Genomic DNA, 144,179 nt, shown 5'->3' with positions numbered 1-144,179 from the left:
AGAAAATTAAAATTTAAGAAGCATTTTTAATTTTAGAGGAGAAAAAAATATACATACATATATACCATATCTGACCTGAGGCACAGTTAATGGACATTAACCATGCCTCAGGTAAGATATGGAATATATACATTTTATAATTTAAGTCAACGCATAGCCGATTATAGCCGACGTCATATATGTACCTATCATTTCATTGGTTTTATTGCCCTTGGAATGTGCTTGTAGTTCTTGGGACGTAGCAATAATTTCAAGAAATATCCACATGGACAAACCAAGTAACTCTTCCTGAGTTCACGACCAAATAGTGTTACATCTGTAATGGTTGTTTTATTTTATAGTGTTACATCTGTAATGGTTGTTTTATTTTATAGTGTTACATCTGTAATGGTTGTTTTATTTTATAGTGTTACATCTGTAATGGTTGTTTTATTTTATAGTGTTACATCTGTAATGGTTGTTTTATTTTATAGTGTTACATCTGTTACATCGGTTGTTTTATTTTATAGCATATCAACCCTTTTACGGGTTATTTGTGCCGAATCCAGTAATTTTGGAAAAAGTTTTTATGCTTTCAGTTCTTTAGATCTTTAAATATTTATTCATGATGTCTGGTATAGTTTATTGTTTTGTAAGGGAAAATTACTTTTGCTTTTGACTTAGTAGAACATGATTGAGTTTGGCAAGAGGAAAGGAAAAATAACATTAATGTTTGGTGTATTTTAGGTCTGAAAGTCAGTCGTGACTCATGGTCTCTCTTTTAACTGCCCCTTACCTCCCCTTACTTCTGGAAGGGACAACCTATTGCTTTTCACCATTGATATTGGTGTTTTATTTCCCTTTCTTTTATGGTGTGACTGCCACGAGTAACTAGTGATAGATTGCCCGGAGACTTTTTCCTTGATGTCGGACTGTTGCTGTAAGTTTTTATAATCTTCTGTCACTTTACTTAAACTTTAATTTTCTTTCCTTACTTTGTCTATTTCATTTGTATTTTTGTCCTCTGAAGTTATTATTTAATTCTAAGCATTTACTGCATTTCCTTTTGCCCAAACCTTACACTATTTCTGTATTCATTTTGTTTCTTTCTTGTTTCATTTTTTACCTTCTTCAGCTTCAGAGTCTTGATTTTGGAAAGGTGTTTATACTTTCCATCATAAGACAAGGGAACACATGGTCCTCACAGGACAGAACAAAGTCAGTATCTTCAAACAGTCTAATTTGGTAAGCCATTCACACAATAGTAAAGCACTAGTAATGTACTTGAAAGATGTGTCTGTTTAATTCATTTTTATGAGGGTCGCTTCAAAAGTAAAGCCATTTCTCTTTTACTAGCCTGGGTACCTGGCGTTGCCCGGATATTTGGAGGTGTGTGTAAGGGTGTTTGTTGAGCCAAGAAAACAAAGTGGTAGTAGGCAGACAGACCCATACTGTGAAGGAAGAAAAGAACATGGAAAAAAAGTGACGTCTTTGGTGTCACATCCATCCCTAAACTGGAAGTGGTAAACATCAAAATTAAGGTTAGTCAATCGAAAAAAATGGATGACTAGCGAAAATATCTGCAAAAAAAAGCGACCCCTCTTTGTAGAAAACTGCCCAGCTGAGGGTGAAGGAATTAATGCTTTTGGTCAATTTTTTGATATTTTTCATTCAAAAGTTTGAGGTGTAAATGTTTTTAGCAGACATACAAACACACACACACAATTGTTAGATGAAAATACAGAATAGTTGCAATATACCTGCTAGTTCGGTAAGATAAGTGCATGCAACTGAAAATAAAATGTTTTTTAATAATTACAAATTTAAATCATGAATTTATTCAACGGTCCTTTATTTGACTAAGTCAATCTCCCCTCCAAAAATATTTATTGTGGGGTACAAATCACTCCTATTTGAGAACTAAGTGGAATCAACCAGTCCTATGAATACCACTGGTTTCGGAGACTAAATGGAGACATTCATACCATGTTAAACTGCATGCTACGAACACGTTTCTCTCATACTAATTTAGTGGCTCCTGTATTCTTTGTGATAAATATATATATTTATACACTTTACACTTCTTGTGGTTTCTTACATTTGTGACTCCTAGCATGGGTCTACAACAAATATATATATATTTAAATGATTATCTATATATATAAAAGGCAAACTGTGTGTTAGTGTGTGTACATTTTGTGTATGTCCGCCAAAGGCTGTTTTGGGGGAGGAGGCGCTCGGGCGGGGGCGGTCACTGTTTCTTAGAATTTTTTATATACTACCTAGATTATAATATCTCCAATTCACAAAACAAGGTCGTGTGTATCTTTTATTTGTGCGACATTTACACACTATTTTCGCGATATTTTTTACTCTTCGCGTGTTTGCTTGGCTTTTCTGTATATAAGTAAAACTGAATCTGTAGAAAAGGCAGCTTCCTGGCACTCATGCTGGGGATGTTCAGAAAAGCAATTAGCTTTGATCAATGCGGGCAAAACCCGTCATATCAGACAATTTCTATTCATTTGAACACTCCTCTTTTTATGGGGAGCTGGTTTTCCCCAACATCTTGGAGGGAAATGCAGAAACTGGCTTGCAGCCAAAGTTAAGTCTCCCCTTTGTGTGATGTTTGACCTCATTATATTCACTCACCTGTCATTTAACTTTTTAATCGTTTAATTAAAGCACTTTCCTGTTCCTGTCTCATCATGGCCGAGCGGTAAGATGCCAGTTTTTTTCACACTTTCTTTTCCACCTTCGCGTCATGGGTTTGGGTATGAGCCTACCTGCCTCCCAACACTTTTTTATTTTTTATTTTACCACCGACAAACTAGTCTATAATATAAAAACGAAAATGTGTGTGTGCATTTTGTCGTATGTCTGAAAAAGGCCTTTTTCCAGAGGAGGGGGTCTCGGGGGGGGGGTTCACTCTTTCTTAGAACTTTTTATATACTCCCTAGATTATAATATCTCCGATTTACGAAAGGAGGTCATAAATATCTTTTATTTCAGCGACTTTTATGTTACAAAATTTGTGCTGTGATTTCATTTTCTCTACTACTACGACTACTATGATGTGATGTTTGACCTAGAAAACCTCACGTTCATTTAACCACCTGCTTTTTTAAACGTTTAATTTCACCCTTCCTTACTTCTCTGCCCACATAGCATAGTGGTAAGTTGTCAGGCTATTTGCCTCAAGGCTTTGGATTCGAGCCTACCTCCCTATCAATTTTTTTTTTACACCTGGGCAACGCCGGGCACCCCTGATAGTATATATATATAAATTCAAGTTTTACAATATCTTTTTTGTTTAAGAATTTGTTAGGTGAAAGTACAGAATAGTTACAAAACATCCGCCAGCCTGGTAACACAAGTGCTTAAGTACCAATAAAGTGATTTTTAATATCGTATTCAGCTAAATTCATAACAAGCGGCACTTGCATGAATGGTTTATTTATTGACGCTACACCGTAATCACGTGATTAAAATTTTAGCTGACGAATAATTGGGAGACAAAAGAGTCAGGAGTTCCCGATTACAAACTTAACTTTCAGATAAAAAAAAAATTGAAAAAAAATATTTTTATGACTTTTATTGTCGGACATCAGCTTTCAATTATAACGTTCTACTAAACTGAACACGTACTTGTGACCATCAGCAAAAAAAATATTGCGAGAATATTTCAATTTTATTTTTTTAATCTGAAAGTTAAGTTTCTAATCGATGAGATAATTGTGAAAAAAGAAACAAAAAAGATATAAATTACAGAATTTAGAGGGGAGGGAAGCGGTAGGTGTATCAGAATTTTTTGGGAATTTTTGACACCCCTAACACGAAACTGCAAATAAAATATAAAAAAAAACTCGTAATTTCTCTTTTTAAAATGGGTTGTTGTTTTTCTTTATGGAATATACTTCCAAAATAAACTATTAAAGTTGTTTAAAAGATAATAGAAATATTATTTTTTATTTTTTAAAAACAGTGGTTACAAAGTGCCGGCGCGCCATCATGCAGCCATTTTCTTTTTTTTTAACGTAATGAAATCAATTGAATTTTATGAGTTAATTTTTTTCAATTTTTAAACTTTAAAATCTATAAAAAAATTTCTGTTGGTAAAATTTTTACGCTATTTTCAGGGTCAATGTGAAATTTTATGCTCTTTCCAATAAACCGAATATAATATTTTAGACACACGTTTTTTTTTAAATTCACTCCCGCATTTTGAAATGTCTATTAAAATTTTAATAATTTATGTACCAAAGTTTTATGTATCAGAAATTGAAGATAAAATATCGATAAATAATATATGCAAATTTAAAACAAATAAAGAAGTGTTTTTTAGAAATTTACCTGTAAAGTCCAAAGTTTAAAACTTTTTTTTTTTTAAAACACGTTTTTTTTTAATGAAACCTTATAATCTTCTCATTTTGAACAGAAAGTTTCGTTTTATTACAAAAATTATTTCTATTTCATCCACTATTTTTTGTTAGATATTAAAAAAAAAAAAATCATTCCATAAAGTGGAAATTAAATATATTAAATCAAAAACTCGTGTATTTCTTTGAGAAAATAAAAATAAAAATTCACCAACTGTTTTTTTTTTTTAAGACAAAAAATTATAAGTAAAATGTGACTAGTTTTCAGGTATGGAGGCACAAATTTCTTTACGCGCAAGGGCAAGGCTAGATGGTTAACACGAACGCGTGGTTTTTACTGCCTCTGTCCATCCGTAGTTCAAACGGTGACTTCCGGTTTCCATGATGACGTAAAAATGCAGCGATATCACGCTTTTTTTTTTTCAAAACAGTCGTTTAAAAAATTCTTTTATTTAAAAAATAAATGGAATTTAAAATATAAATATGGATAAATTCTGAACAATGAAGAATGGAACTAAACATTCAATAGTATTTTTTTATAGGTAAGTGATTTTTTTCGAATTTATATCTGTTATATTATGTTAAACCTGTTATTTTTTTTTTTAATTTTGATCTTTGCTCCTTTAATTAAAAAAAAAAAAAAAAAATTAGGGTTTGAATTACATTTTTCAAGTAGTTATAAGCTTGTAAAAATAGGAGGTCGAATTATTCAATTTTTTTTCACGCATTCTTAAGATCGGTTTCTGACACACGTAGGAGGGGTGGGTTATCAATTTCCTTACCGTCCGCCGATTTTAATAAAAACAATCAAATTTCTTTTTAAAAAAAATGGTGGGAAAATATTCTTACCTTCCATTCCAGAAAATTCAATACAAAAAAAAAAAAAAAAAAGTCAAAACAAAGTCAAATCGTGATGATTTTTGTGTTGAAACCAAAAATAAATGGTTCGTTTGTTGGGATCTCTGTAGGAAATCAATACGACTTATGTTTTTTGTATGAAATTCATTATAAAAATAATAAAATATATGAAGATTGATAAAAGAATTAAAATATTAAAAAAAAAAAAAAATGAAAAACACGATTTAAACGTGAAATATTTCAAAGGAAAAAAGCAATTGATAAACAACGTAAGGTTATCGTAAAGCGGTGCAAATAATAATTTCGTTCCTCGTTGTCAAAAGGTCCGTTTATTAGTTCAGTGTGAGGAAGCGTACGCTAAGCTTAATGTTCCTATTTACAATGCCTCTCCACGAGACAGAGTTAGACACCAGGGTCGTTTTTTAACGTGGAGAACAAAATACTAGTACTAATTAAACAAAGCTACGTTTGTTAAACCAAAAACAGGTTTAAACTTGTTTTAGATTTAAATATTTTATATGAAAAGTTCTAAGACAAAGAAACACACACAAACAGCGAAGTGACTAACATGACAAAAATAAAGTTGGACAAAAATGTAAAATAGAATTAGATTACATTTAAACGAGTGGTTATCATCCAGTTTCGTGTTGTTTCTTTCTTTTTTTTTTTTTTTTTGCTTACTTCCGGTTTTTGTTGAAAGTTTTACTTCATTTGAAAAGCCCCTTCTTATTAATGTTTACATAGCACAGAACAAACAATAAAACCTCTTTTAAAAACAACAGAAAGGTTCATTTCGACAGCAGAAAGTGTCCAAGTTACGTCCGGCCGGAAATAATGATAGGCAGGAACATTTCACAGCGATCACCGCTTTGAAAACACACAAGAACTTGACATTGTGATGTGATGTGGTCCCACGCATACATAAAAGAAAGAAACCATGTTTACGCTCCCTCACGCTTGAATACAATGATCAGTCCCGAAGCAGCAGGTGAGTACTATAAAGGCCTTTACCGGACCAAGTAAAGAATAGATACCTTGTAGCAGAAGACGACGAGTGACGACCTGCGCACATTTGAAGTGACACCAGTGATTCGACCTTGACATTGGCAGAAGCACATGGCATTGGTTGTTTAAAAACGCACTCAGAAAGACACCCATTTATTTAAATATCTTTTATTTAAATACGTTCGTTTTGTTACTTAAAAAAATGTTTTGTAAATATATATTTTTTCTTTGAAATCTTCCAAAGTTTTGTAAATATATTTTTAAAAAATCTTGCTCGCGAATATTCGCCCATGTCTGCTATTTCACATGTTTATAAACAACCAACGCCATGTGCTTGTGCCAATGTCAAGATCGAATCACCAGTGTCACTTGAAATGTGCGTCGTCTTCTGCTACAGGGTATCTATCCTTTACTTGGTCCTACCACTCTTGTAGAAGATAGATCACGTTAGCCATCCTTGTAGCGGGCAACAGGTGCCTACTCTTGTTAAGTTGGGGAATAAAGAAAGGTCGTGTGTCCCCTATGTCGTGAAATGAAGACACGAAATATGCCGGTATTATAAACACCTAGTGACATATGGCCGAGTGGTCCTAGACGTTGTATCAAAGTTTACAGTTACCCAAAGGTGCTGAGTTCAATCCTGAACGAAGGCAGTGAAAAAGTAACATTCAAAAAAGAGAATCAGCAACTATGTCCCAGAGCCTAGCTGGAGTCCGAACATGGTACCCCCGTAATAATAATAAAGGGTTGGGTTTGAGATTCCTAACAAACAGTTCCCCAGTTCGATACAAAACACCTGATGAAGACTGGAGGGCAAAACGGCCGAAACGTTGTGTCTATAACAACCAAGATGTGGAAGTCAGTCCAACAATCTCAATCAATGAAAACACCTCATCTCAAAAATACAGACAATTACTATTATAAACACCACCGAATAAATTTAATTACAGTGGATACAAAATAAATGATAGTTCAGTGAGAGATTATAAGTAACGTTACTTGCGTTTATAGTCTTTGATGAGTGGTTGACGGCGGGGTCAGGGACGGACTGCAGTTTTTGATTCAATGAAGATAGAGAATGAATGATATAAACTGGAAGTGAAGGTGGCTGTATCGCCCCCTAGTGGCATGGTACGGTATTACTAGAGTCGAAGGGCGATAATCGGGTTTACGTTAAGATCATCCATTTATGTATGTGAGTTTGAGGAAACTGTCTTCATGAGATGTTAAAACACCTGTTATGGTTTTGCGTGGGACGCAGGTGAACTACAATATTCACCATGGAAATTTACCACATCCAGTGAGAACTCAAACTTCCTTTTAAACATTCATATTCAGAACCACAGCTCTTAGGATACGAACATACACACATACATATTCACTTATATGGATTATGAACTGTTTTCACCAGAAAATAAGCAATATTGACTCTGTTATATCGCATATCCGTCCATATTTACGTGAATAAACCAGAAACCAGCAGGAGCAGTGATTGCCACAATAATGGCGATGCTAAGACAAAGCCCGTTTGTCGACACAATGCAAACGAATACACTAAACACACACAGCAACTTCAAATCCCATTTTTTTTATGTAAACACATCAATGGAATAACTTGCACATTCCAACAAAGAAAACCGCCAGAGGAAGCCATACATAAAAAAAAAAAAAAAAAAAATACAAAACACAAACATCACAGCAAACGCAATTCCGGCAGCATATAAACACAAATTATTATTTCACGAAACGCTGCAACACTACAACACCTACTAGAACACATTCACAACTTTCTTAGCTTTAAATCGATATAACACATGTATACATACACCAAACAGACGATTCCCTACAACGCATTAAAACACAAAAAACAAACACAAATAAAAAGCGACATGATGACCAGCGATAAAATCCGCCTTTTGCCTACTACTACGTCCGCATCACAAGTATAAAAATGTCAGATTTTTCGACAAGCAATCAGATCCGCCCAGATCGGCCCCTACGTGGCAAGCTGTGAATCTCATTCTGTCAGCAGCAGTTAACCTCTCGCCAACAACACCAGCTACTGAAATTACTGCGCCACAGCTGCCGCCACTGCACCGCTGCCATCTCACTTGTGATATTGGACAGCAAGCCTTGAAGTTTACGTTTCTTCTGTCGTCACCACCACCGCCAGATCACCACAGCTCACCAGCCAACAGCCATCAATCCTTTGCCAGCGACACCAGCTATTAAGGATCGGTGCACTCGTATCCCAGACACCAGAACGCTAAGCCACGTTCCTGCCATCGCCACCCCCCACCTCAGCCTGACGATAACCTAGGTTGTCGCCGAGTTCATATCAACACCCAACCAGCAGTGTTACTGCCGGCCCACTACCACTGCCGCTGCCATCAAATTATCCTGACACACCAAACAGTTTGTTTCACGATCGTTTAAACTTTAAATAAAACGTTTAAATCCAACCTTTTTAGGTTGTCACTTTCTTGCTTTCCATACGCTCAGTTTTGTAATATAACAACTCCAAGCCCTCCTGCGACACATCTGTCATAAAATGCAGTACTTTCAAGCCTTGTGCCATACACACAAAATTTGTACACCAATGATCATTCATTTAAAACGTTCAAATTTTTATGTTCCTTTTTTAATTTCGCCAGTGTTTTGTTTCAGTTGCATTTACTCGGCTTTCTTCCATACACACCATTAACAGTTTTCTTTCTTTCTCTTTTTCATCTTTTCTTTCTTCGATTATACTTTCTGGTACTCTTGCATAATTTGACCCGAATTCTCGTGAATTCCCGTCAAGCATGGATCGGGCAAGACCGGCAATCATTGGTGTCAGCCAAGCAGCGTTTTTCAAATGTTTCAAATGTTGAAACGCTAACTCGACTTTTTATTTTATTTTATTTAATTTTTTTTTCTGTTATGTTTTTAATGTCTAATAATGGATGGTTTCTCCTTTTTGTATTGAATTTTCTGGAGTGGACAGTGCCACCTAAAAAAAAAAAAAAAAAAAAAAATATTGACTGAACAATAAGTAAAAAAATCAGACGGTTACAAAAAAGAAAAGAAAACAAACAAACAAAAAAACTTGTACTTACACCTAACATTTATACGGTTAAAAAAATCTTTTAGAGAAAAAAAAACAAAAAACTTTCTGTTGATAAATATTTTGTAAAAAAAAAAAAATTAAATACTAAAATGAAATAAACATATTTTCATTTTTCACGTTTTTTTTTTTTTTTTTTTGTTATTTTTGGTTATTTGCATTTGTATATATATTTTTTTTCATTAGACTGCGTCTGTTACGATGCTCGGCTGACACCGATAATTGCCGGTCTTGCAATTAGTGACGGGAATTCACGAGAATTCGGGTCAAATTATACTTACTTTCTTTTTCTTTCTTTTTACCTTTTTTTTTCTTTCTGTCTGTTCTATTCTTTTTCTTCCTAAATTTCCTTTAATTCTTAAAGCAGGTAGTTCTCACTGTAACATCTTTGTTCCCTTTACGCTATAGACGATTCGAAGGGAATTTGGAAGCATTTAAACTGTGAACATGCCTTCCTTGCAGTTTTATCCTTAATGTTTATTTATTTTTATTCATTTATTTTCTATTTTATTTAGCATTTTTTCTTTTCTTCGTATTTATTTTTCTATTTTTCTTTCAAATTTTTTACCTGATTCACTGAGAAAAAATTTCGTATTTTCTTTAACTGGAATGTGCTTGTTTTATCTTTGTGGGTCTGAGTTTGTCTGGTTGTCCGACTGTTGCATAGGAGACCATATTAGAGAGAGAGACGGATTGTGTCATTCATGTTGATGAGGGGAAGATACATTTATACAGATATTACAGAGGGGGAGAGAAGAGAGAAGACATTTATACCTTTTACAGTTCTGTGGATGTTCCTTCTTTTAACATATATTAGAGTGGAGAGAAAGTGATCAGTTCTTTAACACCGGGTGGGGGCAGTCATTACTTAGATGGAGAGGGGGACACATTTCTTAGATGAGTTATACACAAAGTTCATTACAAAGATGAGTTGAATGTTCATATAAATGATTTCACATTACCTTCAATTTGGTAGAATGATGACACGAAGACGGCAGTTACAAAAATATGAGATGTTCTTTTATTCCATTTGACCGGTCGAAATGATGATCACATCCAGGAATTCAAAGTTGTTACTACATGTTTAAAACTTTCCCCTTCGCTTCTAAAGGGGGACCCTCCTCTGATTCGATCTGGACTCGACTCTGGCTCCGTCTCTCTCTCTTTCCTAATCTCACTAAAACTAGCAAACTATATTGAGAATCTGCTTTTCTGCTATGACGTCATGTATGGCTCTCAACGTGACCCACTCACATGGAAACTCACGTGGCCTAAACATACGTGATTCACACATGTTCCTAAACCATTTCTGCAGACAAAGAATTCTCACTAATCTATTTTTCAACCTAACCTATTTTTCAAAATATTTAAATTGCATTGTTCTTTATTTTCTCTGACCTTATTTTAATTCAGTTTTCATAAAAAGAAGTGAACAATTAAAATTCCTTTTCCAACAACATCTCTAAACTATTTCATGTGAAACTGAACGATGCCAACTTCCTTTCTGAATCTATTTCTGAACCTTGCATACAAAGTTCGAATCTTGGTCTAGCTAGTGTTTTTCTTACTTACAAGAAAAGAGCTCTTTTCTTGTAACACGACCAAGATGTCAATTAGCATTTTGGCGAGGACAGCACAATGGCTGTACATCTGTATGTTATAATGGATCTACTAGAGAGGACAGAGAGCTTGTTTGGATTTGACCTGATTGTAGTGAGCCAGACAGGTTAGGGTTAGGGTGCTATGGTATGTTGTGACTGCTGTGATAACTGATAGCATTTCTCCTGTGTTGGTATATATCGGCCACCACCAGTAGAGGAGAGTTAATGTTGTGAGAATTGTTGTGAGAATTATTGATGTTGTGAGAATTATTGTGAGAATTGTTGATGTTGTGAGAATTGTTGTGAGAATTGTTGATGTTGTGAGAATTGTTGATGTTGTGAGAATTATTGATGTTGTGAGAATTATTGTGAGAATTGTTGATGTTGTGAGAATTGTTGTGAGAATTGTTGATGTTGTGAGAATTGTTGATGTTGTGAGAATTGCCTCAACCAGAATACTTCATTGTTCCATTATGATATGCAGGCGAATTATTCATTAAATAATGCTGAAGATACATGTATTTGCTCAGGATGTGTTCGACTGGATGGTAGTAGTCCAATGATATGTTGTAATAAATGCAATGAATGGTACGATTTCAACTGTGTAAGCATGCAGCAGGTTTCACCAGAGGGTGGAAATTGGTACTGTTGGAGTTGTCTAAGTTTGAGGGACTAATAGTTCACTCTCAGAAAAGATTTAGTTTTTCTTTTCTTATTCTTTTTAGATGGGAGTATATGAGAACAAGTTATTTACTTTTCATAGCCAAACCAGCATTTGGGGGAAACAGATGCAAAAACACCTTTTTTTTGGTGATTGCTTTTATATTAATGGATAATAATGTGTCCCCACCAAAGAATCATATGTTGTGGATCATGCTATAAAATGACTTGTTTTTGACAAGCTTTACTATCCTTTCTTTCTTTTTTTTTTACAATTGGTTCCTACTGTCATAGTAGTTATCCTTTTTACTTTCGACCAAAGCGTCCTAAGCAAAGATCTGCTACATAGGAATAGCTAAGAAAATAACAAAAAGACAAGTGGTGCAAAAATAAACACACAACAAATAAATGTTACCAAAGGCAAGCTAAGTTATTCTTTTATCTATTTGGATAAGTTTTTTGTTTTGTTTTTAACTTATTTTAAAGTGTTTTTTTTTACTTAAAAATAAACCTACTGCAAAGCATGTCAAGTTAGAATAAAAAATCGAAAATTAAACAAAATTTTAGTAGAACATATTTTCACATGACTGGTGACATTTATTGGATGTGTTTCAATCAGTATTTTGTTTTTCGATTTTTTAGTGATTATCGGGCTTTACTATATCTTTAATGAAACCACCATTTTGTTTTTCATTCTAAATCGACAGGTTTTACACTACCTTCATTTTTAAGCAAAAAAAAAAAAAAAAAAATCAAACATAAAGAAAAACAACTTTAAAATAACAAAAAAAAAACAACAAAATACTTACCAGGTAAGTAGAAGAGTAACTTAGCTGGTCTGAATTTTTTTTTTTTTTACATGGAGGTCACCACTAATCAAGGCCCGGAAGCCACTCAGGGATAAGGGTTATTGCGTGTACAGATATTTATATGTTGCATAGCGTGTTGTCTGTTATAGGTGGAAATACGGGGAGTTAATGGCCTTCGTCACATAGGATAGAATTAGCTGCAAAGTTCTTGGCAACTAGTTTGAATGAGGTTGTTTGGTTCTCCCACACTGCAAGAACTTAGACACCAGAGTCAGAAAGTAGAATTGAGAAGTCAGCGCCCCCAAGGAGAGGCACTCCAACCTACAAAATGTTCCTGGACAGCCTTGTTGGCATTTCCCGGTGAGGCCGCCTCAGGCGATTAGCAATAAGCTAACCCTTTCTCAAACAGAGAAGGCAAAGCCTGGGAGGGTGGACCTCCTAGAAATGTACAGATATAAACTATTCAAAGGACGAGTTATAGTTCTTTTGTGGTTGCTAAAAAACAGTCGATTTCACCCGCATCCTATTAATGGACTTTTGGTTTAAAATGTAATAAAAAAAATTGATTACGTGGTGAAAGGAATAAAGTAACTTATAAACACATGCGCCGCTCCCTTTCCTGTTGAATGACGGAATGAGAAAGAAAGCATCTTCATTTGTAGAAGGCTCGGTAATATACATGTGGCATTGATTTGCATAAGAGGACAGAAACTATTATGAAAAGGAAAAGTTTATTTTTCGACAGCAGAGAGAGAGAGAGAGAGAGAATGGGCGGTGGAAAATTACAGTTGTATTTAATCGTAGGAAAGCAAGAGTTTGAACAAATACTTTTTCTTCATTTAAGTTTCCTTTTTTTCCATTCATAGGGATACATTTTATTGAATGTTGGTTTCTTTATGGACATATTTATTTGGTAGAAGAAAACTTGCAGAGTGGAGACGTTTTACCTTACCAAATATCCATAATACCAACGTAATGTAAAAGTAAAGAAAAACTGCAATAATCGATGTAGCTTGAACTCTAAGTCATCGTACAAGCCCTAACTGCGACTGTATCGATCAATTTGATTGGTCGAATCTAACCAGACATGTCACATGCCTTTGGCGACGATTTCTATTTCCTTTTCAGGTTTCTTTAGTTCGTGTTAGACTAGCGAAGGTGGAAGGACTTATTTTTATTATGTCTTCCAGGAAGGAGACCTGAGCGCTAACATTAATGCCTTCTATGCTTCAGATCTCAGCCGTGGATGAAGCATAGAACACATTTATAAAAGCCTACGAATTAGGCTTACTTATAAGACAGAATGTCTACAACCGCATTACAAACTTTTCTTATCATTGTGAACTTTTCATCTTCGGTATTCAGCCTGTTTGCGTTGCTACCAATTTTTTTTAGGACCATGAGGTCCAATGGAACACAGCTAATTTCATCCTTTCCCTGCAACAGACTACAACCATATTACAGAATGCAAAAGAACTCTAACTACCACTTCATGAAAGCAAACTACCAGCTCCAAGGTTGGACGCAAGATGGACGCACTATTTTGCAATAATATCCTGTGTACCAATAAAGTTTGTCTCGAATTTTACAGGCAGGGTTTGTTGTTTTGTGATTGTCTCATTTCTTGCCTTCAACAGAGAGCATCAAACATATTAGATAAAATTCTCATCTTGACATAAAATCCCACAGAACAACAAAATAAGCATTTTTGCTTTATTACTTATTCTTTATTCGTTTTTACAAATGAATCATCATGCAGAAGTTAAATACATAAAAAGCCTATGTCTATAAATTCAGTACCCAAAGTTAAGATGCTGGAAGTGGACTCGATTTATCTAAATATGGAATGAAAGTCAGTAAACATGAAACGAAAAACGAAACATATGGAACCACTTCTTACTTTATCATGAAGCAATAAAAAGTAATAAACTTTGATTTTTTTTTTTTTTACATTTCTATAAATATTTTTTTTAATATTTAAAATATATTCATATTTTTACATTTCTATTAATAATTTTCTAAATATTTAAAATATGAAAACAATTAAAAATTTTCACAAATTTTATCACAATTTTGTCATAAATAATGTATGTTCTTTAGTTGATCAACTCATGAGAAGTCATGACAGCGGTTCCACAAACGCATGGCTAGAAACCCAACAATTGTCAAAAGTCACAATCTAGATCACATTTCATACTCCCTCATCCACTGCTGTGATCATCTTTCCCTACTCGGCCTCTGAGGTGTCTCACCATCCTCTTGCTGCACATCATTTTCCACTGTTTCACTTTCCACTGGCCTGATATCAAGAATATGTCTCAGTACCCCGTTTACCGCAATGTTGTTGCTCATATTGCTCCTGGTTACGTGTACTCTGCTCCACTGTGTGGTACATCGCACCACTGGGGACTTCACCCATACTTCATCCCGAGTTTGATGGTCCCTGTTGCCTCTGTCTCCCTGCTTGCTCAAAGAATCCTGGGATGCCTCCAGGAGTACTGAATATCGACAGGAACTGTCTCTTCAACTTTCCCCGATCTAGGCGACATATTGTACCAGTAGACAGTTTGCTCGGGAAGGGTGCTCCTTCCCTCTGCCAATGCCTTTATTGTCCGGTGGTTTCTTTCCACAATCCCATTGCCACTGGGTCTATAGGCAGCTCTGAAATACCATGTTGAGGGCTGCCATTGTTTTACTGGCTGTTTCACCTCGCAGCCTTCTCCATAGGGCAAAACCCCCGAGGCCACAATCGATCATTGTCATATAAAGTACACCTCTGTAATGGATTACATTAACTTTCTTTCCCAGGCGCAGTCACTTTAATTCTCTAGTTTTGTGCATGTTCAGAGCAGACTCAATTGATTGACACTTGTCGCAAGTCCTGACCATTTGCTTTACTTGTTCCTTGTTGACACTTAGGTCGACTTTCTCACCAGGTACAATGTTCTTTCTACCCCTACATGGTGAAGATCATGCAACTCTTGCACCCCAGAATTATCCAGATCAAACACTGCAGCAACATTCTCATTTTTGGGCACAAACCAGCTCTTTCTCACTCTCATGAAAACTTCTGTCTGTTCTTCTCAGAGGCCACCTTGATTACACGCAGTTTCAAATAAAATTCCTGCATGTTCAGCCAGCATCCCAAGCCTGCGCTTCACCAGCATCTCTGCTGCCCCTTTCGTCTTTACTCTCTTGTCATTTGAAATCATTGATTTTAACCAGGCAAACACAGTGGCAGAGTCTGTTTTCACACAGATTTCACGTAGTCCCCATTTCAAGGCCAGATTCACTCCTTTGGTAACCGCATCCAATTCTGCCATATTGATGTGGCTAGCATCATCCTTCTTCCTCAGCCAGGCCACATCCTTTGCAACCACTCCATCCACTTCCTGTTGATGTAGCTGCATGCTGATCTAAGCCAACTGGCGATGGGGTAATGCCCGATCAGCCTGCCACATATGGAAAAAAGCTCCCGCTTGTTGAGCTCTTCTTTCATTTGCAGGATCTCATTCCCTCTTCGAAATTCCAGGCCACCTGAAGCACTTCATTTCAGCTTTAGCCCCAAGACCACTTCCCCGACCAATTTGTTTGGTGCCTTGGTGACCAACTCAAACTTCTCCAAGTGACCCACCACTTCCTTTGCAGTCACTAGAGTTTCATTTATGACAACATCGATGTACGAGCTAACGGCACCATCTCCTTTCCCTATTCTCTCCAGAACCTTCCTCAGAATGGTCGACATGATCTTGGGTGCCAAGTTCCACCTGAACCCCACCCTCATAAGGCAGTAGATTCTGCCTTTATATCTGACCAACTAGTATTCCAGAATTTCTTGGTGACGTGGAGTTGCAAGTAGGCAGATTTTAGATTGACCAACATAGTCACACCCTTTATTTTCCTCCATTCTCTAATGATCTCACTGCATACATCTACAGCATCACCCCCTAGTATGGCACTTAACGTGTTGGTTCAACTTTCGTGACAGTAGTATCCGAAATGCATGGTTAGAAATCCAACAATCGTCAAAGGTCACAATCCTACTTCTCAACTCGGGCTACTTTTATACAGCTTATCTTTCCCATTTGTATATGTGCGGTGAGATTTTGTGAGACCATAGCTTATAAAACCACATCTTTCGGGGCCATATAAACAATGAAAAAATAAATACATGAATAAATTATCTTGGTTAATCATTAGGCAACCATTGCTTCCCCATAAATTTTGCGTTTCTTTCCTTCTTCACTATCAGCACTATAATTGTAATAAAAATTATGACATTTTTTAAAGATATTTCAGCAGGATTTTCAAATTAATGCATAAATACATTGACACAGATAGTGATTAGACAACCTTTGCTTCATCACACACATACGTGGCAAAACTTCTGTTTCCTTAAGACAACAATGTATCATAAAATAAAATAGCTGCCTCCAATTGAATTACGAGACCAAAACTTCCTCCATTATTTTTATACAAATGTTTAAAATAAGTGTTTTTTTTTAACACACATTATTTAAGACAAAAACATCCTGTGATAAAACTTGTGAGAGACATAAATATATTATTTCAAAAAGATACCATTTATAGAAATGTAAAAAATAAAAATTCTTATTAGTAACAAGTGTTAAAACAAAAAAAAATCTATAAATATAAAAGCAAAAATGTGTGTATGTATGTGTAGTATTGGGAATCCCAGCTTAAATGCTATCTAGGTAGTTTGGAGAAATAGTAAGTTATGTAAGTATAATTTCGATTCCCATCAGCGAGTTTAGTGGAGTCACATAAGGTTAGGGTTGACAGGTATCAACCTAGATAAAATGCACCGGAAATTAGGGGTAACGGGGATTGTGGTCGTAGGTTTCCGGTTGGCGACCACATGGGCTGAGAGTTGGTTTTTGGCTTGCAGATGGAACAGACAAGAGATTAGGGTCTCTCCACAGCAACCAGGGTCCATGATAGGCTTGCCTTTGAATAAAAAGAATTGAAGCTTCAAATCCATCTCGTGTTATCGATGCATCTGCAGCAGTAAGTACCACTCCCCATGAGATGGAGACCAGTGACAAGAAGATATCATCTGCTAGACAAGGCAAGCAGGTATCGATCCAGTAGATATCTCACTGCTGATGCAATTCTCTATCTATATAAGAGCTAGGTACGTCCAAGGATGGAATACTGTTGCCACATCTGGGCAGGAGCTGCTAGAAAGGACTTGTCCTGCCTTGATAGAGTTCAAAATAGACTTCATAGCCTCGTAAGAGATGTCCTTTTCTCTTCCCTGCAACCTCTATCTCACAGAAGAGATGTTGCGAGTTTGTTGCCTGTGTAAAAAAAAAACAAAAAAAACAAAAAACAAAATGTATGCATGGCATTATTTGCACATACACGTCAAGACCTTTCAAGGCAAGAACTAAGAGCATACACACACCCATATAAGTAAGAACGTTGTAAGAACACACAACCCTTAAAAGTAAAAGGAAACGTAAAAGAGAATAGCAATGCTCAATAATAATAGAAGTAATAAATAAAGAAGGACGCAAAAACCTTTTTGGAACATATGTATGTATGTATGTTCGCTTTTTGTGTATGTCTAAGAACGGCTTTTTTCCGAGAAGTGATCGGTCGACTCACTTCTTAAAACTTTTTATATCACATCTAAATGATAATATCTACGAGTTAACAACGGGGGTCGCCTGTCTACTTAAATTGCTCGACTTTGAAAAGATAAATATTCAACATTTTTTGATCGCCGCATCTACATTAAGCTTTTTTGTATAATAAAAGCTAAACTAATTCTGGCGGCATTTTTCTGGAAACGTTCAAAAGTAATCAGTTTTGATCAATGTGGAGTTTCTCCTTATATCAGACAATTGCTATCCAATTTGGACAATCCCCTTTTTATGGGGAGCTGGTTCTCCCCACATCTTGAGGAAACAAAAAAAAAAAAATCCTGCCCCGCAGTAAATAAAATACTGCGCCACAGTCAAAGGTGATCCCATTAAGTACGGGCACCTGCCAAGTTGTAATATTTAAATGAATTCAAACATGTTTCTGTTACTATTTCGTGGTGGCCCAGTGGTTAACGTCGCATGTTTTTTTTTTTCACACTTTAATTTCCAACTTCGCCTCAAGGGTTCGGGTTCGATCCTTCATATTTACCTACCAAAACTTTTTTTTTATTTTACGCCCCCCCCCCGACACAAACAACCGGGTGTTTTGATTTACCTAAAACCACACACACCTCCAAACACCTGGACAACGCCGGGTACCCCCTGCTAGTTATTTATAAAAATGTAAAAGATGGAAGTTTATTATTCTTTATCGTTTCATGATAGCACAAGAAGTGTTAAAACTAATAGTTTTTTTTAAATGAATTAATTCCATATACATATACATATATTAGGTACGAGCAAAAATGGTGGAATAAAAGTAGGGGGACATAGTTTTGAAAACCGATTTATCATAATTTTCTGTAGGTTTCCGACTACTTTTTGATTGTATTTGAAAGATTAAGGAATAAACTTAATTTCCAAAAGTAAAAAAAAAAAAAAAAAAAAAAAAAAATATTTGTACATGTGAAAAAAAAAAAAAGTTATGAAAAATGTTTTCACGGCGAGCTAACCAATTCAGCCAAATTTTGAAGTTAAATAAATTCATTGTAAACATCCTTTGAAAGATAAATATTAGTTTTCTAGGTCTATTTCAATGATAATTAGTAAAGTAAAGCCCTAAAATATTGAAATAAATAATAATAAAAAACACCTTATTTGTACGAAAAAAGAAAGAAAAAAAAAGAAGAGAAGCTTAATTAGCCCCCAAAAGTGAAAGATTCTCGTTTCGTAGAATTTCAACAAAACTAAAGTCCAAAATATCAGACAGTTGAAAGGCTGTCTGAAAATGACGTCAGGTAGTTAAAGGGAGGTAGGGAATGCTGTTTTTTTTTCAGACGTGCATCCATACATTCCTATCGTGAACGTTGGTATGATTTTTACCATTTTTTTATTTTATTCCTTTTCTATGTTCCTGCTTTTCAATTAAAATTGTTTATTTTTTTATTTTTCAAGACTATATAAAAATTATGTTACGTCGAAAGTTTCACATTCATGCAAGTAAGGAAAATATTTGAATCTTACATATAAAAATTATGCGAAAACGTGTAATTTAAAATAAAGTAAAAATATTTTTTGGAATGTTTTTGCGTGAAAATATTAAATAAACAATGCTTAATTTAATGATAATATTGATAGTTCGAGAAATTAATTTTTCTTTGAGTTATAGCAAATTCATTAATACAGACTTTAAGGGCTTTTTTTTTTTGTAATGTTCCTGTAAAAACTGAATATTTTTTAATTGTTATAAATTACGATGTTTTATTTTTATAAAAAAATAAAAAAAAAATTCATGCTTCTTTTTTACTGGAAACCATAACTTCAGTAAAGGTATTTTTGTTTAAACAAAATAATATATTTCCACTAAGATTTAAATAAAAATTATGGGTTCTTATATTCCATGATCATTATTTGATAGATACTGAAAATTTCATTAAAATTTCATTAAAATTGGTTAATTTCCTGGTTAATTATTAAGTAAAGGAGGGATCAAAATGTTTATACATTTTAAGCATCGGCATTCATTTTTGCACGTACCTACCAATGGCTTTGTGTTTCGTCTTATAATTACTGACTTCCATTTCATAGTAATTGTCTGTATTTCTATCTCTAGTGACATATGGCCGAGTGGTCCTAGACGTTGTATCAAAGTTTACAGTTACCCAAAGGTGCTGAGTTCAATCCTGAACGAAGGCAGTAAAAAGTAACATTCAAAACAGAATCAGCAACTATGTCCCAGAGCCTAGCTGAAGTCCGAACACGGTAACTCCGTAATAATAAAGGATTGAGTTCGAGACTCCTAACAAACGGTTCCCCAGTTCGATACAAAACACCTGATGGAGAGCAAAACGGCCGAAAAATTGTGACACTAACAACCAAGATGAGGGAGTCAGTCCGACAATCTCAATGAATTCCATTTGATATTTACATAAACCAAGTTCACTTCCGGCGTCCTCACTTTGCGTACTGAATTTTTTGACATCGCCTTAAATAAAGTATTGACCACCTTTTGGTACCAATGTGGATTGTAAAACAAACTCTAAAAATTCATCAGAAGGAATTCATCGGGGAGCAGAACGGTCTGCACAAACAGACGTAATCACAAACGGAAGTTAACCAATCGCGGGATGAAGTCTTGCGGGTTCGCGACACCGTGAACGTGAATTCTATCTTATCAAACAAAAGAGCTCCAATATTAAATATCGACTTACCCCGTCAAATCCGTCAAATGATTTTCGCATTTTTTTAAAAAAATGTTTTCATTTGTTTATTTACTTGTTTATTTATGTTTATTTCATTTTTAATTAATTAACGACACTTCAGAAAGGTAGGTGGAAAAAATAGCAAACGATTTTTGGTTCTCATGGACCTTTTGTCTCCCTGTTTCTAGCCTTTTTTTTTTTATTTCTCCCTCTGACACCCCAATTCCGAATTCATAATTGTATGCCGGTACCAGGGATATTTATTTTTATTTATTTTTTTTTTTTGTGCGTGTTAAGATAGAATGGACGGATTTTTTTAAAAAAATATGTCCTTGTAAAAAAAATAAAAAGTGAAAATAACATTATTTTCATGTCATGCGTCAGTAATATATCCAAGTATTAGGGAAACTCATTGAGGTGAGAAAGTTATTTATAGGTGAAAGTAATTTTTACGAAAAATGGGGGAAACTTGCATTTTTCGTTTCAAACACAATGGACATAACTCGGATGCTTAAATGTTGGCCACCTTTGAATGGCGATTAAACGATAAAACGTTTTTTTTTTTTTTTTTTTTTTTTTTACTAAAACGCAATAGATACAATTTAGTAATATTTGGATATATCATTATTATGGATACGACAATTTAGTAAGTAATATTAGTTTTGGTAAAAAAAGACTATATTTAAAAACTTGAACTGTCGACTCTATCTTAACAAGAACCCTGGCATTAAGATTGACACTCATGGCGGCATCTATACTTAAAGAAATGAAGACATGTTTGTTTGATGTATGTACCAAAGATAAAAAAAAATTCCCAAAATCACGTAATTTGATCAATTAGTTTTTTTTGTTTTTTTTTTTATTCAAGAAAATCAAATTTTACCCTGTTTCTCTAGAGAAACATAGTGTCGCCTGTCACTTAACATCAAATTTGTTTTCCGAAAATAAAGTACTACTTGATCAATTTTTGTGATTTTTGGGATATAAAATCTTCATTCCGTGACAAGCAGGTGCAATATAAAAGTTTTTCTTCATTATTTTATCCCACTATGTGCCAATCTGAATAAGCACCTTATATTTTTAAACCAAAACAGTCATAACCAATTTTTACTTTTTTTTTTATTAACCTTTTTCAAACTGATATAAATTATTACAGGGTAACAATAATTAAATTAAAACAAAGTCGATACTAGTGCACTTATTGATCCGTGCTGAAATAACAACGTTATTATTTAAAAAGCCATTCTTAACATGGGGAGTGGAGGGTGTTTTGTACCTAGGCTATACTTCAACCTTACAATTGAATAAAAAAATATATCATAAGACTTTAATTAAACTTGGAAATACGATTAAAAAAATTGTGCGGATCACTCTCTGCATTAGCACCAAAAAAACATATCATAAAACTTTAATTAAACTTGGAAATACGATTTTTAAAAATAGTGTGGATCAGTAAGTGTACTAGCACCCAAAAATCTTGGTGTTTGTGCATCTATGTTGTCGCGCTTTTTTAAAAAAAATAGTATTTTCAATTTTGACGATATTTTTTACTTACTAAATTCATAGGTAAAATTTCAGAATAGTTACAAAACACCCTTCCCTTCCCATGTTAAGAATGGCTTTCTAAATAATTTGATTATTTCAGCACAGTCTGTATTCTGCATAAGTCACTTTTTGTTTATTAAATTGTTAAGGGAAAGTACAGAATAGTTACCAAACACCTTTCCCTCTCTATGTTAAGAATAGCTTTCTATGCAATAATATTATTTCAGCACGGTCTGTATTCTGTATAAGTACCTTTCTGTTTGTATTAAATTGTTAGGGGAACGTACAGAATAGTTACAAAACATTTTAAAAAGTGTTTTTAAATAATAGCATTATTATTTCAGCGGGGTAACATAGATGCACAAGTTCCAAGGATTTTTCTTATTTCAAATTATTCAATCAAGTAAAAATTCAATGCAAATATTGACAAGAACCTTCGGGGATTGTATTACAATACACAGAGGTACAAAAAAGTTGTCAGAAAACAAATATATAACAAATAAATGTTACCAAAGGCAAGATAAGTTACTTTTCTACCTAAGTGGATAAGTTTTTAGTGTTTTTATTTAATGTAAAATGTTCAAAGAATGAGTAATGTTCAACGCTACTGAAAACAAGAAACAAATGTCATGGTAACATTTATTGGGTGGGTTTCTACCGCTATTTTGTTTTATTTCTTATTTTGAAGAGATTATCGAGTCTTCAAAGACATCGCAGCCATCTTTTCTTGTTCTCCACAGGGTTCAACATTTCGTTGCAGTGAAGTGACATCAGTGAACTGATTTTTTTATTTGTACCAAAATGATCATGATTTTTTTTTTTAAAGTTTAACATTTTCAAACTGATTGCACAATAATTTTTCTTATTTTGTATTATTTAATCAAGTAAAAATTCCATTTTTTTACCTGATTACTAAATCTTAAATATTTATTCTAGCAGATTATCTAATAATTTAATAAGCAAAGCATAAAAACTGAATTTAACTTGAAAAATTTATGAACAAATAGCTTTTTAAATTTAGTAATTAAGTAAAAAAAATGAAATTTTACTTGATTAAATAATTCGAAATAAAAATAAATCATTTTTGCTTTGATTTAATTATCTTTACTGTGCAATAATTTATATCACTTTGAAATCGGTTAAACTAAAAAAAACAGAAAAAACATTGTTTATGACTGTTTTTGGTACAAAAACAACTCCACTGATACCGGCCCACAGCTACAAATTCAGAATAGGGCATGTGAGTGAGAAGAAAAAAGCGGCTAAAAACACAGAGACAAAAGATCAATGAGAACCTGATTTTTATATTTAATAAAAAAAGGGGTGGGTGTACAATTCTGATTTGTAACTAAGTAATCCAGAATAATAGGCAACCCAAAATCCAACAGAAGCATCGTCAGAAAAAACTGGCATAGTCACTAAATTTCGGCGTGACTTCATTGCAAAAAAAAAAAAAAAAAAAATCTGTGTAGCCATTAAAAATGTTGGTACTAGTACACTTATTGATCTGTACTGAAATAATAACATTAGTTAGAAAGCCATTCTTAACATGGGGAGGAAAGGGTGTTTTGTAACTATTCTGTACTTTACCAACCTTACAATTTAATAAAACGAGATATTGTAAAAACTTTAATTAAACTTGGAAATACTATTTAAAAAATAGTGCGGATCAATAAGTGCACTAGCACCAAAATGTTTTTTATATTATTTTTATTTTATTTTTTTTTTTCATAATTTGTGTATTCATTCTTTTTTGTGGACTGTTATCCTCATCTTTATTCGTATTTCACAACGTTTCGGCCAACTCTTCCTCTGGCCTTCTTCAGGTGATTTACCATGATCGGATGGGAATACTGAGTCTTATAACTGTATCCCCAGTAATTACTGTCTTCCATAATTGTCTCACCACATTTCGGCTAACTAATCCTCTGGCCTGCTTGAGTAGGACTGAAACCACTCTTTAGACAATACTCACTTGGAACCACAGAGACTCAACGTTTCTATCCACTGTGCCACAGACCCTGAAGACAACTATGGAAGGCAATAATTACTGGGGATACAGTTACATGACTCAGCCTTCCCATCCCATCGTGGTTGACCACCTGAAGAAGGCCAGAGGATGAGTTGGCCGAAACATGGTGAAACAACAACTTTGAAGATGAGGATAACAGTTCACAAAAAATGAATACAGTAAAAGTGATTTGTTTTTATTTTTGTTAAATATTATTACATGAGGAATCTTTGAGTTAAAATCTATTGAGAAATACACATTTTGTATTGAGAAATACACACTTTAAATATCTATACATTAGGTAATGATAACACATTTTCAGGCTTACATCTTGTTGATGTAAAAAGCAAAATCTTATGACCCAAAATAGAAAATGAAACAAGTAAGGCCTTCATTATTGTAGAAAACAGTACTGTGTTTTGTTTTCCATTTCATATCATGGCATTTCGCTTTTTACATCAACAAGCCATAAGCTGAAAACTTACCTCATATTTAATAAATACACAATTTGTATATTTCTCAATACAAAACGTGTATTTCTCAATAGATTTTAACTTAAAAAGATTCCTCATATAATATTTAATACAAAAACATTTTTAATGGCTACATGGAATTTTGTTTTCTTGCAATGAAGTCACGACATGATTTAGTAACTTTGTCTAAAAACTTTGCATTAATATGAATATCCAGTGATTCAGAAGTATAGGCAACTCTAAGCGCACCCAGTGCCAACTGAAAACCTAGCATCATATGAAAAATGTTCTGATTAACAAACAGGACTTCCTATTTTAAATAAATATGTAAAGTATATTTAAAAAATAAGTTGAAGCACTAAAAACTAAATCAAGTAGGTAGAAGAGTAACTTATCTTGCCTTTGATATCATTTATTAGTATGTTTTACAATAAGCAAAATGAAAAAATGGTTAAAAACAAATATATAACAAATAAATCTTACATCAAAGGGCAGATAAGTTACTCTTCTACCTAGCTAATAAGTTTTATGTTTTAACTTCTTTGAAAGCATTTATTCAGTTCGAAAAATAAGTACAAGAAAAAATGGCCAACATGTTTGAAGACTCGATAATAACTCAAAAATAAAATCAAACATTCCTACCAGTATTTTATTGTAGGTTTTATTTTTGAGTCACTATTGAGACTTCAAACAGGTAAGAGTTACATTTGACCATTTTTATGTTTTGTTTTATTTGTTATATGTTTTTTTTTTAAAAACATTTTTGTTCTCTATACTGTATAATGTTCAATAAATTTTTTTATGATAAATCATATGCTGCCATCTTGGAAATACATTGGTCATACTAGTATACTAATTTGAAAAGTGTTTTTGTTCATATTGTAATAATAAATAGATTTTAACTCTAAAATGTTCATATCATAATCTTAAAAATAAACAATTTGGCGCTTATGCAGTTAAATAGAATTTCAAACAAACGCATTTCAGGTGAAAACATTATTTTGTACTTACATGTTGTGTTGAAATTAGTATAAATTTTAAAAATTATGAAAAATGACCTTGTAGAAAAATAATTACAAGTAAATGTATCAAATTATCGAGTTTCATTGCAGAAGAATTATGCAACCAATTCGGTATAACAAACTGATTTATTTCCCTTGTTTTCCTTGTGATCTGCTATTGAAAAAATGAAAACATGTTTGACCACTATCTATATGTTTGACCACTATCTCTGATTTTTTGTGAAAAATAGATCTTTTTTTTTTTCGGTCATTTTTCGGTCATTTTTTTTTTTCGGTCATTTTTCTTAATTTTTGGAATTTTTTCCAATTTTGACATGATATGTAAGCACATAGTTTGTTTTTTTACCTGAAATATATTTATTTGGAATCCCATTATGCTGCAGAACAAACATATGTTTTTGCATTTTTTTTTGCAAGCATTGTTTTCTGTGTCAGCTCTGTTTCACCCAGCATCGTTGGAGACACTGACTTCTACTAAGGTTGCTTCTTTCCCATATCACTATCTCAGGTTTGTGTCTTGGAGTGTTCTTAGGTTTTGTATTGGAATGTCTCTGATAATTATCAAAGTCGATAATCGAAAAAATCTGATTAAAGAAGCAACACTTCGATTTTGTGTAAAGTTAACACTCTGATACAGCTGAATATCACAAGTGCATTTGATTAGTTCTATTACCACACAAGCAGAAGGGCTCTGCATATAAAATCAAGAGTAGGTTCTTTGATGAGTTTAAATGTTTTTGTGACAGCATAGATGTTTTCAAATCCTTTTGAAGTTGGAAGTATGACGGAATAATTTCTGTTGACTGTTAAAAGATTAAAATGGCTGTCTGATTTACAAAGAAACTGAAATACACTCTGGTAGAATTAATTTCATAATTATTTTTTTAAAATAGGATTTAAAAAATTGCTTTTGCGTTTTGTTTTATTTAAAAATTTGGTTTACTTTAGTGATATTTTTTCAGTGAACGCATTTCAGGTGAAAACATTATTATGTACTTTGTGTCATGATGAAATTAGTAAAAATTCTACAAATTAAGAAAAATTGTCCAGTAGATAATTTGTTAGAAGTATTTTAAATAAAAAATCAGCCATAATTATGTTCCTAGATGTTGTGTTTAAAGATGGCAGACCTTTAATTCAAGTCAATTTAAGTCCAGGATTATCTCCCTTGCTTGTCAAACAGAATTTGTCATACAATTCTTCCACATAAATAGAATTTATTGAATTATCAAGTTTTATTGTATGTTTTAAGATGCGAACAAACATTCTAGCACACTGTGTGCAAAACTTGTCTAGGGTATTTGAACTTAGGAAACACATTTGATTTGGTTTTTAGCTTTTAAAAATAGCTGCTAAAAGGTCAAAATTGAAAAAAAAATCAGTTGAACTACACATGAGTAAATCGACTAACTTCTAAGCATGTGTATATATAAATTTTTAGCTTGAAGTCGCTAAACTTTTTACCTTTTTCAACCAGCTCAGACAGTAATGATGAAACCCTAAATAATGACTAGGGCTGGACCGCTGAATGTTTTAGTGTCAATTCTAGTTGATGGCACCTGTCACTGTTTCCAAAACTTTTGAAATTATTACTATTGGGTACAATATAATAATCAATAGAGAATTTGCTCTATAATAATAAATATGAAATCTGCATAAATCAAAATATAATATTTAAGCATATGTTATGACTGGACAATGCCGGGTGGCCTGCTAGTATATATATATATATATATATATATATATATATATAATCTGTTAAATGGATTCCACTTTCCAAATCTTCCGAAGAGAAAAAAAAAAAATCTTATTTTGAAAGAGATTATCACGCGAGACTTAAAACATGTCAGAAGATGATGGCGGGTGTAATATTAATTTCTTTGTTGATGTAGCACATCTCCTTTGTTAGTTTTTCAGATTAATCATTGCAGGTTTAAATATTGAAAATATTTCTCCGTATTCTATCTTCAAGAAGTTAATGGGTATCTCTGCTTTTGTAATAGATCTACAATCCACCATAATTTGTTTTACTTCTTTACATATTTACTACTCGATATATACTAGATCATGTGTCGATCTCCAGGTTGTTATCTATTGAGATTAATATGAATCTCGATTAAGCAAAATACTTGAATAATTTTTTTTTAATTATAAAAATATACAAAAAATAAAGAAAATTTGTGTGTACGACCAAAAATATATTGTACATAAAAAAAATCACATGAAATGATAATGTAATTTTATTTAAAAAAAAAATTAAACTTCATGTAACCATCTCACAACATCATTTCATGATGTCATCTTGATAACAGTCTGAAGAAAGGGGGATAATTCCTCATAAAGATTTTAAAAAACCATCCTTAACATGAGTAAGGAGGACATTGGCAAAACTCAAATTCACTATAAAATTTATTTTCTTTATAAAAATAAAACTAATAATTGATTTTTGATATTTTCTTTCAGTTACAGGTTAGATTTAGGTTACCGATTTTTTTATTGTATTTTTTTTAGAATAGAATTCTAATCAAGGACCACAAATTTGGTGTTTGTAAACAAATGTAAAAAATTGCACTTATAAATAAAACTAGCCTGGGTGCCCGGCGTTGCCTGGGTGTTTGGAGGTGTGTGTTGAGCAAAAAAAAAAAGTTGTTGTAGGCAGGCAGACAGGCTTGAACACATGATGCGGAGGCGGAAAAGAAAGTGTGTGTGTGTGTAAGGGTGTTGGTTGAGCAAAAAAATGAAAATTGTGTGTACAAAAAAAAAAAAGAATAGGAGTAGTAAGCAAGCTCAAACCCATAATGCGCCAGAGGAAAAAGAGGTGAAAAAAAACCTAAACTGTCTTACGATGTGCCTACCGTGGTTGTGACGTCACAGGCTGTTGAAATAATGCCTTTTATGCCACGTCATGGGCGCAAGGGTTGAATGACTTGCAAAATATGCAACGAAGAAAATCGACCCACCCTGTAGAAAACTGCCCAGTTGAGGGTGAAGGAATTAATGTTTTTTGCCAATTTTTTGATATGTCGTCCAAATGGTCAAGCTTCAAAATGATACCGATTGTGTAAAAATCTGTCGCCTCTGTCAAAAGTTTTTGCGAGATATATAAACATACATAAATACATACATTCATACATTTGAACAGACAAGTGAGATTTATATTATAGATGAAAGGAAAACTTTAAGAATTACTTACTTGTCATGAAAAAATATTTAAACTTATGGAAATTAATCTAATATCTTTTATTTTATAAATTCAAATTCTGTCTAGTGCCCTAAAACGACGTCATCAAACAAAATACAATAACAGCATGAAACTGGATACTCCACACAACTAGATGATTGGAGAGAGGGAAATTATGCTCCCAACTTCTTTACTTATTCAGAGATCCCTTAATTTCTGAGAACTTGGACTGAAATAAAATAAAACAAAAAATAATTTTTTAACACTAATTGTCAATCCTAAGGAATATGTTTCTGTAAAAATCTATTTAGTCGTGTTTTTTTTTATCAAAGTAGTTCTTTTTTGAAAACGATATGCAATCACAAACTGACGAAAAAACATGCTTATCTAAAGCGAGTGGTCTGTTCATTTCCCAACAGCCAAGTTTTGGCATCCTTACCGGAATATACAATAAAGGTAAACTATATTTTCCAACCTGAGGCAAAAATGTTCCAGTAAAAATCTATTCAATATTGTTATCTTTTATAAAAGTGTTGAATATGGAGATGAGGCGACGCACATTTGAATGCAGAGGTGCACATGCATAAATTTTGATCTACATTCTTGTGTCCCATCAAAATGAATAGATTGTAATTATAACGAAAATAAAGAACTGTTTACATTCCAAGTCAGGAGTTATGAATTGCACAATGCAAAATAGAAAAAAATGTAGTATCTTAATGTTTCCATTTCTATGAATGTCGATTGATGTCTATATAAGAGATAACAAAAACACCAGAAGAGAGAAGAGAGCAGTAACAATGGCGAGCGTGTTTGACATCATTGACATCTTTCCCCATACAACTAACATCTCTTTCTTTTTTTGTTGATGGCAAAGGCTTAATTGAAAATAAAACTCATATATTGATAAATTCATCTCCGTGTTGATTTTGAGAATAATTAGACATTACATAAAATAAGGTGGTTGCATAGTCATAGTAGTAAATAAAACAGACGGGACAGAAAGGCGTATATACCAATAGAGAGTGAAAATCAACTGCTACTACTACTATTATACTATTATTAAACATACAAAATCTATAACTGTTTGACACGTTATTTGAGGATATTTTTATACTAATAAAACAGATGGGTGTATATTGGTCATATTTCAATCCAATGCATTTCAGGTGTAAAAATTATTACCTACTTGTCAAAATTAGTATAAATTCGAAAAATTTCGGAAAATAAACGAGTAAAGCAATAATTGCAAGAAAAAAATAGGATTTAACCAATAATTTGAAAAGTGCAAGAATGAAAATTATATATATATATATATATATATATATATATATATATATATATACATGCCACAATGTAACAAAAGAACTTCTATTTAAAAAAAATGACATGCAATCAGACATCTAGAGTGATTCATTCATTTAAAAATTGTCAAAAGCCATGCATGATTTTGTGAATATCTATTTAGTACTGTTTCTTTTTAGAAGATAGCTTGTGATGCTTACTTTTAATGCTGAAGCATATGGTCCAGTAAAAATTTTATCCAATATTGTTTTTTGGAAATTATTTCTTTTTTGCAAGACAATATGCGATCACAAACTGATGAAAAATCATGTTTATCTATAATGAGTGATTCCATTTTCCAGCAACCTAGTTTGGTATACTTACTAGAAACTGACGAAAATCCATGATAGAAGATTGTGACACTTGTTTTCAATGATCAGCAATATGCAGGCATGGTTTTATGAACAGCTGTTTAGTAGTATTTCTTTTTGAAAAACAATATGATGAAAATCCATGTTTACCATCTCGATTTCTCAATTTTTACAGATTTTTCAGCTAAAGAAATATTTTGTTGTTTGGAACTCACCATTATTTAAAGAAAATACAAAAACATATTGTTGTGTATAAAAGTTTTTCTAAAATTTAAAAAGATACTTTGTGACAATTGTTGTGCATCCTAAGGCAAAAATATTCCAGTAAAAGTATATTCAATACGTTTTTTTTTATAAATTTATTTCTATTAAAAAAAAATGACATGAAATCAGAAACTAACAAAAAGACATGTTTATATAGAGCAATTCTTCCACTTAAAAATGTCAAAAGACCGACATGGTTTTGTGAACATCTATTTAGTACTGCTTTTATTTACTTGCATACCCATGACGGCAGAGTTAGACACAAGGTCGATTTTTAATGTGGGAAAAATCCAGCTATGGATTGAAATGAAAATAAAAATTGCCTCAGTCTAGAAGGATTTCCCTTTCACTGATGGAGGATAGAAAAGGTGAAGTGTAGTATCAAAACAGATACTATACTTTGTTTCTAGCCAAAAAGCCAAGGAAAGTATTTCTTTTTTTTTTTTGCAAAACAATATGCAGCATAAACTGACGAAAAACCATGTTTATCTGAAAGGAGTGATCCTTCTCTGAAAATATGATAGTTTGTGACATTTGTTTTCAATGCCAAAGTATATGTTCCAGTAAAACTCTAGTCAGTATTTTTTTTTTTATTTTGAAAAAGCATGCATTCATAAACTGGCAAAAAACATGTTTATTTATAGTGAGTGATTCTTCCATTTTTTTAAAGGTCAGTTTAAGTATGCTTACTAGATAAATGACAACGAAATTGTGAAGAAACATAGGTTTCATTATATGCAAACATGTTCTTACCAAGGAATATTTAAGAATGTTTAAATTAGTCTCCAGCCATTGCTTGAAGAGAAATACAACCCAAGATATGTTGAAAATATATTTTAATGAGTCTTCTATAATTACTATCGATGTGTTTCTAGTTTCTGGTAAAGCACTAATTTCTGCCTTTTCTTTTACATATTTTGCAGCTGAAACATTATTTTCTGATTCTGAAACAATCATTTGAAGAGAAATATGGAATACACATCCCAGTAAAAATGTAACAGATCGTGTGTGCATGTGGGTGAGAAAATCAGCAGCAGCCGAAAAAAATATTGTGAAAATATATGGATATAAATTCTCAAAAATTAAAAACATTGTCATTTTTTGGAAAGAAATACAATGCTAAATTATGTGAAAAACATGGAAATACTAAAATATTAGTAAATATTTTCTGATTACAATAATAATTTTAATAGAAATATGGAATATCTAACCCAATCAGTAACTTAGAAAAAAATCATGCTTATCTGTAGTGAGTTATTCTTCCATTTTCCAACAGCCGAGTTTTGGTATACTTACTAGAATAAACAATGCAAGAAAACTATATTATCATGAAGAATGTGACGTTTCTTTTAAATATATGTTTTGTTATATGCAATATATAAATTAAGCGATTCCTCCATTTCCCGAAGAGAAATATGGAATACACAACCCAGTAAAAATACTGTAAAATGTGGATATAAATTTTCAAGAATTAAGAAAAATGTAAAACATGAAAATATTTCAAAGGTTTTAAAAAAATTTTCTCATCATTTTAAATAAAAATATGGAATATCTAACTCAAGCAGAAACTAACAAAAAAACATGTTTATCTGAAGTGAGTGATTGTTCTATTTCTCAGCAGCTGAGTTTTGGTAAGCTTAGCAGAATAAACAATGAAGTGAAACTATATTATTGTGGAGAATGTGACGTTTCTTTTAAAGACTTAAAACATCACCTAAAAAAGCACAGTGGAGAAAAGCCATTTAGTTGTGAAACATGCGGTTCTTCATTTTTCAATAAAAGCTGTTTAACAAATCATATTAGAACACATATGGGAGAAAAACCATTTTCATGTGAAACTTGTGGGATTTCTTTTTCCCAAAAAGGTTATTTACGGCAACATCGATGGACACATACACATGAAAAGCCATTTTCTTGTAAGATTTGTGGATCATCATCCGCATTGAAGTCGTCGCTTGAGCTACACATGCGCACACATACTAATGAAAAGCCATATTCTTGTGAAGTCTGTGGCACTTGTTTTTCAGCCAGGATCAGCTTAACGAGACATGTAAGAACACATACTGGAGAAAAACCATATTGTTGTGAAATATGTGGCTCTGCTTTTTCACAAAGGAATCGATTAAAATCTCATCTACGAATACACACAGGAGAAAAACCATATCACTGTACAGCATGCGATTCTTCATTTAAAGAAAGATCTGCGTTAAACAGTCATATACGAAAACATACTGGAGAAAAGCCATATAGCTGTGAGGTGTGCGGTATTTCGTTTAAAGAACGGCCTACATTAAAAAATCATATGAGTATACACACTAGACAAAAACCATATTCATGTGAAGTATGTGGTTCATCTTTTACAGACAGTCACGTTTTGAAAAATCATATTCGAACTCACACTGGAGAAAAAACATTTTTATGTGAAATCTGCTGCTCATCTTTTTCAAAGAAATACCACTTAGTTGTGCATACACGTGTCCATAGTGGTGAGAAACCCTATCCTTGTGAAATATGTGGGAATTCTTTTAAAGAAAGGTCAAAGTTGACACGTCATATGAGAACACACACTGGAGAGAGACCTTTTGCTTGTGATTTGTGTGATTCAAAATTTTCGGACAAAAGTGATTTGAATCGACACATCCGAACGCACTCCAGGGGAAGAAACAGACCAAATATCAAGGTCTCATGTATGATATGAAAAGAAACTGGAATCTTAGAGAGATATCAGTCTTACCAGTTATTATAGGTGCCACAGGGCTTATGAAGAAGAACCTGAGGTCCTACCTAACTAATATTCCTGGTGAACCAAGTGCAAAAGAGATCCAGACAATTGCACTTAAGGGAACAGCAAGGATACTAAAAAGAGCTCTCGGCTGGTTTCAATAAAAAGCAGGGCAATGTTGACAGCTGGTTTGGCTGCTCCATATCCAATGTTACAATCTTCAAAGGAAGAAAATTCTTAAAAAAAGAGTTAAAGCGTTTGTGATATTGTCATTGTTTGTGTCAAAAACATCTTTAATGCTTCATTTGTGTATTCACAGTGAACAGAAGCCATATTTGTGTAGAGTTTGTGGCTTTTCTTTTTCATCTGAATCTACTTTGAAGGGACACATACAGATGCACACTGATTCCCTCGACTGTCTAAGGTCTCTCTGTACCAAATATTCAAAATCACATTTTGTATTCGCTGCCCAAATAAGATCTCCTCTCTATGCCTAACCCACATTAGCTTTTCTGAGGAATGGTGCACCTTCTCCAAGTGATGTTACTTCAAGTAATAGCACGAAGCTGGATACTCCACCAGACTAGATAAATTCTTGTCCTGAAATCCAGCAAGACCAAGAGACCAAAATGAAAGATATACTACAACGTATGAAAATGGTTAATTGGGGAAAAATGGTTAATTGGGGAGAGGAAAATTATGTTCTCAATTTCTTTACTAACTCAGTGTTTGAGAGATAAAGAACTTAAATAGAACATTCGAATATCTTTGTATTTCATATAGATTTCAAGTGTTAGCCCCAGGTTGTGGGCCCCTTGACTTCTGAGAACTTACTGAAGTAAAATAAAACAAAAAAGAGTTCCCTCTCCTCTTTTACCTTGGTCCACTCAGGAAAATCCTAAAACGACTCAAATTCATACAATATGACCTGAGTAGAGACAGAAGCAAGAAAGGCAAGAAGATGAGCAATCACCTGCTGTTTTTAGATGACCCAAAATTATGTGCATTAAAGGAACACATGCTGGTGGGTAGTACATCTAAACCTCAGGAGATGTGAAAATGGGAATAGTGAGAGACCAGCATGAACGTCTTCCCAACAAACTCCAATCATGAAGCTTGCTGAAAATACTGCTGAGGTATATGAAGAACCAGCAACACAGATTGCAAGAATGAAATCGAGATAGAAACAAGAAAACTAGGATGGGAACAAATAAAAGAGCAGGAAAATTCTTGGAGGAGCTTTACCAGGAGTATATAGGCAGGGATGCTTCACTCCAATGACTCCAAAGTGGGAGTCTTCTATTTATGAGGAAAGACTCATTGTAGCCAGTCAAGATCAGGGCTTACTGACAAATGGATTTAATAGAATGTCTGGTCTAAAAGCAAATAGCTAGTGCAGATTTTGCAATTCAGCGATTGAGAGCCCAAGCCACCTAATGTCTGGATGCCCAATCTTATTGGCAGATGTCTGCCACAACAAAGTATGTAAATACCTTCATTGGAAGATCTGTGGAGAGATGCAACTTGACAGATCGTTAAACAACTGAGAATATGAACCATCACCGATATCATCAAATGGAAAGATCACAGCATTCTAAGACAAAGACATACAGGCAAGCAGAAAAAAGACAAGGCTATTAACTAGACAGTGTAGTATGGAACAAGCCTGAAAGAACTGTGCTCATTATTGATGTCACCATCCCAAATTACTATGGCGTTAATAGAGCTGAATGCAAAAAAAAAAAATATCAGGACCTAAAAAATGATTTATAAACATGGAACGGATATAAATTCAAATCATAATGGAATCAAGTGTTAGCCCTTGATCTTTGAAAACTAACTCTAACCCTAACCCTAAACTAATCTAAGTAAAATAATAAAAACTAACCCTAACCCTAAACTAATCAAAGTAAAATAATAAAAACTAACCCTAACCCTAAACTAATCAAAGTAAAATAATAAAAAGTGAAAAGACGAACTATTGATTAATAAAACTATCATTGAAAACGGCAAGGAAGAAATCTCAGTATGGCCTGAATTGACTATAAAAAGGTATTTGATAGTGTACCACACAGCTGTATACCAAAATGCCTAAACCTCTACAACATCAACGAGGAAGTCTAATCTTCTATAAGATCTCAAATGGCCAAATGGAATACTTCCTTATATCTGAACCATGCAAATAGTCAGATATATATTAGTATTAGGCATTAGTATTAGTAAGATCAAAATACAATGAGGAATATTTCAAGGTGACAGTATCCCCTCACCTCTTCTTCCTCACCCTAGATCCATCCAGCAAAATCCTAAAAGAACTCAAATCTATAGGATATGACCTGAGTAGAGACAGAAGCAAGAAAGGCAATAAGAAAATCAATCACCTGTTTATGGATGACCTAAAATCATATGCGTTAAAGGGACATATATGGGCACACTGCCTACTAGACACTATCCTCGAGTGCCTAAGGTCTCTCTGTACAGGGGTTTACCAGAACAACCTGGCATGAGGATACTTTTCCTTAGAAGTAAACCCTGACTAAATATTCAAAATCACAAAATAAATAAGATCTCCTCTCTATTGTTTACCCACATTAGCTTTTACGAGGAATGGTGCACCTTCTCCAAGTGATGTTACTTCAAGTAACAGCACAAAACTGGATACTCTACTAGACTAGATGAATTCTTGTCCTGGGATCTAGTAAGATCAAGAGACCAAAACGAAAGATATATTACAACATATGAAAATGGTCAATTGGGGAGAGGAAAATTATGTTCTCAATTTCTTTATTAACTCAGTGTTTGAGAGATAAAGAACTTTAATGGAACATTCGAATATCTATGTATCTCATATAGAGTTCAACTGTTAGCTCCAAGTAGTGGGCCCCTTGATTTCCGAGAACTTTGACTGAAGTAAAATAAAACAAAAAAGTGAAACCATACTACATATATGGCAGCATGGTTTATTCAGACAAAACTCCTTCTCCATAGACAAGAGAGAAAAAAAAGGAGCATACTCGTGTCCAAAAACACAAACCATCTGGAAAATAAAAAAATCTAAAAAAGAATAGAAGGGTCTAAAAAAAAAATCATAGTTCCAGGACTAAACCTAAAAAAGAAGGTAAAAATTCTAAAATCTAAATATTTCTTTTGTACCCCAAACCAGCTAAGAGTTCATATAGCAGAAAGCCAGGTGAATATGAAGGCGTTAGCTGCACAAATAGAGAATAAAAATTAGAAAATAGAGTCTAGGTCAATAAACAGATTATTTCAAGGAAATAGCCTCTCACCATTGTTTTTCTGTCTGAAAATAGATTCACTCAGCAAGCTCCTTAAAAATTTGATGCTGGGTACAGTTTTAGTCAGGAAAAAAAGTAAAAGAGTGAACCATTTACTGTTTAGGGACGATCTCAAACTCTATGCAGAGACAGAAAAAACAGCTTGCCTCCCTGATAGAAACTGTAAAAACTTTCAGTGGATGCCTGCATGGAGTTTGGATATTACAAATGTGCCACATGCAAAAAGAAAACATCTGAACATCGGTTTGATGACAGCTTTAATAAATATAATATCACATATAAATACTTTGGTAAAGAGGAAAACTTAACTGTGGAGCATGAAAAAATAGACATAAGGTTGAACAAGAATACACCTTACACCTTAAAAAGACCCTCAAATCTGAATTAAGCCCCCAAAACAAAATAACTGCCATTAATCAGCTTGCAATCCCTGTCATCTCATACGGTTTGGGGATTATTGATTGGCTTCAATAGATTCGATACAAAGACCAGGAAACTGATATTCTTACATAGGATAATATACTGAAATCAATACATGGACAGAATATACCTATCACAGAAAGAAGAGGTCTAGACCTTATTGAAATTAACCATGTATATCGAGCCACCACAGTAAGCATGGTGTGGTACATCAAAAGTTTAACATATATGTCATTGGGAATGGTGAGGGACAATCATAAACACCTGTTTCAATAAACATCAATCACAATGTTGAAAACTTTGCGGGCGTCATACTAGAGAATACTGCGGAGATATATGATGAACCAGCAACACAGATTGCAAGAATGAAAAGAAAGAAGTACACAGAAATGGAGATAGAAACAAGAAAACAAGGATTAAACAAACAAGGGAATAAGGAAGTTTCTAAAGGAATTCAACCAGGGGTATATAGACAGGAGCGTAATGAGGAGTATGTAAACAGAGATGCCTCACTTCAATTGTTCAAGAGAGGGAGACTACAATTTGATAAAGAAAGACTCATTGTAGCTGGTCAAGATCAGGGCTTACTCACAAATGGATTTAAAAACAGGGCTGGCCTACAAACAAATGGCCAGTGTAGGTTCTGCCACTCAGTGATTGAGAGCCTGAGCCACCAAATGTCTGGATACCAAACCTTATTGGCAGATGGTCTTTACACTGTTAGCCACAGCAAAGTATATAAATATCTCAATTAATGCAGCTTGGAAGATCGTAAAACATCTGGGAATGTGAACCATCACCGATAACATTAAGAAGAAATGTGACAATGTTCTATGATAAAGACATATAGGTGGGCAGATACATAAAAGACAAGGCCATTAAACCAGACATTGTAATAAGAAACAAGCCTGAGAGAACTACTCTCATTATCAATGTCACTATCCCAAATGACTATGGCCTTAATAGAGCTGAGCAGGAAAAGATAACAAAATATCAGGACATAAAGAATGATTTAAAAATAAAACAGTTCCTTGAAGAAATCAACATTATATAATTCTGATAAGAGCAGCTGGCCTAATGAAAATAAAATCTTAAGAAATTCTTGGAAACAATTCCTGGAAGAAGAAATACAGATAGCAGCCATAAAGGGAACGACATCTATTCTTAAAAATTCTCTCAGATATAAATCCAAATCGTAATGAAATCAAGTGTTTGCTCCGAGAGGAGTTAGCTCCCTTGATCTCTTAAAACTCGCCAAAGTAAAATAATAATAAAAAAGAGAGAAACCACAGTGGATCGTCTTTCACAACATATGTGAATACACATGAGAAAAAAATAGGCAGAGAATATGTACGGCATGTGTGAAAAATTTGTAAAACACGCCTTACAAATAAAAACAAAATAACTGCCATTAACCTGCTTACCATACCAGTTGTAACATACAGTTTTGGCGTCATCTACAAAAGAACATTAATAGGTTGGACAGTAAAACTAGAAAAATTCTGACACTGTACAGAGTAATGCACAGAAATCAGTGTCTACCAAGACTGTATTTACCCAGAGGAGCAGGTGATATGGGTCTCAGAAATTGACAACCAACACAGAGCCACTGCTGTAAGCATCAGGTAATACTTGAGCTCCCAGAATCCAAACCTGAAGGTGGTATGTTAACACCAAGAAACAAGAGCCACTAGAACTATCTCCATCACAAAACTGTCTTACAAATAAGAGAGAAGCAGAAAACAAGCCTGCAACGGAAATTGCCCAGAGGAGTCAACAAAAATAAAAATCCTGGATTTTCCTGATGAAGAATTTGTTATAATTCAAAATATAAAAAATTCAAACTTTAACTGTTTTAAGATCAAAACTTGTGCAGAAATTTGTTTTAATAAATTTATTTATTAAAACAAATTTCTGCACAAGTTTTGATCTTAAAACAGTTAAAGTTTGAATTGTTAATATATATATATTTATATATATATATATATATATATATATATATATATATATATATATAAATATATTATACTCCTATCCGTTCCAAATAAGACATATTACTACTGAGACGTAATGTAAAGGGCTATTGTGAATTAGGGACTATATCACAGGGACACTCGAAGTTGGGAGTTGAGCAGCAAGATGTTTGTTCACATTATATTCGAACTTCTGCATTTTAGTACAGTCGGAGAATCAGAGAACAAAAAGATAATTCCACAGTCAGTTTTTTAGGAAGCAATGAAGGTTCTCCAGCATCTGGAAGTACCTACAAAAAGAATAGAGGATCTCAGAAAAGAAATATCCAAGAGCTCTACTTTTCTAGTTCTAAGACTAAATCTAAAAAAGAAGGTAAATACTCTAAAATCTAAATATCTGGTGCAATCAGGTGGCCGCTGGCAGACCCTGAATGTGGTAGGAGTTCTTGGAGCTGGCTCACAAGTTCAAAGAGACCAAGGCTTGGCTTCAGATGGAGTGCTATGACTTTGTACTCTTTTCTCACTGGCCCTCCTCCTACCCTAACCTGAATCTGGTGGACTACTTCGTTTGGTCATACGTTGTGAACATCACCAACATGACCTCCCACAACACCAAAACCAGCCTGATCGCTTACATCTGCCGAGATTTCCCTGAGCTCCCACTGGCACTTGTGGAAAAGGCATGTTCCCAGTTCCTGGCTTATATTGAGGCGGTGATTGAGGCTGAAGGCGGTTACATTGAATAGATGTCAGCTCTACTACATAATCAAGTTACATGAAGACTATTTGTTACGATAAATCAATAGAAATGAAGAAACAATCCCTGTCAACCCATTACTTCTGTACTTTTTTGTGAATAAAATGTCTTGTCAATTTCTGTTTGTTTGTTATTTATTTTTGTCTTTTTAAGGCTACAAAATATAACACAAAAAACAAGGCATTTGACAAAAATCAAAATTTAATTTATGGAAGAGAAGATGACAAAAACCAAGCACCAGCCCCCCCCCCCCATCCCCGAAAAGGAAAAACAAATTAATTGCAGTGATGCCTGGATGGATTAATGGCTTACCCTCGGAACTTATACTTTCCAAATTAATGCCAAGCCTGTTTATTTACCCATACATCTGGACAACTCAATTTCAACTACTACTAATCGAAACTCCTATCTAAAAAAAATAACACTTTTGTATTCTGTAAAAGTACATTTTCTTTTCAATTGATAAATTACGATGAAATAACTGAAAAAATATTGTTTCAATTTAAAAAAAAATCTTTAATTTGCAAATAAGTTTTTTTTTACAAGGCAACAACTAAAAAATGATACTCTTTTAACAAAGAAAAATTGGTTGAACAACTTTTGTGACTAAAAACGTGTCCATCGACGGCATTTTTAGTATTCATGCACCTCCATTTTTTGTAGAGTTTTCAGTTTTTGTAGTTCAATTATTATAAATAAATTTTCAACTTTTTCATTTTCTGCAACAAGTTTTCTTGCTTGATAAAAGGAACAATAATTCCGTCAGAAGAATTAAGCAACTGTCAAACACATTTTTTATAAACTTTAACCACTGTCCATGAACATATTTCAACAAAAAATTATATTTAAAAGGCAATGTTTATTGTTTTTTCCTTAGTGTGACTTGTAACTCATTCAAAATTCATTAAAATTTGTTCATAAAAATTATCTATTAGTTAGCACCCCATTGTTTACTTATTTTTTCTAACTAATCAAAACTAAAATATTTATCAGAATTAAATATAAAACAGAACATCGATTAAACATAAAATTTTTATTTTTTGTCCTTTCACTCTTTGTTTCATTTTTACTTCAGTCGAAGTTCTCATAAATCAACCCTCCCCCCGCTTTCTGGGTTAACACTTGATCTCTATGTAAGATAGATATTTTAATGTTCCATTAAAGTTCTCTTTTAAATCTCAAACAACAAGTTAGTACAAAAGTTGGAAACATTATTTTTTTTTTCTCCTCAATTAACAATTTAAATAAATCATATTTCTTGTGATCTCTTAATCTTACTGGATCCCAGGACAAGAATTCATCTAGTCTGATGGAGTTTCCGCCTTCTATGCTATTACTTGAGACAACATCACTTGAAGATGCACCATTTCTCTTAAAAGCCAGTGTGGATTAGCCATACTGAGATTTTATTTAGGCAGTAGATACTATTTGATTTTGAATATTTAGCCAGGGTTTACTTTTAGGGGGAAATATCTTTATATCAGGTTTTCCTGGGAGACTTTAGACACTCGAGGATAGTGTCTAGTAGGCATTCAAGTTCTCTCTCTCTCTTTTTTATTTTACTTCAGTTAATATAAAAAGATTAAGAGGCTCCCTTCTGGATCTACCACATGATTCCATTACAATTTAAATTTATATCCAAGAGCTCTTTTAAGAATAGACACTGTTCCCTTTATGGCTGCTACCTGTATTTCATTATATTAGTCTCCCTGGGATTGCTTCTAAGTATTTCTGAAAATTCTTTTTTATTAGGCTAGTTGCACCTATCACAGCCGATATAATGTTTATTTCTTTCAGAGTCCTGATACTTTTTTATCTTTTCCCGTTCAGCTTTATTAAGGTCAAAGTCATTTGGGATTGTAACATCAATAATGAGCACAGTTTTTCGGGCTCGTTCAAGAACAATTAAGGACAGTGTCTAGTGGGCATCCAAGTTCTCTCCAGTGTGAATTAAGGTGTGTTCATTTTAAATTGTATTTTCTTAAAACAAAAGGCTCTACCCTGCAACCTCTCTCCCACAGAAGAGACGTTGCGAGCCTATCCTTGTTTTATCGTTATTTCCATGGAAGGTGCTCGTCTGAACTCCAATCTCTGGTCCCCCCTCGCCAATCTTTCACGAAAAACACCCGTCTAGCTGAATCCACTGTGAAAAATTTCCCCCACTCTTCATCTGTGCCTAAATCAAAACGCGGATTCCATGAACAAAGCTTCTTTGTTAGAACTGCACGCATGTGGAACTCTGTTCCATCTGCCTGCTTCCCACCGGACTACAACTTGGATGTGTTCAAGTCCAACGTTAACAAATTCCTAATGAACCGCCCCCTTAAGTAAACACTTCATCAAATCTCCACACTAACGTAATGTACTTGCAATAACCGTTATCCCTGAGTGGCTTCCGGGCCTTGATAAGTGGTGATCACTGTGTAAAAAAAAAAAGAAATATCTATTATTGAATTAGTATCTGATTATTTGGATCACCACTTTTCTTTCTGTCTAATGAAAAATGAAATATTTATCAGGAATAAATATAAAAATCAAGGAAATCCGATAAGAATTTTCAAATTACATTTCTTTGAAAATGACTTTAAATTGACCATTTAAATATATTATAATATGTTTTTTTTCTTATGGACTCTTGGTCTTACTGGATTCCAGGACAAGAATTCATCTAGTCTGGTGGAGTATTCAGCTGTTACTTGAGGTAACATCACTCGGACAAGGTGCACCACTCTTTATAAAAGCCAGTATGGATAAGCCATACTGAAGTCAGGGTTTACTTGTGAGGAAAAGCATCCTCATGCCAAGTTGTCCTGGCAAACCCATGTACAGAGAGACCTTGGAAAATCGAGGACAGTGTTTAGTAAGCATTCAAGTTCTCTCCAGCATCCAAGTTCTCTTGAAAATGTGTATACAACCGTCCTGTAAAAGTGTAATTGTTAATGGCATAATCGTCTAGTGTACAAGAATTTGTGTCATCTACATTACAGGAACTTGGCCTTTTTGGTCAAGACCAAAGTGTAGTATCTGTTCTTCAGATGCTGTACTTCCATTTCTTGTTCTCTTTCGGTGGAGGATCAGTCCTTCACAACCGAGACAATTTTTTTTATTTTTGTACCTTTTCTCCACGTTAAAAAACGACTCTGGTGTCTACCTCTGTCCCGTGGGGCGGCATAGTAAATAGGTACATTACAGGTATATTAAAGGTAACATATGCACACATGCATGTTACCTTTTGGTAAACTAACTCTTCCCCAACTGTTTATGTGAATATATCATAACTGTTTCTTTGTTAATTAATTACGTTATGTAAACAGATCAATCTATGGTGTATTGTTAATTGTAAATACTTATTCTAACATGATATTGCTGAACTAAAAATATTTTATTGTGACTTTAACATATTTGACTTCTTTCCAAGAACTGCCCACTACGCGGAACACTCATTAAATAATCAAAATTGTACCCAAGCTACATCATTAATGATTACAAAACTACCACCTTACATTCATTAATCCTTATCATCGAGTGGCCTTTTGGCCTTGATATGTGGTGACTCCTTTGTAAAAAAAGTAAACTTTGTACATATTTTATAGCAATTTTAAAATATTTACTTTTTAAACTGTTAACACTGGATTATTTAGATCTTTGCCTTTCTTTCTGGCTAACAGAAAAATAAAATATTAATTAGGATTAAATATAAAAATTAAAGAAATTGATTAGGCATAAAAATTTTATTTTTGCCTTCAGTATGAATTCGAATATAAATTTTCAAATTTATTTTCTCTGAATCTGTATATATATATATATATATATATATATATATATATATATATATATATATATATAGACGGTTTTCCTATTTTCATCTAGCTGTCTGACCTAATTTAGAGCTCTAATTCTTACTGTGTCTGATAGCTGCTAATCAGACCACCTTCTCCCTTCCTCTGGGTATGAATTTGCATAATTTTACAAGTTACTTTTCTTGCAAAATAATTTCCTGGACTCTTCACAAGAATATACCTGATTTCCAGTGTGTGTCCATTTATGTCGACTTAACTATGACTGGACATGAAATTTTAACTTTCTAATCACTGAATACCACTTGCCACAATTTTCTCACATACATCAACTGTTTATATGAATATATAATGGCTGTTTCTTTGTTAGTTAAGCACTTTACGTAAACAAGTCAATCTCCTGTTTATTGTTAATTGTAAATGCTTATTCTAACATTATATTGCTGAACTGAATTAAAGTTCTTTATTGTAGTAAACTTTGTACATATTTTATTGCAACTTAAAAATATTTGATTTTTAAATTGTATTTTCTTGAAACAAAAGACAAAATTGATACCCGTTTATTTGGATCTCCAATTTTCTTTCTCTTTGACTAATGAAAAATTGATGAGGATTAAATATAAAAATCAAGGAAATCGATTAGGCATAAAAATTTTATTTTTGTGTTCAGTGTCAATTCAGATATAAAATTTCAAATTATTTTTCTCCGGAAATGATTTTATGTTTCCTCTCCTCAATTGACCAATAAAATACACTGAAATATATTTGAATATTCCATTAAAGTTATTCGTTACCTCTCAAACACGGAGTAAAGAAGTTGAGAAACAGATTTTCCTCTCCTCATTTAAATATGTTATAGTATATATTTTATATGTTATAGTATATATTTTATATGTTATATTATATGTTATAGTATATATTATATATGTTATAGTATATATTTTATATGTTATAGTATATATTTTATGTTATAGTATATATGTTATAGTACATATTTTATATGTTACAGTATCTATGTTACAGTATACATTTTATATGTTATAGTATATATGTTACAGTATATATTTTATATGTTATATATGTTATAGTATATATTTTATATGTTATAGCATATATTTTATGTTATAGTATATATTTTATATGTTATAGTATATATGTTATATATACTTGAGAAACAAATTTTCCTCTCCTCATTTAAATATGTTATAGTATATATATATTTTTTGTGGTCTTACTGAACTCAGCAGCTACCAGACACAGTAAGGATCAGAGCTGAAGAAAACATCTAGTCTGGTGGACTATTCAGCTGTTACTTGATAACTGATGTGATGTGTGGAGTATTCAGCTTTGTGCTGTTACTGGAAGTAACATCACTTAGAGGTGCACCAAGCTCTTTTACTTTTTTTTTTTTTTGACTAGCCGTTTGACTAGCCGTTTGACTTGGCTCTAATTCTTACTGTATTTGGTGGCTGGTGAATTTGCATATAAATTTTCAAATTATGTTTCCCTGAAAATGACTTTACATAAATATATTTCTTTGTTAGTTAAGCACTTTATGTAAGCAGGCTAGTCTATTGTTTATTGTATCTACTTATTCTAATATTATATTGCTGAATTAAATTCTAGTCTTTTGTTATAGTAAACTCTGTACAGCTTTCATTGTGACCTTAAAATATTTATTTTTATTAAATAGCATTTTTTTAAACAAAAGGCAAAATTGGTACCCGGTTATTGGCATCTTCACTTTTCTTTCTTTCTAATGAAAAATGAAATATTAGCGAGGATTAAATACAAAAATCTAGGAAATCGATAAGGCATAAAAACTTTATTTTTTGTCTTCAGTGTAAATGCAGATAGAAATTTTCAAATTACTTTTCTCTGAAAATAACTTTATTTTTCCTCTCCTCAATTGACCATTGAATAGTATGTCTTTTTTATGGTCTCTTGGTCTTACTGGATTCCAAGACAAGAATTCATCTAGTCTGGTGGAGTATTGTCAGAATCTGCACTGGTCATTTACTGCAGACTAGCATTTTTCTGGTAAATCCGTTTGCCATGATCTTACCCGACTATAATTATAATCACATGTAATTTTAAATATGTGGCTCTTATATTCAAGTCATGAATAATTTTAAATAATTGAGTACACTATGGGATTCTTTCTATATGTTTTTTAAAATTCAAACAAAGTTTTTCTCCTCCACAAAGTTTTACAACTATTATTTCAACTATGTTTCAAAACAAGTGAACATGTTCTAGAATATGTTTATTGCTATAGTGACTATCTGCAGACAATTGACCTGCACCCCACTCTCTTTCCCTCTTTTTTTCTAATTGTGTGACCTAATTTAGGGCTCTAATTCTTACTGTCTGGTGGCTGGTGATTAAACCACCTTCCCACTTATTCTCTATATAAATCCGCATATGAATTTTCAAATTTCTTTTCTTAGAAAATGATTTACCGCATATATAGATGGTTTTCCATTTTCATCTAGCTGTCTGACCTAATTTAGGGCTACTTCTTACTGTGTGTGGTGATTGCTGATTAAACCACTTTCCTGCTTTTTCTCCGTATGAATTCGCATATGAATTTTCAAATTACTTTTCTCTGAAAATGACTTCCCACACTCCTCACAAGAAAATGGCCGCTCGCCAGTGTGAGTTCGTTTATGTCGACTTAATTTACTTTTCTCGGAAAATGATAAACCGCAGAATTCACACAGGAAACGTTTTTTCCCCGTGTGCGACTCGGTATGAAATTTTAATTTGCTTTTTGCTGAATACAACTTGCCGCAAGTGTCGCATGAAAATGGTTTCTCTCCAGTGTGTGTTCGCATATGCATCGCAAGATTTGTCTTCCGTGAAAATGAGGAATTGCAAACTCTACAAGAAAATGGTTTCAATCCAGTATGTGTCAGCATATGCGCAGCTAAACTTGATCCATGAGTAAAATAAGAGCCACAAACTTTACAAACAAATGGTTTCTCTCCAGTGTGTATTCGGAAATGTTGCTTCAAGCCAGCTTTCATAGTAAAAGATTTGCTACAAACTTCACAATGATACGGTCTATCCCCACTGTGCGATAACATGTGGTGTTTTAACTTTGGTTTTAATTGGAAAGAGCATCCACAAATTTCACAAGAATATGGTTTCTCTCCAGTGTGTGTGCGAATATGGACAACTAAATATGACTTTCTTGCAAAAGAAGATCCACATGTTTCACAAGAATATGGTTTTTCTCCTGTATGTGTTCGAGTATGTCGAATCAAAACACTTTTATCAGCGAATGACGTATCGCAGATGTCACATGTAAAAGGTTTCTCACCAGTATGTATGCGGACATGTCGGCTTAAAATACTTTTTTCGGAAAATGAAGATGAACAGATTTCACAAGAATACGATTTCATTTTCAATTTTTTTCGATTTTTCAAGTTTATTTTTTTTGAAACTGAAGAACTCGACATTTCTAAATTTGTTTGTTTCTCGGCCATATGTGCATGCATGTGAGCCGTCAGATGATATTTTCTTACAAAACCACATCCACATTTTTCGCACTGATATGGTTTTTCTCCAATGTGAGTTCGAACATGTCTGACTAACGATTTTTTAGCAAAAAGAAGAGTCAGATACTTTACAACTGAAGATGACTTTTTTGAAAAACAAGTTTTACAAATGTCTCAAGAAAACATAGACTGTGGCCCCATAGCTAAACCCAACATCGTGTTTGTGCAAGTGGAGTAAATTTTTATGTTTTGCTAAATAAACAATTGAAGAACAAATTTTTATTTTTCAAATATGAAGTTAAAGAGATACACTTTACTCAAACATTTGTCTATTACACATGCAATAGATCTCTTTAGTCATTGTCGTACCATTCAAATAACAAAGCCATGTATACATGGCAGAGTGGGAACAATTCCACCATCAAAACTAATAAGTAAAAATCCCTTGTTTCCTCCACTAGCCAGTGGGAGACACAGTTAGTCCACCAGCCCCCAATTAGGTTCCATGAAGTCACAAGAGGCACGTGATGGATGAACTGATGAGCAATTTGGTGATTTCTTCTGGAATTGGTCAACTCTTCAAGACAAGATCAAGTGTGAGTTTGATTAATGTATTTCTGTGGAATAACTTGGAATCAGACTTGACATGCCTAACTTTCCAGTTTATCTTGTTAACCAAATGGTCAACCACCAAAATTAGAATTAAATCTTTTTTTATTCCTCCCCGTGAATTTTTGTAAAAGAAACACTACAAACATCACAAGAAAAATGGCTTCTTCATAGACTGGGGCACCATATTTAAACTCAACTTCGTGTTTGTGCAAATGAAGTCCATTTTGAGGTTTTTCTAAACAGTTGATGGTTTCTCTAATGTGGCGAGGTGGAAGCAATTCTACCATCAAAAGCAATAACCCTAGCCTCCTTTTCTCCGCTAAACACTTGAAGACCTATTTAACTTCTCGATCAGAGTATGTGACGTTACGGCAAACAGGTGATGGATGAACTGTTGAACAGTCTAATGATTTCTTCTGGAATTGGTCAGCTCTTTATTGTGTTAAGCAGCTGATAATGACTGAGGTACAGTGACTAAGACTACCCCTACAGTAAATAATTGCAATGGATTCTTTGGGTTCAATATCGATATTCAACTTTGTGCAAGTAGAGTCTATTTTGATGTTTTTCTAACTAAACAATTGATAGTTGGTTGTTTCAGATATGAAGTTAAAGATATACACTGTATTCAAACATTTTCTATTCCAGTATTCTAGAAGTAGTTGATGGTTATTACTGATCTCTTCACTGTCATACTGTTCAAATAACAAAACAATTTATATTAGTGTTCACACAATCTATTTTCATCAGTCAAAATTGTTTGTTTCTCTCAAAGTGTTTTATTTTTGTTGTTTTGTTGTACTGTTTATTTTGTCTCCTGTCCAGTTTAGTTGTCCTGTATTTGCCAATGATTAGAGTGAGCCACCTAAAATGAAAACAAAAATATATTTCCAACATTCGTTCACTGTTGCAAATCAAGAAATATCAGAATCCATTCAGTTTGTTGGTGGATTGAGGAATTGTGGCTATAAAAGAAATGAATTATTGAGGGCAGCCAAAAGAAAGTATAGTCGTTGAGAGTTGCTGATTTAAGTGAGGAAGAGTTGGTAGAGATAGCAGAGTTGATTAGAAGGAGTCCTGGCATTGGTTTTGGTTTTTAATATACATTCAAATCTGCATCTTTTTTATGTAATATCTGCAAGAAAATGAAATAAATTTAATTTTTTAATTTGCAAAAAAAAGAAAAAAATCAAATAAAATTAAGTATTCTAAATCCATAAATTTCGTTTTTGAACATAGCACAGACAGCTCTATGTAAATACCGAGCTGTAAGTGAAATGACGTTATGGTAAGGAAAAAGATAAAAAGGAAGAGCACATTCAAGAAGATGATTATGTTAGAGACATGGATGACATTCAAGAGCACGTTTAAGAAGAGAATCATGTTATAAACGACACAGCAGTAATGAGAGAATGAGGAAATAAATGTTGTTCTAACAACAGAAAAAAGTGAGTTGAAGTTCTTCCCTATTCTTTGTCTACTTTGCAACTAAGGCTACAACGTATTGGTTAATGTTACAATTTGAAGTAAGATAATACTAGCCAAAAGTACACCTAAATAGTGACTTATAAAATACAAAACCACCAATACCATCCTGGTGCAACACATTACTTTGGTAAATAAATAATTAATAATCTAAAATTTCCCTCCACAAAACAAACCAAACCCCATGAAAATATATTTAGAGATATAAAGAACTTGAAACAATTTTTACTAATGGAGATATTTACATGCATATATCAGAACCTTACAACTGGATGTCAGGTTGCTTACACTTGTTGTTATTGATGTTCAACCCAATGTATGTTACCATAAAAACACTGGTTGATCTGCACAGACTGCTTCTAATGTTTTATATATATATATATATATATATATATATATATATATATATAGTCATCCACATACAGTACCGTTTTACTCTTTCACAGCTCATCAGTGCGGCTAGACAGGCAACTACCTCAAGCCAGGATTGAAACTCGACCATCTATATGACAGTCAAGGCTCCTAACCACTATGCTATTGGCGGCTGCTGTATGAGTCATGAGTTTAACAATGTTTTGACATTGTCCGAACTACCTAAGCTTGATTTGTTTACACAAAGAACATTGCTTATACGCTAATGGTAATTTGTATATAAATATATATATATATAAATTTATTTTTATTTTTAATCAGTTCATGTCATGTTAAAACAGTGGTAACATCACCAGCTGTGAATGCTACAGTTTGGCTTTTGGTTTCAATCTAGCTGATGGCACCCAAATACTTTTTTTCACTTTTTGAAATCATACAAAAATCGAATGGCATAAAACCTAGCACAGGTTTAATGTATATATAAAAGAGAGATAAAACACCCAACCAGACCAGATCAGATGTATGCGCAAGTCCGAACAATATGAGATTTAAACCTGTTCATGGTGTCTTGTTGTTTGTTGATGAAGCGGTTAGGGTTAGCGTTTAGGTTAGGGTTAGGATTTAGGGTTAGGGTTAGCGTTTAAGTTAAAAAAATAAACTCTGCTCATTATTCATTCATTCAAGTGGTGTCCTACCTTGTTCAAGCATTGACGGCTATGACTCTCTGTCTATCTCTCTCCCTCAAAGTATTCATGAATTCATTGTTGCTCATCATTCACAACCCCATTAAGCTGTTTTCTCAGAAGGGTATTGATGTAGTGCTACAGCTTTATTTGCAGATGTACAGACAGTAGGTTGTAGTCTCTCTTTATCCAAGCAGTGCCCATACTGGGTGATTGTCCTGACCATTGTACCCAGAGGGATCTTCTACCCAGACAATGATACAAAACCATGAACAGAATTATTCCTTCAGCATTGTATCAGTCACCTGTTTTCCATGACCTCATGTTACCCTGATCTGTCCCGTCACCCTATACAGCACCTAGTATTCCCAAATGGTCACCCATCTGGTATTAGTAAAGCTCATTGTTGCTTAACTTTGGTGATCTGGAGGGAACCAGTGTGTCGTTATTTTGTCATTATTATATTATTATAATCAAGCCATTTGTAAATCCCATTTCTTCTTACTTAATGAACTTTTATAACCTACACTATCTCTGCTTAGACCAGGTTGCACACTGATATAAGCATTTTCATGACGGTTTTCTGAGCCTTACCACTTCCATGCTGGCTCATGACTAATTGGAAGCAAGTGTTTTGTTTTTGACAATATCACTAGAAGACTGCTGTACTTGACCAATAATCTTCCACTATCCAGTTTGGCATTTGTTACCATTACTTTCCAAACAATGCCTGCTATGAGATTAACAAAACCCTGTCGTCTTGACACCAGCTTAAAAGTTTCTTGCCACCATTACGGGGCCACATGTCCATCTCACCTTGAAGCCATTTTTCTTTTTACCTCAGACCACATGCTGTCCTTTTTTCTTTTTCTTATCACACATACCTGCGCACATTTGCTAATTTGCATAGTGCTCAAATGGCTGCAGCTGCTAGTATCTTCACTAGCCATCTATCGTATGACTGCTGCTGATATTTTCACAAGCGCTCATACATGTTGTCACACATAAAGGCAAAGTCAGGCATAAGGTAAGTCTTCAATATGAGAAAAATCCAGCTCTTCAAAACCTCACACTGGATTGAAACAAAAAAGAAATTCTCTCAGTCTAAAATAGGTCTACTGTCCTTTTTAGTTGGTATTATTTTAATTCAAATGAAATTTAAGAATGTAGATTTTGGAAGGCTCCATGGAACACTTTCATGAAACCCACACCTGATCTTGAGCACCCCCCCTTTCCTAGATGTACTGCTGCTACCTTAGCTGAGTAACTCATCTAACCCCTGTAACAGAGCTGCTGACACTGATAGCAGCAGCAGCTGCATAAAGATATACAAATGATCAAGCCAACTGCGCAAAATGACATCACAGCAGAGATATGTGTTCGGCAAAGTGGTGATCAAGATGTGATGAGAGATATGTGAGTGACACATCACAGTAGAGATGAAAAGTCACACATGGCCGGAGAAAGAAAAATGAACTGTTTAAAAGATTTAGAAAAAAATATGTTGTTGGAGATACCATATATAAAGGCTTTTAAAAAAAAAGAGTCAATTTTTTTCCTTGCGACAGAATCTACAATGTGTTGGATCTGATTGTTATAATTTAATTTAATATAATTCATAATAATATATTTTAATATAATTAACATATAATTTAATGACACCATTAAAAAAGGTGTACAACATTACACAGTAACTTTCAAGAGTACCACAGGGAGGCTAACAGGTGCTACCCATCGGTCAAGGGTGACCTGAGACTGTGTAAAGCATGGCTATTCATCTATTCTAGTATATGTACAGATATAAACAGTGACTGAAGAGAAATCAGTATTTTTTTTACCATAAACTGGTTCCCTTGTATGGTCTTGAAACTAACAGCACCAATGTTTTTCTGACCTTCTGTACAATTTAAATAAATATATATATATATGTTTTTCTGACCTTCTGTATATATATGTTTTTCTGACCTTCTGTACAATTTAAATGAATATATATATATATATATATATATATATATTTATTTAAATTGTACAGAAGGTCAGAAAAACATTGGTGCTGTTAGTTTCAAGACCATACAAGGGAACCAGTTTATGGTAAAAAAAATACTGATTTCTCTTCAGTCACTGTTTATATCTGTACATATACTAGAATAGATGAATAGCCATGCTTTATAAGTGGCCTTGTCTATGTATGTGCAGAACAGTCTCTACCAAACTACACTGTTAATTTTTGGTCCACAGACCTGAAACTTGATATATTGACTATTCGGGTCTGTGGAACAAATTTGAGTTGGTTTTTAGTCAGTAAAAATAGTTACTAAGACGTTAAAACTGAAAAAAATTTTAACTTGAGAGGTGTATGTTGACTTAAAGTGCTCTTGTATGCATGTGCAAATATATACATTCATATGTTGGTTTATTTTTAACCATTTCTTATCCATCTGTCAATAGCTCAAAAAGTAATGATTAAAACTAAAATGCTAAATGTTTAGGATTCGATTCTTTGATGTATTGCCTCCACAATGACTGAGGAACTTCACATACCAGAGGGAGGCTCACAGGTATTACACTTCTGGAACTGTGCATCCTGAATACATACTTATTTGAATACATACTGTTCCTAATATTTCCAAATGATCACCCATTGTAAGAAATTATTTCTCACATCCCAGTTTCCTCGCGGCAGAAGCAAAAGAATCCACAAATACAAAAACCATACCTTTCAAACTCAAAATTTATTCACAAGTAACAGCAATGAAAATTTATTTGGTTCTGATATTGTCCTTTTTCAAAATGATGGCCTGTTTTGCTTCCATATGCCTGGAGCCATTAGTATGAATTCCTGTTGTTGGAATGTTAGTTCGTTATTCCTCGGAAGGATCCATGAATGTTCATGGTAAACTCAGTAGGAATAATTAGGCATAATGTGAGCCACTTAGGACTCGAGATGAATTGAGATAAGATCCAATATTTGTTCAATAAACATGCAGAACAGTTCTTGAATGCCATCCTTGATTTGGATAAATTCAGCAGTATAAGTAGTCTCTGCTTGTAGCGATGTGGTCCTTCGTTCACCAACTGTTTGGTGTTCATGAAGGAATTGTCTTAGCTCCCTCCAGTGGGAGCTGCTGGATTGAGTCTATCCCAATGCCGAGTTTTGTCTAGACTGAAAAGAAAGCATGATACAAAAGCGCGTCAAGTGACACATTCAAATTTAAACCAATGACAGCCGACCACTAAAATGCGTGAGCGGCTGAACAAAAAGAAAGATGGCGACTGTATATGGAATTTTTCACACCATCTGGAACTGAGCAGGCTCATTGTTGCTTAACTTCAGTGATTTACTGTGCCAACATGATCGTGCTGTAGATGCCAAAACTTCTGATAATGTAAAAGGATTACTGTAACTAATGCTGGAAAGATTAGTTGGAATATCGAACTTATTTTGGTATTGGAATCAGAAAAAGTGCTGAATGTTTTTGTTCTAAAAAGTTTTAAATAGCTTTTTCCAAATAATACACAAATTAAAATATACTTAAGTGTAGTTTTTTTTTTGTTTATATCCGTTAGAAGTGCTGAGTGAAATTTGAAAGATAAAATAAAATACGTATTGAATACGTTTGAAGCCAAAACTGCAGTGCGAAATTTTTTAATAAAATAAATGAGTGTTTATTTTTTAAGAAATATATTTCTGAGTAAAACTCCTCCGTCAATCTTTTTTTTTCTCTTTTTCTTCACCATGATATCGAGTGGAAGAAAGTTTGATGAAAAGTCCATGTGATGTTGTTAACTACAGGGTTTTTATGAAGTCGGATAGGTGACGCGTGGTTGTACGGTTTGAAAATCTGGGTAGTTTTTTTTTTTGTTTATATTCGTTACAAGCGCTGAGTGAAATTTGAAGAATAAAATAAAATACGTATTGAATACGTTTGAAGCCAAAATTGCAACGCAAAATTTTTTAAAAAATAAACAAGTGTTTATTTTTTAAGAAATATATTTCTGAGTAAAACTCCTTCGTCAATCTTTTTTTTTTCTCTCTAAAAGTTTTTAATAGCTTCTTCCAAATAATACATGAATTAAAATATACTTAAGTGTATTTTACAACCAGCCAGATCGCCTCCCCAGTCATAACTATTAAACTATTATTGCAAAAGATTATGGGCAAAGACAAATATGTGTGTGAATGTGTGTAGCAGAGAAATTAAAAGCAGGGAATATCAAGTCCAACTATCTCCTGTATCTGGGAATTATACACCTGTACAACCATCATAGTCATAATGAACAGCACTAAAGAGACTCAGATTTTTCAGAAAATCAACAACCTTGCTGTTGACTCGATCAGTCAAATATCTCATTCCTTCGGGTTTGAATTGCATTTTATATGCATTTTTCACTGTAGCTATAGAGTAAATGAAGACAAAGTAATATTTCTTCTGTTCAGTTGTTGGTTGGTTGATTGTTTTTGTTTTACGACTTATCAACCTTTTCGGGTCATTTAATGCCGAATCCAAAGATTTTGAAGAAAATTTTTTTAATAGAATATATTTGTTGTTTTCAAGTCAGTTTCTATTTAACCCATAGTTGGGACCCTAACAGGTACTACCACTCTGGGTCAGAATGGACCTGGAAGCAATGGCAATTAAAGGGTGGCTCCACACTCCTCAAAGCCTGCAAGCTGAGGCCTCACCAATGGATATAGTTTAAGGTTGTATCCAGGACCACTGTTCAGTTGTGACACATATACTCAAGTAATATCATTGTCACTACTTAAACGCAATATGTTATGATAAACGTATAGCTTCCATAACTCGTTGCCTACCCTGATGGATACAACATGGTCATCTTGAAATAATTTTTCGTTTATTCCATCCTGCATTTTCAATTTTCTCATACCATTTCCGATTATTGAATTGAAAATTCATCCATCCCATAAAAACTTATTGTTAATACAATAAAAGTACAGTCGAATGGAGTTAACTGTTTCAGTCCCTTTTATTTCTGTTATATGACTTCTATCATGGAGACACGAGAACGGGACGAGACAGATGCTAACAGGCTCAAACAAAAGGATGATTTTAGAATCCTAGTAAATTAAAGCTGTGGCAATATATGATCCCTGTCCATGATAGTTGTGACACACAAACTCAATTAATATCGGAGTAAGACTGAGAGATGTAATTTGTATCATTGTGTGTGTTGCTTCTTTGTAAATATACTTTCTGTCATTTGTGTGCTACACACATACACATGTCTTTGGGCATAATATTCTGCAAGCTATTAATAATTATGATATGTCAACATCTCCATCCATAACAGGTGTATAATACAGAGATGCAGCATATAGTTGAACTCGATCTTCCCTGCTTTTAATTTCTCTTGAAAGGAAATAGTCCAAAAACACAGCAGTATCAATAGATATCTATAATATACTGTTTTTGTTTGGTTTTGTTTAAGACCGTCTTATTTCTCATTTCTTGAACTATATGCAAATACCGAACCATGTGCAAAAGGTAAGGAAAAAGAAAAGGACTATAAAAAGGAGAGAGAGAGAACACGTTAGAGGGAATGATCATGTTCAGGATGATAACATCATCATCTTGAATGCATCGTCAATATGCTGCATCTAGGAATTATAACCTGTTATGAATGTTGACATGAACTTGCTGCTCTGATGCCCCTTGCCATAAAAATACACCCGACAATCAGCAAAATCACGCCCTTCATTGTAGAGGTTCCCAGATGTCAGAAATTTTGGTACTTTAATAGCTCCTTCCAAATAATATGAAGAATTAATCCTCATCTAAAAAATTCAGAAATCTAATTTATAAAACTCACTATGTCTGTCTGTCTGTCTCTATATTTTCAAACTCTATCTCTTCTGAAACTAAAAGTCACAGAGCGGCACTAGGGGCTGCAAATGATTGGATTTTTTATGGACTATTCTTTTATGGGTTTTTAGCTGGTTAAAATAATTTTTAAGGCGTCGCAAAGGGGTCAAAATAGAAAAAATCGTACATTTTGTACATTCATTTTAATTTATTTTTAATTTAATTAGTTTATATGTGTATCATGTTAGTACATCACCAGCACTGAATGCTACAATTTTGCTTCCATTTTTTGGGGGAAAAACTCGTAATAAAAAAGACACAAATATTTGGGAACTAAACTCTTCAATACATATATGTAATGCGTCAGTTTAAAACATCACCAATCTTCACAAGCACACAAGAAATAACAATAATGTGAAAACTATATAAATGTTTATATATTTACGCACACACTTTGTTTTTTTTTTCAATTTGGCTTTTTTGCTTGTGAAAATTGGGCTACAATTATTAATTTGGCCTTTTTTTTCTGAAAGATTTGACTTCAAATATTTATTATAGTTTGGCAATCCCAATTAGGGTCAGCTATTGGACACGCTTACCCTATTCTGTACTTTCACCTAACAAGTTAATAAATTGGTACATACAGAATACAGAACGTGCTAAAATAACAACATTATTATTTAGAAAGCCATTCTCAACATGGGAGGGAAGGGTGTTTTGTAATTATTCTGTACTTTCACCTAACAATTTAATAAACAAAAACATTGTAAAAATTGAATTTAACTTGAAAGTACTATTTAAAAAAATAACACGACAACATAGATGCACAAACACCAAGATTTTTGTTTTAATTTAATTATTTTTACTGTGTAATAATTTATATCAGTTTGAAGAGGTAAAAAAAAAAATTGGTTATGACTGTCTTGGTTTAAAAATATAGGATCCTTATTCAGATTCGCACTTATAACCGTAAACAAAAATGAATAAAAACTTTTATATTGTACCTGCTTATTACAGAATGAATACTGTATATTCCAAAAATCACAAAAATTGATCAAGTAGTTATTTTTTATTTACGAAAAAACAATTTTACCGTTTTTTTTACCAATGACAGACAAGGCCATGTTTCTCTAGAGAACATAATACAGGGAGGTAAGCAATGATTATTTTGACAGTTTCCAAGTGATTAAAAGTTGTCTGTCTTTCTCCGCTGGTTCGTAGAATGCTTTTTTCAACCTCATCAAAATAGTCAAATTTGATTTTCTTGAATGATAAAAAAAAAATCTATTTGATCAAATTACGTGACTTAGAGTATTTTTATCTTTGCTACATACATCAGACATTTCTGTATTTCCTTTAATTTTAAATTCCGCCATGAATGGCAATCTGAATAAGCACAAAAAAAAAACGATGCTTATTAAGAGAGTCGACAGATGAAGTTTTTAAATATGTCCTTGTAACCAAAAATAATACAAGCTTACTAAATTGTCGTGTCGACAATAGTAATATATCCAAATATTATGAAATTTTATCGATTGTGGTTTTAGCAAAAAAAGTTTATCGTTATAGGCTAAAATGGTTGCCATTCAAAAGTGGCCAACATTTAAGCATCTGAGTTATGTCCCTTGTGTTTGAACTTTTTATCGCCTATGTTAAAATATCTACGAAAAATGCAATTTTCCCATTTTTCGTAAAAATTTCTTCAACTATAAAGAACTTTCTACTTGATAAATTTTCGTAATATTTTAATATATTACTATTTTTGACATGACAATTAAGTAAGTAGTATCGTTTTTGCTTACGAGGATATATTTAAACTGATCTGTTGACTATTTTAACAAGCACACAAAAAAGGGTTCTTTTGCACTTTTGCCACCGTGCTATTTTTAAATAGTCCTTTTCAGGTTAAATTTAAGCTTCACAATATCTTTTTTTGGCGCTTCCACAGAATTGGGACAAGCTTTTGTAGTCGATAAATGGAGTTTTCAGATAAGAAACAATGGTTTCAACTGATTTTTTTGTCAATTCTAATAAATTACAAAGGTAGCTTCCAAATTATGCAGTCGAAATTACCTGAATATTGCTGAATTATTAAACAAAACAACTTTAATCGTGTTAGCAGGTGAAAAATTGCTGCCATCTTGTTTAAATTAAAACGGAAAATTACCTCCCTTTGAATTCTCCTGTGTCTTACGATCGTTTTCATCAAATTCTAATTTTTATTTTCTTTAATAAATAATTTTCTATCCTTATCGATTTTCGTAATTTTTGGATATAATAATTTTAAAAATACGAGGAATACGTAGATGCCATTATTTTCATGTAAAATTCAGTTTTACGATTTCCGAAATTTCGCCCCAATAGCGTAGAAGCGCCTTTTTATTATTTTTTAATTATTAAATTGTTAAGTGGAAGCACAGAATAGTTACAAAACACCCTCTCCATGTTAAGAATGGCTTTCAAAATAATAACGTTATTATTTCAGCACTGTGGCAAAAGTGCACAAGTACCCAAAAAAGTCACGGCTACGAATTCGGAATAGGGGCGTAGAGCGAGAAGAAAAAGAGGCTAGACACAGGGAGACAAGCAAGCGGTTCATGAGAATCCAAAATCGTTTGCTATTTTTTTCACCTACCTTTCTGAAGTGTCGGTAATTAATTAAAAATGGAATAAATATAAAGAAAACCAATGAAAAATAAAAAACCGTGAAAATCCTTTGACGGACGACATTTAAGTCGACATTTAATACTGGAACTCTTCTGTTTTGTAAGATAGGATTTACGTTCACGGTGTCGCGAACCCGCAAATCCCGCCTTAACTTCCGGTTTGTTCAAACCAATCTACGCCACGATGAATGTATTGAAAAAGTCACTTTCGATGAATTTTTAGGGTTTGTTTTACAATCCACATTGGTACGAAGTGGTGAATACTTTATTCAAGGTTGTGTCCAAAAATTCAGTATGCAAAGTTAAGACGCCGGAAGTTGACTCGGTTTATGTAAATATGAAATGAAGTCAGTAAACAATGAAACGAAATACAAAATTACATAAAAATAATTTATTTTAAACAATTATTTTAGTTTTAACATTTTTTGTGATATCATGAAACGATAAAATGTAATACACTTTCAATTTTTACATTTTTATAAATAGTTCTTTTGGTACTGGTAGCGGTTTTAGTTCCATGCCGAACACCATAAAAAAACTGAGTTCTCCCTCTCCCTACGCATGCGCAAAGATCATGTTTTAGTTGCAATAGTAACTAAACGATCATGAATTTTTTTCGACTTTTTAAAATAGGTTTTACTGTTTATGAATATTGAAATAAATGAAATTACTAAACATTTATTAGTAATATTTTTTTTATATTTACATTTTATATTTAATTTTTTTTAAATGAAAAGACAAAGTCGATAAAAGTGAGACATAAACAGTAAAACGTCGTCATTTAAAAAGAAAATGCTATTGAAAAAACAAAAATCCGATAAAAGTGAGACATTTTTTTTCTTTTAATATTCATAAACAGTAAAACGTCGTCATTTAAAAAGAAAATTTAAATATAAAATGTAAATATAAAAAAAAATTATTACTAATAAATGTGTTGTAATTTCATTTATTTAAATATTCATAAACAGTCGATAAAAATTCATGATCGTTTAGTTACTATGGCAACTAAAACATGTTCTTTGCGCATGCGTAGGGAGAGGGAGAACTCAGTTTTTTTTTATGGTGTTCGGGCCGAACACTGTTCGGCATGGAACTAAAACGGCTACCAGTACCGTTTTTTTGTTTGTGTTTTAACACTTGTGTTCTCACGAGAAAGAAGAAGAAGAAAAAAAAAAAACAAACAAAAAAAAAAAAAAACAAAAAAAAAACACGGCTGACGTACACGAGCGAGGCCCCTTTAGCAAAATACGCATTAGCTCCGATGTTGTAGGCATCACGTTCGAGGGAGCACTTATTATTTTGTGTGTGCCTCGTTTGTTGCTTGAAAACTTTGCGCTGTGCGGATTATTTTGTTATGTTTTTTTTTTTTTAATTTTTATTTTATTTTATTTTTGAGCCGAAGATTATAGTTATAGGTAATTATTAACAGGGAAATTGTTGAAGTCCAGGCAAACAAAAAATAAATAGCTTTATCGTGTACCCACCTCTCACGGAATGTTGGTGTTTTTCTCATAGCACTAGCAATGAAGGAAAGAATTTTTCGTGTGCCGCCTTTATTTTATTTTATTTTTTTGTACTCATTGATCCGCGCTATTTTTTTTTTTTTTAAATAGTGTGTTAAATCCAGCTAAAAAAAAAAAAATGAATAAAATAAAAAAGAAATAAAAATCGCAAAGTTCAAGCCAAATTGAAAATTTTCCGTGTTGAAATAATGGCGTTATTATTTAGAAAGCCATTCTTAACATGGAGACGGGAAGGTGTAGTGATATTTTTCGATATGACGATTGAGGAAAATCGCCGAGGACATTTTTGTTTCTTTTTGTTTTATCGCCGCAAGTGCTAATCTGGACTTGCACCAATTTTCCTGTTAATAATTACTTATAACTATAATCTCCGGCAAAAAATAAAAAATAAAATAAAATAAATAAATTAAAACAAAAAATAATAATAACATAGAATAATCCGAACAACGCAAAAAAAACCCCAAAAAAACAAAAACAAAAAATTCATAACAAAATAATCTGAACAGCGCAAAGTTCAAGAAACAAAAAACAAACGAGTCCACACACGCAAAATAATAAACGCTCCCTCAAATGTGATGCATGCGTACAATATCGGAGCCGATGCGTATTTCAATAGAGGGGATTCACCGTGGCTACCGAGAAAGAAGGCCGATGCATATGTTAGCGTAACGTCACTTCCTAATTAAGTTGTAGGTATAGACAGCTTCCGGTATTCAACCACGTGGTCATGCTAACAGGCATAAAAAAATATGGCTACCAATATGTGTTACCGATTGTGTCCATGTATGTTCTAAAGAAAAAGAACAATTCTCCATTCGGAAAATAATTATTATAATTGCACATTTGGGATAATTTTAATCCAAATATCGTAAGTGAATTCGTGTTTGAACTTTTATTTTTATTGGAGAAAGTCGAATATTTCATTTTATTTATTTATTTTTTTTTACTGCAAAACAAACAATTTTTGGATTTGTATTACTGTACACATAGATTCGAAAAAGTTGTCAAAAAACAAATATATAATAAATAAATGTTATCAAAGGCAAGATAAAGTTACAAACATGCCGACATTTTTCTTTTTAAAATATATTGATAAACATTGTATGATTTTCGGAGCGATTACACGTTTTAAAGTGAGTAAAACCACTAAAAACCTTCCCAGATCGGTAGAAGAGTAACTTATCTTGCCTTTGATAACATTTATTTGTTATATATTTGTTTTTTGACAACTTTTTCGAATCTATGTGTACATTAATACAAACCTAAAATTTAATTTAACTTGAAAATAATATTTAAAATACATGTGCGTATCATAATTATAATAGTAATGATAATAAAAAAAAACTGGTGTAGATGACATCGACTGGCGCCACACCACACAACTAGTTGTGAAGGGTCAGGGAGGATGGAAAGACCGAGGTGAGAGAGTACTGAACAAATCTCCACTGGAAGTGTGCAGTTCAAATCTGGTAGCTTGGGGAGGCACTTTGTCACCCAAACCCCAGAAAACACCAATGGCCGATACCAACGAGAAATCAGTGACAACGGCTGTTGCGATAACACGCAATCATCTGCACAAGTGGTCAAAAGGTGGAGAACACTGAAAATTTGGGGAGACTTGTCACTTGGTCTCCAGGGAACACCACAGGTTACTGCCAGTGAGCAATCACTGATGATGGCTTGTGAGACAACTAATACGCTACACATTTTGATGAAAAACATGGGAAAAAATGGACATAGAAGAACAGAAAACCAAAACTTTAAATATAATTTCTGTATTTAAAGTAATAGTTATTTAAATATTTCAACATATAATCTTGTGGAGAAAATCCAGCTTCCCAATAAGGGGCACTCTGGATAGGAACAAAAATAATCTCAGTCATGAGAGATTTCTCCTCCACCGACCGAAGACAGAAAAGGTAAAGTGTAGCATCAAAACAGATACTACACTGATCTTGTTCCAAAGGCCCAAAAAATATTTGTTTAATGTTTCTTTAATTGTTTGTTCCCTAAATTCATAATTTAGTTTTATCAGTATTAAATTGTATATTGCTTTAAAATTACTTAATTTTACATAGATAATGTTTATATTTTATATTGAATAAAGTTCAGTCTAAGTAGTAATCGAACTGTGTTCCTTTTTCTTTTTAAAAATGTTTTATTACTCTTTTTCAAATGGTCCTCATATAGTACTGACAGTCTGAAAAATCTTACCTACATTGTCTGCAGACATTTTTCAGTTAACAGGCCTTCTTCTTACTCTCAGTAGCCGTGGCTTCACTCGTCCGCAGAAAAAAAAAAAAAAAAAAAAAAAATTAATGAGAATTTTTATTTACATTTCTTTTTAAAAATAATATATTTATGTTTTTCACAGAATTATTTCATAAATAATTTCAGGTTATCAAAAACAATAACAATAAAAAGCAGACACGCAAACAAACTTGTTTTAAACATTTGTATAAAAAATAATGAAGGAAATTTCGGTTTCGTAATTCAGTTGAAGGTAGCTATTTTGTTTTATGATATCATTATTTATGACAAAATTATGTGATTAAATTTGTTAAAATTTTTAATTGTTTCCATATGAACATATTTTAAATATTTAGAAAATTATTAATACAAATGTAAACCATGAAAGTTTAAATTACTTATTTGAAATAAAATTTTTCCATATAAATATATTTTAAATATTAAAACGTATTTATAGAAATGTAAAAAAATAAAGTTTATTATTATTTTTTTTTTATTGCTTCATGATAAAACAAGAAGTGTTTCCATATGGTTTCGTATTTCGTTTCATGCTTCGTGACTTCCATTCCATATTTAGATAAAACGAGTCATCTTTCGGCGTCTTAACTTTGGGTATTGAATTTTTAGACATTTAATTATCAGTGATGTTTGAAAGTATTTTTCTTGACAAAAATGTTTGGCTTAACTTTTAAACATTTTTTTTGGAACACTGTAAATCAATTGCATTCTATTAAAGGTTTCTTAAGAATTTATAGACAGTTTTTTTTTTTTTATTAAAAATGTTTTTTTTTGTTAGACAAGCCTCCCCACGGGACAGAGTTAGACACCAGGGTCGTTTTTTAACGTGGAGAAAAGGAACAAAAATTAAAAATTGTCTCAGTCGTGGAGGATTTCTTCTCCACTGATAGAGAACAAGAAATTGAAGTGCATCATCTGAAGAACAGATACTACACTTGGTCTTGGTCTGAAGGCGAAGTTGTTATCCGTATGTTTACGATTAAAGGGACATAAATCCCAAAGAGTTATCTACCTTTGCACACAAATAAACAAGGTTTGCGAGTCAGTCACAATGGTGACTGAGCGTTAGTCAACACTTGTCTGTGTTTTGCCTTCTTTTTCACAACTTGACTCCCACGAGCCAGGACATCCACAATATTATACTTGGTGACGAGATAAAAGCGAAATCGTTTTTTTTTTTTAGGTCTACCTACACAATTTTCTTTTAAATTACGACTTTAAGGTTTCCGACTATGCTGAATACGGAAATCGCATTGAAATTTTGCAGAAATAAGTAGTTATCGAGATATAAAAAGTTGTATTATGCATTGTATTCTTTGCCGGCCATCTTTGTTACGCGCATACATTTGTTTATGGCGCGCGCACGCGCGTAAAAAAGATGGTCACCAAAGAATACAATGCATAATACAACTTTTTATATCTCGATAACTACATATTTCTGCAAAATTCCAATGCGATATATTTTATAGTTTCACAGACCAGTAAAAAGGAATAGGCGCAACCACCATCTCAGATGACGGTTCGATAGTATCAAACAAATATGAAGTATCAAACAAATATGAAGTATCAAACAAGTATGAAGTATCAAACAAATATGTAGTATCAAACAAATATGAAGTATCAAACAAATATGAAGTATCAAACAAATATGAAGTATCAAACAAATATGTAGTATCAAACAAATATGTAGTATCAAACAAATATGAAGTATCAAACAAATATGAAGTATCAAACAAATATGAAGTATCAAACAAATATGAAGTATCAAACAAATATAAAGTATCAAACAAATATGTAGTATCAAACAAATATGAAGTATCAAACAAATATGAAGTATTAAACAAATATGAAGTATCAAACAAATATGTAGTATCAAACAAATATGTAGTATCAAACAAATATGAAGTATCAAACAAATATGAAGTATCAAACAAATATGAAGTATCAAACAAATATAAAGTATCAAACAAATATGTAGTATCAAACAAATATGAAGTATCAAACAAATATGAAGTATTAAACAAATATGTAGTATCAAACAAATATGTAGTATCAAACAAATATGAAGTATCAAACAAATATGAAGTATCAAACAAATATGTAGTATCAAACAAATATGAAGTATCAAACAAATATGAAGTATCAAACAAATATGAAGTATCAAACAAATATAAAGTATCAAACAAATATGTAGTATCAAACAAATATGTAGTATCAAACAAATATGAAGTATCAAACAAATATGAAGTATCAAACAAATATGTAGTATCAAACAAATATGTAGTATCAAACAAATATGAAGTATCAAACAAATATGAAGTATCAAACAAATATGAAGTATCAAACAAATATGAAGTATCAAACAAATATGAAGTATCAAACAAATATGAAGTATCAAACAAATATGTAGTATCAAACAAATATGAAGTATCAAACAAATATGAAGTATCAAACAAATATGAAGTATCAAACAAATATGAAGTATCAAACAAATATAAAGTATCAAACAAATATGTAGTATCAAACAAATATGTAGTATCAAACAAATATGAAGTATCAAACAAATATGAAGTATCAAACAAATATGTAGTATCAAACAAATATGTAGTATCAAACAAATATGAAGTATCAAACAAATATGAAGTATCAAACAAATATGAAGTATCAAACAAATATGAAGTATCAAACAAATATGAAGTATCAAACAAATATGTAGTATCAAACAAATATGAAGTATCAAACAAATATGAAGTATCAAACAAATATGAAGTATCAAACAAATATGTAGTATCAAACAAATATGAAGTATCAAACAAATATGAAGTATCAAACAAATATGAAGTATCAAACAAATATGAAGTATCAAACAAATATGTAGTATCAAACAAATATGAAGTATCAAACAAATATGAAGTATCAAACAAATATAAAGTATCAAACAAATATGTAGTATCAAACAAATATGTAGTATCAAACAAATATGTAGTATCAAACAAATATGTAGTATCAAACAAATATGAAGTATCAAACAAATATGAAGTATCAAACAAATATGAAGTATCAAACAAATATGAAGTATTAAAACAAATATGTAGTATCAAACAAATATGAAGTATCAAACAAATATGAAGTATCAAACAAATATGAAGCTATAAAAATGTCGTTGTGCAACCCTTTTATGCCTCCAAAAAATACTTTGTACAAAATATTCAAGTTTTGACGAGCCATGCAGAACCTGGACGAACGTCTAGACTCTTACTATGCATGGTTACGGACTCTGGCCTCCACATGCGATTTTGAAAATACCAACTGGGAGATCCTAGCCCAAATCCTACAGGGATGTATTAATACATTGTTAAAAGTTAGGATAAAGGCTTTAAGTGACAATTCTACATTGAAAAAAGTTCTGGACGAAGCTAGGGTGGTTGAGCTAGCTCATACAAGTGCTACAAACATGGAATAAAATAAATTACACACACTTTATAACAGTCAGAACTACACGTGTTGTACACACAGGAACAGTGACAAAAATAGCACCAACAGTAGAAAAGACAATCATTTTAGATCCTGGCAGCAAAATAGCCGCCATGACACCTCAAAGAACTAACCACATGGTAGACAAGAAAAGGCCTGCCACTGTTTTGGGTACTCTTCAATTCACACAACTTGTCCAGCCCGAGAAAAAGAGTGTAAAAACTGCTGCAAAAAGAACCACTTTGTGAGAGTATGCAACATTAAGACAAGAGAAATTTGTTTCACTGATCCTCCTGTGTCCTCTTCTATGTCTAGTGATGACTCTGTATATTCAGTTAAATTTACAATGTTACGTTAGACACAGAAAGTCACCGTATTTGTAAATAATTCCCCAGCAATTTTCATTTTAGACACTGGTGTTAGTGACAGCATAATCGCTGAACGTGTATACGATGGTCGAAAACACAAACCATCTATACACAAGACCATAACTTGGATATTTGTATAGAGGTTCAAACATGCAACACCTATCCAAGGATTTATCAATGCCAATCTGAAATTTCTGGAAAAATCCTGCAGAGCCAAGATATTTGTGGTCAACATAGAAAGTCCCTTACTTGGACTGCAGAAGTTGTTAAGTGCCAAATCTGCTCAAGCATTAGGTATGCTGACATTCAATTTTACGTTCAACATGATGGTCCCCATTCCAGACGAATTTCTTACACACTTTTGATGGATAAATGGGGAAAATTTCTGGAGTCATCAATCTCCACATTGACTCCTCGGTTTCTCCAGTAGCACAGTGGCACCACAGAACATTTTTCCATGTGAGGAAAGACATACAGAGAGAATTACAGCATCTCTGAGAAATGGACGTGATTGAAGAAGTCACTGAACCTACGCCTTGGGTTAGCTCTGTACTGATAGTTCCCCCCTAAAATGGTGGTGTACGCATTTGCATCGCCATGAGAAAGGTAAATGTAACCATCCAAAGGATAAAATATCCAACGTGGATAATCTAATAGCAGACCTAAACAGTTCTACAGTGTTCAGCAAGCAAGACCTCTCCAATGCATATTACCAACTAAAACTTGGAAAATCAAGCAGGTACATAATGACATTTGCCACATATGCAGACTTATTTCAAAACAAGCGCCCAGTTTTTGGAGTAAATGCAGCTTCTGAGCTATTCCAAAAAGCAATCTCAGACTTCCTTAGAGACATCCTAGGAATAAAAAAAACCTATCGGATGATATAATAATTTACGGATGTGACCAGATATCACATGACAGTAGCACTGACATGCCTACAAGAAGTGGGAGCAAAGCTGACAGAGAAAAATGCCTTTTCTTTGTACGGAAACTAATCTTCTTCATACACATTTTCAGTGAAAATATAATATCACCTGAGTCAGAGAAAGTCTCCGTCATAACTAAATGCGAATCTCCAAGCAACATCAGTGAAGTCCGATTGCTATATGGCATGACATATTATGTGGCTAGATTCAGTCCACACTATGCCACTATTAGTGAACTGCTTAGACAACTCACAAAGAAGAAGGATACAAAATGGAGATGGTCAGATACAGAACAATTAGCTGTGAACAAACTGAAGGAAGTTCTGACAGGAGCTGAAATCATGGCCTACTTTGACGAATAGAAAGACACCAACATCCTTGTAGATGTAAGCCCTTTTAGATTTTAATTGGCGTCAATCAGACAGAAAAGCTCAAAGACAGCTTCAAATAAACAATTCTAAAATTTTTGGTAAAGCTCGGTGGTTAAAAATATTGAACACTTTTTGAATAAATTTATATTCAATTGAAATAAACTTACTACCAGCAAAATCAGTTATAATTTAGGATCTTGCATTTACAAATGTTTATAATAGACTGTAATAGTTTTAGATTTTATGATCACGTGCATGTGTGATTTGAATTGAATTACGTCACATGTTCTATTTCGATAATTAAATCTCTCTTTACTCTTCAACATTAAAAAGAATTTGTTTCATTTTTGTAATGCACACACACACACGCACACACACACACACACACCCACACACATATATATATGGAAAAGATATTATGCTATGTCAGTTATGCCCTTACAGACGTAGGACAACGGTGCTCCTAGACTGAAAGAGAGATGTTAGGTGTTGTGTATATGTTTATGCAGCTGAATATTTTCAAATATTTTCATCTCAATTTATATGGAGCAAGGTTCATCATCACCACAGATCATCGTCTGCTTCTTGGGAGTGTGAAAAGTTTCAAACCAATAGCAACCAATGCAATCACAAAAATCTCTCCTTTTGAGGCCTGTACTGGCAGAAAAAGGAACATTAGTTTACCGAATGCTATTGAGAAACCAGCACCAGGGCCGCTACATGATTCTAAAGGAAAAGAGAAGATGGAAAGGTAGCATCTTCATCTCATGTCGTACCAATACAGTTTGGTATACCATCCTGGGAAAAATGACCAGAATCCTGCAGACTATCTCAGTCATCATCCGCATCACATACCATCAAAGGGAAATGTAGCAGAAGGTATGTGGATCATAACAAATCCTTAACTCCTGAAGAAGTTAAACAAGCTACAGAGGACTCTCTATTACAAAAGGTGAAGGCTGCAGTTGCAGATGGACGATAGAATGACCCTAGCTATCAAGATATTCTCCATTCAAGGATGAACCATCAGTGCATAGTGGTTTCATCCTTCAAGGACACAGTCTTGTGATTCCTTCCAAATTAAGGAAAAAATCAGTCGATATAGTCTATCAATCACACAAAGGCATTGTCAAGACCAAACAGCTGATAAGAAAAGGTGTGGTTCCCAGGAATAGATAAGCTGGTGGAAGAAACAGTACATAGCTGCATCCCTTGCAAAGCCTCGAACCCAAGACACACGCACCAGGAACCCATACACTCAACTCCACCCCCAGCTGCTTCATGGACTGAAATTTCAGTCGACTTTGCAAATCCCTTTCTATCTGGAGACTATTCTATTTGCTAGTCAAAATCGATAACTACAGCTGATTCCCTGAAATCGATATAATACTTGCATATATATATATATAATATCTGCAAGTACAATTATTCCTTGCCTAAATATGATCTTCACCAGGAAAGGGTATCCAACCGTCTTAAAGTTTGATAATGGTCCCCCATTTTAAGGACAGGATTTTAGAGACTTTGTCGTGCTGGCAGATTTCAGACATAGAAAAATTACACCTTTATGGCCTGAGGAAAATGAAGAGGTGGAGCGTTTTATGCACACTCTAAAAATATATACTCACTACTACAGTGGAGGGTCACAACTGGAAAACCCAGTTATCTCATTTTCTAAGACAATATAGAGCCCCCCCCCTCCCTTACAACCACAAAAATATCGCCGTTGTGAGGCCTGTACTGGCAGAAAAATAAACATTGGTCTACCGAATACTATTGAGAAACCAGCACCAGGGCCGCTACATGATAACATAGAAAGAAATGATTCTAAAGAAACAGAGAAGACGAAAAGGTGCGCAGACCAAAGCACAAGACCAACACCTCTCTGCATACGTGACAAAGTCTTGATCAGACAGAAGAAGCAGAACAAGCTGTTACCACCATACGACCCCAAACCTTATACATTTACAAAAAATAAAAGAAATGTATGATAACTGAGCAGAGAGGAAATCATCAAGTCACTAGAAACTCTTCACTGTTAAAGCGAATAACAAACACTTTTTATAGGGAAGAAGAGTCTGAGGATGAGGATGAGAATGAGTACAACCCACACCCACAAGAAGAGCGCTGGGAAAACTTCCAAAACGCCAGTGGCTAATCGGCGCTCGAGATGAAACCCGCCACAGGAAAGACTGTTCCCACTTATATTCAAAGACTTCATAATGAAGTAATGTATACATATCTAGAAAAAAAAAAAAAAAAAAGAAAAAAAAGGAAAAAAAAAGACAATTCATCCCACCAAGAAGAGAGATGTAATGGGTACAATTAAAGAGACATAATTATAAAGAGTTATCTACCTTAGATAAGCATTTACACAAATAAACAAGGCTTGCAATTGCAAGTCAGTTTAATGGCGACCGAGCGTTAGTCAACACGTGTCTGTGTCTTGTTTTCTTTTTCACAACTTGACTCCTGCAAACCGGGACACCTACAATATCATATCATTTTAGTTTTAGTGATAATTTAAAAAGTACCAATAACGAAAGATTAAGTTAAAAATTTTAAACAATCGTTTTGGGAATCAGAAAACAAGAACACCTTTTCCCAATACCTCCAAAATTTCCGATTGTTTTTACAACCTTAAAGACTTTTTTATTAGCTTTTATTTATTTTTATTTTTTTTTTCTATTTTCTATTTTTACCTCCTCCAAATGCTCTCTCTGGCATGTGCCGCCCAAGGCGGACCCCCCCCTCCGTACTCCATTTGCTACGCTACTGCTATGATGTACATACCCATCACGAAATGAAGATATTCCAAAAATGGCAAATGTGCATTTCAGCGGCGTAAATTATTTCACAGACGAAAATTTATAAAAATTATTTCTTTTTATATAAAACACATTGTAAGACCCTAGGACTGAAATAATCCCCCCCCCCCCAATTTGATTTTTTATTAGTTTTTCAACATTTTTTAACAACGGAGGCCGCCATCTTGTTTTGAAATTTTGGCCTTTCTAAGGATTGCCAGATTGGCCTTTTTGGAGCCAAATTTGACCTTTTTTACTCTCTTGTGCATGGTCGATGCAAGAGTTTAAAAAGGCCAAATTTGGCCTCACAAAGACCAATCTGACAATCCTTAGAAAGGCCAAATTTCCAAAACCAGTTGGTGGTCTCGATTGTCGTACATTCAGTCTAATAAAAAAAAAAAAATGTGAAAATAATAAAAATGAAATTTTTTCTGGTTTTATTTCAGCCTCAGGGTCTAATAATGTGTTTTATATAAAAATAAATAATTTTTATAAATTTTTGTCTGTAAAATAATTTACGCCACTGAAATACACATTTGCCCCCAAAATCATATAATTTGATCAAGTACTTTATTTTTTATTAAAGAAAATAAAATTTTATAACTTGCTCGATGCGAAAGAAACTAGTCGAGATGAGTCGCTATTGAATTCAAAATTCATTCCTGGTTACATACCTCTTCAGAATCAAGGGATTATCAGTGGCTGCTAAAAATACTTAATTGCTAAAAATCGTAAAATTTGAAATTTTAAAATAACAACACCAACACTACTTGACTAATTTTTGTGATTTTTGGAATATGATATTTTCATGCTGTGACAAGGGTTTTCTTTATTTTTGTTTTCCTAAATAAGTGTAAATCAAAAAATAAGCACGACCTAAAACTATATCCGATGGTGAGGCCCCACCTTGCGGGCCTTGGGGAGTGTGGAGCCACCCTTTAATTGCCATTGCTCCCAGGTTCACTCTGACCCGGAGTGGTAGTACCTGTTATGGTCCCAACTATGGGTTAAATAGAATCTGACTTAAAAAAATATATATATATTCCATTAAAAATCGTTCCTCAAAATAACTAGATTCGGCATTAAATAACCTGAAAAAGGTTGATATGCCGTAAAACAAAAACAACCAACCAACCAAAATAAGCACCAAAAATTATGTTGTTGTTGTACAGAATTTAACTTAACGCCAGTATTGAATTATGATCGCATATCAGTCAAGGGGGATAACTCAGCACCCCGGTGTTATTTGAATTGTCTGTCTCTTCTATTTTGGGTTTCGTTTTCAGTTTTGTTTGGAGTTCCGTTCTGTGCACTCAAGAATAAAGTCTCTTCGTCCCTTCAAACGGTTTCGTGTGATATAACTTTATTTACTGGCGTGAGTTTTTGAAATATAATATCGTCATGCCATGACAAGGTTTTTCTTGACTTTTGTTTTCCTCAATCAGTGTAAATCAAAATATTCTATTTTGAAAATAAGCACCCAAAATTATTTAACTTAATTATAAGAACAAAAATACAAAAATTTTTTTATCATGTACATCTCCATAACGGACCAAAATCGTAGCCCTCGTAAGGGCCTCTTTTAGCGACGGACAAAAGGGAGGTGTGGTGTAAGGTTAGTTTTGACGGAATGGTTCGAGCTGTTTTAATTCTGACAAGCAAAGATTAGAATTATCTAATTTACCTGTTGTTTCAGTTTTAGATATTAAAAAGACATTTATCTGAACCATTAAAAGATTTTACCTTATATTTAAATTTGTTAATGTGTTCGTTACAACTCTACTTTCAACCGAGTCGTTGTTTGTTTCGTTCACCACACTCTTTTCTTCTACCTCTTCTTTTACACAAGTCCGTTCGCTTTAGTGACTAAAAATCGTCTCTGCTCCCGCTTTCCTTTCCTCGTTATTTATCAAACCAGGGTACGAGATTCTCCGAGATTCCCCGAGACTTTTTTCCACATAAAAGCCTGCGGGCGCCATCTTGATTCTCAATTTGTGCTCTGCAGGCACAAACGCACAGCCGCTTTAACGGTAAGCCACTTCTTTCTCCACACTCCCCCCTGATCTCATGATCACAGAGATGGCAGGGGGTGGCGATCGCCGCCGTCGGGTGCTTCTGCAAAGGAGGACAGTGCTGCTCCACCGCCTGATGGTCGGGGAAGGCTTCATCTCCGTGGAGGCTACTGATATCAGAGTCACTGCTTGATAGGGATGGTGCAAACCAAAGCGACGACCCACTCGTCTCAGAGTCAGAGTCACTCTCATCGTTCACTGGAGGTGGTACGTGTCGCCGGCCGTAGGTCCCTAACGTGACGGGGTACGCCATCAACCTTTACACACTGCTGTCTCACCACATCGGTGACTGTGCCCCGCTTATACTTGTCAGTACATCGGTTTCCTGGCGGCTTTACCCAGACAGCATCCCCTTTGGCATATCGATTCCGTTCTATCTCAGTGGCCACAGTTGTATCGGGGTGGATTCCTTTTTCTTGGACACGGTACTGATAGATTGTGTTTGCAAGTGCCGTTCCTGGAGAGACGCCATCCTTCGGCATGAGATTATACCAGTACACAACACAACTTCTGCGATGGTGCACTGCTTCCTGGCTGCAATTGTTTTAATGCTGCGATGGCTTCTCTCAGCTATACCATTGCCAGAAGGCACATAAGCACATCTAAGCCACAGCCGCACACCCCATTCTTGTAAGAACTGCCTCCTCTGATGGCTGCAAAAGGCTGGATTGTTGTCCGTCAGCACTTCATCGGGCGCACCTCTTTCACAGAACACGGATGACAGCTAGCGAATAATGTTGCAAGAGTCCTGGCGCCTGAGGAGTCTCCAGACCGTGAAACGTGTAGGCCCACAATCGATGAGGGTAAGGAAGTGGTTGCCACTGTAGTGTGTGATGTCCATGCCCACTCTCTGCCACTTATCACTCACTCCCAACTCCCCTTTCTTCCATCGTGCTGGAGCTGGGTCGATGGATTGGCAGGCCTTGCAACTTTCCACCACTCTCCGGATATCTTTTTTTTCTACTCCTGGATCAATCATCTTGACAAAATACAGTGTCTGCTTGATGCCAGGATGTCCACACTGTCGATGAATATCCATGATGCGCACTGCATCCACATTACACACAATTGCTGCACATGTGTTTTGCAGATTATCAGAATCTCTCTGAGCACCAGCTAGAAGCCATCGTTGAGGGACTCTTGTCAGAACATCTGCTCTGTTGAGCGCAGATCTGATCAACACTACGTCCATGGTCAGGTCGTACTCTGTGATGGTGTCGACCAAGGTGACAAGCCGTCTACGAATTAACATCTCACTCGATGCTCGTGTCGTCAGCCGTGCTCTTTCACTTAATGCATCGGTTATCCACCGATGAGTGCATGCCGAGTCAGTCATGATATGTAGAACCTTGGCTTGCCATTGAAGCGCCAAGTTAACGCTCTTCAATGTGGCATCAAGTTCGACCAGGTTTATGTGCCTCAAATCATTCTCTGGTTAAAGCCAACAGGCATCTTCAATAATGGAATCATTAACTGCAAGGGAAACTCCAAGGGCCAGTGAACTAGAATCCACCCAGACTGTGAACTCATTCCCACTGACGCACCACTTTCCCTGAACGGGGTCATCACTGGTCACCCTGGACACAGTCTCTGTCATCATGCTCCTTAGGGTGACATCGTGTACTGCATCGTCCCATCCCGACGACACGGCTGTTGCACGTCTTTTTATGGTCGCCACAGCCACCCTGAGCCAACCGCACACAGGGAAATGGCCTACCATCTTTCCACAAAGCGAAAACACTGTTCGTCGGGTGATGTTTGATGGGACCTTGAGGACGTGACTTCCTCTTCTCCAGCAAAGTCCCTCCTTGCTATTGCGCACGTGCAGGCCGAGAACTTTTGCTCCATCGCACAGACGCTCTGGTTCCTTACATCTCAGTCCAAAGCTCTCAAAGTGCATTCTAACCGATTGCGCTGACATGAGGCTCTCATTGACGAATATATCATCGATGTATGTGGATGTTGCCTGTTGCACTGCCTCATCTTGCTGCCGGATAGCATGCATGATTGCTGTCATAATGCCTGGGGCCACATTTAGACCGAACCCTAGCCTGATTAGACAATATCGGGTTCCCCCAATTTCCACAGTCTTAAATGGCCACAATTTCCTCTCAATGCATATTTGCAGATAGGCCCTCCGTAGGTCCAGAGTTGCCACGTTCGATCCCTGCTGTCGCCACTCCCTTAATTTGAGTGCACACACATCAGCCCTTGCCGTATATGGGTCGACATGCTCATTGAGCTCACGGTAGTCTAGGATGGGGCAGACCTTTTGTTTGGTCTCTTGTACGATGGCCATCAAGGGAATCAGCCCTCGCGGGGGGGGGGGGCAAGCTCATCCTCTGGATATGGAAGAAGCCAGCCATTGTCGATCCACATCTGCAGTTCATACTGTTCCCTTAGCCACATGGGTGGTGGATATTCCGATAACCGGTTCTGCAAGGATATTGGTGGCTGATCGTTTGACCACTTCCAAGACGCCGTCCATGCATTGGTGTTTCTATCATACTCTGCACGAAAGTCAGGCTCGTCGAGAGTTATGGCAGCACAAACGTGTTCCTCACATTGGGAGAACTGTACCTTGCCGGTTCTGTCCACAGTAATTCCACCCAGTTGTGTAATCAAGTCCATACCCAGGAGTAAGCTCTCCCTCCACAACCAGGGCTCGCACGGCTACAGCAGGCCTGTCGTTGATGCTTGCACGGATAATGCTCACCCCACAAGAGGCTAGTGAATCTCCGCCTACAGTTAGTACCGGAATTCTCTCTGCTTTCCAAGTGGCACAGCATATCTTGCTCATGAGAGTCTGGGTGCACTCAGTGTCCACAAGCGCGAGGCGCTCACTTCCATTAATGTGTATGCTTACAGTGGGTAGCGCTCTGCTTAATGACGATCTGGGGAGAAGACTGACGCTGTAGCTTCTTCCCCTTGTCCGTTTCCCGGACAAGTGCGGGCCAGGTGTCCGTGTTTTTTGCACTTGTAGCACTGCGGCCCGTCAAGTTTCTGAGTTGGTTGACGTGATGAAAGACAATCACAGGCCAAATGGTTGGGTCCTCCACACTTATAGCAGGTTGTAGCTGCGCCCCGGTCCTGCAATCCAACCTGTGATGGTTGTACAGCTGCCACTTGGTCTATAGTGTTAGGGCTTTTCTTTAGTATTGCTCGTGCCTGCGCCAATACTTCCGATATGTCCATCTCGTCCACTTGGGATGAGGCATAGAGCAGATCTTCCACACTCTTAGGTAATCCTGCAACAAAGGCACACACCAAGCCTTTGTCTGACATCCCTCCAAAAAGGACCAATAGCTTTTTTAGTTCAGCCAGATACACATCTACCGTTTCCCCGGGATGTAATTTTCAGGCCATGAATTCCTTCCATGCAGTAACTGGATCTAACGCAAATGCTGTAAAAAGGGCGCGCTTGATGCAGGCGAAATCTGTTTTCTTCTCATCAGCCAACTGCTGGTATACTGCATACGCTCCCCCAGTGAGGCGCATTGAGACCACGCATTCCATACGCTTCACCCCACTGAGCTGAGATATTAATTCTGCTTTTTCCATCCATTCCTGCACTGAGTGATCAGTGCCACTGCCATCAAACAGGGGAATTAGCTTGGGGTCAAATCCTGACGTCATGCCGGAATAGCTTGTGTTCGTTACAACTCTACTTTCAACCGAGTCGTTGTTTGTTCCGTTCATCACACTCTTTTCTTCTACCTCTTCTTTTACATACGTCCGTTCGCTTTAGTGACTAAAAATCGTCTGTCCTCCCGCTTTCCTTTCATCGTTATTTATGGAACCAGGGTACGAGATTCTCCGAGATTCCACGAGATTCCCTGAGACTTTTTTCCACATAAATCCTGCGGGCACCTTCTTGATTCTCAATTTGTGCTCTGCAGGCACAAACGCGCAGCCGCTTTAACGGTAAGTCACTTCTTTCTCCACAGTTAACACCTTGAAAAAAAAAAAATAATTTTGATTCTGTGTCAGCTGCCAGTGATTCAACTACAGAAATTAATTCTAGACCTAAATGATGACACGACCATCTACGGCAACACATCAAAGGCTGTAAATGACAAAGTTCTCTTTGATTCTCTCTCCTCTGATCTTGAGCACGTGGTTTAGTGGGGGAAGTCGTGGCTGGTTACCTTTAATGCATCTAAAACCAAGCTTCTATCTTTACATCATCGATGCTCTGATCCCCATCTGGCATCAATTGAAATTGATGGCTCTCGTCTGGGAGAAGCCCCGTGTTTTGACAAGCTTCTGGGTTTACCCTTTACTCTTGATCTGAAATGGAACACGTACATCAAGTATGTTGCCAAGGTCGCTGGAAAGATGGTGAGATCCTTCTACCACTCCAGAAGATATCTCACTACTGATGCAATTCTTTATCTATATAAAAGCCAAGTACGTCCAAGGATGGAATACTGCTGCCATATCTTGGCAGGAGCTGCTAAAAACAGCCTATCCTGCCTTGACAGAGTACAAAATAGACTTCGTAGCTTACTGGGGGATGCCCTTTTCTCTTCTGTGCAACCTCTTTCCCACAGAAGAGACGTTGCAAGCCTATCCTTGTTTTATCGTTATTTCCATGGCAGGTGCTCGTCTGAACTCCAATCTCTGGTCCCCCCCTCGCCAATCTTTCACAAAAAACACCCGTCTAGCTGAATCCACTGTGAAAAATTTTCCCCACTCTTTATCTGTGCCTAAATCAAAACGCGGATTCCATGAACAAAGCTTCTTTCTTAGAACTGCACGCCTGTGGAACTCTGTTCCATCTGCCTGCTTCCCTCCTGACTACAACTTGGATGTCTTCAAGTCCAATATAAACAAATTCCTAATGAACCGCCCCCTTAAGTAAATACGCCATCAAATCTCCACACTAACGTACTGTACTTGCAACAACCCTTATCCCTGAGTGGCTTCCGGGCCTTGATAAGTGGTGACCACCGTGTAAAAAAAAAAAAGAAGAAAAATCAGAAGAATTTGTAAATCCAAAGATGACTATTTTTGGTATTCATATAGAGATTATTTTTAATATAGGTTTTTAGGTGTGCTTTAGATATTTTAAAATTTCTAATTGACAGTTTATTAGTTTTGGTATAATCACAGGGATATATTTTTTGTATATTTTTTGTATATGTATGAAATACCATCTTTCTGATTTCTTTATTTTTACAGTAAATATTTCTTCGCATGCTTATGTAGTAGGTTATACTGTTGAAAATGCGCAAATATTTTTTAATACTAACTATTGATTAATCACAGTTAAGTCTGAATGTATCTCGATGATAATTATTTATATATTTGTATATATATATATATGTGTGCATGTGGGTGGGTATATGTAGATATGTATGTGTATGTATGTATGTGCAAAGGCTGAAGTGGCGAAAGCTTGTACCTGAAAGTTGTGATGCTCTCGAGAAAAGAAAGCAGGCCCACAGCACTCTGAAGCGAGAGCTTCGCAAAAGTTTAATGGACGGTCTTAACCATGACACTCAGAGCTGGAAATGCGATACTTGTGAACGAGTGCTTTTGTCAAAAGCTGGCTGCGTCAACCACCTTAAGTCGCACAAAACTCCTATTCAAGTCAACTTTGCACCGGTTAGTCCGAACCAAACGATCTGTTTAACATGCAGCAAACTTTGCAAGTCTACTGCTGGTCTGAGAAGACGTGATTATTCATAGAAATACCCTTCAACCTCCAGAGGAATTCAACTCAGTAAAAATTGCTCAATTTGTATGTCACATCTGCTTCAAGATGTGCAAATCTGTGGCGGAAGTGCAGAGTCATCTGAGATGGCATGGACGACAAGATTGGGAGAACTCAATGTGACGGTGATCTGGAAAGATGCAGCAATCATCATGTATGTATACATATATATATATATATTTGTATATGCATGTATGCGTATGTGTGTATTAGTATGTATCTCTTTTATATGTATGTCTATATCTATGCATGTGTGTATACATAGATTTATATGTAACTTTCATGTATTGGGAGTGTATGTAAGTGCTCAATGTGTGTATGAAACTTTATGTGAGAGAGTATGTGTTTTTCTGCCATATATGTAATAACTTGGGAGAAATTTCATGCTAAATAACTTAATAAGTCACAAACATCTATATATTAGAATTGAACCAGACAGAGTTTGCAACGACAGAGTTTGCAATGACTGTTTCAGATCTCCGAAAAATGTGCTAGGACCAGATGCCAAATAAACTTTATCAAACACTGCATCAAGCACAAGATTCTCCCCAACAATTACACCTTCCTCCATTCCTCCGTCTGATGAAATCAGACTATACATAAATCCTCCCTCCTCACATTTGCTCCGAGACCCCACACAGCTATCCAACTTCCGCTCTACCATCTAGCATGCTTTGAATCGATCTGTTACGTCCATCATTTGAAAAGGGAATTTTTTCCCGAAATTAATAATGGATATTGTCGCAGACATAACAAGTAAGACATTTTTACCTAATACAACTTTATTTCTTTTTTTTTGTTTTATTTTACTTTAGTCGAAGTTCTTAGAAATCAAAGGGCCCACAACCTGGGGCTAACACTTGAAATCTCTATGAGATACACAGATATTCGAATGTTCCATTTAAGTTCTTTATCTCTCAAACACTGAGTTAATAAAGAAATTGAGAACATAATTTCCCTCTCCTCAATTAACCATTTTCATACATTGTAGTATATCTTTCATTTTGGTCTCTTGGTCTTACTGGATTCCAGGACAAGAATTTATCTAGTCTGGTGGAGTATCCAGCTTCGTGCTATTACTTGAGGTAACATCACTTGGAGAAGGTGCACCATTCCTCATAAAAGCTAATGTAGGTTAGCCATAGTGAGGAGATCTTATTTGGGCAGCGAATACTATGTGGTTTTGAATATTTGGTCAGGGTTTACTGCTATGGAAAAAATATCCTCATGCCAGATTGTTCTGACAAACCCTTGTACAGAGAGACCTTAGGCACTCGAGGATAGTATCTAGTAGGCATTCAAGTTCTCTCCTTTTTTTTTTATTTTACTTCAGTAAGTTTTAATAGATCAAGGGGCTCCCTCCTGGAGCTAACACTTGATTCTGTTATGATTTAAATTTATATCCGAGGGCTCTTTTAAGAATAGATGCTGTTCCCTTTATGGCTGCTATCTGTATTTCGTTACAGCTTGGTCTTCCAGGAATGGCTTCTAAGTATTTATGAAGATTCTTTTTTATTAATCCAGTCGCTCCTCTCACAACCGGTATAATGCTTATTTCTTTCAGAGACCATGCCGTTTTTAGATCATTTTTTAGGTCCTGATATTTTGCTATCTTTTCCCGTTCAGCTTTGTTAAGGCCGAAATCATTTAGGACTGTGACATCAACAATGAGCGCAGTTCGTTCAGGCTTGTTCCATATAACAATATCTGGTTTGATGGCCTTGTCTTTTATGTATCTGCCTGTATGTCTTTGTCATAGAACACGGTCACATTTCTGTTTGATATTATTGGTGGTGGTTCATGTTCCCAGATGTTCGGCGATCTGTCCAGTTGCATCTCTCCACAGATCGTCCAATGTAGGTACTTGCATATTTTGTTGTGACGAGCAGTGTAATGGCCATCTGCCAATAAGATTGGGCATGCAGACATTAGGTGGTTTGGGCTCTCAATTGCTGAGTGGCAAAACCTGTACTGGCCATTTATTTGTAGGCCAGCCATTTTTTAAAATCCATTTATGAATAAGCCCTGATCTTGCCCGGCTACAATAAGTTTTACTGAGACAATTTTTATTTTTGTACCTTTTCTCCACGTTAAAAAACGACCCTGGTGTCTAACTCTGTCCCGTGGGGAGGCATAGTAAATAGGTACAATAAGTCTTTCCTCATCAAATAGAAGTCTCCCACTCTTGAACCATTGAAGTGAAGCATCCTTGTCTATGTACTCCTGGTTGAGCTCCTCTAGGAGCTTCCCTGCTCGCTTATTTTGTTTCCATCCTTCTTTTCTTGTCTCTGTCTCTATTTCGGTGTATTTTTTTCTTTTGATTCTTGCAATCTGTGTCACTGGTTTATCGTGTATATCGACACTGTTCTCCGGTATGACTCCTCCAAAGTTTTCAGCAAGCTTTGTGATTGAGGTTTGTTGAGAAAGGTGATCATGATGGTCTTTCACCATTTCAATTGTCATGTCCATTGAACTTTTAATATATTGGCCCATGCTTACTATAGTGGCTCGATATGCATGGTTGAATTCAGAGAGGCCTAAGCCCCCTTCTTTTCGTGGTAGGTATATCCTGTCCATGCATTGGTTTCGGTATGTTACCTTATGTAGGGATAGTTGTTTCCTGGTGTTTGTATTGAGCCTATTTATGTTATATTAAGCCTAGTCTATAATACCGAAACCGTAGGTGATCACAGGTATTGCAAGCTTGTTTATAGCCGTAATTTTGTTTTTAAGGGTTAGTTCAGATTTGAGGATCTTTTTCAGACGTACTGTGTATTCCTGTTCTGCCTTACGTCTCATTTTTTCATGTTCCACATTTATGTTTTCCTCAATGCCGAGGTATTTGTACGTGGAGTCCTCTCTCAAATCTTCAATGAGGCTGTCATTGATCCGAAGATGCTCAGATATTGTTTTTTTCCCCTTTTTTATTGTGCATTTAGCACATTTGTCAAATCCAAACTCCATGCAGATATCCTCTGCGAACGTTTTCACTATTTCTATCAGGGAGACAAGGTGTTTTTCTGACTCTGCATAGAGTTTTAGATCGTCCATGAAAAGTAAATAATTCACTCTTTTACTTTGATCTTTTTTTCTGCCTCTACTGAGATTGTACCCAGCATCACATTTTTTTAGAAGCTTGCTGAGTGGATCGATTGCAAGGCAAAATAGTAGTGGTGATAGGCTATCGCCTTGAAATATGCCTCGTTGGATGCTAATATTTGAAGACTGCATTGTCCCTTCCATGTGGTGTAGGGCAATAGATGTTTGCCACATTGTTATTTGTTTTGTAATGAAAGATCTTATGTTCTCATGGACATTATACAGCTCCAGACACCTCATTATCCAGGAATGAGGCACACTGTCAAATGCCTTTTTGTAGCCATTGACAGGTTTCTTTGTCGCTTCCTACAGTCTTCCAGGATGGTTTTATTCAGAAGAAGTTGATCTTTTGCCCCAAGCTTGTTTTTCGTGCACCCTTTCTGCTCCTTCTCAAGATATTCACCATCTGTCAAATGCTGATAAATTGTGTCTGCAATTATTCCAGTAAGCCATTTGTATGTGATTGAAAGGCAGCACATAGGTCGGTATTTATTTGGCAGTGTTTCATGGCTCTTGGGTATAAGAGTCGTTTTGCCAATAGTGAGCCATTCTGCCGGTTCTTCGTTGCCAGTAATAATTCCGTTGAATGCCAGGGCATAGTGTTGGTGTAGTGCCGTCAGATTTTTCAGCCAGAAATTTGGGATGTTATCAATTCCTGGGCTTTTGAAGTTGCTGTAATGGATTATTTTTTTATTTACAGCTGCTTTCGTAATTTCCAACGCTGGCATTTTTTCCTTCCCCATGACAGCTCCTTTTATTGTGCCTATCCACTCCCTCTCCCGATGTTGTTTTGGGTCCTCATACAGTGGTCTCCAGAATTTATCGATCTGTTCTTGTGTTGGTGGTGATGTTACTTTGATATTATCTCTATCCTTGGGTTTCTGTCAAACAGTCTGTTTATGGACCTGGACTCAATTTTTTGTTGCTTATTTTTTATTTGTGCAGCTAAGCCCTTCACTTTTGTCTGGTTTTCTGCTATATGGGTTCTTAGTTGGTTCGTAATTTGAAAGGAGTATCGAGATTTTAAAGTTCGCACCTTCTTTAAGTTTTGTCTGTGATTTTCGGTCCGCAGAAAAGAAGATACCTGAGATATTTCTTTTCTGATACCATTTATTCTTTTTTGGAGTTTGGCTTTCCAGATTGGTTCATTTGGTTTAGGCCTCCTGTGCGTTCCTTTTTTCCTCTCTAATGTTTGGGGAAGGAGTTTTGTTTGGATAAGCCATGTGGCCTCATATGTTGCATGGTTAATTTCTGTTAACAAAGCATCTGTTGGTATTAATTTTGAGAGGGCATCGTTCACTTTTACAGTGAGGTTTTTGAAGGCCTTGGTCATCTTTATTTGGACCAGTCTGGGTCGGTCTTGTAGTTGTAGATGCCTAGTTCTTTCAATTTGATTGGCCAGCAGGTTCTCTAGCTCAATCTGCTCTGCATCTATCAGTGGAATTTGAATATTATTTTGGCTCTGTCGTCTCCTCAGAATCTGGTGGTCTTGTTTCTTTGACAAGCCATTCATTGACGAGGAGATTTTGGTGGGCACCCCTTCTTTTGGTGGAGAGCTTTCCATTGTGTCACATGCCTGTGTTGCAGGGTTTGTTTTTGGGCTATATATATTGGCAGTCTGATAGGGTTCCTACATGAGGATGGGGTTGTCGATTGGGTACTCCCTGTTTATAGCCATCTGGTGAGTGCAGCGGTTTAATTCTGCAATCTCATCCTGCGAGAATGTTCCACTCATCAAGAAGTTGGATTTCTGGGAAGTCAGTCTTCCCTTTGGGATGTTATTTTTGTATGGGCAATAGTGGCAGAAATCCCGCATTTTGCTAATTCCTACCCTCTGATGAGGCGGAAAGTATTTCTTCGAAACTCTGTGGATTAAGGACTATCCACTTATTTAGTGTTTCCTTTTCAAATTAAATATGTTTTTAACTCTTTTTCAAAGTGTCTTTTAACATGTTTTATAAACTATTTGCTGTTATATATATATATATATATATATATATATATATGTATATATATATATATATTTATTCATACAAACATTGATGGCTACATATGTGCATTCATATTTCTGTAATCACCCGTTATTGGGGAGATTACGTCTTCAGGCCAAGAATTTTCTTCGAAAACTGAAACTCAAGAACATTTTCTTATAGTTATCTTAATCACAGCATATATACATATATATATATATATATATATATATATATATATATATATATATATATATATATATATATATGTATATATGTATATATATATATATATTTGCATTTTCTATTCCTGTTGACGATTTAATATTATATTTTGAACCGATTACCTAGGCTTCAAAACTGTGACTTATCACGTCGACACTTTCTTTTTAGAACTGAATAAACGCTTATAAATAAGTTAAAATACCAAAATATTATGCGGGTAGGTTTCAAAGTAAATTTTATTGGCTACGGAAACTCTTATTTGTGATATATTTTTTTTTTTTTTTTTTTTTTTGGCATTTACTTTCTGTGAAGTACTTTTTCTGATCGATTATGAAGACTTCAAAGACGTTATCTTTGTTTTTTTTTCTTATACATGTTTGTTACCATGCTGGAATTACTACGGTATTATTTAAAAACCTCACTCTTCACATGCAGAAGGGAGGGTGTTTTGTAATTATTCTGTACTTTCATCTAACAAATGATAAAAAATAAATGACGTAAAACTTAAATTTAATTTGATATTATTTGTGGAAGATTTGATTTCTCCAACCATGAAAAAAAAAGAGGAAAACTTGAACAACAAACGGAAACAGCCAGGGCTACTTTTTCCTTTTTGGTCTTAATGTTGACGATGAATGCCCTTAATATTGACCAATAAGAAGGTGTGCTATAGCTACTTTTAGAAAAAAAAATGCATGCAGTATACCGAGAAGAAAAACGACGGCTGACTTGAAAGATACTGTCATCGACAGAAGGCAGTTATCTAACACTGATTTCGATCACTTTAAAAAGTTAATATATAGTGAGAATCCCTAACTTTGAATCCTTCTATTATTTATTATTATTCTAATGGACCATTTTTCGTAATTTTTTTAAGTTATACTGATTTAGGTATGACAAATAAGTACGTAATAATGTATTTTCCTTTACATGCGTTTTTTAGAATCAGCCACTACCTGCAGGTTATCACCTCAAACCAGCACTAATCGCCAGTAACCAACAATGCTGAAAACCACAGACAGTGGCTTCCACTAGCTGCCACTGGAAAACAATGTCTGACAGTGGAAGCCAGATTATTTCATTCAGACCACGGCCGCCAGTGTCTGCTATTTTTTATGAACGACAGTAGCCACCAACAACAATCGTAGTTTAATTTTTTTCCAGGAAGGGTTGTCATGCTTCCATCGGGCCACGCCGGTTAACGGGTCCTGCTAGTTATTATAATTTTAAAGTTAAGTTGGACTTTGAAATACACCTCAAGTTATTTAAATGTTTAAAATTGTCTAAATAAGCAAAAAAAAAAAAAAAAGAACTTACCTTTCATTCCAGGAAATTCAAAATAAAATATATGATGATTAAAGAGAATCATAAAAAAAAAATCATAATTCGGCGGACCTGAATTTATTTTTTATTTTCGTCTTTTTTTCAATTTTTTCAATGGATTATTATCAAATGGACACTAGTCTGGCAGATTATCTAAAAAAAAAAAAAAGAAGGAAAGAAAGAAAGAAAACAAGTCAATATATTTAAATATTTGTTTGGGGTTCTCAATTTGTAATCAACGTTCTAGTAAATCGATCCCCCATTTTAGAACACTCGACGTTGTTGGCCAATTCTTGCGAATTTAGCCATTTTCTTTTTTTTAGCAGTTTAGCCCCCCCTTTTTTTAGCAGTTTAGCCATTTTTTTTTTAGCAGTTTAGCCTTTTTTTTTTTTTTTTAAAAATTTCGCTTTTTAAAATAATCTCCGAGCACAAGAGTAAAAATAAAATATTTTCACAAAATCAAATAATACTTGATTTTATTAACTCATTTCCATAGAACAGAGTTACATGAGCGGGCAGTTCTAGGAAAGAAGCTTTATTCATGGAATTTGCGTTTAGATAGATAGTGGGGTAAATTGTTGACAGTGGTTGTTGCTAGACGAGTGTTTCTTTGTAAATGTTTGACAAAAGCGGTTCATACTGGAGCTCAGACGGGTACTTGCCATGAAAATAACGATAGACAGGCTTTCAATGTCTCTTTTGTGGGGAAGAAGTTGTAGGAAAGAGAAAAGGGCATTATCTACTAGATTTCGAAGCCGGTTTTGAATTCTGCCAAGGCAACGGAGCAGCTCTTGCCCAGATGTTGTAACAGCATTCCATCCTAGGACACACAAGCTTTCAACGTGTTTACAGAGATATGACAAACATGATGCTACTGATTCTATTGCAAGGTTGTTACATATTGGACGAGTGAACCCACTAGTATATAAAACTATTAGTTGAGAACAACAGGAAATGTAAGTTCAGTTGGGGCCAGCTTGTTAGGATTATTAGATTTTGCGTATTAGTACAAACGGATATGGCGCCACATGACTGAAAGAGAGACTGAGAGAGAGAGAGAGAGAGAGAGAGAGAGAGAGAGAGAGAGAGATAGAGAGAGAGAGAGTGGGGACGTTAGTTCCTTAGAAGCACACAATATGTTAATATGAGAAAGTAAAACGTGCCGATAAAAATATGATTAAACAGCGATTGTCGATTCTTCTCTGTCTCACTCCATTCCACTGGTTAGTGATTTGGAATGAAGATCAAATTGAATGAACTTCCTCTGCCTTCCATCAGTTTTGGGTTGATTTGGTCTTTTCCGAAAGTGTAACTAAGGAATTTGGCTTTCAAATGACAAACTCTTGATTTGGAAAGTCACGCAAACGCATTTACATGTCGTTGTAATAATAATCACTATTTCATTTCCTGCATTTATGACACAAGGTTGAAATGTGATAATGTGAGAGACAGACGCAAATATACAGGGGTACTACTGCTACTACTACTACTACTACTATAAAAGTTGGTAAAATAATGGAAACAATGTTATTAAAATAGGAACAATGTGGCTGTTAAAAAGTTGCTCTCCTCTAGTGACGCAGTGAACAGGAAATGACGTAAAAAGGAAATATATGACATAAGGACAGGAGCAGATAACTCTCTCGAGGTTTTGTTTGTGGAGAAATCACGTATTTTGGAAACTTCCTCTCATATTTTACAGGGAGGTGTGCGTGGGGAAAACATTATACTGTGTTTTAATAAATCTGCAATAAAGAATTACTACTACTGCTATTACTATTACTTAGTGCTGGTACGATAAAACAGAATCGGAATCGGGAATCGGAAAAATCGGAACCTTTGTGAGTATCGGAATAGGAAAAAAATGGGCCTAATTTCCGATGTCAAAAACGATTCTTTTATATGTGTTGTCTTTTAAATTTAATTTTCCATTGCTGGTATTAATGATAAAATGATGACTATGTATTGATTTTATACTACCAGTAAAATTAAAGTGTATTTCTTTCAATATAAACGTATTTTTTTTTTACGTTTGTGAAAATATATGCACATATTGCATGGGTTTTTACGGTAATCCGACCCCCCAACTTTATAGCTAAAGTTTTAATCGTTTTAAAAGAATAGGAATCGGTAATTGTATCGGAATCGGTCAAAATATTGGAATCGTCTCATCGCTACTACTTCTACTACTATGAAAGAAACATTTTTTCTTTGAGTAAAATATTTGGTGGAGTAACAAACAAACAAAAAAATATTGGGAGTTATGTGTTTGAGAAAACAGTCGCTATCCGTAGCTAACAGAAAGCGATGATTGGAAGTGTTAAACAAACAAACAAACAAACAAACAAACAAAAACAATAGTAGTCAAGTTTCTTGAACTTTGTTTGCAAAATGAATCAAACGTATTTCAAATTTCTTCTTCCATTTCCTCTACAGGGTGTGCAGTCACACACACACGCACGCACGCACGCACGCACGCACGCACGCGCGCAAATAAACGAACGTTTATTCATTTCAATTTCCCCGCGCATTTTGCACAAAAATAAATTCTTTTAGCAACGGCACAATTTCAAATACGCCTACACACTTTTTCTCACAACAACAAAAGTAAAATGAACATATTTCTGGTAGACGTAGTTGGCGGCAGTATCACGTGACACAAGCGATGATGAGAAAATTTAGAAGATTGCCTTTTTAACGTTTTTCCAAAAACCAAAATATCATCAGTAAGAATTGAAATTGATTTGACTTACCGGGGGTGGGTCGGAGGGAAGAAAAGACACTGAACTGCTGTTTTGCCGTTACTGAAAAACTGGGTGTCTATTTCCTACTAAGTTAAATAGACATTCTAATCTCGTTGGAAATCACGTTGGAATTCTCGCCATTGAGAGTTAGTATGTATAAAAGGAGTTGTCTCACTACGGGTTAGTGATTAGTTAAGAAGCTAGTTACCTAGCTTGCTAGTCGGTTGGCGCCTCTTAGACTGATTATCTCGTTACTGTTATTCGGCAAACGTTACCAGTTAATTTTTACCTTTACAAGGAAAGAAAAGACTGCTTGTAAGCAACGTAACCATTTCGTTGCAAGCCCTTACTACCTTTTCTTACCCCCCTCTTCTTGTTGGTGAAATAATCCCGACAAAATTGCAACGAAATTTATTACCCCTCTTCTAGAATTGAATTATTCTAGTGTTTGCTGTCTTTTGCCTGAATTGTAACATGGAGGATTCAGTCTCTATGGAGGAGCTTGATCTTAAATGGAAACTTCTGCAAAGAAATGTACTGACTACTCTAGAAGGACTAGAAAAAGAAAAGAGTCCTGAGGAAGTGCTTTCTCGTTTCAAGAGGGAAATTGAGGAATGGATGGAAGAGTTGGAAGCCGTTTAATTTGGTATGGAGGAGATTTATGCTAAAGAAGGAGATGTAGAGACTCTGGCCAGCTTAAGTACTACCTCCTTTCGCTTTAAATACGATATCAGACGAAGGCTAAGTTTACTGCGAGAGACTGAGCAAGCCGAGACCCCAGCGGTCACCTCATTGGATGGAGATATTGACTTGATTCCTAAGCAAGAGAACCTGGTGACCCCTGATAAGAGATCTTCACCTTCCAAATTGGCAGCCAATCATCATTTTCGGTGGAGCCATTTAAAATAAAGTTGAAGGGACCTCACTTCAACGAAAAAGACTTTAAAAAAGACAAAAGGAGTTTTAAGGACTTTTTGGTAAAATTTGAAAATTGTGCCACGTCCATTACCTCGGACACGGAAAAACTATTTTTTAAGACGTTCATTAGAAGGCAGAGCTCTCCAACTGATAGATCACCTTTCTCCCTCTGAAGAAAGTTACCTGATGGCCCTGAAACTTTTAAAGGACCAATATGTGGACGAGGAAGAAATAAGAGGCGAGATTATACAGGGAATACTGGACTTTCAGTTGGATAATCCTGGGAATCTGGAGGAATTGAAAAATTTTATTGTGAAGACCCAGGCTGATATGTGGGAATTAAGGGCTTCATACAATTGCGATTTGTATGATGATAGGTCGGCTGGAGCAATTATAATATGGCAAGTGTTGTTTGCGAAGACCCCACCAGCAATAAAAGTAGAACCTGCGAATTTCTGGCAGTTACTACCCCTCATTGTCTGTGCTGTTGAAGGAGACCCCGAGAATAGTCAAACAAGTGCTTGTTGCAAGAACACATGCTAAGATGACGGTAAAACCTAGGTCGCAACCTAAGTTTAAAGCACCAACTGAATCCTCATTTCTCGAGACCTTCAACACAAAACTGATAACAGAGACCAAATGTGATTTTTGTAAATCGAGTGAACATTTGTCTGACAACTGTAATAATTATACAACCCATGAGGCCAGAATAATAATGTCGAGAGCTATGCCTCTGCTTTTCTTGTATTAAAAAAAATCCCACTTGGGAAATATGTGTCCATTGAAGACATCTAGAAATGTTTGTTGTCTTCGTTGTAAATCTAAGGGTCACGTGACTGCCATGTGTTCTTCTGTTACTAGTAATATGCATATTGATACATGCCTACGCACTAAATAGTGTGATAACGCTTTCCTGTCTCCTATAATCGGAATTATTGTGAAAAAAGGGGATAAGGAAGTAAAAGTTAACTGCTTGTTAGACACCAGCAGTCAGAGGACTTACCTGGACTATTCAATGTAAAATAAATAACTGAATTGCCTCTCCTTAGCAAAGGATAGAACTATTGATGTGAAAACCTTTTTAGGCACAAGTCCTAAAATCTTTAAAGAAATCTTTTTGGATTTAAATTTGTTCGCTGGCAAAACCCATACCCTTCCAATTCTGGCGACAAAATTAAATTTGTCTTATAATCTGGAAAGTCTCCCCAGATGCTTAGGAATCTGAAGAATCGTAGACTGGCCGCTCATTTTTATGACAAGAAAACTTTATTGACTATAGATGGGTTGCTAGGGATTGACGCAATCCAGTACCTAGAACCCCTACAGGTGATTCCTTGTATGTATGGAGCTGCTTTTGAAACACAAAAAGGATTGATTCCCTTCGGAAATGTTAACTGTTTTCTCTTTGAATGCCAGTTCAAGAAATGAAAAGAAACAAAAGTAAATTGTGCAGAAGTTTTGGCTGGAACGCCACCACTTAAGACTTCCAGAATCAACTATGTAATTCAGCCGGAGGAATGTTACTCAGACCCTCTAAATAATTGGTTTAAAGAACGTTGAGCGAGGGTTGGAGAACATGTTTAATCTCGAATCAATTGGATTACCTACTGACGAAAAGTTCTCCACCTTGGATGAAGAGAAGTTGAAACAGTTTATGAGGATTCAGTTGGTGCTTTAAACTTAGGTTGCGACCATCACATTTAATGATGGTTTATATCATGTGCGTCTTCAGTGGTATGAGGACAAATTGAAATCTGTTCCTTCGAATTATGGTGCATCTTTACGGATTCTGGATAAAGTAACAAAGGATCTTGAGAAGAAAAAATTGTATGACCAATACCTTCATTTTTCAACAGCAAGAAGACGAAGGTATTATTGAAGAAATAATTGTACCCCCTAAAAATTTTAAAGACTATACATGGATTCCCCATAGACCTGTGTTAAAACTAACTGACCAGACAACTACAAAGATAAGACCAGTTTTTAATTGTTCTTATACGCAAAAGGGTTCTGTGTCATTAAACAAAGCAGCATATCCAGGTGTAAATTTGATGACTGATATGCCAGAACTGATAATCCGTTTCAGAACGAACAAATATGTCTTGTTGGCCGACATCAGAAAAGCATTTCTGATGATTCGATTGGAATCCGAAAAAGATCGGAATCGATTTTGTTTCTTTTTAAAGAAATGTGAAAACTTACATTGCTACCGTTACAAAACCATAATATTTGGTTTCAATGCAACCCCTTTTATTTTGAATTATGTGTTAAAGTTCCATGCTGACAAATTTCCATTGGATGAGTGTTCAGAAGCATTGAAGTCTAATTTTTATGTTGATAACGTAGTTAAAACTGGGAATCACCCTGAAACCCTATCTGCCTTGTATACCTCTCTGAGAGAGAGAGAGTCTGCACGAAGGAAATTTCGATTTGCAATCGTGTAATTCTAACTGTGTAGCGCTCAAGAAGAAAATGGAGGCTGATGGAACCTTATCAGCATTCGGTTCTGGTTGTGAAAAAGTCTTGGGTTATCTATACGACCCTGTGCAAGATTCCATAAGGGTCCCACCACCATCATGCGACGTGGCAGCATCAACCAAGAGAAAAATATTGTCCGAGACCTCAAAGGTATTTGATCCTTTGTCCCTTTTTTTACCTGTAAGAGTTCGAGGTCGTTTATTAATGAGAGAACTTTGGAAACTAAAGCTAAATTGGGATGATCCTGTTCCTCAAAACATGTGTTTTGTTTGGAAAACACTGGCAAGTGACCTGTCGGCAATTGACTCTGTATCCTTTCCGTGGAGAGTTTTAGATGAAAGAAAGGACACAAAATTATTTCTCTTTTGTGATGCGGCTAAATCCGCATATGGGTTTACAGTGTATGCGGTAAAGGATGGAAAATAATCCTTGGTATTTGCAAAAGCAAAAATGGCTCCTCTACAAGGAAGATCCCTCCCAACGTTGGAACTTTTATCTGTGTTTTTGGCTGTGAAATGTTTCCCTTTTATTAAACAGTCCCTAAAGAACATTACTGTAAAAAATATTTATGTGATTACAGATGCCCAAGTAGTTCTGTCTTGGGTTCTTGCTGATTTTGTCCAAACAAAAAATATATTTGAAGGAAATAGATTACAGGACATAACTCAAATGACGGAGAACATTAAAACTGATCTTGATATAAAAGTGAATTTTAGGTATGTTCCCACTGCTAACAATCCGGCTGATTTCCTCACCAGAGGCCTAACTATTAACAGATTTAAAGAAAACCTTCCTCTTTGGTATGAGGGGACTGAATGGATAAGGCAGGAAGAATCCTCCTGGCACTATAATCAATTGGGTTGCCTTTCTAAGGCTCAGATGGGGCGGATTTGTCCCTCGGTGAATTATGTAACAGAGAATGAAGTCGCTACTTCTGTAGTCGAGCTGGAGAGATTTTCCAGCCTTAGTAAATTGATTAGTGTAACTTCATTGATCTTTGAGTATGTTAACAGATTAAAAAAGCGAGTGATAGATCCCAAGTTACAGGCAAATACCTACCTGATTAAGACAATGCAGAAACAATCTTTTTCAGCAGAGCTAGAGTTTTTATTAAATCCTGAAGGAAATAACGTGCCCAAGTTGGTAAAGGATCTGAACCTCTTTCTGGATCCCAAAGGCATTGTAAGATCTAGGGGAAGAATAGAAAAATCTGTATATCACCCATATGAATTCAAAATCCGGTTTTATTGGGAAAAAAGCATCGTCTGACAGAATTGATTATTCGGGAGTGCCATCAAAGAAATCAACATTTAGGCTTGGCCACAACATTAAGGTGAGGTGAGATTAGCAGGTTACTGGATACCACAAGCCAGACAGGCTATTAAGAACGTGGTTAATACTTGTGCCAAGTGTAAAAGGTTTAATGCTGTTTCCTTCTCAACACCTAATCCAACCAACCTACCGACTCCGTGTGTGAATTTTTCCGAACCCTTTTTACATACTGGTGTGGATTTTACCAGTCATATTTATGTTAAAGGAAAAGATGGCGACTATAAAATGTACATTGTCCTTTTTACATGCATGAGCATTAGGGCAGTATATTTAGAACTGGTACCAGATATGTTTGTAAAATCGCTCATACAGGCCTTTGTCAGATTTACAAACGTGAATGGAATCCCAACTCACCTTCACTCGGATAATGCCCGTACATTTATTGCTGCTGCCAGAAATATAAACAAAGGGATGATAGTAGATGAATTTAAAGAACGGTTCAACTCGTACGACCTTAAACATTGTACTATTCCACTGCTTTCTCCTTGGTACGGTGGCAGCTGGGAAAGGTCTATGAAGACCATAAAATCGTGCCTATATAAAGCTATAGGAAGAGGAAAAGTAGAATATTTTGGTCTACTGACCATTTTGTCGGACGTTCAAAGGGAAGTAAACAGCCGCCCCTTGACATACATAAGCTCTGATGACTCTGAGCTGAACATTTTAACTCCAAACTCTCTCATGAACGCCAATGTTGGTCGTGGAATATTAATGAGGATTGAAGACCAGGACCTGGAAACCATAGACCCGCTTGCATGAAGGGACTTGATTCAAACCCTGCGTTCTCGGGAAGACACTCTGAAAAAGTTTAGGAAACTTTGGAATGAAGACTACTTATTGAGTCTCAGAGAAAGAACCTTGAATCTAGCCGACTCTTCTTTTGAAGATAAGATAAAACCAGGAGATATAGTACGCATTAAAAGTTCTCTGAAGACTAAGCCTTTTTGGTCCCTAGGTAAATTCCTCGAACTAATCCGAGGAAGTGATAATTTGGTACGCATGGTGAAGGTGAAGAAAGGGAATGGAGCTATAGACATGCACTCCATCAAACATCTATTTCCTCTAGAATTCTCTCAACAGCCAGAAGAACCCGACCCAACAGACATGGAACCATCAAGCTCTCAAGATGTGAGCCTAGCCCCACAAAGGAGAGAGAGAGAGAGAGAGAGAGAGAGAGAGAGAGAGAGAGAGAGAGAGAGAGAGAGAGAGAGAGAGAGAGCACGATAATTTGGATCTGTCCAGCTTGCAACAGACCAGAAGATACTAGACCAATGATAGCATGCGATGATTGGTTTCATTTCGACTGTGTGGGCCTAATAGAAGCACCACCAGAAGATGAATAGTGGTGCTGTAATAACTGCAATCCTCGAGATTTAACAAGGGGCAGACCCAGCCTATCAAGGGTCTAAACTGACTGTTTTATTCCCCTTAATCAGGAATCTTTTCTTTTTTGTTGTTGTGGGGAATGTGTGTAAGAATTGAAATTGATTTGACTTACCGGGGGTGGGTCGGAGGGAAGAAAAGACACTGAACTGCTGTTTTGCCGTTACTGAAAAACTGGGTGTCTATTTCCTACTAAGTTAAATAGACATTCTAATCTCGTTGGAAATCACGTTGGAATTCTCGCCACTGAGAGTTAGTATGTATAAAAGGAGTTGTCTCACTACGGGTTAGTGATTAGTTAAGAACCTAGTAACCTAGCTTGCTAGTCGGTTGGCGCCTCTTAGACTGATTATCTCGTTACTGTTATTCGGCAAACGTTACCAGTTAATTTTTACCTTTACAAGGAAAGAAAAGACTGCTTGTAAGCAACGTAACCATTTCGTTGCAAGCCCTTACTACCTTTTCTTACCCCCCTCTTCTTGTTGGTGAAATAATCCCGACAAAATTGCAACGAAATTTATTACCCCTCTTCTAGAATTGAATTATTTTAGTGTTTGCTGTCTTTTGCCTGAATTGTAACATGGAGGATTAAGTCTCTATGGAGGAGCTTGATCTTAAATGGAAACTTCTGCAAAGAAATGTACTGACTACTCTAGAAGGACTAGAAAAAGAAAAGAGTCCTGAGGAAGTGCTTTCTCGTTTCAAGAGGGAAATTGAGGAATGGATGGAAGAGTTGGAAGCCGTTTAATTTGGTATGGAGGAGATTTATGCTAAAGAAGGAGATGTAGAGACTCTGGCCAGCTTAAGTACTACCTCCTTTCGCTTTAAATACGATATCAGACGAAGGCTAAGTTTACTGCGAGAGACTGAGCAAGCCGAGACCCCAGCGGTCACCTCATTGGATGGAGATATTGACTTGATTCCTAAGCAAGAGAACCTGGTGACCCCTGATAAGAGATCTTCACCTTCCAAATTGGCAGCCAATCATCATTTTCGGTGGAGCCATTTAAAATAAAGTTGAAGGGACCTCACTTCAACGAAAAAGACTTTAAAAAAGACAAAAGGAGTTTTAAGGACTTTTTGGTAAAATTTGAAAATTGTGCCACGTCCATTACCTCGGACACGGAAAAACTATTTTTTAAGACGTTCATTAGAAGGCAGAGCTCTCCAACTGATAGATCACCTTTCTCCCTCTGAAGAAAGTTACCTGATGGCCCTGAAACTTTTAAAGGACCAATATGTGGACGAGGAAGAAATAAGAGGCGAGATTATACAGGGAATACTGGACTTTCAGTTGGATAATCCTGGGAATCTGGAGGAATTGAAAAATTTTATTGTGAAGACCCAGGCTGATATGTGGGAATTAAGGGCTTCATACAATTGCGATTTGTATGATGATAGGTCGGCTGGAGCAATTATAATATGGCAAGTGTTGTTTGCGAAGACCCCACCAGCAATAAAAGTAGAACCTGCGAATTTCTGGCAGTTACTACCCCTCATTGTCTGTGCTGTTGAAGGAGACCCCGAGAATAGTCAAACAAGTGCTTGTTGCAAGAACACCTGCTAAGATGACGGTAAAACCTAGGTCGCAACTTAAGTTTAAAGCACCAACTGAATCCTCATTTCTCGAGACCTTCAACACAAAACTGATAACAGAGACCAAATGTGATTTTTGTAAATCGAGTGAACATTTGTCTGACAACTGTAATAATTATACAACCCATGAGGCCAGAATAATAATGTCGAGAGCTACGCCTCTGCTTTTCTTGTATTAAAAAATCCCACTTAGGAAATATGTGTCCATTGAAGACATCTAGAAATGTTTGTTGTCTTCGTTGTAAATCTAAGGGTCACGTGACTGCCATGTGTTCTTCTGTTACTAGTAATATGCATATTGATACATGCCTACGCACTAAAAACGGTGATAACGCTTTCCTGTCTCCTATAATCGGAATTATTGTGAAAAAAGGGGATAAGGAAGTAAAAGTTAACTGCTTGTTAGACACCAGCAGTCAGAGGACTTACCTGGACTATTCAATGTAAGATAAATAACTGAATTGCCTCTCCTTAGCAAAGGATAGAACTATTGATGTGAAAACCTTTTTAGGCACAAGTCCTAAAATCTTTAAAGAAATCTTTTTGGATTTAAATTTGTTCGCTGGCAAAACCCATACCCTTCCAATTCTGGCGACAAAATTAAATTTGTCTTATAATCTGGAAAGTCTCCCCAGATGCTTAGGAATCTGAAGAATCGTAGACTGGCCGCTCATTTTTATGACAAGAAAACTTTATTGACTATAGATGGGTTGCTAGGGATTGACGCAATCCAGTACCTAGAACCCCTACAGGTGATTCCTTGTATGTATGGAGCTGCTTTTGAAACACAAAAAGGATTGATTCCCTTCGGAAATGTTAACTGTTTTCTCTTTGAATGCCAGTTCAAGAAATGAAAAGAAACAAAAGTAAAGTGTGCAGAAGTTTTGGCTGGAACGCCACCACTTAAGACTTCCAGAATCAACTATGTAATTCAGCCGGAGGAATGTTACTCAGACCCTCTAAATAATTGGTTTAAAGACAGTAACGTTGAGCGAGGGTTGGAGAACATGTTTAATCTCGAATCAATTGGATTACCTACTGACGAAAAGTTCTCCACCTTGGATGAAGAGAAGTTGAAACAGTTTATGAGGATTCAGTTGGTGTTTTAAACTTAGGTTGCGACCATCACATTTAATGATGGTTTATATCATGTGCGTCTTCAGTGGTATGAGGACAAATTGAAATCTGTTCCTTCGAATTATGGTGCATCTTTACGGATTCTGGATAAAGTAACAAAGGATCTTGAGAAAAAAAAATTGTATGACCAATACCTTCATTTTTCAACAGCAAGAAGACGAAGGTATTATTGAAGAAATAATTGTACCCCCTAAAAATTTTAAAGACTATACATGGATTCCCCATAGACCTGTGTTAAAACTAACTGACCAGACAACTACAAAGATAAGACCAGTTTTTAATTGTTCTTATACGCAAAAGGGTTCTGTGTCATTAAACAAAGCAGCATATCCAGGTGTAAATTTGATGACTGATATGCCAGAACTGATAATCCGTTTCAGAACGAACAAATATGTCTTGTTGGCCGACATCAGAAAAGCATTTCTGATGATTCGATTGGAATCCGAAAAAGATCGGAATCGATTTTGTTTCTTTTTAAAGAAATGTGAAAACTTACATTGCTACCGTTACAAAACCATAATATTTGGTTTCAATGCAACCCCTTTTATTTTGAATTATGTGTTAAAGTTCCATGCTGACAAATTTCCTTTGGATGAGTGTTCAGAAGCATTGAAGTCTAATTTTTATGTTGATAACGTATTTAAAACTGGGAATCACCCTGAAACCCTATCTGCCTTGTATACCTCTCTGAGAGAGAGTCTGCACGAAGGAAATTTCGATTTGCAATCGTGTAATTCTAACTGTGTAGCGCTCAAGAAGAAAATGGAGGCTGATGGAACCTTATCAGCATTCGGTTCTGGTTGTGAAAAAGTCTTGGGTTATCTATACGACCCTGTGCAAGATTCCATAAGGGTCCCACCACCATCATGCGACGTGGCAGCATCAACCAAGAGAAAAATATTGTCCGAGACCTCAAAGGTATTTGATCCTTTGTCCCTTTTTTACCTGTAAGAGTGCGAGGTCGTTTATTAATGAGAGAACTTTGGAAACTAAAGCTAAATTGGGATGATCCTGTTCCTCAAAACATGTGTTTTGTTTGGAAAACACTGGCAAGTGACCTGTCGGCAATTGACTCTGTATCCTTTCCGTGGAGAGTTTTAGATGAAGGAAAGGACACAAAATTATTTCTCTTTTGTGATGCGGCTAAATCCACATATGGGTTTACAGTGTATGCAGTACAGGATGGAAAATAATCCTTGGTATTTGCAAAAGCAAAAATGGCTCCTCTACAAGGAAGATCCCTCCCAACGTTGGAACTTTTATCTGTGTTTTTGGCTGTGAAATGTTTCCCTTTTATTAAACAGTCCCTAAAGAACATTACTGTAAAAAATATTTATGTGATTACAGATGCCCAAGTAGTTCTGTCTTGGGTTCTTGCTGATTTTGTCCAAACAAAAAATATATTTGAAGGAAATAGATTACAGGACATAACTCAAATGACGGAGAACATTAAAACTGATCTTGATATAAAAGTGAATTTTAGGTATGTTCCCACTGCTAACAATCCGGCTGATTTCCTCACCAGAGGCCTAACTATTAACAGATTTAAAGAAAACCTTCCTCTTTGGTATGAGGGGACTGAATGGATAAGGCAGGAAGAATCCTTCTGGCACCATAATCAATTGGGTTGCCTTTCTAAGGCTCAGATGGGGCGGATTTGTCCCTCGGTGAATTATGTAACAGAGAATGAAGTCGCTACTTCTGTAGTCGAGCTGGAGAGATTTTCACGCCTTAGTAAATTGATTAGTGTAACTTCATTGATCTTTGAGTATGTTAACAGATTAAAAAAGCGAGTGATAGATCCCAAGTTACAGGCAAATACCTACCTGATTAAGACAATGCAGAAACAATCTTTTTCAGCAGAGCTAGAGTTTTTATTAAATCCTGAAGGAAATAACGTGCCCAAGTTGGTAAAGGATCTGAACCTCTTTCTGGATCCCAAAGGCGTTGTAAGATCTAGGGGAAGAATAGAAAAATCTGTATATCACCCATATGAATTCAAAATCCGGTTTTATTGGGAAAAAAGCATCGTCTGACAGAATTGATTATTCGGGAGTGCCATCAAAGAAATCAACATTTAGGCTTGGCCACAACATTAAGGTGAGGTGAGATTAGCAGGTTACTGGATACCACAAGCCAGACAGGCTATTAAGAACGTGGTTAATACTTGTGCCAAGTGTAAAAGGTTTAATGCTGTTTCCTTCTCAACACCTAATCCAACCAACCTACCGACTCCGTGTGTGAATTTTTCCGAACCCTTTTTACATACTGGTGTGGATTTTACCAGTCATATTTATGTTAAAGGAAAAGATGGCGACTATAAAATGTACATTGTCCTTTTTACATGCATGAGCATTAGGGCAGTACATTTAGAACTGGTACCAGATATGTTTGTAAAATCGTTCATACAGGCCTTTGTCAGATTTACGAACGTGAATGGAATCCCCACTCACCTTTACTCGGATAATGCCCGTACATTTATTGCTGCTGCCAGAAATATAAACAAAGGGATGATAGTAGATGAATTTAAAGAACGGTTCAACTCGTACGACCTTAAACATTGTACTATTCCACTGCTTTCTCCTTGGTACGGTGGCAGCTGGGAAAGGTCTATGAAGACCTTAAAATCGTGCCTATATAAAGCTATAGGAAGAGGAAAAGTAGAATATTTTGGTCTACTGACCATTTTGTCGGACGTTCAAAGGGAAGTAAACAGCCGCCCCTTGACATACATAAGCTCTGATGACTCTGAGCTGAACATTTTAACTCCAAACTCTCTCATGAACGCCAATGTTGGTCGTGGAATATTAATGAGGATTGAAGACCAGGACCTGGAAACCATGGACCCGCTTGCATGAAGGGACTTGATTCAAACCCTGTGTTCTCGGAAAGACACTCTGAAAAAGTTTAGGAAACTTTGGAATGAAGACTACTTATTGAGTCTCAGAGAAAGAACCTTGAATCTAGCCGACTCTTCTTTTGAAGATAAGATAAAACCAGGAGATATAGTACGCATTAAAAGTTCTCTGAAGACTAAGCCTTTTTGGTCCCTAGGTAAATTCCTCGAACTAATCCGAGGAAGTGATAATTTGGTACGCATGGTGAAGGTGAAGAAAGGGAATGGAGCTATAGACATGCACTCCATCAAACATCTATTTCCTCTAGAATTCTCTCAACAGCCAGAAGAACCCGACCCAACAGACATGGAACCATCAAGCTTTCAAGATGTGAGCCTAGCCCCACAAAGGAGAGAGAGAGAGAGAGAGAGAGAGAGAGAGAGAGAGAGAGAGAGAGAGAGAGAGAGAGAGAGCACGATAATTTGGATCTGTCCAGCTTGCAACAGACCAGAAGATACTAGACCAATGATAGCATGCGATGATTGGTTTCATTTCGACTGTGTGGGCCTAATAGAAGCACCACCAGAAGATGAATAGTGGTGCTGTAATAACTGCAATCCTCGAGATTTAACAAGGGGCAGACCCAGCCTATCAAGGGTCTAAACTGACTGTTTTATTCCCCTTAATCAGGAATCTTTTCTTTTTTGTTGTTGTAGGGAATGTGTGTAAGAATTGAAATTGATTTGACTTACCGGGGGTGGGTCGGAAGGAAGAAAAGACACTGAACTGCTGTTTTGCCGTTACTGAAAAACTGGGTGTCTATTTCCTACTAAGTTAAATAGACATTCTAATCTCGTTGGAAATCACGTTGGAATTCTCGCCACTGAGAGTTAGTATGTATAAAAGGAGTTGTCTCACTACGGGTTAGTGATTAGTTAAGAACCGAGTTAACTAGCTTGCTAGTCGGTTGGCGTCTCTTAGACTGATTATCTCGTTACTGTTGTTCGGCAAACGTTACCAGTTAATTGTTACATTTACAAGGAAAGAAAAGACTGCTTGTAAGCAACGTCACCATTTCGTTTCAAGCCCTTACTGCCTTTTCTTACCCCCCTCTTCTTGTTGGTGAAATAATCCCGACAGTAGCAATCTTGTTTTGGAGACGGTCCAAAATGTATAAAAACGCATCAAACATTCTTTCTTCCCTTCTTTTTCCCTTCTTGTTTCGACAGCGCACGAGAACATGCCTCTCGTTTTCATAACATCGTCGCTGTCAAAGCCGTCAACAACATGATTACACACACCACGCGGACACTCCAAAATCATAGTTTTCTAATTAATAAAAACGAATTACTTTCCTCGCGAATTACTTTCCTCATGGGACTTTTGAATGAGGCGAACTTCGCCAATTAAAACACAAACCTTGAAATAATCTCATTATTTTCACACAGAACTTTTACCTTCTAACCTGACCCATTCAACGCAGGACTTTCATCTAACATTCTAATCATAATAATTTCTCAAGAATTTTCACCGATCGGACCTTTGCTTATTCACCTTGTTTTTGTTGAAAAATAAATGCGGTGCATTTTAAATCAGAAGGAGGTCTGATTTTGTTTTATTCTTTTTTATTATTATTATTTTGTTTGGGACAAAGAGATTTAATTTTACTTAAACTTCTTTTCCCCTACAAGGGAAATGGTGGTGGCGAGAAGAGTATAACTATATATTAATATGATGTAATACTGCGTAATAAAAGCATACTCTTATATAGAAGTCCTCTTAATTCCCATAGAGAGTTGCATTGTGAGTAGAAGAGGTAGGAAAACAAGCAGAAATTTTAAGGAGGAAAAATAGCATTTGTGGACAGATCAAAAGGAGAAAACTTTATTGTGAAAAAAGAAAAAGTGATCGTGGGTTATTTACAATCAAAGGGAGATAATCAGAAGAAGAGAGTTGTCGGACTTTTAACACCCCACTTGCTCTTAGAATGTTATCGTGTTGTTTTCATTTATTTATTTTTATACTTATTTTTAAATGTGTAAGCGCATCATATCGGTAAACGAATTTAAAGTCTGAATAAAAGTCCTTTAAATTTTTCTAGTTTTGTTCGAGTTGGATGTTTTGTCATGATGTGGTAGGCGTATCAGAATTTTTGGGGAATTTTTGACACCCCTAATACGAAACTGCGAATAAAATATAAAAAAAAAAACTCGTAATTTCTCTTTTAAAAGTGGGTTGTTTATTTTCTTTATGGAATATACTTCCAAAATAAACTATTAAAGTTGTTTAAAACATAATAGAAATATTATTTTTTATTTAAAAAAAAAAACAGTGTTTACAAAGTGCCAGTGCGCCTTCATGTAGCCATTTTATTTTACGTAATGAAATCAATTGAATTTTGCGAGTGAATTTTTTTCAATTTTAAAACTTTGAAAATCTATCAAAATTTTTCCATTGGTTAAATTTTTACGATATTTTCAGGGTCAATGTGAAATTTTATGCTCTTTCCAATAAACCGAATATAATATTTTAGACAAACGTTTTTTTTTTTAATTCACCCCCCCATTTTGAAATGTCTATTAAAATTTTAATAATTAATTTACACACCAGAGTTTTATATATCACAAATTGAAGATAAAAGATCAATAAATAATATATTGTAAATTAAAACAAACAACAAAAAAAAAGAAGTGTTTTTTTTGGGAAATTTACCCGTAAAGTCCAAATTTTTTAAAAACCACGTTGATTTTTTTAAAATTGGAAACCTATATTCTGCTTGACGACAATTTTTTCTATTTCATTCAATGTTTTCTTTTTTTAGATATTAAAAAAAATCACTCGATAAAAAGAATGAAAATATAATAAATCAAAAATTTATGTATTTCTTTGAGAAAAGAAAAAAAAATTCCTCGAGTATATTTTTTTTTTAAAGGCAAAAACTTATAAGTAAAATTTGACTATTTTTAAACTATGGGAACATATTTCTTCAGGTACATGGCTAGACGGCTAACGCGAACGTGTGGTTTTTACTGCCTTCTGTCCATCCGTAGTTCTAAACAAGGACAAGCAGCTACTTCCGGTTTTTCGATAAAGACGTAAAAATGATTGCGTAATCGCGCTTTTTTTCAAATAGTCGTTTAAAAAATTCTTTTATTTAAAATATAAATAGAATTTAAAATATAAATATGAATAAATTCTGAACAATGAAGAATGGAGCTAAACATTCAATAGTATTTTTATAGGTAAGTGATTTTTTGGAATTTATATCGATTTTTTATAAAATTTCGTTGATTTTCTTCAAATCTTTTATTTTTTTAACATTTGGTCTTTGCCCCTTTAATTGAAAAAAATAGGGTTTGAATTACATTTTTCAAGTAGTTATAAGCTTGTAAAGATAGGAGGTCGAATCATTTAATTTTTTCACGCATTCTTAAGATCGGTTTCTGACACAGCTACTGTTGTGGGACAATAAATTATCTCTATATTCTTGTTGCTTAGGACGTATGGTATTTTATATCTATATGCTTACACCTTTGTCGGTGTACAGTGCGTTATTTCTTTTGGAAAGTGTTATAGCACTTTGATTGCCCTCAAATATCTTAAGGGGAAGGAGCGTATTTTTGATATGCGTCCATTTCTGCGAGTAGCTGGGTGAGGTACACACCTTCTTGGGTGGTTTTTGTTAATGTCACATATTTAGCTTCGCTAGTGGATAACGCTACACAGTGGGTCGTCTTTTCGATTTGAAGAGCTGCGGTTATTTTCAACGAGCTTGTTTGGATTTAACTTTGCTGAACTGGGAGTAGTTGATCGACTCTGACGTTCTTTTGTGGGTGAAGTTTTGACCGGAAACTTTATTTTCTTCCTACTGCTCAACAAACTTAATTCACTTAAAGGTGTACGTCTACCGGACAAAATTCTCTGCCGCAGGGACGAGTTGGTTGTAACGGGTTCCATCAACCTCTTCAGCTTCTTCATTTACTTACTTGGCTGTAAAACTTCTACCATTAAGCATAGATGACAAAGCTTTGCCGATGAGTTCGGCGCCTTTTGGGCTTTCTAATCGCGGACTCCTTTTAACAGGCGAGTCACGGACAGAATCTGGAGTTTTATTTGATTTTCCTATCTGATTATATAGACTGTCTCTGTTTCGAAGCTTATAATCAATATGAAAATGTATTTTCAAACCGTATTTTTTTTAAATAAAATGAGGAAAGACCAAATTTTAAAATAATGAAAGGTTTAATAAAAAAATACAATTTATTTTCATCGTTTTTTTAAAAAAAAAAGATTTCACGAAATTCAACAAATTTTTAATGGTAGCAAAATCTATTAAGTATATATAAATGCCAAAAAATCACTTACCTGTAAAAAAACAAAACAAAAACAAAATAAAAACTAAACAATGGCTGGTTCAATTCTTCATTTATAAGAATTGTCCATATTTATATTTTATATTCCATGTATTTTTTTAAACAAAAGAATTTTTTAAAGCGAGGGTTGTAGAAAATCGAATATTCGTAACGCGTTTTGCGCCATAAGCTTAAAGCGCTGCTTCTGCTAATTTGCAATTTATCAAATACGGATTCGTCAACGGGACATAATTAATGTCTCTGTTTTTTATGGCGTGCTGTTAACCAAAATTAGTATTTTTTGTCCTCCGTACGTAAAAAAGCACACATTCACTTATAAGTTTTTCCCGTTAAACAAAAATCTAGTCGACCGATTTTTTAAAAAATTCTCTTAATGAAATACACGAGGTTTTGATTATTATATCTTATTTCTACCTTGTCGATTGGACTTTGTTTTTTTTTTTCAAATATCTAAAAAAAGAAAACATTGAATGAAATAGAAAAAAATTGCCGTCAGTGTCTCGTATTTACTTGACGATATAAGCATAACATGAGCTTTCAGTAAAAAAAATCAACGTGGTTAAAAAAAAAAGGTTTTACACTTTGAACTTTACAGGTAAATTTCCAAAAGCACTTCTTTTTTTGTTTTAAATAAGAATATTTTATTTATTGATCTTTTATCTTCAATTTGTGATATATAAAACTTTGGAACATAAATTAATTATTCAAATTTTAATAGACATTTTAAAATGGGGGGGGGGCGAATTAAAATAAAAACGTTTGTCTAAAATATTATATTCGGTTTATTGGAAAGAGCATAAAATATCACATTGACCCTGAAAATATCGTAAAAATTTAACCAATAGAAAAATTTTGATAGATTTTTAAAGTTTAAAAATTGAAAAAAATTCATTCGTAAAATTCAATTGATTTCATTCGTAAAAAAAAAAAAAAAAAAAAAAATGAACGCGCACCGCACCGGCACTTTGTAAACACTGTTTTTTTAAAAAATAAAAAATAATATTTCTATTATTTTTTAAACAACTTTAATAGTTTATTTTGGAAGTATATTCCATACAGAAAATAAACAACACACTTTAAAAAGAGAAATTACGAGTTTTTATATTTTATTCCCAGTTTTCTGTTAGGGGTGCCAAAAATTACTCCCAAATTCTGATACACCTAGGCTGTACGAGCTCCGCATAGGCTTCTTCATTTCTTTCGTTATCGTATCCTTCTCTAACAGGGTTTACGCCTAAAATGGCGTCTAAGCGAACGAAGAAGGCCTAAGAATTTAACTTCCCAAAGTACGTATTTTGCTTAATCTCCGTTGAATAATAACCTGTTCCATCGATTTCCATTATCTCTTCTGGGCGCGTAACCTGTTGAGAAATTCTAAGGAGGAAAAGTAGCACGTGTGGACGGATCGAGAGAAGAAACTTTATTGGAAACAAAGGAAAAGGGATAACAGGATATTTACAATCAAAGGGAGATAATCATAAGATGAGAGTTGTCGGACTTTCAACATCCCACGATGCATTCACTTCGTTGGCGGATTTCACTGATTTTTATTTCGATGGCGATGAGACAGTCAAGCTTTCCCTTCGTTTTCTCTCCGCTTCTACCCCTTTCTTTTCAATAACCGCTGTACGAACATTATTATTATTTTTTTTTAAAGAAACATCATTTGGGCTTTAAAAACTTTTTTGAATTTTATCCGTCCTTCATGATATACATGTACAAACATAAACCAATCCCACACTCGACTCCATGCGAAGAGGAAGCAGCTTTTAAAAATGCACCTGTTGTCGCTACCACTTTATCACATCCGCTTTAATTTATTTTGTCTTAGTAAGCAAATTTAGCTTAATAATTATTAAGTGAAATAAGTTAACAAATTAGGTCTTTGAGAAATATTTTTACGTTTTAATTAAACCATATGTTCACAAAACACTTATGGTCTGTATAATTTATTACTGGAAATTGATGCAAAAGAAATTAAATTCACATTTTGACTAAAAAGGCGCTGCTACTGCTGATATAAATATAGGTGCCATTGAGTAGAGATTATGTTAACTAGTATGATTTTTTTGCAACAGAGTATAGCGGTTGGATGCACATGCCGAACAGTGTACAGAGCAACGTCACAATAGGGAAAACAAAAAGATATATGAAAAGAACGTGTACATAGACAGAGGAGGACGTTCGAGAGGACAGAGGTCAGAGAAAAGGAGTACGATCACGTTTTATTACGGAAACTACCCGGAAATAAACGTCGTTGTTACAAAAAAGGAGTCGAGTTATTACTTGTCTTATGCTCCTTTGCGACGTGTTGATCTACGTGTGTAACGTTACAAAATATTCTTTGGCGCCGTTCGCCTAAGCCTTTTAATTGCACCCGGATGTAAGTAATATTGTTTTTTTTTCCTCTTTTCCTTTCACTTTGAATTTTTCTCCTGTTCTGTCGGTCATATTTTTAGTTGTTAAAGCGTGTTTTGTGGAGACCTTATGTCAACTTCAATATTATCTTTCATCTTAGACAAATGTTCCAGCACTATGACTCGGTTATTTAATATTATAGGGAACAAAGTTTCATGCTCAGTTAACCAAGCAAGTAGCTTATTAGATTTTAAGTAACACGTTGGAATTAAACATGTAGAAATGAAGACATTTTATTCCTGTAAACCGGTATTCGAACTGTTCAAAGATCGATTCTCGACTGAGAATACTCCAGGTTTTCTTTACGGTTAAAAAAAAGGCGCGTCGTATTCTTACAACGGGCTCTGTTGAGTGGATTATAAAATTTTTCTTATTCGTAAGCTTTTAAACCGTGTCTGATACTTTTATTATTTGGTACTTTGTTACTTCCATTCTTATAAATCTAATACCGGATATAGAAGTATTAATATTTAAAGTCCTCTTTAATTCTAAATCTAATGGCAAGCGAAATTGCTTGACGGTCAAGTAAGACACAGCTGTTTCAAAAAGATAAGTGCCCACTAAGCGTGTAAGATACTTACAATCCTCGCATACAGAAATAGAGTCTGTTGATTACCAGGAATTTGTTCATAGACAGTCTAAACGTTGCTGAAAGAATTCGGACAACGAATCAAATATTTCAGTGACGAAACGCCCTCTAGCTATGAAAAATGAAGAGGGCATGGAAGTTAATGACGAGGATTCTAAGGATTTAGTTAAAAAAAAAGTAGCTTAGAAATTAGAGAAGTAATAAGAATTAAAATACTGCTAGTGTTAGATAGAATGGCAGTCGAAAATAAAAATGATAAAGTCAAACTGTATTGTGGCAAAAAAGGGAAATTGTAATAATTGTTGCGTAATATGTTGATGACCGATTAAGTCGGGGGCACGGATAATGCCTCTGGGTCAGGTGTCCATCGTAATTGTTTCGTATAATTTCGCCAAAAGTAGTTGAACAAGTAAGAGACAAAAAGAGGACGTAGACTAAAACAAAAGGTTAGATTAACTAGTGCTGTCTTGAATAATCTCGCTATATGGAGTTGAGCAATGAAGAGCCAAGTTGCGAGCCTCTCTTTGTTTTATCGTAATTTCCATGGCAAATGTTCGTCCGAGCTCCAATCACTGCCCCTCACCAATCTTTCACGAAAAACACCCGTCTAGCTAAAACCACTGTCAGTAATTTTCCCCACTTTTTATCTGTGCCTAAATCAAAACGTAGATTACATGAACAAAGCCTATTTCTTAGAAGTGCATGCCTGTGGAATTCTCTTCCGTTTGCCTGTTTCCCACCTGACTACAACTTGGATGTCTTCAAGTCCAACATAAACAAATTCCTGATTAATCACCCCCTTAAGTAAGACACTTTATCAAATCTCCAATACTAACTATTACTACGATATTGTTGTATATTGTTATTATATTGGAGGAGATGATATATTAAAACGTGTCATGTGTTATCTAGAGGATGTGAGATATTGTTCTTTTAACAGACAGATAATAAACGTATAAATCGTATGTATGTTGTTTAGTCAGGAGAATATGATATTGACGTGTAAACTGAGTCATGTTGTATCAGACTTATCGCACGGGAATATTTTACAGTTCATATATAAGAAGAATAATATATGCTTCATCCCTTTTTTATTGAAGAGTCTTCTATCTTCCCGCTGCTCCGTGACGAACCATGAAACCATCAGTACCATCCAATTGAGACATCTGTTCTTTTTGTGAAACCATAAAACAACTCTTTATATTTTTATAATATAAATTTATTACAGTTGTCTCAAATGGTTTTCACAGGATCTGCAGTTCGTCTACATTTTCTATTCTTACAGCCCGCTCCTAGCTGTCTGTCCACCCCTGTCTAGACGTCTGTCTGCTTTGATGGTCACTTCTCAACTCCCTCACTCTTTCTAAAACTAACTACATCACGTGTTCTCTTACGTCACCTAATTACGTGTCTCAGAAAAACCTAATGTCCACAACTAGTTATTTGTTTATTCAAACCCCAAAATAATGTTTACATCTATTTTCTATTTTCACATTCCTTTTGCGATTCACACGTCAATCATCTCATCCCCAATTTACTTGTTTATTCTTCTTATCATAATAACTGATCCAGCGACCATCCGTCGCTCAAATCAATTAATAATAATAGTAATAGTAATAATAATAATAATAATAATAATAATAATAATAATAATAATAATAATAATAATAATGTTTTGACCCTTGACCCCGCTTGCCACAGTTAACAGATACTACGCTATGATCACAGCCTAAAAGGGTCGTAACATTACAATAGTATCCCATTGATTACTGTATACACAATAACCCTTATCCCCGAGTGGCTTTCGGGTCTTGATAATTGGTGATCTCCATGTAAAAAAAAGTCGTGGGACTAGGCAAGAGGTTTAGATAACTAATTTATTCAAAGAATTTCGGAGAGGAAGTTAAAAGCACTATTTGGACAGTCGGAGTGGAAATCTATCGAGCACAAGGAGAGAAATATTAATGTCACTGATATGATAGGTAGAGTCAATTTAAAGGTTGTACAAGAAAATGAGAAAGAATGCATAAGAAAAAAACTAGCACGAGTAAAAAAGTAACAAATGAATCTGGTATATAATGAACAGTGTAACATCTGTCATGAAGATTGTCTATAGCAATAAACTGACTTTATTGCTAAAATAAAAAAAAATATCCCGTTTTAGTTTGGTGATTTAAAAGACGCATTACCAGTATACATTAAGTACTATCCAATGGCACGTGGATTTAATATTGCTTCGATTTGCCTGGTTTTCTAATGTATTGTTTACATTTAAAACTTTGATTTTGGACAACGAAACTGAAATAGTTCGGCACTGATTCAGGCAATTAAAAAATACATTCTCACTATTGAAACAGTTAGCCGAGTCCTTTTCCCCTTTTAACGTATTAAAACGTTGTTTTTTTTAAATATTTAGAGAAATACGTTAGAAATAATTATTTTACAAATAAAAAAAATATGAAAAGAAATAAATAAAATAATTTCTAACGGGTAAGTCGCTGTACATAAAGAGTGTTTGTAGTCGAAGCTGGTATTCCTAGTGTGTGGCTATCCACGTTTGCCGCGAGGTGGCTCTACGAGTTGGTATTTATAGCTAAATCAGCCAATCATAATATTGTACAGAGGAAGAACCCGAATATTGTCATATTCATTACACCATCTCCGCCTGAGCTAAATTTTCCTGTGAAATTTATTTTGAATGTCTCCTACTTATAGGGTTTGGACATAATTTTCTTTAAATCTTTTTCTTCTTAATACTTCTGTGCCGTGGTGACTTTTTACACACTGGTATCCCCGGTCTTGAATTTGAAAGAAGAGGAAAGAAGAAGTGGTAGGCGTAGTTGGATTTTATGGGAAAGAGGGCGAGACTAACCGCGAGAATTCCCGAGATTTGAGAGGAATAAAAGACCGAACTCGGGCGGATAGGCGACTGTGCTTTTGCTCAAGCAGAGAAAACGATGAGAGGAGAGGAAAGTCCCTCCCTAAAGAAAGTTCCGGCTAAAAGTAAGAAAGAAAGTGAGGCTGAAGGACCCAGCGGCTTTCACCTCCATTGGAGAATGCTGACTTATAGGAACAGGAATTTCAAACGCGTCATACTGTACTTCCATTGGAATCTCTCCAGTATTTTCAGTAACCTCTGTAGTGTTCCCGGGTTCAATTAATTCCAATGTCTTTTACACGGAAATTTGTTTTCTTTTTTTGTCATATATAACATGTCCAATTTTTTTGGTTACTATGATGTTTTTTCACCGGAATAGGTAACATAACACCAAACACAGAACATATTTCTTACAAACATTAACTCTGTGACGTCATATTCGAGTTTGATGTGATTCTGTAAAAAAATTCTGAATACTTAATTAATTTGTGTCCTTGATTCTTCTTCAGAGGGCCCTGTCGGTGAGGCATTAGAATACACCGACTGCTCCCCTGCAGAGGGTAAAAGTCCCTCAATGGGGGTCCTGGATATGACCTTAAACTATATCCAGTGGTGAGGCCCCAGTTTGCGGGCTTTGGGAAGTGTAGAGCCACTCTTTAATTACCATTGCTCCCAGGTCCACTCTGACCCGGAGTGGTAGTACCTGTTAGGGTTCCAACTATGGGTTAAATAGAAACCGACTTGAAAACAACAAATATATTCTATTAAAAATTTTTTCTTCAAAATCTTTGGATTCGGCATTAAATAACCCGAAAAAGGTTGATATGCCGTAAAACAAAAACAACCAACCAACCAACCAACCAACCAACCAACCAACCAACCAATCTTCTTCAGAGCTCGTTTAAATCTGTCTACAAATTTTTCCACCTAAACGTCTGATCTTGGATAGTAAACTAGCGTTGTCACATGGTTAATAGGCAATGAGTTACAAAACTTTTTAAAATTCTCTTCGCATGAATTGGGTTCTATTGTCGCTGATTAAAGATTTCAGCAGTCCAAAACGACTAAAAATTTTGTTGGGCGTGTTTATTGTATTTGTTCGAGTAGGATGTTTGCACGTAACAATTTCTAGCCACTTAGTGAAACTGCCCACAATGCTCAAGTGATACAATCTATTTATGGGCCCTGCAGAATTGATACGCAATCGAGTCAATGGGACATCTGTCTGTTGCCACGGTTGAACCTTTACTCGTGGATTTCTTGCTGCTAGTTGGCATCTTCTGCATTGTTTCACCATAGTTTCTGTCTTGGTATATCCTCGGCTAATGAATGTAAATTCTCATAAAACATTTAATGAATGAAGTCCCTGGACGGTTCATGTGAAATTCTTTGAGAATTTTCTTTTGAAGTGTAGCCGGCATTGTTACACCACGTATAGTAATACCGGTTCGCACATTGAAAAGAATGACTTCCAACCAGACTTGCTTTCTCATTTTTCTAATTAAATTATATTTCTTCGCTGCTTTTTCACATCTTTTAGCGTAACAGAAAGCTTTCTAATTGTATCACATGACAAACCCGACAGTTCACTTTCGTCTCTTCGTGCAACTATCACTGTTTCTTCACGTGGTTCCGTATATTTAGGTATCAATCTTGACAACTCATCGTCGTGACCTACCTTCTTCGAAGGCTCATATAATTCAATAGAATTACACTCTAACGTTGGCGTTTATTTGCTGTGTGAGTTAGTATACGTTTTTTTTTTTCGAACCAAATATATTGTTATTAGCGGTTTGTGGTCTGTTTGCAGAATAAACTCTCTTCCGCATAAAAATCTGTGAATTATTTTTGACTGCATAAATTATTGTTAACCTCTCTTTTACGATTTGACTGTAATATTCTTCCCCAAGCAGTAACGTTCCCGACGCATGTGCTATTGGTTTTGCCGACCCATTCTCGAATTTGTGAAGCAGTACATCATCTAATCCCTCATTACTGGCATCTGTTGCTACAATGATTTCCCATTCGAGTCGAAATGTGCTAACAATATGGCTGCTAACAAACATCTATTTTTCTAAAAGTTTGTTCACATTCTTCTAGCCATATACACTTTATGTCCATTCTAAACAACTTATTTAACAGAGTTCTTGTGGCACAATGAAGAACGCCCCTTTTGGGGGAGCTGGGGACTTCTACATTAATGAACCTTGTGCCTAACTTGTCTGTACTTGGTAGTGCAGATGTGTTAAGCAGGTGCTTTGTGATTTTTAAAATGTTGGAATATATCAATCTGGAATGACTCGAGCCAAGAGTGACAGTTTGTTTATAATATTGCACCAAGTCAAAACGATATAAGACTTAGAATTTAAAAGGTCAAATCCGAAAGAATTCATGATGGGATACAAAAACATAACAAAGTTATGTATGAATTACGTTATGTATGAATTATATATTTAAACGTTATGTATGAATGTCTCTCTTTCTTTCTCTCTTTCTCTCTCTCCCTATCACTATCTCTCTCGCTCTCTCTTTCACCCCTATTTTCTTTCTTTCAATGAAGAAAGAGAGAATTAAAAATAATTCTATTGTTTTTTTTAACAGTTAAGACTTACATTCTGGGGTCAGTTTAGCTGCATGCGCCTGGTTTCAACTGCTCTTTATAAAAAATATGCTCCGCCAGTGTTAAACGTAAAATAAATTATATATTTTTTATAAAAATGCACTTGTTCGCTATTTTTGTACACGAGTTCAATTTCAGCATGAGGTCCCAGCCAGTAATGCCTACGATGGAAATGTTGCCTGTAACGACGCAATGAAGACTCAAGAAGCGACCCACGCCAGTCAATTATAGCCGACGACATATCGACCCGTTGCTTTGATGTTTCCATGTGCCTATGGTTTGATATCACGTTTATTCCCCCGGGGAGCTGCTTGCGTTCCCAGGACGTTCCTCAACCAAGTAGCAATCACCGGGGAACGATAGGGTCATATTCTCAAATCATATACTTTTGGTATATATACTATAGTGACTTACTAATCCCAAGAAAGCCTGAAGTTTAGCAACGTTATCAGGTGCGTGCGTGTTTATTATAGCCTCAAATCTTTCATGGGTCTCGTTTTCTTCCTTTACTGTAAATAATCTGTCTTAAATATTTTATCTTCTTTACGAATAGCTCGCATTTTCTAGCACTCAGCTTGGACTCGTATTCTTCAATTATCTGAAATACTGGTCTAATATAGGCTTTATGTTGCGTTTCATTTTCGCTTTTAATCAAAATATCATCTAAATAGACGATTGAATATTCCACACCTGCCGACATTGTGTCCATTATTTACTGGAATATGCTTGGAGCTAGCTTCAATCCCCCCAAAAGCAAAAAAAACAAAACAAAATATAAAATAAGAATTGAGAAAAAAAAACCCTAACCATATACTACCCACAAGTTCCGAGCGATGATTTGCTGCGGTATAGTCACTGCTTACAACATCACGTTTGTCAAAGTCCAGTAAATATCTGACGAAGAGATCTTTCTCGAAATATTATATTACACGGACATACCACTAGATCGACTTTCCCAGGTGACCACTGTGCAAATATAAATATACTGCGTATATGAAGTATGAATATGTACACATGTATTCATAAGTTGCATTAATAAATTTCTCACCTGCTTCCGCTTGTGTCTTTCCATTACTTCTGCATTGTACCGCCTTCTACAATTCTATTTAAAACAAAAACGTTTAAGTTTAAAAATTCCTTTATGTATGTTTATGCATGTTTATTCTGAAGTATTTTGAATACTGTTCACTGACTTTAACCTGAAGGTAAGCTTCAGATAAATTTAACACTCCACCTCCATTTAATTTAATAAATATATTTTCTGGAGATGGTAGAGCATATGCATGATCTTTCAAACAGTCATTTACTCCAGTCCAAAAATCAGCACACCCTCTGATTTTACAGTTTTCTTTTTTTTTCTTTTTACATATACGATTGGCGACTTTTGAAACTACATCAATTTTTCCAACCTTTCTAATTTCTCATTTATTGTGACCAACGTTCAAAATGATACTCTTCTTTTAGATTTTAAAATGGGTCTAACCTTTTCTTTTAATTCAAAATCAACTTCTGTTTCTGTGTACAGACCGAGTCACTCCGTAAATAATAAAAAACAAAACAAAAAAAAAAACAACCCGAGAGGATTCAAAACCGTAAATCTTTCCGTTTGCTTCGTCTTACTTTTCTCCGCGAAGTTAAATTTATTACATAAAGAATTAATCGGTGATTCTCAGAAGTTAAGCAGTACAATCCAGTATAGTCCCGAAAATTCTGAACCAGGGAGTACATATACTTTAGATTTTTGAGTTTTATCCACGAACGAAGTGTTACAAATTAGTTCTTTTATGGACTGACAATTTTTCTGTTTTCGTTAACTGTGGAACATCTATTTTTTAAATTTGTTTATTGCCGAAATATTACTCCCTGAGTCGAGTAATAATTTTACGGTCTGCCCATTTATTTTTCTATTAAGGTATTTTCTACTTTGACACGCCTTCATTTCGTTTTTAGACACTACTATTTTCACCTTTTCTTGCGACTATGTTTTTACTTATCTCTTTTTCGTAATATGTTTTTCTCTTTAGTCGTATTAGTATCTTATTAAATATTTAGCAGACGCTGGCATTTTTTCATTACTTTTTGCGGCGTAATGTTTGGGCCATGTTCCATAATATTAAGAATTCTTAAGTTAATTTCTTTGTCCTTGGGCGTCGTTAGACCTTGCACAATTATGAGTCACTTGGACATGTCACTTGATAATAACTTAATTTAAATGCTCTGCGTTAATTATACTTGCATGCGTAACACGGTCGTCTTTCTGTTTTACGACATTTAAGCACTTATATTGAGTATAAAACAGACAATCTATTTTATCGAAGATTTTTGACAAAATGTCTATTGTTTCATTAAATGACGTGTCCTTCGCTTTTTTCGAAAGGATTAAATTTGCATATTTAGTATTTTCTTCTGTTCCCAACTTTTATAACAATAGAGTGGTTTGTTTCGTCAGACTATTGTTTACATCTTTTCGTAAATATTGTTTCAAACCTACGAAAATAAGCAAGAAACTAGGGCCTTATTTAAATTCCGAGAATAAATATATAAAATTTGTTCATCTATATATATAAAAGCCAAACGTCTGTGTGTATGTATGTATGTTTGTTTGTAACGCTAAAACTTTTGAAAGACGGAACCAAACTTGACAAATTTGGTATCATATCAGAGCCCCATTACCCGGATGAAAAATATCGAAATTTCATGTCAAACGGACAACTAGAAGTTGGTCAACTGATCAGTTATCTTCGAGGGGGGGGGCCCAAAAAAAACCTGTCATTATCTATATATATAAAAGACAAATGTTTGTTTGTAACGCTAAAACTTGAGATGAAAGATTCCTCTCCCCTAAGAATAAAACATATGTTCAATATCTGCTTTTGTTTTTTCATTGTTTATACGGTCCCGAGCAACGCCGGGTAGCCCTGCTAGTCTATAATATAAATCTCACCTGTCTGTTTAAATGTATGTATGTATGTATGTATGTATGCCTAAAACTTTCGACAGAGGCGACGGATTTTCACAAGATCAGTATCGTTTTGAAGCTTAACCCTTCAGATGACAAATATCGAAAAATTGGCTAAAAACATTAATTCTTTCACCCTCAACTGGGCACTTTTCTATAAGGAGGGGTCGCTTTTTTCGCCGATATTTTCGAAAGTCATCCTCTCTTTTCGATTGACTAGCCTTAATTTAAACCTTCGCCACTTCCGGTTTGGCGATGAGCGCAACAGCAAAGACGCCTTTTTTACATTCTTTTCACCCTTTGCAGCACAGGTTCAAGCCTGCCTGCCTGCTACCACTTTTTTCTTTTGCTCAACATACATCTCCAAACACCCGGGAAACACCGGGCACCCAGGCTAGTCTTATAGGAACTCTGCTTGGGAGTCACTAATTTTTAAGTGTGTGAGTCGGTGTTCACCAATTCATAATCGGGATGTATCAATTTTTAGGACCGAGGTTGCAAGCGCAGGAATCTCTTGAAGTCTAAAGTAGTAGGGTATCCGTAGGACCGTTAAAGGTAAATTTAACGAGATCACCGATTAATTGAAAGATGCCACCAAATCACATCCTCACATACATGAAATAAAAATATAGAAATAACTCTGGAAAATAACGATACTTGACAAAGAACTCGAAATCACTGTATTAATATGAAATAACATTTATTTACGTGTTAGGAATAATTATTCAAATTGTTCCAACATAAGTGTTTTCTTGTATGAATGAGGATTTCGTGAGAATAGCATGGAGTGTAAAGTTACTGATTTTTATGAACAGAGTGTCACACATGGCTCGAAATTAATGCGCTTATTTTCTAAGAAAAAACAGGCATTAAAGCATGTAAGCGAAATGCGTGTGTGTTCACCACATAAAAAAAGTAGTTCGAAATAACATAGTTTCAAAGAAGAATTAAATTCTCGTTCGATGTGGTAATTTTCCATGATGAGAATTAAGATTCATGTGCTGGCGTGCAAATTCAAGACGGGGAATTTTAATGCCTCCCAGTGGCGGAGTTAAGCACTAGTTCACCACCTCACAAAAGCAAATCTTCTCTCTGACAAACAGTATGGATTCAGGCAATGTCGTTCTACTACATATATTTTAACAGTCATCTCTGAACGCATTTACCATGTACTGGAAAAGGCGGGCGAAGACAGGGATGTAGCCCTTGATATATCCAAAGCCCTTTACAAAGTCTGACATAAAGAGCTGCTGATGAAAATTAAATCGTAGGTATAATTGGACGCATACTAAATATAATTAGATTCTTCTTAGATAATAGAAGCGTACAAGTTGTCATTGATGGACGTACATCCAAGCAGCATAACATTCATGCGGGAGTGCCTCAGGGGTCGATCCTTGGACCATTGTTATTCATGATATTTATAAACGACCTCCCTGATAATATTGTGTTCGAGATGGGCATATTTGCTGATGATACAACGTATGAGGGAAGAACAGATGTACATAAATCTAAGACAATGGCAGAATTGTTAGAAAATGATCTCCAGACAATAGTGGAATGGGGACGCAAATGGATGGTAACATTTAATGCTAGTAAAACTGCCCTCTTTTAACAATTACAAGACCCCTCTCCAACCTCCTATATCCATGACAAATAGTACCCTACCTGAGAATTCTATCTTCAAACTCCTTGGCCTAACATTTGTGGGCAATATGAAATGGAACAAATACATAGAGGATATTGCAAAGGCTGCTGCAAAGAAGGTGGGTTCCCTCTATCGAGCTAGAAGACTACTCACACCTGAAAGTATCCTATTCCTTTACAAGGTCACCATTCGCCCATGCATGGAGTACTGTTGCCACATCTGGGCTGGTGCATCTACCACTAGTCTCTCCCTCTTAGATAAAGTTAAAAAAAGAGTCGTTAATCTAATCGGTCCCACTTTATCAACTAAACTCCAGCCCCTGTCCCATCGCCGCAATGTTGCATCATTGTGCCGGTTTTACAAATATTTTAATGGAATGTGTTCTGATGAACTTGTTGCACTTGTACCCCCTCGACGTACATATCCCCGACAGACCCGCTTAGCAATAAGATCTCACCCCTTCATTGTTGATGTCCCTAAATTCCAGAAAGCTTTCTATTCTTTCTTCCCTCGAACGGCTAGATTTAGGAATTCCCTTCCTGCTGCCTGCTTTCCTGGCTGTACTGATATGCAGAAGTTTAAATGTAATATAAACAAATATCTTATTAATCTTTCCTAGACACGATCCCAAATAGTAGCCACTCACGCTCAAGTGGCGATATGCTTTGTAAGGGGTGAACATGAGTAAAAAAAAAATTGTAACAATGTTCTCGAACAATCCAGCCTGTTTGCTGTATCACCACGCGTGGAAACGTAACATAGTTCATGCATTTCATGTGTGCGGGGGGGGGGGTAACATCACAACGTTGTGTGCTTACGCGTTCTGATACTTGTAGACGTTGAAAACGGTGATTGCTACGAAAATGTTCCTGCTGAAGATTTATGTAGCGGTAACTACAATTCGAAAAAAATCCACGAACCTGGTGATTTTGTGGTTATAAGGCGTTTTCCAAAAATATTTTTTTTTTGCCCGTTGTTTGAATAACTTTTAAACAACTTTTGTGACGTTGCCGCTTTTTCCTTCTTTTTGCGAAACAGTTCTTCATTTGCATCTGTGCGTTTTTCGGCAACTGCTGCGCCTAATCTCTTCATAGCCATCTTTTCCGCTGCCGATGTTTTGCTGTTATACATTATTTTACATCTTTTTTTGTTCATGGTGTTTGACTTGTTGTTGTTGTTGTTGTTGCTGCTGTTGTTGTTGTTGCTGTTGTTGTTGATGTTGTTGTTGTTGTTGCTCTTGTTGTTGCTGATGTTGCTGTTGTTGTTGTTGTTGTTGCGGTTGTGGTTGCTGTTGTTGCTGTTGTTGCTGTTGTGGTTGATGTTGTTGTTGTTGTTGATGTTGTTGCGGTTGTTGTTGCTGTTGTTGCTGTTGTTGTTGTTGCGGTTGTTGTTGCTGTTGTTGTTGCTGTTGTTGTTGCTGTTGTTGCTGTTGTGGTTGATGTTGTTGTTGTTGATGTTGTTGTTGTTGCTGATGCTGTTGTAATTGCTGTTGTTGCTGTTGCTGTTGTTGTTGTTGATGTTGTTGTTGTTGTTGATGATGTTGCTGTTGCTGTTGTGGTTGCTGTTGTTGCTGTTGTTGCTGTTGTGGTTGCTGTTGTTGTTATTGCTGTTGCTGTTGTTGTTGCTGTTGTTGCTGTTGTTGTTGTTGTTGTTGCTGTTGCCGTTGTTGTTGTTGTTGTTATTGTTGTTGCTGTTGTGGTTACTGTTGCTGTTGTGGTTACTGTTGTTGTTGCTGATGTTGTTGTTGTTGTTGATGTTGTTGTTGTTGTTGCTGATGTTGTTGTTGTTGTTGCTGTTGTTGTTTCTGTTGTTGTTGTTGTTGTTGCTGTTGTGGTTGCTGTTGTTGCTGTTGCTGTTGTTGTTGTTGTTATTGCTGTTGTTGATTTTGTTGTTGTTGTTGTTGTTGCTGTTGTGGTTGCTGTTGTTGCTGTTGCTGTTGTTGTTGTTGTTGTTAATGCTGTTGCGGTTGTTGTTGTTGCTGTTGTGGCTGTTGCTGATGCTTTTGTTATTGTTGTTGATGTTGGTATTGTTGTTATTGCTGTTGTTGTGCTTGTTGTTGCTGTTGCTGATGTTGTTGTTCTTCTTCTTGCGGTTCTGTTGCTCTTGTTGCTGTTGCTGTTGTTGCCGTTGCTGCTGTTGTTGGTGTTGATGTTGGTCGTGTTGGTGTTGTTGTTGTTGTTGTTGTTGCTATTTTTGCTGTCTTTGTTGTTGCTGCTGTTGTTGTTTTTGCTGTTGTTGTTGCTGCTGTTGTTGTTGTGAATGTTGTTGTTGTTGTTGTTGTGAATGTTGTTGCTGTTGTTGTTTTGTTGCTGTAAGGGTAAGTGTTAAATACACATACATATAGAAATGCGAGATGCACTTCTTTACATTAATCATAAACTACAGATGGCTAAGTGGGATACAGGAACTGCTGGAACTGTCAACTTCTTCCTGGTATTCCGAAATAGTCACCACTCTGGAACTGGCTAGGCTCAAAGTTGTTTAACTTCAATGATCTAACGAGACTCGGTGTGTCAGTATGATTATGATTGGCCTCCAGCTCTCGATTTTATCGCTAGATCAGGTTGATTGGGACGAAAGAGTGAGCTTGGCTCTACGCAAACCAGCATTACTTGAAAACAAACTCCTAGCACGAGTCATCCATCATCTCTAGGATGACTCCGTCGTTATGACAAACGTACCGCAATAAAGTAAACCATAACGTCGCACAGAAGGAAAAACAAAACCTATTTTAACACAACAACAACAACAACAGAAAAAAAGATTTATTTAACTGAAAGAAAGTTGAACGATGTTTAAGTGAAGAAAGAAAAGTTCTTTAGGCTGGCATAGATCGGCAAGCAGTTATCTCCAGGTCAATATTGTCAATGTTAGAGCATTCAGTACACAGGGACAAGAAAGAGAGAGAAAGAGAGAGAGAGAGAGAGAGAGAGAGAGAAGGAGAGAGAAATAGAGAGAGAGAGAGAGAGAGAGAGAGAGAGAGAGAGAGAGAGAGAGAGAGAGAGAGAGAGAACATATTTCCTCATTGGCTTCCTGGGTTCTCTCTGCCCATCAAAAGGGCTAAAAAATTCTTCGCGGGTCAGTTGAAATGATTTCGTCCCCCCCATATATATATATATATATATATATATATATATATATATATATATATATATATATATATATATAGGGCGAATCAATTCTTTTTCTGGGTCAACGGCCAACTGCATATTTGTGTGCGTGTGGTATTCCGAAGTATTGGGGTGGAGAGGGCTCCCGTAAGCCGTGGTAAAGGCAACCTTTCTAGGAGAAGCAAATCTCTGATTTAAAAAACTCTGTAACATCATCTTTGTATAGATACTCCCTCAGGCCCTTTGGGCTCATAGATTTTAAATGTTTGAGGGAGTGGCACTCGTCTGACAAGACGTTGCAATCATCATATATATATATATATATATATATATATCTGTGTGCGTGTGTGTGTGTGTATACATACTAGCAAAACTACCCGTCGTTGATTGGGTTCAAAAGCAGCCTACAGAAACTGGACTCTGATTTATTAAAGTACTAACGGGGCTACCCGGCGTTGCTCGGGGCCGTATAAACAATGAGAAAATTGAATTTGGTTTTGTAATATATTTGCTTTTCTTATGAGAGAGGAATTTTGTATGTTTATGTATCATTTGTCATTTCGAACAAAAGAATATTTTACCTACATAAGATGGGTATTACACATATGAAATAATTGTATCTTACCTAGGGTAGGTCATTTATGGCATGTATATGAAAGGACGAGTAATATGCAACAAATTATCTCATCAAATCCCAAGCCATGCCAGGTATTTTACTAATATATATTCTCGCCTATTTCATTCAATCCCGGGCAACGCTGGGTGTTTTGCTAGTATATATCTCAATCAATCTCATTAAATCCTGGGTGACGCAAGGTATTCTGTTACTATATATTTCAATCAATCTAATTCAATCCAAGGCAACGCCAAGTATTCTGCTAGTATATATTTGCATCTATCTCATTACATCCCAGGTGACCGTGTATTCTGCTTGCATACATTTGCATGTATCTCATTGAATCCAGGGTGACTCCGGGTAATCTGTAAGTATATATGTTGACGTATCTCGTTGAATCCCATAATTCTTGGATTGTTACAAATTTCGACAATTTAACCCACATTATCGCTCACCTGTCTAAAATAATAACTTTGAGACATTGTCTTGGCTGGTTTTTCATTACAAACACATCATCCAAATAACTCACATTTCATCATTTTTTATAATTTTTGGATATGTTACTAATTTCAACAATGATTTAACTTACATTATCGCCGCCACTCTTACTAAAATAAAAACTTTGATACATAGGCTATGGTATGTTACTAATTTCGACTATCACTTTTCATGAGTAAATCCACATTATCGCCCCCTTCTATCACTAAAATAATAACTTTTAGATATTATATGGCTGGTTATTTCATTACAAACCCACCAAAGAAGTAAATCACATTATATCATTTTTCATAATTCTTAGATATGTTACTAATTTCGACGATTATTTTTAATGAAGTAACCAAAATAATTGCGACCTCTGACTAAAACAATAACTTCCATACATTGTCTGGTCTGTCTACTTCATTACGAATACACCAATCAAATAACTCACATTTCATAATTTTTCATAATTTTTCGATATGTTGCTAATTTCAAACGCTATTTTTTCTGAGTTCAATCACATAATCCCTCTACTCTTACTAAAATAATACCTTTGAGACATTTCTGGGCTGTTTATTTCGTTAGAAATGCATCAATAAAATACCTCACATTTCATCATTGCTCACAATTCTTGGATATGTTACTAATTTCGACAATCGTTTTTCATAATTTAACACACATAATATCCTTTCCTTTTGCTAAAATGATTACTTTGTGACATTGTCTGGCGTGTTATTTCATTACAAACACACCAACAAATAACTCGCATTTCATCATTTTTCATAATTCTTGGTATGTTACTAATTTGGACGATAATTTTTCATGATTTTACGACATAATTGCACCATCTTCCTATATGGGGTATTCTGTTAGCACAAATATCCACCTATCTGATCCGACCCCAGGTATTTTCCTAGGAAACATCCCATCTATTACATCCAATCCCAGGCAACGTCGGGTATTTTGCTAGTAGGTATATCCACCTTTGTTATACAATCCCCGGCAACGCTGGGTATTATGCTAGTACAAATATCCAGCTATGGAGCCATATCCAAGAGCGTTCACTGGCATAATATTACACTGATTGCATATTAATCTAATGGTATTCAACAATGAAGCTACATCCAAGGGAAGTCACTCGCATATTATAATAATGATTGTATATTATTCTAAAGGTATTCGACGATGAAGCTACATCCAAGGGAGGTAACTTGCATACTATAACAATGATTGTATATTATTCTAATGGTATTCGACAACAAAGCTATATTCAAGGGAGGTCACTTGCATATTATAACAATGATTATATACCAATCTAATGGTATTCGACAATAAAACTACATCCAAGGGAGGTCACTTGCATATTATAACAATGATTGTATATTATTCTAATGGAATCTGACAGTGAAGCTACATCCAAGGAGGTCACTTGCATATTATAACAATGATTGTATATTATTCTAATGGAATCTGACATTGAAGCTACATCCAAGGGAGGTCACTTGCATATTATAACAATGATTGTATATTAATCTAATGGTATTCGAGAATGAAGCTACATCCAAGGGATGCCACTTACATATTATGACAATAAATGGATATTAATCTAATGGTATTCGACAATGAAGCTATACTCTAGGGAGGTCACTTGCATATTACACCAATGTTTTTATATTATTGTAATGGTATTCGACAAAGATGTTACATCCAAGGGAGGTCAATTACATGATATGGCAATGATTGTATATTATTCTAATGAAATTCGACAATGGCGATACATTCAAGGGTGATCACTTGCATATTGTAACAATGATTATATATTAATATAATGGAATTCGACAATGAAGCTACACCAAAGGGAGGTCACTTGCATATTATAATTATTGTATATTATTCTAATAGAATTTGACAATGTAGCTACATCCAAGGGAGGTAACTTACATATCATAACAATTATTTTATATTAATCTAATGGTATTCGACAATGAAGCTACATCCAAGGGAGGTTACTTACATATTATGACAATGATTGTATATTAATGTAATGGTATTCCACAACGAAGCTACATCCAAGGGAGGCCACTTACATATTATGATAATGATTGTATATAATTCTAATGGCATTCGACAATGAAGCTACATCCAAGGGAGGTCACTCGCATATTATGACAAGGAATGTATATTAATTTAATGGAATTCGACAATGAAGCTACACACAAGGAAGGCGACGTTTGGTATTCTGCTAGTACACATCAACCTGTGTCATACAATCCCGGGCGACGCAGGCTGTTCTGCTAGTGCATATACACCTACTTTTTCCAATCCTGGGCTATGCCGTGTATTTTGCTAGTACAGATATCCACCTATGTAATCCATCCCGGGCGATGCTGGGCATTTGGCTAGTACATATATCAACCAATTTTTTCCAATCCCAGGCGTCGCCGAGTGTTCTGCTTGGAAAAATTCCATGAATTTTATCCAGTCCCAGGCCATGGTGGATAATCAGCTTGTATATATGTCGTGCTAGTGCTATGTCATACTATTCCGGGCGAAGCTGGGTATTTTGCTCATACATATACACCAATTTTATCCAATACGCATCTTTTTTTTTTACTTGGTCTTTTGGCTTAGATCAAAATGTAGTATCTGTTCTTAGAAATAAAGCGGTTTCATCTTTCGCCCCCCTCCCACTAACTCATAATATGCCCCCCACCTTCCTCCCTCTAAATAGAATTAGTTAATATACGAAATATATATAATACGCATCTTTTTTTTACTTGATCTTTTGGCTAAGATCAAAGTGTAGTATCTGTTCTTAGAAATAAAGCGGTTTCGTCTTTCGCCCTCCTCCCACTACCTCATATTATGCCTCCCACCTTCCTCCTTCTAAGTAGAATTAGGTCATAGTGTAACTAATATAAAAAAGAAAATGGCCGTTTTTTTTGTTTTGTTTTGTTGTGCGTCGGTCGTCTACTGCTAAATATGTTTAAGCGTAATTTTTTTATTTACTTATCATTTTTGCTTATGAAATGTTTAGCGAAAGAAATGTAATACCGATTATACAAGTAATTTTAGCTAATTCAAACGGTGTCTTCTCCCCCCCCCCCAGTTTAACAGAGGTAGGAGGTCATGTGTTAATAATACAAACAAGAAAATGGCTGTGTATTTTTTAGCGTAAATATAACGATTCGGTGAATATTTTTAAGCTTAATTTTTTTTCCCCCTTATCATTTTTTCTTGACATTTTTCGTTATACTCTCGTATATTTACTATTTTTAACCCGTTAGTCACGTTGGAAACATTTTCATAGCGTGTAAAATAATTGGTACTATACTGACAGTTAATCTTTTTATTTGTGCGATACTACCAGTCTATTAATACAAACGTCGCCATTACAGCTAGCTGACGTCAAGATCACGTGATATGACTCAGCAGTTTTTTTCATACAGGGTAACTCAAAACATCGAAAAAAAATCTAACGTAAGGCAAACGAACGATGTTAAATTTAAAAATCGAAAAAACAAAAAAAAAAAGACAGAAAAACGAACGTTACGTGAAAAATGGCTTAAATAACCCTGCTTCAATATTTAAATTTAAAAACTCGAAAAAAGACATCTCACACCACGATTCGAATCCAAAACCTTTAGATAATGATCCAACACTCTAACCAACTGAGCTAACATGACGCACATGAAATTCTCTCAGTTCTTATTCTTATTAAAAAACTCGGTGGGTACCCGGATGTTTTTGGGTGTCGCTAAGAATAAGCGAAGTAGAAAAAAAAAAAAAAAAGCAGAAAAACAAACGTTACGTGAAAATAGCTTAAAAAACACTGGTTCAATATTTAAATTTAAAAAATCGAAAAAAAAAAAAATCTCACACCACGATTCGAACCCAAAACGTTTCGATAATGAACCAAGGCCTTAACCAACTGAGTTAACGCGACGTACATGAAATTTGTTCGGTTTTTCAACTATTTAAAGTAAATCAGGTCACGACGTCATCTGACGCATGCATAGAATTGGTCATTGTCACGAGAAGACCGTTTTTGTTGACCCCCCCCTGTCAAAAATTGTCGATTTCGGGGTGAAAAAGTTAACGTTTTTGGCCAAGTTTTCGATATTTTTCGAGCAAAGGATGGAGCTTCGATGTGATACCGAGTTTGTGAATTTTCGTTGCGTCTGTCGAAAGTTTTTAGTAGACATCCAAACATACACACACACATATATGCATACATATATACATTTTCGCTTATATATATATATATATATATATATATATATATATATATATATATATATATATATATATATATATATATATATAGATGATAGGTTATGAAAAGGAAGTGTTGTAAAGAGATAGCTTCGAATTTGGGGGGTATCAAAACCAAAGCAAAATATGATGAAAGTAAAAATAAAATAGATAAGCCCCATAATTTATTATACCATACCTGTTCACATTGAAACACTTATCACAATATTCTGTGGATCTATGTTAAAAACCCTTGTTAAACTTTGTGACATATTTCCATTCTATGGAGGTCAGGCGCGAATGAACACCTCATAATTTTATTATACCATATTTCTTCAAACTGAAATGTGATTATCAAAGTATATTTACGCAGATAGATATGAACAGTCTTTATTATAGTTTGTGCCTATTTCCATTCTATGGAGGCCAGGCGCGAACGCAGACCCCACAATTTTATTATACCATCCCTATTTAAGTTAAAACATACTTATCAAAGTATTCTTATGTACATCTATATCAAAAACACTTGTAAACGTTTTTTTTTTTAATTTTTAAATTTTTTATTTCCATACTTTGTCGACCAGGTGCGAACGTAGACTTCACAATTTTAATGAACCACCGTTCTGCCAGATCAAACATACCCATTCCTGTGTCTCGATACATCTTCTATCATTACATGTAATCAGTTTTTTAAAATAGTCAACCATATAGGAGCCTATTCGTGACCACACACACACACACACGCACGCACGCACGCACGCACACACACACACACACACACACACACACACACACACACACACACACACACACACACACACACACACACACACACAGAGCTTTATATTATAGAAGATAAATTCACCTGTTATCTCTTTTTTAAAAGATGGACTCGCCCAATCGTCGAAGACAAGATTCAAGCAAGCAATGTCCGCAGAGTTTTATAATTATATAGATTACCTGCTAGTACACGAGTACCGAATGAATAGTTAAATGTTAAGTGCGTAAATATTTACGTACCTACGTACGTAAATATTTACGCACTTAACATTTAACTATTCATGTATATCCCACTCACTGTACTTTAGAATGTAGAAGATATGGTTTGTAAATAGCGGAAAAGAGGGGGCGTTTTGTATCTATGATGACCCTTTCAACGGATTCGTCACGCTATCTTATCTCAAAAGGTTAGCTCTAGTGATTTTGGTGAATCTATAATAGTGTGGTTAATAGTAGCAAGTTTGTTATTCCGCTTCTATTTGATGGTCAGGTTATTTCACATTCCAAGGATAAGGCCGATTTCTTTGTTTGTCTTTTTGGTCCCCCGACAAAAGGAGTGTGGACCTGTAAAAAAAAAAAAAAACCCTTGTCCGTTCGTCTGTTCGTCTGTCCGCACTTTTCTCAATGACTACTCCTTGGAATTTTTTGAAATCTCAGCTACGGCCGCGCTGGATGGACGATTTTGCAGTGAGAGTAAAGTTCTGTGCAGTTCTATGAGGTCCACCCTCCCAGGCTTTGCCTTCTCTCTTTGAGAAGAGATTAGTTTAGTGCTAATCGCCTGAGGTGCCCTTTCCAGAAAATATCGTCGGGGCTGCCCAGGCACATTTTACAAGGCAAGAGTACCCCTCCTCGGGAGCGCTGACTGATCAATCCCACTTTTCGACCCTGATGTCTAAGTTCTTGCAGTGGGAGAGAACTAAATATTTTTTAAATTTATTTATACATAGTTCTCGCCAGATCACCGAAGGTAAGTAACGTTGAGCCTGGCCAGTACCAGATGGGTGACCATTTGGGGAGGCGAGGCGCTGTATGTACCGCGAGGTAAAATACCAGGCTGAGAAACTGGCGTGGTCAATCCTTCTCTTGATGGTAGATGCGACTCTCTTAAAACGTAGTGGGCACCCCACCCCGTCTAGTGATGGCGTCACGATAAAAAAAATACCCTTGATAGTACTGGCGAAGCGTCAAGTATTTAGCTACCGACTAGATTTGAATTACACTACAAAATCGTGTAAGTGAGTTCAATCTCGGGTACGGCCGCGCTGGATGGACGAATACATAGTTGTCTTTCTTTCATACATTTACACATGTGTTGTATTTTATATGTTTACATGTTTGTATGTTGTTCTGGTGGTTTCCATTAATTTGCTGTTTTGATACCTCATTGTAATAGAGCTTCCTGTTTTAGTAGCTTCTTTCCAAAGAATTGCAGACTTTTTTATTTTATTTTATAAAGGAGGCACCACTTATCAAGGCCCGGAGGCCACTCAAGAATAAGGGTTAATAAAGGTACAGTGGTCGATGGGACAATGCCTTAGTAATTGTTAGTGGGAATTTGGTAAATTTGATTACTTAAGAGGGCGGCTAATCAAAAACTTGTTTACGTTGGACTTGAACACGACCATATTATAGTCAGCCGGAAAGCAGACAAATGGAAGAGAGTTCCGCAGGTGTGCAGTTCTAAGAAAGAAGCTTTCTCCATGGAATCTACGTTTAGGTTTGCCCACAGATAAAGAGTGGGAGGGGGGGGGTAAAATTACTGATAGTGTTTTCAGCTAGACCAGTGTTTCTCGTGAAAGTTTGGCGAGAGGGGACTATAGATTGGAGCTCAGACGAGCACTTGCCATGGAAATAACGATAAAGCAGAGACAGGCTCGCAACGTCTCTTCTGTGAGAAAGAGATTGCAGGGAAGAGAAAAAGACATTCCCCACTAGGTTACGAAGTCTATTTTGAACTCTGTCAAGGCAGGATAAGATTTTCTAGCAGCTACTGTCCAGATGTGGCAACAGTACTCCATCCTTGAACGTATCTGGCTCTTATATAGATAGAGAATTGCATCAGCAGTGAGATATCTACTGGATTGATAGAAGGATCTCACCATTTTTGCAGCGACCGTGGCAACTCTGTTCCTGCTGACTGTTTGTCCCTACTTTTAACCCTGGTCTTTTCAAGACTAGGGTCAATAGGCATTTCCTGTTTTTGCAAAATCATCTTTTGTTTATGTTAGCTTCACGGCGTGTCTGGATTGACTTCCATTAAAAATGTCGAATCTACCAATAAACTCTTCCGCATTCTCATGGCGCCGACAAATAAAAAACCTTACGGAATACAAATGAATCTAAAAAATAATATATTTAAAGTCAAAATATTATTTTAAGAAGATTCGCCTTTTATTTGCAAGAGAGGAGCGATAAAAACGTATCATTTGAATAGGTCTTGGAGCCAACGTACAAGATTAATTGACAGAAAAAACTCTAAGAAACCATGCGTATTATCTCAGTCAACTGTTGAAGTCAACCCTAACACAATGGCTACCAGTAACAAACTCAATCACACCATCCCCACATAAGAAGGGAAGAGGCAACTCAAAAATGGATTCAACGCGTTGAGGAAGACACCAGGAACTTACCAATCAAACACATTTTAAAAGATGACTTAGATACTTCGAGACTCAAGTTCAGAAAGCCCTTTTACAATTCAATATATATATATATATATATATATATATATATATATATATATATATATATATATATATATCGACGCAGTTGAGACATGGAAGGAGGAATGGAGAAACAATACTTCCATAGTAGGAAGCAATGAGTTGGCGCAAACTGGATCAAAACAAGACACTGTATGACCTAAATTAAAGGGTAATATTTTTAAATCAGGTTAATTGTATATGAGACGCACGCTTTGAAAATAGATCATTATTAGATAATACTGTTTTGAAGTGATCCGTGAAATTGCTTTTTTTTCCATAAACATATTCCTCCATTGGCCAGATGTTTTTACTGTATTAATTGTGAGGCAGTTACGGTAAAATATTGATCTAAATATACGTCACATGGGTCACTTAAAACGATTTCTAAATTGGAATATTTTTTTTTTTATGTGAACCAAACAGAACATCTGTCCTTGATAATGTCACACACACACACACACACACACACACACACACACACACACACACACACACACACACACACACACACGCACACGCACACGCACACGCACGCACGTACTTATATATATATATATATATATATATATATATATATATATATATATATATAAGATAAAATAAACGATATATTATTTTTAAAAATACCGTGGAGACAGAGAAGAAAACAAATTAAATGCAATGGTAAATTAAAAAAAAAAAAAAACGAGAGCTTTACCGGTATCGTTCAGATCGACGAACATGATCGGAGAAAGAAGACCCTTCTTGATCCGAAATAATGACGGTGAAGCACTCGTATCTATTAATTTATTCCTGTGTTTAATTTGTTGTTTAACGCGCGCGCACACACACACACACACACACACACACACACACACACACACAGGCTCACACATATATATACACACACGCTCGCGCAAACACACATATAAAGTTTAATATGGTCATACATTTGTATGTAAATTATTTACTCCCAATATAAGTAATCAATTATCAGTAAGTAATCAGTTAATAATAACACAGCTGCTATACGTAAGGGTTTATGATGTGGACTATATTTATTTTAATGCAAATGGAGTAATAAGAAATGCGAAAATTCTAATTCCTCCGTTGTTGTAAGATTTTAACACTTGGTATTGGACATCAATTTCATATTTTTGGTTTTTTTAAAAAAATATTATTTGGGGTTTGCATAGAACATATAAGTACAGCCTCCTATTTGAAAATTTAAATATTTCAGATTTGCATTGAATTTTACTTATAACCATTACACACCAATTAAACCAGATAACTTGAATTTCAATTTCTTCTTAAGATAGATTAAGCTTACGCTTTAAATTTTAAACATTTTCTACAATCAAACCATGTAATAGATTTTGATCAACATAAGAATATGGATTCTAGAAACCAGATATAGTGATTTGGGACAGAGCAAACAAAAAAGCGACCGTAATAGAGGTCAGTGTACCCAATGATACAGGGCTTAACAGAGTTGAGAGGGAAAAGATTACAAAGTATCAAGGACTTATGTATGATATGAAACGAAATTGGAAATTAAAAGACGTTTCAATTATACCAGTCATCATAGGAGCAACTGGGCTTATGAAAAAGAACTTTAAAAAGTACATAGCAAGCATACCCGGTGAACCAAGTGCAAGTGAAATACAAACGATTGCACTGAAAGGGACGGCTAGAATCCTGAAAAGATCTCTTGGTTGGTTGGACTCACTAAAATAGGGGTAAATGTCAGACATCTGGTTGGATGTCCCATCCCCTAGAAGAAAAAGTTTAAGAAAAATGAAAAAAAAAAAAAAGAAAGAATAGTTGGAAATGACTTATATACCACACATTACGACCATGTAATCCCTACAGCCACCTAAATTGAAAACGCTTATTATGGAATGTCAGAGAGAGTGGCAACCTTACGTGATGTGATTGTCCCTAATGATGGAGGTCTGAACGGAACGGAAAGGGAGAAACAGACCAAATATGGAAAAAAAAAATGTCAAGTGAAATAATAAGTCTACAGTCGACTAATCAATGTTTTCTGCCGGTTTTATTTCTTTTTGTCGTCTGCTTTTAAGGCAGTTTACACATATTCGCCTAAAACAGTGGAATCTCATTTTTATGTTTCTCCTTTCACAACGGTTTGCCTTCAACCCAATCTTTGACCACTCAAACCACTTCATCCCAAATTTCCCTTTACAGACCGATGTAATCCCTACAGCCACCTACCTTGCAAATGCTGCTGTGAAACCTGACATATGGAATAAGTCAGAAAGAGTGGCAACCTTGATTGAAGTGAATGTCCCCAATGATGAAAATCTGAACAGAGCTGAAAGGGAGAAACGGACCAAATATCAAGGTCTCATATATGATATGAAAAGAAACTGGAATCTTAGGGAGCTATCAATCATACCAGCTATTATAGGTGCCACAGGGATTATGAAGAAGAACCTGAAGTCCTACCTAACAAATATTCCTGGTGAACCAAGTGCAAAAGAATCCAAACAATTGCACTTAAGGGAACAACGAGGATACTAAAAAGAGCTCTCGGTTGGTTTCAATAAAAAGCAAGGCAATGTTGGCAGCTGGGTTGGCTGCCCTATACCCAGCATTACAATCTTTAAAGAAAGAAAATGAAAAAAAAAAGACAGAAAGAAACAGACCAAATATCAAGGTATGTATTATATGAGGAGAAACTGGAATCATAGGAAGATATCAATCATACTAGTTATTATCAGTGCCATAGACCCGATGAAAAACTACTTCAAAGCCTATCCAACCAGTATTCCTGGTGATCCAAGTGCAAGAGAGATCCATAAAATTGCACTTAAGGAAACAGTGAGGATACTAAAAAGAACTCTCGGTTGGAGTCAATAAAATCGGGTGAATGTTGGCAGCTGATTTGGCTTCCCCAATACCCAGCTTGTAACTCCAAAAAATAAGGCAATTAAAAAAAAATTATATCTTGCTTTTAATCTTCGTAAGGCGACATAAAATTGGTGTAAAAGTATTCTGTTCGAGAAATCAATTTCACGCGTCCTCCGGAATAAAAAAAAAACGCAGTCTCCATAAATTAAACACGAATTATTTATCACTACTATCGGCACGTGGCAAATGAAATACGCAAGCTGCTGCCATAACGTTTAGATATAATCGTATCTATCGTGCTTGGGTAAGTCCATTTATTCGCTAAATAGGTAGATCGGCTTACACCATAACAAATTTACAAGATACGATACAAGCATTTACACATAACCAATTTAGTCGGTTCTACTTAGTGATTTTTTAGTTCAGTGGCAAAATATAGTTTTGTAAAGTTACTAGTAGGCCGCTCGGCATTGCTCGGTCGTAAAATACGCCTAAATATGATGTTTTGATTAATGCATATTTCGTATTTATTACTAGCAGGACTCGGTAACTGGCGTTGCCCGGTTGGAGCTTGCCCCTCCCCCGCAAAAAAGTAAAATACGATTGTTTTTGGTGGCCAATGTCGTCCCTGAACAATTACGGACAATGTCGGTCGTATCCGAAATGAAATAATGTGGCTTTCATTGCAAATACTGTTTGAATCTAAGAAAAGTAATCAAGTGAATGCTTAAATCAGTATTAATTAATAAAATTGCGAAAAATGGTCCATTAAAATAATAATAGAAGGTAAAAACCGAAGTTTTAGATTTATTGTTTAGAGTGATCGAAATCAGTGGTAGCAGTACTAGCTGTTTCCGTTTGTTGTTCAAGTCTTCCTCTTCTTTTCAACTCTTCCACCAATAGTATTAAATTAAATTCCAGTTTTATGTCGTTTTATATTAACATGCAAAAAAAAAAAAAAGAAAAAAGAAAAAGAAAACACTTATGGCTTTTCTCACTTTACTTCTTTGAGTATTGTCATGTCAAGAACTGCTTTCGGAATATACATCTCAAACTCCCCATGTTAATGACAGCGTTCGGGATAGACACCCCCAACATCTACATGTCTAGAATGGCTGTCGGATTAGACAGCCGCTTTTTTGTGGAGGGGGGGGGGAAATAATTCTCCCAAATTTTACCGTGATAATCGTTGTCAGCATCCCTACTCGCAAATGCGAAAAAATAAAAAATGGTGGTTGCAATGTCAGTAGTAAAGAAGTAGAACTGCTTATCACGCGTGCGTACAAACCTGGCAGCCAGTGATCTCTAAAAGTACGTGTCTCCGCACAATTACAATGGAATTTTCTGAATCAGCATAGTCGAAAACCTAGTCAAGTCGTCATTCTACCGAAAATTGTGAAAGTGGATCTAATGTAAAGTTTTTTTTCCCAATGCAGTGTGCCACCTGTGGGAGAATTGTATTTTTCTCACATCTAAAACCTCCAAAATAAACTCTCGAGTATCATAAACTTGAAGGAAAAATAATTACACACACACACACACACACACACACACACACACACACACACACACACACACACACACACACACACAGTGTCGTATTAAAAAAATTCCCCTAATTTAAAAAGAAAGTAAAATAAAAAAAACTTAAGGATTTAACGGATTAAATGAGTGCATATAAAAAATAGAAAAAAAAAAAAATAAAATAAAAAAAAAAATAACTAAAAGTAGCAAGTAACCGTTTTGAGCAAGTGTCAAAGACTAAATAATGTACTTTTCTACCTACCTGGATTTGTTGTTCGTTGCAGTTTATTCAAATGCTTTTGTTTCGTTCGAAAAACAATAGCCGTTATTTATGTTTTTAACGGAAACATGGAACCGTTCTCTAAGGAAATGTAAAGAATCATTTATTTTATAAGTCGCCGATTTTTCGGATAATAAATGATGCTAAATATTTTACTTATTTTCATTGTTGGATTCTCGTATTTTTGTTGCGATTGAGACGGAAACATGGAACCATTTTCTGAAACGAAATGTAACGAATTATTTTACTTCATAAATCACCGAGTTTTCAGATAATAAATGATACTAAATATTTGAATGATTTGCATTGTTGGATATTCCGGTTTTGTTGTTAATGTTTAAAACTTAATGTATTCTATGCGATTCTGTTAGCAGCTTCCTTTTTCACCGGTGTTATAATTCCTAACGAAGGATATTTTTTGTTTTTAGTAAATAACTGTGTCGAAGTATACAAATTGCAGGCCGCGCATGGCAAAGGCTGTAATAAGTGGAAATAAGGTGTAAAATATTTTTTTTTGCTTTCAAAGGTGGGGGAGGGTATAAACTTGAATTCGGGTGTGCTGGAAGCGAGAAGCGCATTTAACTTTTGCCGTAAATAAGTAGTAATGCTGAGAAAGAAAGTAAGTTTACGGGACAAGTGCCGTAAAGTAGTAGCAGTACTGGGATAATAAAGGGTGTTTATGTAAACGACCGAAAATCGGGATAGCTTGAGTGATGGAGAAATGGAAAAAGTAACGAACGTAAGTTTGTTTATGTATACGACTGAGAAATTGGCGGCGTTTTTGGAGTGATGCAGAAATATAATAAACGCACGTAATGTTATGTACTGTATTAAATGTATTAGTACATTGATGTCTAATTACATGTAATAATGTATTTGCCAGTTTATGAAAGAGAAGTTGTGTTTTCTGTATCTGTAGCAATGACGGGCTCAACAATATATTTCGTAGTGACGCCATATAACATTTTTAGTAACCGTTCATTTATGAAGTGGGATAATTGTATTCTAGAATATGAGAATATTGAGAGCTCGGCCAATCGGATTGATCGGAATTATACTAATGCGATTTCAAAATTTAGGTAGCAGAAAATGGGAACATTATATGGTATGTCTATGTAAATAGCCAGTTAAAGATTGTCAATGTAATAACCAGTGGCACAAGCACAATAGCGTAGGAAAATGTAGAATTTGTCCCGGTGTCAACTGGTAGCGGTGAGAGCACTAAGTAATGAGAGAAAGAGAAACAGGAACTTCTGCCTCTGTAGATGTGGCGATAGCGATGGTGTTGCTCATCTGATGTAATGTAGCATTTTATTATCACGAGTGAATGGGGCAGAAATGATGGTCATAGGCTACATAAGATAGTGGCTATCAGGTTAGATGTATTGAATTTGTAGATTCCGTCTATTGTTAAAAAAACTACGCTACTTTGGTTTAGAGGGGAATTTCTGCAATCATTTTATTATATAAGTAGAAACTAGAATAAAATAGTAGATTAGACTCAATACATAGTAATGATTTAAAAAGTAAAAAAAAAAAAATGACTCGCGTGCCACCACCAAGAATCGAAACCAAAACGTTTAGCTTACGTTTTACTTTTTCCTTTGACATTAATACCTGAGTTATAAAGACATGTTTGCTGCAAGGCTAAAAATTAAAACATGAACCAATAGCCACATGTTACGCATGCATATTCATAATGCCGTCGTCCGACCTTCACCTGCCAAATTCCATTTTTTTAATTTTCACACTTTTTCACAGATTTTCCCCGGCTAAAACCCAAATATAAACTTTCGTATGGGTTCAAATACCCTATATATTAAATTTCATGTTTGTAGACCAAAAACTAATAGAGGAGTTTGGTAGGCAAAAATTTTTTAAACAAATATATATATACGCATACAGAAATATATATAGAAAGAGGTTTGTGTTTATTATAACCATTTTGTGCAAATATTACGCAAGTATAAATCATGTAGAATATCTGCATGAATAAAATTACACGTAATAGTTAACTAGAAGTGATAATCCCATTAGAAAACCGAAAAAAAAACCTAATAGAGAACTAATTAAAATAAATGCTTAAAAGAATATGCAAATTATATAGATCTTTTGCAGATGAATGCAATTCCACGATTCATATTGTCGGACATTTATCCTCTTTCAGATAAATTCGGCGCGAAAATAACTAGCCTGAAAAAAATAAAAAATAAAAGCATGAAATAAAAAAGTGTGTGTGGGGGGGTGTAAAGAAAAAAATATAAAGGTCTTGTTTCAAAACGAAGAAAAGACGTTATTTACAATGAAGTTAGTTTCAAATTTTTCCCTTTGCGGGCATTAAATTCAAAAACAAAGAACGCCAAGGTAACAACATATAATGCAAAAAAAAAAAACAAACAAAAAAAACAAACAAACAAAAAACAAAAAAAACCCCGCTGGTTCTTATATTCAAAATGTATCAATGAACGAATACAATATAATTCAAATAGTAGTTCCTAATCACACTCTCATATGCAATAAATTTTAGGAACATACTCACAAATTGATGGCGGTCAGGCATGTGCCTTTTTCTTTTTTTTTTTTCTCAATTTAAAGTTCTTTAAAATTTCTCTCCTTCCAATTACGTGCAAACCGTAGACACGTAAATAATGTCTTCAGAAGTTCGCTTTCATCCCGTCCAGGTATTCTGTGCCGGGTTATACTTCTTTGAAGGAAAAGCTCGTCAAAATTCTATATCTGCGCCGGGTAATGAATCTACGTCCTCTCTCCACGTCGCCGGAAATCAAAAGGGGCCGAATTTCGCGCTGGGCTCGTGACCTCATCAAGGAGCTAGCATTGCTCTTTTTCTTTGAATAAAAGGAAGTTTCGTACGAACCCAAAATATACGAAACTGAGAATCATAAAAGATACGAAATACAGAAAATTAAATGTAAGAACCAGGATAAAAATATAATAAATGCATAAACAGGGAGATACATAATTATTGGTACAAAAAAAGTCGAACAATATATAACAAAGTTGTAGTTTCTTTTTAAATAAATAGAAAAAAAGCGTTTAATGACGAAATGCGGTTATAGTCAGCTAACGTACTTCGTAACTTCCGGTGTTTCTTCTACCGGAAGCAGTGACAAGGCAAATCAGTTCCTTCATTTTTATTGTCCTTCAGTATTTCTATTGAGAAACAATTTACTGAAATAAAATATTAAAAAAATGACATTATTGAAACAAAATTATTATTAACAAAATTATACAGATAAAAATAACACAATTAGTGTTTTCAATAATTCTTTAAAAAAAACTAATTTCAAAATTCTTAATTAAAATTTTAAATGTGTTTTCAATAATTCTTTAAAAAATAAGAGCGCAAAAAGTATTTTCGATAATTCTTAGAAAAAATAAAACTAATTTATATAATTCTTAATTAAAATAGGCTCAAGAAATCTTTTCAATGATTATTAAATAAAAAATATCATCGAAAAAAAAAAAAGTAATAAAAGAGGGAGATAAAGGCCTGGGAGAAAAAAAGCGAAGGAACTGATCTTCCTTGTAACTACTTCCGGTAGTTGACACACCGGAAGTTAGGAAATACGTTAGCTGACTATTGCCCGAAATGCTTTGTTTATAATGAAAAACAGAAAAAGTAAAAAAAAAAAGTGAAAATGTCTGTGGATTCTAAATCTAAAATATTTTAAAGTTGTTTGTTTGTTTGTATCCCGCAAGTATATGTGCGGCATCAGTCGAGGCAGGTGTTGTCACATTTTTTTTAGGGAAGGGTGAGGGGGGTTCATGAAATTTCTTGAAGTTTCAGTTCCCTCGGTTTCACATGGTGTTTCTTCCGTGTGACTAGTTAGCGTTCGTTGTTTACGTTAGTTGGTTGCTGCATTCGAGGATTTTCCTAAAGATTTCAGTCGTTGTCATCATTGCCACCTGTTGTATAGTCTAAGTTTGCATTTGATTTAAATGTCTTTCAGTTTTTTCTTCCACATTTTAGGGATGCTACTAGTGCTCCTGTACCGAAGTAAGGGAACCAACTCACATTGTATGCCTCAATTGCAAAGTGGACAAAGAATAGAAAAGAACTCCAACTTGTCTTTTCTTTTTAACAACGACATTTATTCCCTCATTGTTACGGCCGTGACGTCACCCATGTGATCTCGAACATTATCCACGTTTCTAACGTGATCTCGAACATTATCCACGTTTCTAACGTGATCTCGAACGTTATCCAAACCTTTCCCGTGATATTCCTTTTTATCCTCTTTATAGTCTTTTTTCTTTACCGGTGACGTTATTTCGCATGCATTTGCAAACAGCCGCCCACGCTATATTACACTCCTACAATTATTGGTATTATATTGACTTTGTTCATGTTCCATATTTCTTTGAGTTCTCCTGCAAGTTCCATATATTTGCTTCGTCTTTATGTCTCCTTAATTTTGACCCCGTTATCTGGTGGAATGACAAATTTTACAATTTGTTACAGTTTTTTCTTCTTATTTCCTATTATGATATCCGATCCATGGAATAAAAGAGAAGACGAAAGAAGTGTATATGGAGAGACTCAAACTGATCCTGAAATCTCGACTGAGTAATAGGAACCTGTTCACAGCCAAATGGGTTGTTGCTATAATTCGGTACAGTGAAGATTTTGTAAGATAGACACAGGAGGAAACGAAACAGCTGGATAGGGACACACGGAAATTATTAGTCAAGTATGGAGCATTTCACCCAAATTCTAATGTGCTTAGGTGGTACATAACAAGGAAGAAAGGAGGAATATAGTTGATTGGCATTGAAGAATATGCCAGGAAAGAGCTTATAAGTGTGCACTTAGCACACTTGGCTAACAGTCATCAAGTGCTACTTGCAGTGGTGGCGAAAAAGGCAGATCTACATAAAGAATCATTAGAAGATAAGCAGGCGGACAAGGAAAAATCGAAGCAGACAAGATGAGTGGAGTTGGTCAGTTTCAGCAAGATGCTATATACCGAAAATGTCAAGATACGTGGAATTTTCTGCCTAAAGGTGAATTAAAAAGACAGTCGCTATCTATCTATCTATCTATCTATCTATCTATCTATCTATCTATCTATCTATCTATCTACCTACATACCCAAATCTTTTACTTTCTATCTACTCTCTCTCCATATAAATATTTATCTTCTTCATCCTCTTTTCTATTTCTTTCTTTCTCTCTCTCTCCCTCTCTCTCTCTCTCTCTCTATATATATATATATATATATATATGTATATATATATATATATGTATATATATATATATATATATATATATATATATATATATATATATATATATATATATATGTAGTGGCGGCTCGTGCCTGGAGCTGTGGAACTGCAGCACCCTCAAGTCATTTCTACTCATTATTATCGATACACGTTAAAAAGAATACGTTTATTTTTTAATTTTTATGTGATAATATATCATTATATATATATATATATATATATATATATATATATATATATATATATATATATATAATCCTGAAGCTTAATGTCGATAATTGTCCCCATACTCATATAAGCATAAAAGTAAAACTTTGCTTGGAGCTGCGAAATTCACAGTTACACATTCTTAGTGAAGTTTGCTTGTGCGCATGCCCGATCTAGACAGCAGATGTGAGCCAATTTGGAACTGTAGTTTTCGCAGTTCCAAACGCTCGTGCTCGTGCAATGCGGTGCTTGCGCGTTTTCGCTTATTTTTTTTTTTTAAGAGGCTTATTTACAAATGTTTTCTTTTTATTATTATTAAAAAGTGTAACGTGTTCTTGCAAATAAAATCTGCACCTTAAAAAACAATCCCACATTTTTAAATGCGATTTTAAGCAGACAAAAATATACAATATGCCAAACTTTTTTTTTTAATTAAAAGTGTTCGGGCTTTTAGCTTTGAAGCTCCCAACGCGACTAATGTTATTTTTTTTTTTTTACCTATATGGCTTATTTTTTTTTTAAAGTAGTTTGAAATCTATTTATTTTGTAGTAGTTTAACTATACAGAATAAAAAATATTTACATTTTTTTCTATAGAAAAACGATCTAGACGGCCGATATGAGCCAATTTGGAACTGTAGTTTTCACAGTTCAAAACGCTCGTAAAATGCGGTGTTTGCGCGTTTTCGCTTATTTTTTTTAAGAGGCTTGTTTACAAATGTTTTCTTTTTATTATTATAAAAAGCATCTCCACCTTAAAAAAAAATTCCAACACTTTAAAATGCGATTTAAGCAGACAGAAATATACAATATGCCAATTTTTTTTTTATTAAAAGTGTTCGGGCTACCAACGGGACTAATGTTATTTTTTTACCTATATGGCTTATTTTGTTTGTGTTTTTAAGTAGTTTGAAATCTATTTATTTTGTAGTAGTTAAACTTTACAGAATAAAAAATATTTACATTTTTTTTCTGTAGAAAAACGAAGAAAATTTTATTTTTAAAATATATTTTAGTTAGAAATGTTTTTACCTTATATATGTATATATATGTATATATAAATATATATATATATACATATATATACACACACATATATATATGTAGACACACATATATGTACACACATATATACACACACATATATATATACACACATATATATATACACACACATATATATACACACACATATATATACACATATACACACATATATACACACACATATATACACACACACATATATATACACACATACATATATACACACACACACATATATATACACACATACATATATATACACACATATATATACACATATATATACACATATATACACGCATATATACACACACGATATATACACAAACATATATATACACACATATATATATGCACATATATATACACCCATATATATATACACAAACACATATATAGAACACACACATATATAAACACATATATATATACACACACACATATATATACACACACACATATATATATATATACACCCACATATATATATACACACACACATATATATATACACATTATATATATATACACCCACATTATATATATATACACATACATTATATATATATATATATATATATATATATATATATATATACACATTAAGCTTTAGCATTTATTTACCTCCCACGAGGACAATGTAAGAAGTTTTACACCGTGAACAAAGGTTTTTAAATTAAAATGTGCAATAACAAGACGAGTATGTAAAACCGTTTTTATAATAAGCAAATAGTAAATAGCAAAGTTTGTTTTTATTTTTATATATAAAGTTGTAAAAAGATTTGTAAATCAAGTTATGTATCTTTAATTTTTTTTTGTTTGCTCATAGTAAAAACATGTAAACTTTTTTATTCTATATTTTATTTACAAAGTTTTGTTATAAACACATTTTTAAATAAAACTGTTATCCAATAAAACCATTTTTAAATGGTAAACTCCTAACTTTACCATCGTTTGCAGGCAAGTAAATTTCAAAGACTTTGTTTTTATGAAAAAATAAACTATTAAAAAATTGTAAATAAAATGTATTTAAAAAATGTTTTTCGTTTGTTTGCCTGCGGAAAAAAACCCGTGAAATTTTATTTAATCTGTAAAGTTTAAAAGAAATATATTTGTAATTTTTTTTTATTACTCTGTAAAGTGTACACAATTTAAAATAGTGTTTTATTAAAATGTTTTTGCGTATTACCCCTTTTTCGACGACTTATAATGGCAAAGTTAAACATATTTGTATTAAAAAAGCACAAGCTTATTTTGTTATACGCCTATTTTTAATTAACAAGTTTTTTTATAAATACAACCGTTGTTAAATAGTAAAACTTTTCTCGTTAATAAAAATCTGTGACCTAAAAGTTATAAAAGTATGATTCAACTCAGTTAGAACTTCCGGTTCAGTTGAATGGCAAAAGGATCACGTAAGCATTGTATTCCTTCTACCCTTATTGATATTCTACTAATAGACTACCTAGTACTTACCTTTCCCAACACAATTGATATTCTACTAATAGACTACCTAGTACTTACCTTTCCCAACACAATTGATATAAAAACATTTAACCATGGCCTCCTTGCAAGAAATAACTTCTGCGACAGTAAGTGAACTTCAACAGATTGAGTTTTCACAGCTGTCTCTCCATGATAAAGTTGAAATTAAGAAAAGAAGCCGTTCAACGCCTGATATTCAAATATCTCAGCCAGGCATTAGCAACAACAAAGTGTATATTCGTAGCTTTAATGGTACCGACGGAAAAGTTTGCTTTGCGGCTGTGAACTAAAAAAGGCATTGTTCTGTTTTCCTTATTTGTTGTTAGGGGGTGATGTAACGTGGGCAAAAGATAGTTTCAGAACTATTAGCAAAATGAAAGATAGAACTGAAAAGCATGAGAAGCACGTTGACAATGTAGTTTACCTATCAATTTGTGGGACCATAAATATTAAAGAAAAACTTAGTAAGGCCTACAGACTTTCAATCAATCATCATAACATGAATGTTAAGAAGAACCGTGAAATTTTATCTAAAATAATAGATTGTATTTTCTTTTGTGGGAACTTACGAGGACATGATGAAAAAGATGATTCAGTAAATCCAAGTGCATTTAGAGGATTTTTAAATTTTGCATCTTAATTAGATCCAGATTTAAAGAATCACTTAGAAACCAGTAGTGTCTTCAAAGGTGTTTCCAAGACCATTCAGAATGACATACTTGATTGTCTTTTACAAATATACCGTGATGAAATAAGGGCAGAAATTAGCAAAGCTTCCTTTGTAGCTGTCATGGCTGACGATACAACAGATGTGTCTGAACATACACAAATGATCATTGTTTTACGGTACATCTTGGATGAAAAAATACTTGAACGCTTTTGGGGATTCTTTATTCCAGAAAACCAAACCGTTGATGGGGTATCAAAACGTATTCTACAACAATTAGATATAATCGTACAAGGAAATCGCCAAAAACTGATAGCTCAGACATTTGATGATGCAAATGTCATGAAAGGCCAAAAAAATGGTGTTCAGGCGAAAATAAAAACAGTTTATAGTAATGCGCATTTCACTCACTGTTATGCGCATCAACTTAATTTAATAATGAGGAATGCAGCAAGCATTACACGAAATGTTAGAATAACATTTTGGCTATTCCGACTTTCTTTTCTAGATCACCACATTCTCAAGAAGCATCTGGATGTAAGCATTCTACCTCCATCGGCCACAAGGTGGAACTTTATCATACATAGAGTTCATGAAAATGTTCAAGCATTAAAAAATTGTCACTGAAATTCAGTCAACATCATATGTAGATGAAACCGTTGCAGAAGCGACAGGAATTCTGAAATATTTGAACGATGAAAATTTCATATTTTGGTTTGAGCTATTTCATAAAATTATGTCTTCTGTTGAAATTATTTCTCGGGAAATTAGCATATATAAAGTCAATGAATACATAACAAATGTCAAAACTGCTATTTTAGAGATAAGAAACGCCAAATACTGTGAAAATCCTTCACAAACACTCAAGGGCGAAACTAAAGAACTGTGTGACTATATATCTGTTGATATAATGGACAGATATTCTTCAACTAAACATTTAATACTTGCTAAATTGTTTTACAAGATAAGCTTTGCTAGTTTTAAGAAAAAAACTACCTACAGAAGAGATATCCTGGACAACTGAAGCATATCCCATGATTGACAAAGAAAAGTTTGAAACTGAGCTAGAAATATTTTATAGTAGGTCAGATATCCATGAATATTGCAAAGTAATTGATCTCCTGAAATTTATTTTGGAAAACAATTTAAACGATGTTCTTAGTGAAATCACAAAACTCATAAAAATTATCTTGACAATTCCCATAACTACATAAGAGATAGAACGTTGTTTTTTAACTCTGAAAAGAATAAAAACTTTTCTAAGGAACACCATGGGTTGCGAAAGACTAAATGAACTTGCAGTGCTTTCAATTGATAAAAAAGTTCTTCAGCAGTCATTCAGAAGTTAAGGGGAAAATTATCAATCTTTTCTCACAAATTAAAACAAGAAAAATGGAGTCTACTTTCAAATGAATGTAATAAGTAAAATATTTAAAATATTTACATCTATTTAGGATTCCTTTAAGTTATTGTATTTTTATACGTGTGCATACGCATAAATTATGTTTTTTATGCTTGTTTTATTTTTACACAATATTAAAACAATAGGTATTTTCTTTAAAACAGCACCCAATCTTAGGCACGAGCCGCCACTGTGTATATATATATATATATATATATATATATATATATATATATATATATATATATATATATATATATATATATATATATATATATATATGTGTGAAGATAAAAAGGTATACGAAAAGTATAAAAGTCTGTAACTTTTCTTCATTCGTTTTCTATTGGTGACGAGCAGAATTACAAAATGTTATGTATAAAATTAAAAAAAAACTTATTTTACAAAAACATATTTTCGACCGTACGTTGGGTCTTTCTCAGTGTAATGAAGGAGATGTGCATGCACGGGAGAAGACGAGGAAGAAAAAGG

At 34.9% G+C, this 144,179-nt stretch overlaps 2 protein-coding genes and 1 long non-coding RNA gene across 3 annotated transcripts; 2 read left to right on the top strand and 1 right to left on the bottom strand.

Annotated features, from left to right (window-relative positions):
* Nucleotides 1-47,591: 47,591 nt before the first annotated feature.
* Nucleotides 47,592-59,102, bottom strand: LOC145242592 (uncharacterized). The gene is made up of 2 exons (XR_013862770.1): nucleotides 58,940-59,102; nucleotides 47,592-49,074 (listed from the first exon to the last, which is right to left on the bottom strand). It is a non-coding gene; the product is annotated as an uncharacterized LOC145242592 (long non-coding RNA).
* An 8,435-nt stretch (nucleotides 59,103-67,537) lies between these two features.
* On the top strand, nucleotides 67,538-67,894 carry LOC145242868 (uncharacterized). The gene has a single exon (XM_080105982.1). It carries the CDS (start codon nucleotides 67,538-67,540, stop codon nucleotides 67,892-67,894), a length of 357 nt encoding a protein of 118 aa, XP_079962108.1.
* Nucleotides 67,895-96,829: 28,935 nt separating this feature from the next.
* Nucleotides 96,830-97,657, top strand: LOC145242867 (uncharacterized). The gene has a single exon (XM_080105981.1). It carries the CDS (start codon nucleotides 96,830-96,832, stop codon nucleotides 97,655-97,657), a length of 828 nt encoding a protein of 275 aa, XP_079962107.1.
* The last annotated feature ends 46,522 nt before the right edge of the window (nucleotides 97,658-144,179 follow it).

This window comes from Euprymna scolopes, chromosome 21 (assembly GCF_053919585.1).
Source record: "Euprymna scolopes isolate OS-2025 chromosome 21, ASM5391958v1, whole genome shotgun sequence".
Taxonomy (NCBI): Eukaryota; Metazoa; Mollusca; class Cephalopoda; order Sepiida; family Sepiolidae; genus Euprymna; species Euprymna scolopes.
Note: the sequence above shows the minus strand (reverse complement) of the source record. Positions and strands in the feature narration are given on the sequence as shown.

Coding starts and splice junctions, on each gene's coding strand:
- LOC145242868 (XM_080105982.1), top strand. CDS start 67,538: ATGCCTACAAGAAGTGGGAGCAAAGCTGACAGAGAAAAATGCCTTTTC.
- LOC145242867 (XM_080105981.1), top strand. CDS start 96,830: ATGACCAATACCTTCATTTTTCAACAGCAAGAAGACGAAGGTATTATT.